At 42.9% G+C, this 142,756-nt stretch overlaps 5 protein-coding genes, 1 long non-coding RNA gene, 1 other non-coding gene and 1 pseudogene across 13 annotated transcripts; 4 read left to right on the forward strand and 4 right to left on the reverse strand.

The window, feature by feature from the left end:
* The first annotated feature begins 18,683 nt into the window (after nt 1–18,683).
* On the forward strand, nt 18,684–18,790 carry LOC117086757. The gene has a single exon (XR_004438569.1). It is a non-coding gene; the product is annotated as a U6 spliceosomal RNA (small nuclear RNA).
* Nucleotides 18,791–31,252: 12,462 nt separating this feature from the next.
* Nucleotides 31,253–34,317, reverse strand: LOC117084525 (NANOG neighbor homeobox-like). Its single transcript, XM_033213286.1, is given in 4 exon segments — nt 31,253–31,327; nt 31,744–31,776; nt 31,779–32,417; nt 34,279–34,317. Coding segments are annotated over 4 exon segments (786 nt in total).
* Nucleotides 34,318–39,157: 4,840 nt separating this feature from the next.
* Nucleotides 39,158–42,478, reverse strand: TIMM8A (translocase of inner mitochondrial membrane 8A). Of its 2 annotated transcripts, none has more exons than XM_033215315.1 (2): nt 42,021–42,478; nt 39,158–40,163 (listed from the first exon to the last, which is right to left on the reverse strand). In XM_033215315.1, the coding sequence occupies exons 1-2, from the start codon at nt 42,150–42,152 to the stop codon at nt 40,002–40,004; spliced, it is 294 nt and encodes a 97-aa protein (XP_033071206.1). In that variant the 5' UTR covers nt 42,153–42,478; the 3' UTR covers nt 39,158–40,001. The 2 variants fall into 2 exon arrangements, with proteins under 2 accessions (XP_033071206.1, XP_033071276.1); XM_033215385.1 differs by having other exon boundaries at nt 39,158–41,890; nt 42,021–42,447.
* A 461-nt stretch (nt 42,479–42,939) lies between these two features.
* Nucleotides 42,940–80,473, reverse strand: BTK (Bruton tyrosine kinase). 3 transcript variants are annotated; one of them, XM_033214619.1, is made up of 20 exons: nt 80,316–80,465; nt 72,228–72,393; nt 69,483–69,653; nt 68,851–68,949; nt 65,321–65,389; nt 63,392–63,473; nt 55,967–56,095; nt 55,578–55,645; nt 54,649–54,836; nt 54,169–54,231; nt 53,424–53,478; nt 52,749–52,828; nt 52,442–52,569; nt 51,650–51,724; nt 50,923–51,094; nt 50,187–50,403; nt 48,775–48,839; nt 48,012–48,130; nt 47,334–47,491; nt 42,940–43,444 (listed from the first exon to the last, which is right to left on the reverse strand). In XM_033214619.1, exons 3-20 carry the CDS (start codon nt 69,621–69,623, stop codon nt 43,373–43,375), a joined length of 1,980 nt encoding a protein of 659 aa, XP_033070510.1. In that variant the 5' UTR covers nt 69,624–69,653; nt 72,228–72,393; nt 80,316–80,465; the 3' UTR covers nt 42,940–43,372. The 3 variants fall into 3 exon arrangements, with proteins under 3 accessions (XP_033070510.1, XP_033070434.1, XP_033070591.1); XM_033214543.1 differs by lacking the exon at nt 72,228–72,393 and having other exon boundaries at nt 80,316–80,473; XM_033214700.1 differs by lacking the exons at nt 55,967–56,095; nt 72,228–72,393 and having other exon boundaries at nt 80,316–80,473.
* A 4,404-nt stretch (nt 80,474–84,877) lies between these two features.
* LOC117085861 lies at nt 84,878–89,568 on the forward strand (annotated as a pseudogene). Its single transcript, XR_004438113.1, has 5 exons — nt 84,878–85,007; nt 85,418–85,523; nt 85,714–85,781; nt 89,114–89,236; nt 89,498–89,568. The product of XR_004438113.1 is annotated as a 60S ribosomal protein L36a-like (transcript).
* A 2,009-nt stretch (nt 89,569–91,577) lies between these two features.
* Nucleotides 91,578–101,192, reverse strand: GLA (galactosidase alpha). 2 transcript variants are annotated; one of them, XM_033214999.1, is made up of 7 exons: nt 100,773–101,192; nt 97,595–97,769; nt 95,406–95,583; nt 94,448–94,539; nt 92,558–92,719; nt 92,143–92,340; nt 91,578–91,874 (listed from the first exon to the last, which is right to left on the reverse strand). In XM_033214999.1, exons 1-7 carry the CDS (start codon nt 100,964–100,966, stop codon nt 91,584–91,586), a joined length of 1,290 nt encoding a protein of 429 aa, XP_033070890.1. In that variant the 5' UTR covers nt 100,967–101,192; the 3' UTR covers nt 91,578–91,583. The 2 variants fall into 2 exon arrangements, with proteins under 2 accessions (XP_033070890.1, XP_033070979.1); XM_033215088.1 differs by lacking the exon at nt 92,143–92,340.
* Nucleotides 101,193–101,200: 8 nt separating this feature from the next.
* On the forward strand, nt 101,201–107,375 carry HNRNPH2 (heterogeneous nuclear ribonucleoprotein H2). Of its 2 annotated transcripts, none has more exons than XM_033214817.1 (2): nt 101,201–101,382; nt 105,177–107,375. In XM_033214817.1, exon 2 carries the CDS (start codon nt 105,230–105,232, stop codon nt 106,577–106,579), a length of 1,350 nt encoding a protein of 449 aa, XP_033070708.1. In that variant the 5' UTR covers nt 101,201–101,382; nt 105,177–105,229; the 3' UTR covers nt 106,580–107,375. The 2 variants fall into 2 exon arrangements, with proteins under 2 accessions (XP_033070708.1, XP_033070779.1); XM_033214888.1 differs by having other exon boundaries at nt 101,201–101,370.
* A 2,170-nt stretch (nt 107,376–109,545) lies between these two features.
* LOC117086017 lies at nt 109,546–113,297 on the forward strand. The gene is made up of 3 exons (XR_004438182.1): nt 109,546–109,598; nt 110,006–110,198; nt 112,115–113,297. It is a non-coding gene; the product is annotated as an uncharacterized LOC117086017 (long non-coding RNA).
* Nucleotides 113,298–142,756: the final 29,459 nt, after the last annotated feature.

Consider the following 142,756-nt stretch of genomic DNA (forward strand, 5'->3'; position numbering starts at 1 on the left):
TAAATATGTACAATTATTATGTGTCAATTAAAAATTAAAAATAATAAAATAAAATTTAAAAAATAAAAATTAAAAATTAAGTAGGTAGACCTCTAATATTGTAGCTTTTTTCTACTGCCAGTAAACCAATTCCTGAATCATATATTTTGTTAACACTTCGCAATCAATATAACTACTTTTTCAAATAGAAAAAACATTATTGTAAAATAAAAATTAGGCCGGGCGCGGTGGCTCAAGCCTGTAATCCCAGCACTTTGGGAGGCCGAGACGGGCGGATCACGAGGTCAGGAGATCGAGACCATCCTGGCAAACACGGTGAAACCCCGTCTCTACTAAAAAATACAAAAAACTAGCCGGGCGAGGTGGCGGGCGCCTGTAGTCCCAGCTACTCGGGAGGCTGAGGCAGGAGAATGGCGAGAACCCGGGAGGCGGAGCTTGCAGTGAGCTGAGATCCGGCCACTGCACTCCAGCCCGGGCGACAGAGCGAGACTCCGTCTCAAAAAATAAAAAATAAAAAAAATAATAAAATAAAATAAAAATTATGCCCTATTTAGTTCAATTAGTACCTGGATTTTTCCATTTCTCAGTCATCTGTGACAAGGTAGAAATCTGTTCCCCCTGTTGAACATAGATCATCATTACATAGAGCCCAGGACGCTTAAGATGCACTTATGATCCTACCATGCATATTCAATTGTTCATTCAAAAAGTAAGAAGATAGAATTGAACTGTGGGAAAACAGAGAAAAGGTAAATAAACCAAGAATTCCTTCTCCAGACATAGGCTAGGTAATTCTTTGCAAAATGATAAAAATGACCAGGTTAACTCAATGTTCTTGTACTATGTAGAATTTTTCTAGTGTTTCAATAGGGATAAAAATGAGTTATTGGGCCAGGCATGGTGGCTTACGCCTGTAATCCCAGCACTTTGGGAGGCCCATGCAGGTGGATCACCTGACGTCAGGAGTTTTGAGACCAGCCTGGCCAACATGGCGAAAACCTGTCCCTACAAAAAATACAACAATTAGCCAGGCACGGTGGCGCATGCCTGTAATCCCAGCTACTAGGGGGCTGAGGCAGGAGGATCCTTGAACTCAGGAGGCAGAGGTTGCAGTGAGCCGAGATCGTGCCACTGCACGCCTGTCTGGGCAACAGAGCGAGACACTGTCTCAAAAAAAAAAAAAAAAAAAAAAAGACAGTTATTTTAATTCTAACAAGGAGCTCCTAGGAAAAAGTGCCAAAAGGCACGTAAGACAGATAAATTAAACTAAAGAAAAATTATTGCAGAAGTGACAAATCAAGCAACGTTATAGTTGGTGGGTTTTATACATGGAAGAATATTTACTGAAATATATAATATATTCTAAAAATTAAAATTTTAATTTTTAAATTTAAACTAAAAATTAAAATTTCTCCAAAATAAAAGAGATAAGGGAAATAAAAGATCATCCTCAGCAGAAGTAAAATACTATCAGCTAGAACTCATTTGGGGGTATGAGAATTAAAAATAAGAATGGAGGAGAATAGAGCAAAAATGATGCTGATATTTACAGAAGGTTCAAATAAAGCATCTTAATTCTGTTTACCTGAATAATACACTTAGCACACTCAGAGTTGTTACCAGTGTTGCCAGGGCAAAGGCACAGGCTGCGAAAAGGGCAGCTTCTCCAATTTCCACTGCATACATGACACAAAGTTCATAGTCGAGCAAGGTGATGTGACTATAAACAAAACTTAGGATCTCTGTACTGTTTTTTAAACATATACTACAGTTTTTAAAGTCCAGCCCACATAAAGAATCAAAAACTCTTAGCCACACACTTGTGCTATGTAAACTCTGAACTTCTACCAGATTTCAGTTGAGCCCTATCTTTTTTGGGGGGGGATTAAATAAGTCCCACAGCAGCTATAAAGCAGGATAGTTCTGATTCTCTAGTAATTTGTATCATTATTCTACTGAGAAAAGGCTAAACGTTTTTTTAGATTGATAGTTACTAATATTTTATGTCCCACTAATCAAAATAGAAGAAATTGCACAAATGACTGGTAAAAATAAGGAGCACATCTATCATGTTTCCTAGAGAAATGAGTAGCAGATAAGCATTTCATTTCTATTTTACTATGATTAAGAAAGTGCTGCTTCGGTCAGAATAAAAGACCAAAATGACAGGCCTATATTGAAAGTCTCACAAACAGTCCCAATTTCTAGGGTCTGACACCAGCTTTATCCTTATCTCTTTCTGTTATTTGTTCCCAGAATACCTCACTTATTTGGATCATTTTCCTAGGAAAGTTGCTTCCCTATAGTATAGCCTTGAGTTGTGAGATTCAACTGTAACTCCAGGTCAAGCAACAGAAGCTAAAGTTAAGTTTGCTTAGACAAGCTGGGTGCCGTGGTTCATGCCTGTAATCCCAGCATTTTGGGAGGCTGAGGCAGGAGAATAGCTGAACTCAGGGAGGCGGAGGTTGCAGTGAACTGAAATCATGCCACTACACTCCAGCCTGGGTGACAGAGTGAGACTCCATCTCAAAAAAAAAAAAAAGTTTGCTTAGACAGAAACTGATCAGGATCAGATTATAAGGCAGAGACAGGAATATACTCTTATTTATTTATTTATTTATTTATGTATTGTGAGACTCTGTCTCAAAATCAGAGTGAGACTCTGTTGCCCAGGCTGGAGTGCAGTGGCATGATCTTGGCTCACTGTAACCTCTGCCTCCAAGGCTCAAGCAATCTTCCCACCTCAGCCTCCCAAGTAGCTGGGACTACAGGTGTGTGCCACCATGCCCAGCTATTTTATTTTTGGTAGAGACGGGGTTTTGCCATGTTGGCCAGACTGGTCTCGAACTCCTGACCTCAAGTGATCCACCCTCCCTGGCCTTCCAAAGTGCTGGGATTACAGGCGTAAGCCACCACACCTAGCCTCATGCCTGAGTAGTTTTATTTAACCATTCACCTGTTATGGGCATTTGAGTTGTTTCTCGTCTTTGGTTGTTATGAATAAAGTTGCGATGAGCAATTGTGTACAGGTTTTTGTGTGCACATCAGTTTCATTTCTTTCATATAAATTCCCAAGTGTGTGATTTCTGGGTTATATAGTAATAGCATGGTTAGTTTTTTAATAAACTGCCAAGCAGTTTTCTGGGGTGTCTGTACCATCTTATGCTCCTTTCAAGCTCACTGACAGAGTTTCTTTGCATCATTGCCAACATTTGATGTATTCACTATTTTTTATTTTAAGCCATTCTGATGGGTATGTAGTGATATCTTGTGGATATCTTTTTAAAATTTGCATTTTCCTAATGGCTGATGATATTGCGCATCTTTTCATCTGTTTATTTGCAATCTGTCTATCTTCTTTTTTGTTTTTTGTTCTGTTTTGTTTTGTTGAAATGGAGTCTCGCTCCGTCGCCCAGGCTGGCGTGCAATGGCGTGATCTTGGCTCACTGCAACCTCTGCCTCCTAGGTTCAAGCAATTCTCCTGCCTCAGCCTCCTGAGTAGCTAGGATTACAGGTGCCTGCCACCACACCCGGCTAATTTTTTTGTATTTTTAGTAGAGATGGGGTTTCGCAGTGTTGGCCAGGCTGGTCTTGAATGCCTGACCTTGTGATCTGACCGCCTTGGCTCCCAAAATGCTGGGATTACAGGCGTGAGCCACCATGCTCGGCCCATCTGTCTATCTTCTTTGGTACACACACATTTCTGTTCATGCCTTTTGCCAATTTTCTAAATGGATTTTTTTTTTTTTTTTTTTTTTTGCTGCTGAGTATCGAGAGATATATATATACATATGTATATTATATATATTCTAAATTTTTTGACAGTTACATGGTTTGGAAATATTTTCTCCTAGTCTGTAGCTTGTCTTTTCATCCTCTTAGCAGACTCTATCAAAGAGCAAAAGTTTTAAATCTTCATGAGGGCCAATTAATCAATTTTTCCTTTTATGGATCATGTCATATCTGAGAACTCTTTGCCTAACCCTAGATCCTGAAGACTTTCTCGTATTTTTTCCTAAACGTTTCATCCTTTTTTTTTTTTTGAAATGGAGTTTTGCTCTTGTTGCCCAGGCTGGAGTGCAATGATGTGATCTAGGCTCACTGCAACCTCCACCTCCTGGGTTCAAGTGATTCTCCTGTCTCAGCCTCCTGAGTAGCTGGGATTACAGTCACATGCCACCATGCCTGGCTAATTTTTGTATTTTTAGTAGAGACGGGGTTTCATCATATTGGTCAGGCTGGTCTTGAACTCCTGAACTCAGGTGATCTGCCCGCCTTGGCCTCCCAAAGTGCTGGGATTACAAGAGTAAGCCACCGTGCCCAGCCTAAATTTATATTTTTATATTATAAATTTGAGTCTGTGATCCACTTTGCGTTAATTTTTGTATAAGGTGTGAGGTCTAAGTCAAGGTTCATTTTTGTCATTTTGTCCAGTTACTCCAGTACCATCTGAGTTCTTTTGTGCCTTTGTCAAAATCAGTTGGCCATATTTGTGTGAGTCTATTTCTGGGTTGTCCATTCTGTTCCTCTTATCTGTCTGTCTGTCCTTCCACTACTACCACAGAGTCTTGATTATTGTAGTTCTCTAATGTCTTGAAATTAAGTATATTGATTCCTCCCACTTTTTTCTTCCCTTGCAAAATTGTTTTGCTATCCTAATTCCTTTGCCTTTCCATATGAATTTTAGAAAGATCTTGTCTGTATTAATAAAATATCTTGGCCAGGTGCAGTGGCTCACGCCTGTAATCCCAGCACTTTGGGAGGTTGAGGTGGGTGGATCACCTGAGGTCGGGAGTTCGAGACCAGCCTGACCAACATGGTGAAATACCGTCTCTACTAAAAATACAAAAAATCAGCCGGGCGTTGTGGTGCATGCCTGTAATCCCAGCTACTCAGGAGGCTGAGGCAGGAGAATCTCTTGAACATGGGAGGTGGAGGTTGCAATGAGCTGAGATCACACCATTGCACTCCAGCCTGGGCAACAAGAGCAAAAATCAGTCTCAAAAAAATAAAAATAGGCAGGGCATGGTGGCTCACGCCTGTAATGCCAGCACTTTGGGAGGCCGAGGCGGGTGGATCATGAGGTCAGGAGATCGAGACCATCCTGGTTAACATGGTGAAACCCCGTCTCTACTAAAAATACAAAAAAAAAAAGTTAGCCAGGCGTGGTGGCAGGCGCCTGTAGTTCCAGCTACTTGGGAGGTTGAGGCAGGAGAATGGCATAAACCCAGGAGTCGGAGCTTGCAGTGAGTCGAGTGAGCCATTGCACTCCAGCCTGGGTGACAGAGTGAGACTCCATCTCAAAAATAATAATAAATAAAAATAAAAAATCTTGTGAGGATTTTTTTTTTTTTTTAAGACAGAGTCTCCCTCTGTCCCCCAGGCTGAAGTGCAGTGGCACGATCTCGGCTCACCACAACCTCTGCCTCCCAGGTTCAAGGGATTCCCCTGCCTCAGCCTCCCAAGTAGCTGGGATTACAGGTGCACACCACCATGCTCGGCTATTTTTTGTATTTTGGTAGAGACGGAGTTTCACCATGTTGTCCAGGCTGGTCTTGAACTCCCAACCTCAGGTAATCCACCTGCCTCAGCCTCCCAAAGTGCTGGGATTACAGGAGAGAGCCACTGCACCCAGCCTCTTGTGGGGATATTGATAGGAATAGCATTAAACCTCTACATCAATTTGGTGAGAATTGACACTCTGCTGAATCTTCCAATCCATGAACAAGATATGTTCTCATTGGAGGGTTTGAAGCAGGATAGTACGTGATCTGATTTGTTTTTTCTGAAAATCATGCTGACCAATGTATGGAGAAATAATTCTTTTTTTTTTTTTTTCCTGAGGCCGAGTCTCATTCTGTCACCCAGGTTGGAGTGCAGTTATGTCATTGCAGCTCACTGCAGCCTTTACCTCCTGGGACCCAGTGATCCTCCCACCTCAGCCTCCAGAGTAGCTGGGACTAGAGGTGCATGCCACCACAGCTGGCTAGTTTCAAAATTTTCTGTAGGGATGGGGGTCTTGCTATGTTGCCTAGGCTGGTCTTGAACTCCTTAGTTCAAGGGATCCTCCCACTTCGGTCCCCCAAAGTGCTGGGATTACAGTAATAGCGCTAATCTATCAATTCTAGAGCCACCACCATCCCTGGCCCGGGATACACTCCTGATAATTTTTTATTATAGAAAAGCGGAGGTTGCAGTGAGTCGAGATTGCGCCACTGCACTCCAGCCTGGGAAAGAGAGTGACACTCTGTCTCAAAAAAAAAAAAAAAAAAAGAAGAAAGAAAAAAAAAGAAAAGAAAGAAAGAAAGCAAGCAAGAAAGAAAAGTAAGTAAATATGTGTCTAGGCTTATGTGACTCTGTGTATGGGAAAAAATGAGATTTTATTGAATATTCTGGAAAATGAGAAATTCTGAATGCTTGTTGACTTATTCTAAACCTGACCATGATCCATGAAAAAAAAAAAGTTTTAAAAATATTGTTCTACTGGCTTCTCGACACAAACTTGTTTTAAATTAGCGTTGGGTTAAATGTAATTCCAATAGGTTGTACAGTGAAGAACACTTGCTGAATATTAATCCAGCCCACCAGAATCATTTCTTCAGGTATCTATCACCACTGTGAACTAAAGAAAGGGATAAAAAGTAGTAATCTATCAATTCTAGAATACTGTAATATAATAAAGTAAAACTACAATATTTATATTTTTCTTCGGGGAAAAGATAAGTTAAAATTTAACTGTTCTTCATAAGCTGTAGTAAGGAACTTGAATTCTTTCTTATTACATTCATAAATCTCTTTTATTCCACTTATAAAACAAGATATTTACATGTCTTTTTATAAAATGTAAATGCATGTTGACTATAAAACATTTTACAAAATACAGAGGCTGGGTGTGATGGCTTACACCTGTAATCCCAGCACTTTGAGAGGCCAAGACGGGCGGATCCACGAGGTCAGGAGTTCGAGAGCAGACTGGCCAACATGGTGAAACCCATCTCTACTAAAGATACAAAAATTAGCCAGGCATGGTGGTGCACGCCTGTAATCCCAGCTACTCAGGAGATGGAAGCAGGAGAATCACTTGAGCCCGGGAGGCGGAGGTTGCAGTGAGCCAAGATCGCGCCATTGCACTCCAGCCTGGGCAACAGAGCAAGACTCCATCTCAAAAAAAAAAAAAATACAGAAAAGTGCAAGGAAGAAAACATGCCAGTGGGAAAAAGAAAGCAAGAGGAAGAGAATAAAAGCTATATAATCAACCTTTTAAAAATTTAGGCATTGTTGGCTGGGTGCAGTGGCTCACACTTGTAATCCCAGCACTTTGGGAGGCTGAGGCAGGTGGATCATCTGAGGTCAGGAGTTGAAGACCAGAATGGCCAACATGGTGAAATCCCGTCTCTACTAAAAATATAAAATTAGCCGGGTGTGGTGGCACATGTCTGTAATCTCAGCTACTCGGGAGACTGAGGCAGGAGAATTGCTTGAACCCAGGAGGCAGAGGTTGCAGTGAGTGGAGATCGAGCCATTGCACTCCAGCCTGGGCAACAAAAGTGAAACTCCATCTCAAAAAAAAAAAAAAAAAAATTAGATATTGTTGTACCTGTTTTAATGGAGCTACTGCTTATCGTTTTAATAAGGCCCATCTTCTGTAAGGTAAAGCTTCCGCCAATCAAATTGCTGGATCTGAGAGTTATGACTAGACCATTGTAGAAGCCAGAGTGGTCAGACATTGTCTTCTTCCAGCAATGACTCCTTGTTGGAGTAAAATACTGAAATGGACAATTTTCCCTAAAAAAGATTCCTGAATTTAAGTAACATTAGCAAAAATGACAGAGTAGGGAACTCCAAAAGTCTATCCCTTCACAAAAGCAGAAAATAAACTGGCAAACAGTGTCAAAATCAACTTTATCAGAGCTCTAGAAACTAATCAAAAGCTTATGACAACTATACTTGTTCGTGATGTCATGGAAAATGGCGACATAGGGAACCCCAGGGCTCCATCCCTCCAAAATCAAATAACAAGCTGTCAAGACTGTAAATTTTTGCAGAACTCTGGAATTTAGTCGAAAACTTACAACAAGCAAGGAAAAGCTTAATGAAGAAAGCAGCAGCTACATTGCAGTAAAAGAATGCTGTGGTGTTTTTAATCACCTGCTTGCCAACTCCCTGCTTTAGATCAGCAGCAGTCATGAAGGTAGCATCCCACACTCCTGGTATAACTTTATAGTGCTAGAGGGAGCAATGCAGACCTTATTTCCAAATGTTGCAGTTTTATGCTTCAACCTGACTAGGGGTTCTCTCAAGAACTGGTGCAAGGACCTGCCTCATTTCACTCAACTTGGAGCATTCTCAGAAGTGGGTCGTTTTTGCTGAAAGTATTTGAAGGCACAGTATTGTCTGGAGCAGCCTGGCGAAAGAGGTAACGGTCAGAACAAATAATAGACTGAAGGAAGGAAGAAGATCGGAAAGGAAATATGTGGAGAAATAAGGGATGTTAACAGCTCCTGTGTATACCAGAGAGTTGAAAAAGGTCACATGCACGCCAGGCGCTCATGCTCAGAAATATGCTCAGAAAAGGGTTGAGAAGAACCTAAGTTTTCATCTCTGGCTGATATCAGGATCCATGTAAGCAGGAACTGAACGCCAAGGGAGAGCTGTAAACGAATTGGCTAAGCATTGAATCCCCCAGTACAAAACCAGTCTGAAAACAGAGTAATTTTTTCTTCCTCTTTTTTCTCTTTTCGCTTTCTTTTTTTCATTTTCATTTTATGTATGTGTGTGCGTACATAGTAGATGTATATGTTTATTTGTACGTGAGATATTTTTGATAAGGCATGAAATACATAATAATCCCATCAGGGTAAATAGAGTACCCACCACCTCAAGCATTTATCCTTTGTGTTACAAACAATCCAGTTATACTCTTTAGGTTTTTTGTTTTTTGTTTGTTTGTTTTTTTGAGACGGAGTCTTGCTCTGTGGCCCAGGCTGGAGTGCAGTGGCGCGATCTCGGCTCACTGCAAGCTCCGCCTCCCGGGTTCACGCCATTTTCCTGCCTCAGCCTCCAGGGTACTGGGACTACAGGTGCGCGCCACTATGCCTGGCTAATTTTTGTGTTTTTAGTGAGATAGGGTTTCACTATATTAGCCAGGATGGTCTTGATCTCCTGACCTTGTGATCTGCCCACCTCAGCCTCCCAAAGTGCTGGGATTACAGGCGTGAGCCACCGCGCCCGGCCTAGTCATTTTTAAATGTACAATTAAATTACTGTTGACTATAGTCACCCTGTTGTGCTATCAAATACTAGGTCTTATTCATTCTTTCTATTTTTTGTACTCAATAACCATCCCCACTTCCCCTCCACTCCCCTACCACCCCATTCCCAGCCTCTGGTGGCCATCCTTCTACTCTGTATCTCCATGAGTTCAATTGTTTTAATTTTTAGCTCCCGCAAATAAGTGAAAACATGTGCAGTTTGTCTTTCTGTGCCTGGCTTATTTCACTTAACATAATCACCTCCAGGTACACCTTTGTTGTTGTAAATGACAAGATCTCACTCTTTTTATGGCTGGAAAATACTCCATTGTGTATATGTACCAAATTTTATTTATCTATTCATCTGCTGATTAACATTAAGTTGCTTCCAAATCTTGGCTATTGTGAAATATAATGCTGCAGTAAACATGGGAATGCAGATATATGTTCAATATATTGATTTTCTTTCTTTAGGGTATATGCCCAGAAGTGGGATTGCTGGATCATATAGTAGCTCTATTTTTAGTTTTTTGAGGAAATCTCCAAACCGTTCTCCACAGTGGTTGTACTAATTTATATTCCACTGACAGTGTACGAGGATCCCTTTTGCCACATCTTCACCAGCATTTGTTACTGCCTGTCTTTTGTATAAAAGCCAGTTTAACTGGGGTAAGAGGGTATCTCATTATCGTTTTTAGGGGGTTTTCTTTCTTTCTTTCTTTCTTTTTTTTTTTTTTAAGACCAAGTATTGCTCTGTCCCCCAGGCTGGAGTGCAATGGCACAATCCCAGCTCACTGCAACCTCCCAGGTTCAAGTGATTCTCCTGTCTCAGCCTCCCGAGTAGCTGGGATTACAGGCATGGGTCACCACACCCAGCTAATTTTTTGTATTTTTAGTAGAGACGAAGTTCACCATGTTGGCCAGGCTGGTCTCGAACTCCTGACCTCAAGTGATCCACCCGCCTCGGCCTCCCAAAGTGCTAGGATTACAGGCGTGAGCCACCACACCTGGCTGGTATCTCAATATAGTTTTGATTTGCATTTCTCTGATGATCAATGACCTTTTCATAAACCTGTTTGCCATTGGTATGTCTTGTTGTGAGAAACGTCTATTCAGATATTTGGCCCATTTTTTAATTGGATTATTAGATTTTTTTTTTCCTATAGAGTTGTTTGAATTCCTTGCCTATTCTGGTTATTAATCCCTTGTCAGATGAGTACTTTGCAAATATTTTCTCCCACCCATGGGTTGTCCCTTCACTTTGTTGATTGTTTCCTTTCCTGTGCAGAAGCTTTTTAAATCATTTGTCCATTTCGCTTTGGACTGTGCTTGTGGATTACTCAAGAAATCTTTGCCCAGTCCAACATCGTGGAGAGTTTCCTCAGTGTTTTCTTGTAGTAGTTTCATGGTTTGAGGTCTTGGATTTAAGTATTTAATCCATTTTGATTTGACTTTTGTAGATGGTGACAGATAGGGACCTAGTTTCATTTTTTCTGCTTATGAATATCCAGTTTTCCCAGCACCATTTATTGAAGAGACTGTCTTTTCCCCAGCATATTTACTTGGCACCTTTGTTGAAAATGAGTTTGCTGTAGATGTATGGATTTGTTTCTGGGTACTCTATGCTGTTCCATTGGTCTACATGTCTGTTTTTCTGCCAGTTCCATGCTGTTTTGGTTACTATAGCTCTGTAGTATAATTTGAAGTCAGGTAATGTAATTCCTCCAGTTTTGTTCTTTTTGTTGGGTATGGTTCTCTCTATTCTGGGTCGTTTATGGTTGCATAAAAATTTTAGGATTTTTTTTCTATTTCTGTGACTGTCATTGGTATTTAGATAGGGATTGCATTGAATCTGTAGATTGCTTTGGATAGTACTGACTTTTTTTTTTTTTTTTTTTTTGAGACACAGTTTTGCTCTGTTTCCCAGGCTGGAGTGCAATGGCACAATCTTGGCTCATCGCAACCTCCATCTCCGGGTTCAAGTGACTCCCTGCCTCAGCCTCCTGAATAGCTGAGATTACGGGTATGTGCCACCACGCCCAGCTAATTTTTGTATTTTTAGTAGAGACGAGGTTTCATCATATTGGTCAGGCTGGTCTCGAACTCCTGACCTCAGGTGATTCACCTGCCTTGGCCTCCCAAATTGCTGGGATTACAGGCGTGAGCCACCACACCTGGCCAGTATTGACATTTTAACAACATTTATTCTACCAGTTCATGAACATGGAACACCCTTTCATTTTTTTGTGTCTTCTTCAAATTCTTGCATCAATGTTTTATATTAGGTTGGTGCAAAAGTAATTGCAGTTTTTGCCATTAAAAGTGACGGCAGCTGGGTGTGGTGACTCATGCTTGTAATCCCAGCACTTTGGGAGGCCGAGGCAGGTGGATCACTTGACGTCAGGAGTTTAAGACCAGCCTGGCCAACATGGCAAAACCCATCTCTAATAATACAAAAATTAGCCGGGCATGGTGGCATGCACCTGTAATCCCAGCTACTTGGGAGGCTGAGGCAGGAGAATCACTTGAACCCAGGAGGCAGAGGTTGCAATGAACCGAGATCGTACCACTGCACTCCAGCCTGGGTGACAGAGCAAGATTCTGTCTCAAAAAAGCAAACAAACAAAAAACAGTAATGGCAAAAACTACAATTACTTTTACCAGCCCGATAGTTTTCATTGTAGAGATCTTTCACTTCTTTGGTTAATTCCTAGGTATTTTGTTTGTTTGTTTGTTTTTTTGTAGCTATTGTAAATGGAATTGCTTTCTTGATTGCTTTTTCAGATTGTTCACTGTTGGCTTATAGAAATGCTACTGATTCTTGTATGCTAATTTTGTATCCTGCAACTTTACTGAATTTGTTTATCAGTTCTAATGGTATTTTAGTGGAGTCTTTAGGTTTTTCCAAATATAAGATCATATTATCTGCAAACAAGGATAATTGGATTTCTTCCACTCCAATTTGGATGTCCTTTATATCTCTCTGATTACTCCAGCTAGGACTTCCAGTACTATGTTGAACAACAGTGGTGACAGTGGGCGTCCTTGTTGTGTTCCATATCTTAGAGGAAAGGGTTTCAGTTTTTCCCCACTCAGTATAATGACAGCTATGGGTCTGTCATGTATTGTCTTTATTATGTTGAAATATGTTCCTTCTATACCCAGTTTTTTGAGGGTTTTTATCATGAAGAAATGTTGAATTTTATCAAATGCTTTTCAGCATCAATTGAAATCATCATATGATTTTTTTGTTTTTGTTTTTGTTTTTTTGAGATGGAGTCTTGCTCTGTTGCCCAGTTTGGAGTGTAGTGGCATGATCTCAGCTCACTGCAACCTCTGCCTCCCAGGTTCAAGTGATTCTCCTGCCTCAGACTGCTGAGTAGCTGGGATTACAGATGTGTGCCACCACACCCGGCTAATTTTTGTATTTTTAGTAGAGACAGGGTTTCACCATGTTGGCCCGGCTGGTCTCAAACTTGTGACCTCAAGCAATCCACCCGCCTTGGCCTCCCAAAGTGCTGGGATTACAGGCATGAGCCACCATGCCCACCCACATCATATGGTTTTTATCCTCCATTGTGTTGATATGATGAATCATATTGATTGATCTGTGTATGTCTAACCAACCTTGCATCCCAGGGATAAATCCCACTTGGTCAGGGTGAATTACCTTTTTAATGTGTTCAATTCAGTTGGCTAGTATTTTGTTGACTATGTTTGCATCTATATTCATCAAAGAAATTGGCTTGTAGTTTTATTTTTTTTATATGTTTTGTCTAATTTTGGTATCAAGGTAATACTAGCCTTGTTGAATGAGACTGGGAGGATTCCCTCCTCCTCTATTTTTTGGAATAGTTTGAGTAGGACTAGTATTACTTGTTCTTTTAATGTTTGGTAGAATTCGCTAGTGAAGTCTTTGGGTCCTGGGCTTTCCTTTGCTGGGAGACTTTTTATTATGCCTTCGATCTCATTACTTCTTATTCGTCTGTTCAGGTTTTGGATTTCTTCCTGGTTCAATTCTGGTAGGTTATAGGTGTCTAGAAATGTACCCGTTTCTTCTAGATTTTCCAATTTATTGGCTCATAGGAGCCACTAATGATCCTTTGAGTTTCTGCAGAATCAGTTGTAATGTCTCCATTTTCATCTATTTTATTTATTTGGGTCTTCTTCTTTGTTTTTTTCCCTCATTGTTCTGGCAAAGGGTTTGTCGATTTTGTTTATCTTTTTAAAAAACCAACTTTTTCTTTCATTGATCTTTTGTATTGTTTTCTTCATTTTTATTTTATTTCTGCTCTGGTCTATATTGTTTATTTTCTTCTAATAATTTTGGGTTTTGTTTGCTCTTAATTTTCTAGTTCTTTAAGATGCATGGTTAGATTATTTATTTGGAGTTTTTCTTCTTTTTTGATGTAGGTGCTTATAGCTATAAAATTCCCTCTTACTACTGCTTTTGCTGTATCGCATAGGTTTTGGTATGTTGTGTTTCCATTATCATTTGTTTCAAGAAATTTTTCAATTTTCTTCTTAATTTCTTCATGGACCCACTTGTCATTCAGGAGCATACTGTTTAATTTCCATGTGTTTGTATAGTTTCTAAAATCCCTCTCATTATTGATTTCTAGTTTTATTCCATTGTGGTCAGAGAAGATGCTTGATGTTATTTCAATGTTTAAAAATGTCTTAAGACTTGCTTTGTGACCTAACATATGGTTGTCCTTGAGAATGATCCATGTGCTAGGAGAAGAATGTGTATTTTGCAGCTGTTGGATGAAATGTTCTGTAAATATCTATTGGATCCACTTTTTCTATGATGCAGATTAAGTCTGAAATTTCTCTGTTGATTTTTCTGTCTGGAAAATCTGTCCAGTGCTGAAAGTGGGATATTGAAGACATGATTGTGCCACTGCACTCTAGCCTGGGCAACATTGCAAGATCCCATCTCTAAAAAAAAAAAAAGAAGAAGAAGAAAATGTGGTATATATACACAGTGGGATACTATTCAGCCATAAAAAAAGAATGAAATCATGTCATTTGTAGCAACATAAATGGAACTAACTAGATGTCATTATATTAAATAAGCCAGGCACAGAAAAACAAATACTACATATTCTCACTCATATGTTGGAAATGAGAAAAGTTGACATCCGCCAGGTGCGGTGGCTCACACCTGTAATCCCAACACTTTGGGAAGCCAAGGAGGGCGGAACACGAGGTCAGGAGATTGAGACCATGGTGAAACTCTGTCTCTACTAAAAGAAATACAAAAAGTTAGCCGGGCGTGGTGGCGGGCACCTGTAGCCCCAGCTACTCGGGAGTCTGAGGCAGAAGAATTGCGTGAACCCGGGAGGCGGAGTTGCAGTGAGCCGAGATCACGCCATTGCACTCCAGCCTGGGTGACAGAGCAAGACTCTGTCTCAAAAAAAAAAAAAAAGAAAGAAAGAAAAAAGCTGACCTCATGGAAATAGAGAAGAGAATTATAGATACCAGAGGCTGGAAAGGGTGTGTGGGTGGGAGGGGGGTGATGAATAAAAGGTTGGTTAATGGATCCAGTCATACAGTTAGAAGAAATACGTTCTAATGTTCCATAACAGAGTAGGGTCACTAGAGTTAGCAACAATATTGTATATTTCAAAGTAGCTGGAAGAGAGTACTTGAAACGTTACCAACATACAGAAATGACATGCCAGGCGCAGTGGCTCGTGCCTGTAATCCCAGCACTTTGGGAGGCCAAGGCAGGTGGATCATGAAGTCAGGAGATCCAGACCAGCCTGGTCAGCATGGTGAAAACCGGTCTCTACTAAAAATACAAAAAAATTGGCGGGCATGGTGGCATGCGCCTGTAGTCCCAGTTACTCGGGAGGCTGAGGCAGGAGAATCGCTTAAATCCAGCAAGCAGAGGTTGCAGTGAGCCGAGATGGCGCCACTGCACTCCAGCCTGGGCGACAGAGTGAGACTCCATCTCAAAAAATAAAAATAAAAAAAATTAAAAACTCAACTTCCTCTCATACACAGCCAGTGAGTATGTAAATGGTTCAACCTTTCTGAAAAGCAGTTTGGTAACATACATGAAGACCCTTAAAATGTCATACTTTTTTTACTTAATAAGTCCACTTCAGAGTAATTCCACTAAAAGGGTTTATCTGAAGTGCACACAATATTTTATGGGTAAAGATGTGCTTTACCGGGTTATTTGTAATAGGAAATAAATGGAAAGGATCTAAATGTGCAACATTTGAGGAATATTGTGGTGAACTTTATGATTTGTACATACTATGAAGCCTTTAAAATGATATGGAAGAGGCCAGGCGGGGTGGCTCACACTTGTAATCCCAGCACTTTAGTAGGCTGAGGCAGGCGGATCATGAGGTCAGGAGTTCGAGACCAGCCTGACCAACATGGTGAAACCTCATCTCTACTAAAAATACAAAAATTAGCGGGCGTGGTGGCACATGCCTGGAATCCCAGCTACTCGGGAGGCTGAGGCACGAGAATCACTTGATCCCGAGAGGCGGAGGTTTTAGTAAGCCGAGATAGTGCCCCTGCACTCCAGCCTGGGTGACACTCTGTCTCAAAATAAATAAGTAAAATAAAACAAAATAAAATAAAATGATATGAAAGAACAGTGTAGCACAACAATTGAGAGCATAGGTTTTGGGGATAGATCTGAACTCAAGTCAAACCTCCATCATTGGTCATATGATTTTGGGCAAATCACCTCAGAGTCTTCCTAAGCCCCTTTTCTCATCTATAAAATAGGACCAAGAGCAGTTTCTAACCCACTGGGTTATTATTATTATTATTATTATTATTATTATTAAATGACATTATTCATGTGTTTAGCACAATGCCCAGCAGATAGCTTAGTAAACAGGAACTCATAAGACTGGGGGCACAGTGGCTCATGCCTATAATCCCAGCACTCTGGGAGGCTGAGGTAGGTGGATCACTTGAGGTCAGGAGTTCAAGACCAGCCTGGCCAACATGGTGAAACCCCATCTCTACTAAAAAGACAAAAATTAGCCACCTGTGGTGGCGAGCGCCTGTAATCCCACCTACTGGGGAGGCTGAGGCAGGAGAATCGCTTGAATCTGGGAGGCGAAGGTTGCAGTGAGCCAAGATTGCACCATTGTACTCTAGCCTGGGCAGTGAAAGTGAAACTCTGTCTCAAAAAAAAAAAAAACAAAAAACAAAATAAAAAGTAAATAGTAACTCACAATAACCCCAGGATGTAGGTTTTTACTACTGAGGACATGGAATCAGAGAGAGGATGAGTCACTTGTCTGCCACATGGCTAGTAAGTGGTGAGCTGGGACTCAAACCCAGAAAGTTTGATTTCAAAACCCATACTCCTGACAACAACACTAAAATGTTAGTTGTTATTTATGCTGTTATTGCAGCTATTGCTGCTGCTTAATAACATAGGAAAATGCTTATGGTAAAATGTTGAGCAAAAAAAAAAAGAAGAATACAAGTTTTTATGTGTGGGTTTATTCTGGTTTTGCTTTGAATTTTTGTATTGTGCATATACATACATCGATAAAACACTGGAAGAAAATATAACAATATATTAAAATGGTTATCTCTTGGGTACAGTGTTTAGAACAATCCTGGCACATAGAAAATGTTAAGTATTATCACCAGGATCATTTGTTTTGATGTTCTAAAGATTCAATAAAATGGTCTAAATGTGAATTTAGTTGTATTTATCTCGCCCAGGACTCACAGTTTCTGAATTTGAGAATTCACATTTCTTTTAATTTTAATTTTTTTTTTTTTTTTAGATGGAGTCTCAGTCTGTCACCCAGCGTGGAGTGCAGTGGCACGATCTCAGCTCGCTGTAACCTCTGCCGCCTGGGTTCAAGCAATTCTCCTGCCTCAGCCTCCCGAGTAGCTGGGATTACATGTGCCTGCCACCACGCCTGGCTAATTTTTTTGTATTTTTAGTAGAGATGGGGTTTCACCATCTTGGTCAGGCTGGTCTTGAACTGCTGACCTGGTGATCCACCTGCCTTGGCCTCCCAAAGTGCTGGGATTACAGGCGTGAGCCACGGCGTCCGGCCCGAGAATTCACATTTTTAAATAATCAGTTCTAGAATACCCTCAGTCATTACTTCTTTGAATATTACTTTCAAAATTTGTCCTGCATGTCTCTTTACCTCTTTTCATATTTTTTATTTCTTTATCTCTCTGTGTTGCATTCTATATATCTATTTTTCCAGTTACCACTTCTCTCTTTAATTGTGCCAATCTGTGGTTTAACATGTCTATTGAGTTTTTAAATTAAAACATTTTTTCATGTCTAGAATTCTTTTTCAATACTACCTGGCCTTTTAAAAATAGTGTACTGGAGTGGAATAATAGACACTGTAGACCCAGAAAGGTGGGAGGTGCAAGAGGTGTAAGGGATGAAAAAATTACCTAATGGGTCAGGCACAGCGGCTCACACCTGTAATCCCAGCACTTTGGGAGGCTGAAGCGGGTGGATCACCTGAGGTCAGCAGTTTGAGACCAGCCTGGCCAACATGATGAAACCCCGTCTCTACTAAAAATGCAAAAAATTAGCTGGGCTTGGTGGCACGTGCCTGTAATCCCAGCTACTTGTGAGGCTGAGACAGAAGAATCGCTTGAACCCCAGAGGCAGAGATTGCAGTGAGCCAAAATTGCACCACTGCACTCCAGCCTGGGCACCAAGAGTGAAACTCTGTAGCAAAAAAAAAAAAAAAAAAATTACCTAATGGGTTCTATGTATATGATTTGAGTGATGGTTACACTTTAAAGCCCAAACTTCACCACTACACAATATATCCATGTAACAAAGCTGCATTTGTATCCTCCAATCTGTAAAAATAAAATAAGGTCTTATTCTTTTCTTACATTTTCAATTATATCTTTAATCATTTTAAGCATATTTTATAGTGTATATTAGATGAGTCTGCATGTTTCAGGGTCTATGTGTTGTATCTTCAGACATTTGATTATGGTGTGGTGTTTTTTCATGTGTTTTGTAATTTTTTATTTTAAATTGTGTTCAGTGCAGCTTTACTTGTGGGGATCTCGTGAGGGATATGTCTCTCTAGAGCTGTTTTATGTTGCTTCTGCTAGGTAGGAATAACAATAGTTATACTCTTAAGTGAGTATACACTTTATACTCATTGTTTGGTGTAGAGGGTTCCTGGACATTGTAGGAGTTATACATTTTGAATCCCAAACCATGTGAAAGCAGGCCTCAGAGGGAGACCTGTTTTCTACCTTTTAGAGCTCAGGTTGTCTTCCTATGCTAGCGAATGAATTTTTGTCTAGTTCAACCGTATTGAAGGTGTAGTCCTTTGAAACTCCCAACTTCCTACAAGTGTTTCAGTTCCAAACCCCTGCCTTACTTAGGCCGAAGGCTCTGTCTCCTGCCTCTACAAGGCCATCAGAACCAAAGCACGTGTGCTCGCTTCAGCAGCACATGTCCTGGAATTGGAATGATGCAGAAAAGATTAGCATGGTCCCTGCGCAAGGATAATGCACAAATCCATGAAGTGTTCCATATAAAAAAAGAAGAAGAAGGTGGATCACGGCAGATGGGAGGCAGGACTAGATTGCAGCTCCAACTTGGACGAACAGAGCAACATGTGGACGCTCGCATCATGAAATTTTGCTCCAGAACGACTGCAGGAATAAATCAGGAAACCCAAGAAGACCCACAGACCCTCTGAAGAAAGCGGACTGCTCCTGCAGGACCCAGGAGACACACCAAACACTGTGAGTGCCCAAACTGTGGAACTGGGAAAGGGAGATCTTCTGCCCCCGAACACACACCCCTACTGGGGAAACTGAAGGCCTAGGTTACAGGAGAAGATTCTGACCTTACCTGGAGCTGAGTCAATTTAGATACTGTGCGAAATACAGGAGTAGAGGAAAGAGCGGGAAAAGCCCTGTGAGCTCACTGGGTCCCCTAGCAAACCATTTCTGCCTGGTCTTACAGGGGTCCTTTGGTAGGGTGGCCAGAGGCACTTGGAAAAGGTCACGGGGGAAAGAAATCTCCAGCCGAACTTTGTAACAATTTGAACTGAGGCCGGGCACAGTGGCTCAAGCCTGTAATCCTAGCACTTTGAGAGCGTGAGGAGGGTGGATCACCAGACGTCAGGAGTTCGAGACCAGCTTGGCCAAGATGGTGAAACCTCGTCTCTACTAAAAATACAAAAATTTGCCAGGCGTAGTGGTGCGTGCCTGTAATCCCAGCTACTCGGAAGGTTGAGGCAGGAGAATCACTTAAACCCAGGAGGCAGAGGCTGCAGTGAGCTGAGATCGTGCCACTGCACTCCAGCCTGGGCGACAGAGCAAAACTCCGTCTCAAAAACAAACAAACAAACAAAAAAGACAGTTCGAACTGATGGACTGATGGAGAAGTCTTCTGGCCAGAACTTGTTAGGGGGTGGGGCATGAATCTGGTGTGCAGACTCCACAGGCGGGGTAAGAAGGAAAGCCATACTTGCTTTCACAGCTGGGAGGTGGGTAGCCTGGGGCAAGATCTCAGCCCTGCTTACTCACTGCCTGGAAACAGACTCAGTGCTGTTGGGTGGGGGTACAGTGGGAGTGAGACCAGCCCTTTGGATTCTGTGGGAGCTGTGTGAGGCCTGTGACTGCTGGCTTTCCCCCACTTTCCTGACAACCTGCACAACACAGTAGAGACATCCATAATCCTTCTATGATTATAACTCCATTGACCTGGGAGCCTCACCCCCATACCCCACAGCAGCTGCAGCAAGACCTGCCCAAGGAGACTCTGAGCTCAGACACACCTAGCCCTGCCCCAATCCAATGGTCCTACCCTACCCACCCTGGTAACTGAAGACAAAGGGCACATACTCTTGGGAGTTCTAGGGCCCCGCCCACCGCCTGTTCCTCCCCATACCACCACAGCTGATGCTGTCTGGAAAGTGCCACCTCCCAGCAGGAGGCCAACAAGCACAAAAATAGTACATTAAACCACCAAAGCTAAGAACCTTCACAGAGTCCATTTCACCCCTTTCCATCTTCACCAGATCAGGTGCTGGTATCCACAGCTGAGAGACCCATAGACGGTTCACATCACAGGACTCTGTGCAGACTACCCCGAGTACAAACCCAGAGCCTGGTAGACTTGCCGGGTGGCTAGATCCAGAAAAGCTGTAACAGTCACTACAGCTTGGCTCTTAGGGAGCCACATCCACAGGAAAAGGGGGAGAGTATTACATCAAGGGAACATGCCATGGGACAAAAGAATCTGAACAACAGCCTTCAGCCCTGGACCTTCCCTCTGACAGAGCCTACCCAAATGAGAAGGAAACAGAAAACTGACTCTGGTAATACGAAAAAACAAGGTTCCTTGACACCCACAAAAGATCACACTAACTCACCAGCAGTGGATCCAAACCAAGAAGAAATCTTTGATTTACCTGAAAAAGAATTCTGGAGGTTAGTAATTAAGCTACTCAGGGAGGCACCAGAGAAAGGTGAAGCCCAATGTAAGGAAATAAAAAAAATTGGAGAGGCACGGTGGCTCACACCTGTAATCCCAGCACTTTGGGAGGCTGAGGTGGGCGGATCATGAGGTCAGGAGATCGAGACCATCCTGGCTAACACGGTGAAACCTCGTCTCTACTAAAAATACAAAAAAATTAGCCGAGTGTGGTGGCACACACCTGTAGTCTTAGCTACTTGGGAGGCTGAGGCAGGAGAATCACTTGAACCTGGGAGGCGGAGGTTGCAATGAGTCAAGATTGTGCCACTGCACTCCAGCCTGGGCAACAGAGTGAGACTCCATCTCAAAAAAAAAAGAAAAAAAAAAAGGAAAGAAAAGAAATGAAACAAGAAGAAAAGGCTGAGCATGGTGGCTCATGCCTATAATCCCAGTACTTTGGGAGTCCAAGGTGGGCAGATCACCTGAGGTCAGAAGTTCGAGACCAGCCTGACCAACATGGAGAAACCCTGTCTCTACTAAAATACAAAATTAGCCAGGTGTGGTGGTACATGCCTATAGTCCTAGCTACTTAGGAGGCTGAGGCAGGAGAATTGCTTGAACCCGGGAGGCAGAGGTTGCAGTGAGCTGAGATAGTGCCATTGCACTCCAGCTGGGCAACAAGAGTGAAACTCCATCTCAAAAAAAAAAAAAAAAAGTGAAGAGAGGACTATTCAATGAAATGGATAACATAAATAAAAAACAATCAAAGCTTCAGGAAACAATGGACACAATTATAGAAATGCAAAATGCTCAGGAAAGTCTCAGCCATAGAATTGAACAAGTAGAAGAAAGAAATTCAGAGCTCAAAGACAAGGTATTTGAATTAACCCAATCCAACAAAGACAAAGAAAAAAGAATAAGAAAACATGAACAAAGCCTCCAAGAAGTGTGGGATTATGTTAAATGACCAAACCTAAGAATAATTGGTATTCCTGGGGAAGAAGAGAAATCTAAAAGTTTGGAAAACGTATTTGGGGGAATAATCGAGGAAAACTTTCCCAGCCTTGCTGGAAACTTAGACATCCAAATACAAGAAGCACGAAGAACATCTGAGAATTTCATTGTCAGAAGATCATCACCTAGGCACATTGTCATCAGCTTATCTAAAGTTAAGATGAAGGAAAGAATCTTAAGAGCTGTGAGACAAAAGTACCAGATAACCTATAAAGGAAAATCTATCAGATTAACAGCAGATTTATTAGCAGAAATCCTGCAAGCTAGAAGGGACTGAGGCCCTATCTTCAGCCTCCTCGAACAAAACAATTACTAGCTAAGAATCTTTTTTTTTTTCTTGAGACGTAGTTTCGCTCTTGTTGCCCAGGCTGGAGTGCAATGGCGAGATCTTGGCTCACTGCAACCTCTGCCTCCCGGGTTCAAGCGATTCTCCTGCTTCAGCCTCCCAAGTAGCTGGGATTACAGGCATGTGCCACCACACCTGACTAATTTTGTATTTTTAGTAGAGATGGGGTTTCTCTATGTTGGTCAGGCTGGTCTCGAACTCCTGACCTCAGGTGATCCGCCTGCCTAGGCCTCTCAAAGTGCTGGGATTACAGGCGTGAGCCACTGTGCCCAGCTAAGAACCTTGTATCAACTGAAACTAGGCTTCATATATGAAGGAAAGATAGGTTTTTTAAAAACAAACACATGTTGAGAGAATTTGCCACTACCAAGCCACCACTACAAGAACTGCTAAAAGGGGCGCTAAATCTTGAAACAAATCGTGGAAACACATCAAAACATAACCTTTTTAAAGCATAAATCTCACAGGACCAATAAAACAAAAATACAGGCCAGATGCGGTGACTCACACCTGTAATCCCAGCACTTTGGGAGGCTGAGGAGGGTAGATCACGAGGTCAGGAGTTCGAGACCATCCTGGCCAAGATGGTGAAGCCCCATCTCTACTAAAAATACAAAAATTAGCTGGGCATGGTGGCACTTACCTGTAATCCTAGCTACTTGGGAGGCTGAGGCAGGAGAATCACTTGAATCTGGGAGGTGGAGGTTGCAGTGAGCCAAGATGGTGCCATTGCACCCCAGCCTGGGCAACAAGAGCAAAACTCTGTCTTAAAAAAAAAAAAAAAAAAATATGCCGGGCGCGGTGGCTCAAGCCTGTAATCCCAGCACTTTGGGAGGCCGAGACGGGTGGATCACGAGGTCAGGAGATCGAGACCATCCTGGCTAACACGGTGAAACCCCGTCTCTACTAAAAAATACAAAAAACTAGCCGGGCGAGGTGGCGGGCGCCTGTAGTCCCAGCTACTCCGGAGGCTGAGGCAGGAGAATGGCGTGAACCTGGGAGGCGGAGCTTGCAGTGAGCTGAGATCCGGCCACTGCACTCCAGCCTGGGCGACAGAGCAAGACTCCGTCTCAAAAAAAAAAAAAAAAAAATACAATTTAAAAACAAAAAGAAAAAAAACAAGCTATACAGGCAACAAATAGCATGATGAATGGAATGGTACCTCACATCTCTGTACTAACATTGAATGTGAATGGACTTAATGCTCCACTTAAAAGATACAGAATTGCAGAATGGATAAGATTCACCAACCAACCTGAACCTGGGAGACGGAGGTTGCAGTGAGCCAAGATCGCACCACTGCACTCCAGCCTGGGCAACAGAGCGAAACTCTGTCCCATAAAAAAAAAAAAAAAGAATTCACCAACCATCTGCCTTCAAGAGACTCACCTAACACATAAGGACTCACATAAACTTAAGGTAAAGGGGTGGAAAAAGACATTTCATGCAAATGGACACCAAAAGCGAGCAGGAGCAGCTATTCTTTTTGTTTTTGTTTTTGTTTTTTGAGATGGAGTCTTACTCTGTCGCCCAGGCTGGAGTGCAGTAGTGCAATCTGAGCTCACTGCAACCTCCACCTCCTGGATTCAAGCTATTCTCCTGCCTCAGCCTCCTGAGTAGCTGTGCAGGCACTCGCCACCATGCCCAACTAATTTTTGTATTTTTAGTAGAGACAGGGTTTCACCATATTGGCCAAGCTGGTCTCGAACTCCTGACCTTGTGATCCACCCACCTCAGCCTCCCAAAGTGCTGGGATTTACAGGCATGAGCCACCATGCCCAGCCAGGAGTAGCTATTCTTATATCAGACAAAACAAACTTTAAAGCAACAGCAACTAAAAAAGACAAAGAGGGACATTATGTAACAGCAAAAGGCCTTGTCCAACAGGCAAATATCACAATCCTAAACATATATGCACCTAACACTGGAACTCCCAAATTTATAAAACAATTACTAATAGACCTAAGAAATAAGCTAGACCTCAACACAATAATAGTGGGGGACTTCAATATTCCACTGACAGCACTAGACAGGTCATCAAGACAGAAACAACGGATTTAAACTATACCCTGGAACAAATGGACTTAACAGATACTTACAGAACATTCCATCCAACAACCTCAGAATATACACTCTCTTCAACAGTGCATGGAACTTTCTCCAAGACAGACCATATGATAGGCCACAAAGCAAGCCTCAATACATTTAAGGAAAATGAAATATCTCAAGCACTCTCTCAGACCACAGTGGAATAAAACTGGAAATCAACTCCAAAAGGAACCTTCAAAACTATGCAAATACATAGAAGTTAAATAACCTGTTCCTGAATGATCATTGGGTCAAAAATGAAATCAAGGTGGAAATTAAAAAATTCTTCGAACTGAATGACAGTAGTGACACAGCCTATCAAAACCTCTGGGATTCAGCAAAGGCGGTGCTAAAAGGAAAGTTCATAGCCCTAAAAGCCTACATCACAAAGTGTGAAAGAGCACAGACAGACAATCTAAGGTCACACCTCAAGGAACTGGAGAAACAAGAACAAACCAAACCGAAACCCAACAGAAGAAAGGAAATAACCAAGATCAGAGCAGAACTAAATGAAATTGAAACAAGCAAACAAAAAAATACAAAAGATAACTGAAACAAAAAGCTGGTTCTTTGAAAAGATAAATAAAATTGATAGATCATTAGCAAGATTAATCAAGAAAAGAAGAGAGAAAATCCAAACAAGCTCAATAAGAAACGAAAGGGGAGATATTACAACTGACACCACAGAAATACAAAAGATCATTCAAGGCTACTATGAACGCCTTACATGCTTAAACTAGAAAATCTAGAAGATATGGATAAATTTCCGGGAAGTACAACCCTCCTAGCTTAAATCAGGAAGCATTAGATACTCTGAACAAACCAATAACCAGCTGCGAGATTGATATGGTAATTTAAAAATTACCAAGGAAAAGGCTGGGCGCGGTGGCTCACGCTTGTAATCCCAGCACTTTGGGAGGCCGAGGCGGGTGGATCATGAGGTCAGGAGTTCAAGACCAGCCTGACCAATATGGTGAAACCCCGTCTCTACTAAAAATACAAAAAAATTAGCCGGGAGTGGTGTCACCCACCTGTAATCCCAGCTACTTGGGAGTCTGAGGCAGGAGAATCACTTGAACCCAGGAGGCAGAGGTTGCAGTGAGCTGAGATCGCACCACTGCACTCCAGCCTAGGTGACAGAGCAAGACTCTGTCTCAAAAACAAAACAAAACAAAACAAAAACCCAACAAAAAACAGAAGTCCAGGACCAAACGGATTCACAGCAGAATTCTACCAGACATTCAAAGAATTGTACTGGCACTATTCCACAAGATAGAGAAAGAGGGAACCCTCCCTAAATCATTCTATGAAGCCAGTATCATTCTAATACCAAAACCAGGAAAGGACATAACCAAAAAACAAAACTACAGACCAATATCCCTAATGAACATAGATGCTAAAATCCTTAACAAAATTCTAGTAACCAAATCCAATAACATATCCAAAAGATAATCCAGGGGCCGGGCGTGGTAGCTCACTCCTGTAATCCAGCACTTGGGAGTCTGAGGCCGGCTGATCACCTGAGGTCAGGAGTTCGAGACCAGCCTGACCGATATGGAGAAACCTCGTCTCTACTAAAAATACAAAATTAGCTGGGCGTTGTGGCGCATGCCTGTAATCCCAGCTACTTGGGAGGCTGAGGCAGGAGAATTGCTTGAACCCAGGTGGCAGAGGTTGCGGTGAGCCGAGATTGTGCCATTGCACTCCAGCGCAGGCAACAAGAGCGAAACTCTGTCTCAAAAAGAAGAAGAAAAAAAGATAACCCACCATGATCAAGTTGGTTTCATACCAGGGATGCAGGAATGGTTTAACATACACAAATTAATACATGTGATACACCACATAAACAGAATTAAAAATAAAAATTGCATGATCATCTCAAAGATGCAGAAAAAGCATTTGACAAAATTCAGCATCCCTTTATGATTAAAACTCTCAGCAAAATTGGCATACAAGGGACATACCTCAATGTAGTAAAAGCCATCTATGACAAACCCACAGCCAACATAATACTGAATGGGGAAAAGTTGAAAGCACTCCCTCTGAGAACTGGAACAAGACAAGGATGCCCACTCTCACCACTTCTTTTCAACGTAGTGCTGGAAGTCCTAGCCAGAGCAATCAGACAAGAGAAAGAAATCAAGGACATCCAAATCGGTAAAGAGGAAGTCAAACTGTCGCTGTTTGTGGATTATATGATTGTTTACCTAGAAAATCCTAAAGACTCCTCCAGAAAGCTCCTGAAACTGATAAAAGAATACAGCAAAGTTTCCAGATACAAAATGAATGTACACACATCAGTAGCTCTTCTATACACCAACAGTGACCAAGCTGAGAATCAAATCAAGAACTCAACCCCTTTTACAATAGCTGCGAAAAAGATAAAATACTTAGGAAAAGACCTAACCAAGGAGGTGAAAAACCTCTACAAGGAAAACTATAAAACACTGCTGAAAGAAAGCATAGATGACACAAGCAAATAGAAACACATCCCATACTCATGAATGGGTAGAATCAATATTGTGAAAATGACCATCCTTCCAAAAGCAATCTACAAATTCAATGCAATTCCCATCAAAATACCACCATCATTCATCACAGAATTAGAAAAAACAATTCTAAAGTTCATATGGAACCAAAAAAGAGCCCACATAGCCAAAGCAAGACTAAGCAAAAAGAACAAATCTGGAGGCATCACATTACCTGATTCCAAGCTATACTATAAGGCCATAGTCAGACAAACAGCATGGTACTGGTATAAAAATAGGCACATAGATCAATGGCACAGAATAAAGAACCTGGAAACAAACCCAAATACTTACAGCCAACTGATCTTCAACAAAGCAAACAAAAACATAAAGTGGAGAAAGGACACCCTTTTCAACAAATGGTGCTGGGATAATTGGCTAGCCACATGTAAGAGAATGAAACTGAATCTTCATCTCTCACCTTATACAAAAATCAACTCAAGATGGATTAAGGACTTAAATCTAAGACCTGAAACTATTAAAATTCTAGAAGATAACATTAGAAAAACCCTTATAGAAAAACATTTGCTTAGGCAAGAACTTCATGACCAAGAACCCAAAAACAAATGCAATAACAACAAAGATAAACAGCTGGGTCTTAAACTAAAGAGCTTTTGCACGAGAAAAGGAACAGTCAGCAGCATAAAGAGAACCCACAGAGTGGGAGAAAAGCTTCACAATCTATACATCTGACAGAGGACTAATATCCAGAATCTACAATGAACTTAAACAAATCAGCAAGATAAAAACAATCCCTCAAAAAGTGGGCTAAGGACATGAAAAGGCAATTCTCAAAAGAAGATATACAAATGTGTATGAAAAAGTGCTCAATATCACCAATGATTGGGGAAATGCAACTCAAAACCGCAATGCAATACCACCTTACTCCTGCAAGAATGGCCATAATCAAAAAATCAAAAAACAGTAGATGTTGGTGTGGATGCAGTGAACAGGGAACACTTTTATGTGCTGGTGGGAATGTAAACGAGTACAGCCACTATGGAAAACAGTGTGGGGGCTGGGCGCGGTGGCTCACGCCTGTAATTCCAGTACTTTGGGAGGCCGAGATGGGCAGATCACGAGGTCAGGAGTTCGAGACCAGTCTGGCCAACATAGTGAAATCCCGTCTCTACTAAAAATACACAAAAAATTAGCTGGGCATGGTGGTGTGCACCTGTAATCCCAGCTACTCGGGAGGCTGAGGCAGGAGAATCACGTGAACCAGGAGGCGGAGGTTGCAGTGAGCTGAAATCGCACCACTGCGATCTGCTTAGGCAACAGAATGAGACTCTGTCTCAAAAAAAAAAAAAAAAAAGAAAAAGAAAAAGAAAAAGGAAAAAAAAGGTGTGGAGATTCCTTGAAGATCTGAAAGTAGAACTACCATTTGATCCAGCAGTCCCACTACTGGATATCTACCCAGAGGAAAAGAAGTCATTATACGAAGAAGATACTTGCACACCCGTTTATAGCAGCACAATTTGCAATTGCAAAAACCTGAAACCAACCCAAATGCCCATCAATCAACCAGTGGATAAATTAACCATGGTATATATATACAATGGAATACTACCCAGCCATAAAAAGGAGTGAATTAATGGCATTCACAGTGACCTGGATGGGATTGGAGACTATTATTCTAAGTGAAGTAACTCAGGAATGGGAAACCAAACATTGTATGTTCTCACTTATAAGTGGGAGCTAAGCTATGAGGATGCAAAGGCATCAGAATGACACAATGGACTTTGGAGACTCAGGGTGAAAGGGTGGGAAGGGGGCGAGGTATAAAATACTACAAATTGGGTTCAGTGTATACTACCCGGGTGATGGGTGCACCAAAATCTCACAAATCACCACTAAAGAACTTACTCATATAACTAAACACCACCTGTTTCCCGATAACCTATGGGGAAAAAAAAAAAAAACAGACCTGACCACCTTACTAATGAGATAACTAAGTTACCTGCACCCCACCCCCACCCCTAGTGGAGCAACTGACATTTTAACTCCTACCCAATGTTCTGGTTTTGGGTTTTTCCACTTTGTTTTGACCCCTGGGGATTTCCTTTACTTGCACGTTCAGTTGTACATTTAAAAGGATTTTATATTGTATTTGGTATTTCTAAGTGTTTTGTAGTGTGGGAGGACTTTCATTCAGGTTATTTTGGCTACCATATTACTGGAAATGGACATCAAAGATTATTTTAAAAGGAAAATAATTTTAGGATAGCAAGCAGCATTGGCTTAGATGCCAATATTAGATTGAATTCTTAAATAATTTTTATTTAGAAGGGCATCCTCCTTTCTTTCATAGAAGAAGGTAAATAGATTTTTTTTTCTGCCCTATTTTATCTTTAAATATTTTGGCTTGCCTAAAAAAGTAAACAAAACAGTCGACCTACCAGTCACTGTATATCATATGAATACATACATTCATATTTATGTAGAATAAATTGGGGGAAGTTCTAGTAATCTGGTGCAACTTAAATGCAAGGTAGACATTGAAGAATCTCTAGAGATGAGAATCACAAGGTAGACATGGACTACATAATTATGCCATGCTAAGGCGTTTAGATTTTATTTTGAAGGTAATGGGGAACCTTTCTATCTATATATGAATCTTAGCATATTTGGCAGAATACCAGTTTTCTTGCCAGTTTCTTAAAAGAAGACTTTCTTGAAATGGACTGTAGTGGGGGCGAGGAGAAGGATACATCTTACGCATGTGCATATGTATTCTGGATGGGTATAAGAATCTTGATCAGATTAATGGCTCATGGTTCTCAAGTTTTTGTTTGTTTGTTTGTTTGTTTATGAGACAGAGTCTCACTCTGTAGCCCAGGCTGGAGTGTGGTGGCACGATCTCGGCTCACTGCAAGCTCTGCCTCCCGGGTTCACCCCAATCTCCTGCCTCAGCCTCCCTAGTAGCTGGGACTACAGGCGCCCGTTACCACGCCCGGCTAATTTTCTTGTATTTTTAGTAGAGACAGGGTTTCACCGTGTGTTAGCCAAGATCTCCCGACCTCGTGATCCGCCCGCCTCGGCCTCCCAAAGTGCTGGGATTACAGGCATGAGCCACCGCACCCGGCGGTTCTCAACTTTTTATGGTGAACTCTGCCCCACAAATAAAAGGCGCTTGGCATGCTTTTTAGAAAAGAGAGAGTAACTTACTTCCTTTCACACATGTCAGGAAGAAGATGTAATGTAATATGGATAAAGAGCAGATTGTTTATGGTGAGTCTTGAGGGGTCGTCCTCTTTTGTTTCCTCTTACTCCTCATATTCAGAACCTCGTCTGCCTGTCTTGGAATTACATTTCTACCTTAGAAATCGACTAAGTCTCTATTCCAGATTTTTCCTTTTTGACTTCAGCACTCACTCATGTGATTGTAATATTCTGCAATTAGGTCCTTAAAATATTTGAGAGGTTCCCCATCACCTTCAAAATAAAATCTAAACTCCTTAGCGTGGCATAACTACGTAGTCCATGTCTACCTTGTGGTCCTCATTTCTAGAGATTCTTCGATGTCCACCTTGCATTTAAATTGCACCAGATTACTAGAACTTACCCCAAATTCTATATATTAGACCTAAGTTTGTGATTTTTATTTTTATTTTTATTTTTTGAGACGGAGTATCGCTGTTGTCACCCAGGCTGGACTACAACAGGGCGATCTCCGCTTTGCAACTTCCGCCTCTCAGGTTCAAGCAATTCGCCTGCCTTAGACTCGCGCCTAGCTAGGATTACAAGCATGCGCCACCACCCCCGGCTAATTATTTGTATTATTATTATTTTTTTTTTGAGATGGAGTCTCGCTCTGTCGCCCAGGCTGGAGTGCAGTGGCGCGATCTCGGCTCACTGCAAGCTCCGCCTCCCGGGTTTACGCCATTCTCCTGCCTCAGCCTCCCGTGTAGCTGGGACTACAGGCGCCCACCACCTCGCCCGGCTAGTTTTTTGTATTTTTTAGTAGAGACGGGTTTTCACCGTGTAGGCCAGGATGGGCTCGATCTCATGACCTCGTGATCCACCCGTTTCGGCCTCCCAAAGTGCTGGGATTACAGGCTTGAGCCATCGCGCCCGGCCAATTATTTGTATTTTTAGTAAAGTCGGGGTTTCACCACGTTGGCCAGGCTGGTCTCGAACTCCTGACCTCAAGTGATCCTCCCACCTCAGCCTCCCAAAGTGCTGGGATTACAGGCATGAGCCACTGTGCCCAGCCAAGCTTCGGACTTTTTTTTTTTAGGGGGTGTTTATTTATTTATTTAGAGACAGAGTTTCTCTTTTGTCATCCAGGTTGGAGTGCAATGGCATGATCTCAGCTCACTGCAGTCTCCCCATCCCGGGCACAAGCAGTTCTCCTGCTTCAGCCTCTCGAGTAGCTGGGATTACAGGCATGGGCCACCATGCCCAGCTAATTTTGTATGTTTAGTAGAGATGGGGGTTTCACCATGTTGGTCAGGCTGGTCTCGAACTTCTGACCTCGAGTTATCTTCCAGCCTCGGCCTCCCAAAGTGGTGGGATTATAGCCGTGAGCCACCATGCCCGGCCTGGAAGGGATGTTTAGAGATAGAGTGACAAGTTCCAGAATGCACTGAACCCATTAACTTCTACAATGGAATTCCCTTTCAGTCTCAAAACACTTCCGGAGGTTGGAAATTTCTTTATTGATTTTTTTCTGAAATGAAATCAATTAACATCCATTATAAAAACTTTAAAACTACAGTAGTGTAAAAACAGGATCTTTAGGAACTCCTTTGCACCCCCCTCATTTAGTTCTACCCCACGGAACTAACAATTGTTAATATGTTCTTGTTTATCCTTTCAGAACTCCATTTATTGGTGAGAATGGTGTCATATAAAACTTCTTAGCTACACTCAGGAGGCTGAGGCAGGAGAACCGCTTGAACCTGGGAGGCAGAGGCTGCAGCGAGCTGAGACCACGCCACTGCACTCCAGCCTGGGAGACAGAGCGAGACTCGGTCTCAGAAAAAAAAAAGGAAAAAGAAAAAAAGTCTCAGCCAGGCACAATGGCTCATGCTTGTAATCACAGCACTTCTGGAGGCCAAGGTGGGAAGAAGATCCCCCAAGGGCAGGGGTTTGAGACCAGCCTTGGCAACCCAGAGAGACCTCCCCCTCCATCTCTTATGTTTTTTCTTATGCTTTCTCTTGGACATTTCTTTATTACATTTCTTCCTCTTTTTACAAAACCATTGACTTATCTGTTTATGTGTCATGCCAAATTCAAATGAGAGTGATAAACACTCTTGTATCGTGGGGCACCTGTTTAACTTCAACTTTGCCCAGAGAGTGTCCATGAGGGATTTGCTGACTAATCTTTCTTGGGATATTGTTGCTCCTTTTCCCTTTCCTTTTTTATTTTCCTGTTCATCTTCCAGCTCCTTTTCATTTTCCTCTTCTTTTTCTCGCTCTCTTTCTCCACCTGCTTCTCCTCCTCCTTCTCTCCATTTCTGCTTTCCCTTTTGTTCATCTTCACTGTAATTTCCATTTGATTGTTCTGGATTTTGATCACAAGGCATAGCTGGTTGTTTCTGTATAACGAGATCCCAACTTTTCAATTTTGTGAAGTTACCACCACCCTCCAGCCCTTGCTGATTCAGATCTATGATTGTTTTGCTTTGGGTCTTCTCTCTTAGAGGCTCTGTTTGATTTTTAGAAATAAAAAAATTCTCAGCGCCAGATGATTTTACCTCAGAAAAGTCACAATTGTAGGAACTGTCTTGGCCAGTCTGAAAGGATCCAAGCTTCTGATTTTAATGAAAATATTTCCTGGCTGGGCTCGGTGGCTCATGCCTGTAATCCCAGCACTTTGGGAGGCCGAGGTGGGCAGATCATAAGGTCAGGAGTTTGAGACCAGCCTGGCCAATATGGTGAAACCCCATCTCTACTGAAAATACAAAAATTAGCTGGGTGTGGTGGCATGCACCTGTAGTCCCAGCTACTTGGGAGCCTGAGGCAGGAGAATCGGATGAACCCGGAAGGCAGAGGTTGCAGTGAGCTGAGATCGCACCACTGCGCTCCAGCCTGGGCGACAGAATGAGACACCGTCTCAAGAAAAAAAAAATTTGAATGAGTTTGCTTCCACTAAAGCCAAGAAAGTAGAATTTAATAAATTCTAGCTTTGGTGTAAATAACATGTTTTAAACTTAATTGCTGTGAGTTGTAATTTATCTTTTTCAGTATTTTTTCAGCTCCTTTAATGTTCCAGGAAAAATTTAATTATTTAAGAATACATAAAAACCTGTATATGGAAGCTGTATTTTGCCTTTTGCCTCAGGCTCCAATATGGTTCAGTATGGCACTGTTACTGGTCCTGTCTTTATTAAAAATATTGATATTTTGTTCATCATGGACGTTTGCATTAATTTGATTTTTTATATATGTCATTAAAACATCATTCCTCAGGCCGGGTGTGGTGGCTCACGCCTGTAATCCCAGCACTTTGGGAGGCTGATGTAGGCAGACCACGAGGTCAGGAGATCGAGACCATCCTGGCCAACACGGTGAAACCCCGTCTCTACTTAAAAATTCAAAAAAATTAGCCGGGCACGGTGGCAGGCACCTATAGTCCCAGCTACACGGGAGGCTGAGGCAGGAGAATGGCATGAACCCGGGAGGCAGAGCTTGCAGTGAGCTGAAAACATGCCACTGCACCCCAACCTGGGTGACAACACGACTCATCACAAAAACAAACAAAAAATCATTCCTCTTGATAACTGAATTTTTTGGTACCCCCTTAAATTTTGCACATGAAGCAAGTGTCTCACTCACCCTACCCTATTCTCAGGCCTGCTCGAGGTCCTTAGATGTAAATAATCTATTTGATATGCCAGTGTTGTGTGGGAAGTGCAATTCTTTTTTTAAAAAAGAGCTTCCTTTCGGCCAGAACTGCCACCTTCCAGTAATTTGCCAAAACGACAAACACAAAGGGTAAGAGAGGCACCCGATAGATGTTCTCTAGGCCTTTTAGAAAACGGCTGAGGTGGGAGGATCACTTGAGGTGGAGTTCAAGACCAGCCTGGCCAACATGGCAAAACTGCATCTCTACTAAAAATGCAAAAATTAGCTGGACATGGTGGCAGACGCCTGTAATCCCATCTACTCGGGAGGCTGAGGCAGGAGAATCGCTTGAACCCAGGAGGTAGAGGTTGCAGTGAGCAAGATCATGCCACTGCACTCCAGCCTGGGCAACAGAGCAAGACTCCGTCTTAAAAAAAAAAAAAAAAAGAAAATATGGAGTTGTTTCTTTGGACATGTACACGCGAATCTATAAGAAAGGCGATATTATTAGCCGGGCGTGGTGGCATGTGCTTGTAGTCCCAGCTACTCAGGAGGCTGAGGCAGGAGAATCACTTGAACCTGGGAGGTAGAAGTTGCAGTGAGCCGCGATCTCACCACTGCACTCCAGCCTTGGCAACAGGGCGAGACTCCATCTCATAAAATATATATATATATATATTTTTATATGTATACAGAAAAATATATGTTCATTATGGACTATATATATTCTATATATATTCTATATACATATAGAAAAAATATATATACACATATAGAGACATCGAGGGAATGCATACTATTCAAAAAGGAATGTCCCATAAGTGTTACCATGGCAAAACTGTAAGTGTCTACAATGTTAACCAGCATGCTGTCGGCATTGTTGTAAACAAAGAAGCTAAGGGCGAGATTCTTGCCAAGAGAATTAATGTGCGGATTGAGTACATTAAGCGCTCTAAGAGCCAAGATAGCTTCCTGAAACGCATGAGGGAAAATGATCAGAAAAAGAAGGAAGCCAAAAAGAGAGGTACCTGGGTTCAACTCAAGTGCCAGGCTGCTCTACCCAGAGAAGCATACTTTGTGAGAACAATGGAAAGGAGTCTGGGCTGCTGGAACCTATTCCCTATGAATTCAAGCATAATAGGTGCAAAAACATAAAAGACCTCTGCACTGTAAAAATGTTTCTCTTCATTAAGTAGAAGTGTGCTGTCCCCTCCCCCAAATATTTAAAACAAAATTTAAAAGTGTCCTAATTCATTGTGTAATGTCTTTACCATTCAAATTTAATGTATTTCTTGTTGAAAAATGTGAGGTGGCTTATTATGTAACAAATTACTCAATTGGCTAGAAACCGCCAGATATTATTTATGAAATATTTGTACTTGTTGGAAGATAGTCAGGCTGGGCATGGTAGCCCATGCCTGTAATCCTGGGAGACGGAGGTTGCAGTGAGCCGAGATCATGCCATTGCACTCCAGCCTGGGCGACAAGAGCAAAACTCCGTCTCAAAAAAAAAAAAAAGAGTCCATTCAAATCATCATGGAAGGAATAATTTACAAAATTTAAAAAAAGAAAAAAGAATCTATTTGAGACTAGGGGATATCTGAAAGTATTGTAGTTGAATATATAGGTTTTTTATTCCTAAAAGTGGTTTCTATCACACGTCCCCACTTTTTAGTACAGAGTTTATAGTGCTGAAATGGAGAGAAATTGTATTTTTTTTAAATAATATGTATTTTTTCTGAATACATAATTCATTCACGATTCAAAACCCAAAAGGTATAAAGAAAAAATACATAGCAAAAAGTCTCCCACCCCTACTCCCCAACCACCCAGTTCTTTTCCCTAGAGGCAATCAATATTAACAATATCCTTAAGAGTTAATTAATGCTTATTCAAGCAAATATGTTTTAATCCCCCCCTTTTTATACAAATGGTAGTCTTTAATCTTGCTTTTTAAATTTAACAATATGTATTGGAGCTCATTCCATATCGGTTTATAAAGAAGTTTGTGATGGTTAATACCGAGTGTCAACTTGATTGGATTGAAAGATACAAAGTATTGATCCTGTGTGTGTCTGTGTAGCTGTTGCCAAAGCGGATTAACATTTGAGCAGTGGGCTGCTATTCCTTGAAAATGGCAAGTGAGTCATGGCAGTAGTTGGGAAAAGTACATACTACATGGGAATGACTGCACTCCAGCCTTGGAAACAGAGCAAGACCTCATCTTAAAAAAAAAAAAAAAAAAGGTATTGCAATGGGGAAAAATTGGTTTTTAAGAAAAGGACCATCGATTGTTTTCCATTATTCCAGGTAAAGATTATTTTACATGGAGTTCATTGATTTGTTAACTTTAGAATTCAAATTCCTTATGGAGTTTATTGTAAATAAAGGGCAAGTTTTTGCTTGATTTCCTTCTGTTATCCCTAATGATCGTACACAGACTCGTTCTCCAAGTGTGCTTGGTAAAACCTGGAAGCTTGAAGACGAGCCTTAGGCATTACTGGCCGTGCAGGTGGGTGACAACACAACAGTAGGCAGGCTTCCAGATACCCACCAACAGAGCAGCTTGGCTTTTTTGCTTTACATATCAGGCTTCTAAGTGAGATTTCATTTCATGAGAAGGGTCTGCTAATCCAATTCTTTTGTTTTACAACTGTTTTGAATTTTCTACCTTGAATATTTGAAATGAGGACTTTGAATGTCATCAGGGCTAACGGTATCACCTATCAAGGTTCTGAAAATGCATTTCGAGATTGACAAAACAAACAAAAGCCGAAATTGTTGCTTTGGGGCTTATTAACCTCAGACAGGGGATTTGTTACACCTTTTCTTTTCTACTGTCTTTGTGCCCAGTAGTGTCAAAACACATAATTGGTGCTCAAGTATACTGTATGAATCTGACAGACCTTTCTCATGATATACATTCGCTGAGCAAGCAATACTGTAAAGCAAAGACATTTAAGTTTGTGTGCATATGTAATGAGAATACTAAATGAGGCCAGGCGCGGTGCCTCACGCCTGTAATCCCAGCACTTTGGGAGGTCGAGGCAGGTGGATCACGAGGTCAGGAAATCAAGACCATCCTGGCCAACATGGTGAAACCCCATCTCTACTAAAAATACAAAAATTAAGCCGGGCACAGTGGCTCACGCCTGTAATCCCAGCACTTTGGGAGGCTGAGGCGGGTGGATCACCTGAGGGCAGGAGGTCGAGACCAGCCTGGTCAACATGGTGAAACCCTGTCTTTACTAAAAATACACAAATTAGCTGGGCGTGGTGGTGGGCGCCTGTAATCCCAGCTACTTGGGAGGCTGAGGCAGGAGAATTGCTTGAACCTGGGAGGTGGAGGTTGCAGTGAGCCGAGATCATGCCACTGCACTCCAGCCTGGGTGACAGAGCGAGACTCCGTCTCAAATAACAAAAAAAACACAAAAAAAACACAAAAATTAGCTGGGTGTGATGGCGTGTGCCTATAATCCCAGCTACTCAGGAGGTTGAGGCCAGGAGGCAGAGATTGCAGTGAGCCGAGATGAGATCATGCCACTGGCTTGGAGCAGAGGGAGACTCCATCTCAAAAAAAAAAAAAAAAAACTAAGAAGGAATAATATAGTAATAAATAACATAATACATATAATAATAAGGAAAAGACTAAAGAACCATTCCTATGACTTGAGGTTTTAAGAACACATTTTTTTTATTTTTGAGGCAATGTTTCACTGTCACCCAGGCTGGAGTGCAGTAGCGTGATCATGGGTCACTGTAGCCTCGACCTCCACAGGCTCAGGTGATCCTCTCACCTCAGCCTCCCATGTATCTAGGACTATAGGTATGTGCCACCATGCCCAGCTAGTTTTTGCATTTTTTGTAGAGATGGGTTTTTGACATGTTGCCTAGGCTCGTCTCAAACTCCTGGGCTCAAGCAATCCTCCCACCTCAGCCTCCCAAAGTGCTGGGATTATAGATGTGAGCCACCGTGCCCAGCCTCACATTAAAATTTTGTAGGAAAAATGTCAACAGGAACATATAGACAAAAGGTATATGCATTTTAAAGTCTCATTTTCCTGGATTTCAAAATGCCATTAATTCTTACTACTACTGCTACTGTTACAACTTCTTCACCATGTGATGTTGCCCAAAGAGCAGCCAGACCCTCCTAAAATTAAGTTATATTACATCACTCACCGGTTAAAAATCCCTCAAATGGCTCCCCATCTTGCTTAGTAAAAGCTCAAAGTCCTTGCCATGGTCTACAAAACCCCACATAATCAGTGCACACACACTCCTTGCCGTGATCCACTGCATGCATTTTTCTCCAACCTTATTTCTTTTTTTTTTTGAGATGGAGTCTCACTCTCTCACCCAGGCTGTAGTGCAGTGGGCCATCTCGGCTCACTGCAATCTCTGCCTCCTGGGTTCAAGTGGTTCTCCTGCCTCAGCTTCCCAAGTAGCTGGGATTACAGGTGCCTGCCATCACGCCTGGCTAATTTTTATATTTTTTGCAGAGACAGGGTTTCACCATGTTGGCCAGGCTGGTCTTGAACTCCTGACCTCAGGTGATCCATCCACCTCGGCCTCCCAAAGTGCTGGGATTACAGGCATGAGCCCACCGCACCCGGTCTCTCCAACCTTATTTCTTACCATTCTCTTTAATTTACTTTACTCCAGCCATAATGACCTCTTGACTGTTCTCCATGGCATCATGCATGCAGTTCCTACCTTGGGGCCTTTGGACTTACTGTTAACTCCTGCCTGCAATGTTCTTCTCTCAGACACCCACAAGGTTTAGTTGCTTAGTTCATCCAGGTCTCTGTTGAAATGCCACCTTCCCAAGGAGGCCGTCTCAAACCATCTTAAATAAAATAAGCACACTACATAAATATTCCCTAACACCCTTACTCTGGTTTTTTCTCCATGGCACTTATTACAATGACATATTTATATGTTTATTGTCTACCTCCCCTAACTAGACCACAGGCTCCTCAAGGGCAGGGACTTTGCTTCTGTGCACTGCTGAAATCCTGTCACTAAAAACAATGGCACAGGTATTAATTTAAATGTTTAACTGTATTTTCATCATGATTTAAAAAAATTTCCAGCAGGGCACGGTGGCTCACGCCTATAATCCCAGCACTTTGGGAGGCCAAGGTGGGCAGATCATGAGGTCAGGAGTTCGAGACCAGCCTGACCAACATGGTGAAATCCCATCTCTACTAAAAGTACAAAAATTAGCCCACCACTGCACTCCAGCCTGGGTGACAGAGCGAGACTCCGTCTCAAAAAAAAAAAAAAAAAGAATTTCCTTGTAGTACCTTTATGGGGAAAATCTAACAGGAACTTGAAGCTTTTAGAGATGTTCATTTCCCCAGATTTCAAGGATTTGCACTAGAGGCTCCCAACAAGTAGGTCCATTTTAGGTCTATACTCCAGTCTACAAGGATTTGAAATAAGAAGAGGAGAATCCAGTCAATACAACCCCTACTGTACTCAGGGACTTGACTGCCAACACAGAACTGCTTCCCTTCCCATCTCATCTCAAGGTTCTCTTTTCTCTCAAAAAGGTCAGGAACCCCTGGAATACTGTGCTGTACCTTACACAGAGCAGGCACCCAGACTGACTGACTGTATTTTAGCCTTGGAATCAGCCCATGCTAAATCTCTCCGGGTTGCAGATAATAACTGCAATAGAATGCCTTCTCAATCACAGAGGTGAATCTTATATAGCTTTTATTTCAGTGATCAAAATAATGCAATAAATGGAGTCTACACTAATTAACATTAGGCATGCACCTCTACCTGAAACTGCTGTTAGCTTCTGATTGGCCTAAAGCTTTATAACTTATTTAGGCACATCACTGAATTTTTTGTACCCTGATATACAGGGTAAGTTAACTTCTTCCTTGTGGCAGTCTAGTAATAAGAATTATATTCACTGGCTAGATTCCTTTATAAGTAAAGGCCTCTAGACTCTTAGGCTACCTATCCTACCTTGAGACTATACTTAATATGGATATTTAAGCAAATCATCATATAGGAAAGGGAGATCATCAAGAAAACTGAAGTATACTGTACAAATACTCTTACAGATCTTTTTCTCCAGCACTGATAATCAAACACTAGATAAGGACACCAAATGATTCTTCCCCCACTTCTGCCCTTTCTGATAAACACAAGGATCTCCCCTGAAACCAGAAATGACTCCACACAAATGAGAGATTTTTACGTATGTGGTCCCACTATCAAAATTATAGGAAGCAGTTAATGGGGCTTTGAGAAAAGCATAGTCCCATGTACAGTAATATGCATCTAAATAGAGTTTTCCATTCACCTGTCAATTATTTTCACAAGATTAGCATTGAAAAATACAAGCAAACATATGACCCTCAAGCTTCACACACACAAAAAATTGGTCTTTGTTCATTCTCAGATGACAGGATGTCCCAAGAGTAACAAAAGATGGGAGCCAATCCTCTCATAGCCGTTTCTTCAATCATCCCATCAACAGCTCTTCATTTCTTGAACTACCTTCCTTTTCCAAAGAGGTAATGCTGAGATCAGTCAGAAAGGCTTTCTGAGAAAACTGGCTTGGATTTCTGGGTCTGTTCCAGTCGATTCAAGATGAACTGGCTTGTATCAATGAAGCGCTCAACGCAGTTCACAAAACAGGCCTCAGCCCGACTGTCCAACTTTGGCCCAGGCTTGTCCATGCACTTCTCCTGCTCAGGACAAGATACAGAATCACAAAGGGAACTTGGAAAGAAAAAGACGGTTGGGGGCAGGGGTCCCTTTCTTGTTGCTTAGAGAAAAAAAACTACCTAAAAATAGTATCTGATATGTTAATAATAGTTCACATTTGGCAGCTGACCAAGTATATAGCAATGTTCTCTAGCCTTACATTAAATTCTTACAACAATCCTATGGAATAGATACTATTACAAATCCTCATTTTACAAAGAGGGAAACTGCAGCACAGAAATACTTTGCCCAAAGTCACAGGGCCAGAAAACGGCAGAGCTGGGATATTCCAGAGCAAGAAAATGGCAAAATACAAGTGAAGTAACCTTTCAATGAATTTGGTTGTAACTCCACAATGCTGTTTGCACTAAATGCCTTTAAGTTAACTACAGAATAAAAGGGTGAAAGGATAAATCATTACAGCAAGATACACTAAAACTTACCAAAGACGAAAAAAATCTATGACTTGAGATTCTATAACCTTGTCTACTTAAGCTAGAGATTCTTGAATCCTGTCACGATGAATGGAAAATTGTATGAATTTTCCTAAAGGGTTCATAGCTTATAGGTTTTTTTCCTTTCTTTTGTTTTTTTTTGTTTTTTTCTTTTTTGAAACAGAGTCTGGCTCTGTCACCCAGGCTGGAGTGCAGTGGCATGATCTCACTGTAACCTCCGCCAGGTTCAAGCCATTCTCGTGCCTCAGCTTCCTGAGTAGCTAGGATTACAGGCGGGTGCCACCCCGCCCAACTAATTTTTTCTATTTTTAGTAGAGACAGGGCTTTGCCATGTTGCCCAGACTGGTCTCGAACTCCTGACTTCAAATGATCCACCCACCTCCCAAAGTGCTGGCATGAGCCACCACGCCTGGCAGCTTACAGATTCTTGCAATAGTACTTAACCACACGCCCTACTGTCCCCAAAGTAACCAATCACAGATATTTTTTAAAAAGAATCAAAGCACTCTGGTCCAAGGCAGACCAGAGTTAAGTAAGCATCTGGTAGGTGTCATAATCCGGCAATACCGTAAGTTTATGGGAAAGGGCCTGTGGAAACCAATGACTGTATATAGTTCAAGTTAAGTGGTTCAAAAATTTCGTTCATTATTCTCTGCCATGTACACAAGCCTCAGACCCTCTAATTCCAAGGAAAATTATCCTTGGCCTCTGAATTCGGTGAATTGTGTACATTAAGGGAGAGCTGTCCTTGGCAAGCAGAACACGTTGTCAAGCTGCAAATGCCTTCCACCCTTTTGCCAAAGTCCCCTCACAGGGCAGGCTCCTCAACCTTCAGACCCGAAACGGCTTGGTATTACACAACAATCCAACAAGAAAGCAAATAAGTATGTACGTTGGAAGAGATTACACCACTTTTATAGTTAGTGGGCTGGAGCCACTCATTTCTCAGCGGAGAGGGTTAGAACTAGGTAATGAAGGTAAATCCCGAGAAGTCCAGGAATAGCAGATTCACTGATTCACTGACTCTCTGGGATTCGGGCTGCCAAAAATAAAATCCCAGTACTGGGGACTCCAATCAGTCTTGGTGACCAGCACTAGGCAGCTTCAACCTCGGGTGCCTGAAAGTGCTGGGTGTCCAGTGGCATAAGTCTTCTTTGATACCCAGTCCTCTGCACCAACAAAGCCGAGGTCCGGAATGACAGTCCCCAGAGAACCGGAGTCACCCTTCTCCCATCCGGCTAGGCCACAGGAACCTGAGAAAATCAAGGGGTGCTGCCAGGTGCCTACCCCCTCCCCGAATCCCCGACGTTGTCGCGAGTCCCGCGGTACAAGGACAGAGGGAAAGTAGGTACACCGTTCAGGTCCCAGCCCCAGGCTCCTCACCCAACAAAGTTCAGTCATCTGGTGCACCAGCTGCTGGAAGCGCTGCTTTTGAGTCTCTACCTCGATGAAATGCTGCAACTGCGGGTCCACTGCACCCAAACCCGCCGCGGAGGAAGAAGAGGAGGAATCCATCCCAGGGCGACCAGGCTTGCAGAGACAAACTCCGCACCAACTCGCCGACCTTCACGTGTCTCCGCGACGGAACCGGAACCACAGCTCGCAGCCTCTGGGACCGCCCCCGTGAATGCACTGCGTCGGCGCAAGGCAGGCGCCCAACTCCACCCCTCCGCCTCACAAGCCTTGGCGCGTGTGCTTAGTTCCCGGAGTCGGCGGGTCCCACTCCTGGAGCCCGCAATCCCGCAACCCCGCAACCCTCTGGTTGCGCCCAGCCTTGCGCCTTGAGATCGCAGGGCTTAGTAAGCCCAGAGCCGAGGTGCCGTTGAGATGTTATTCCAAAAAGAAAACAAAGGAGAAAAGGAATTTACTTCAGACCACGTAGTCCATTCCGTGCTGGCCCAACAGCTCCGCCCCTGTCCCTTTCCAAATTGGCCCGCGTTTTCTGAGCTACCAGAGTTGTGCGCTGACCGGACAGCTGGGTCGGTTATTTGGCTATCCTGGGCCACTGGCTTTCGTTTTTTGATGAAGTTTTCCTCTCCTGACGTAGGGAAATGAGACTGGCAGTTTGTGCCCAACTTTCAGATTCATTCAAATAACATTGCATGCCTGCTGTGACAGGCATTGTTTTGGCATAATGCATCCCTGATTCAGAGGCAGGAGTTAACAAGAGGGCTTAAACCCGGAGGATCCTGTCGAGTTCTCAGTGTAGGAATATGCCAAACTAATGCCACACAGCAGCTTTCTGGAATACTGAGATAGGGTGCTTCAGGGAGGCTGCATGATTAATAGAGATACCAAAGACTTTCAAGCTTTCTAGTAATTTTATTTTATCAAAACACCCTCCCCTCCCATCTTTATGACACCATTTCATTCTTGCCAAATTCTGCCCACCCACCCCCATACCCCCAAGCTCTACCAAATGCCTACTCAAAGAGCTGTTGGACCCCTTTGTGCAGCTATTTACATCCTCCCTCCTAAAAAATGTTTTCATCGCAAATTCAGTCTGTCTTAATTCTCTCGGGAAATTTCAGGCACAATAATTTATTGGCCTTTGCTCAGAAGCCGCTGTCCCAGGGAATCAAAGAAGAGAGGCATTCCCAGATGTAGAGAGGGGCCTTTTTGTATTCAGTGGGAACACAAAGGCTCCAGGGCTCCTAAGCTTGGGATTTCCTCTGAGAAAGTTAAATTGGGGCTTGTGGAGAAGAGAAGTAGAATCAAGAAGCTTATTGGCGAGCTCAGGATTCTTCATCCATGACATCTAGAATATTGCTCAGAAGAATTTTGAAAGTGGGACGTTCATCTGCTTTCTAAAACCAAAGAAAAAGTAAAGTGAGAGTGGCCAGAATCCAGAATTCAAGGGAAATGCAATGAGTAAGCAGCAAATGTTTATTAAATACATGCTCTATGCCCAGTAGCATGCCCTGTCGATCACAAAAGGAAAAAAAAGGCCGGGTGCGGTGGCTCAAGCCTGTAATCCCAGCACTTTGGGAGGCCGAGACGGGCGGATCACGAGGTCAGGAGATCGAGACCATCCTGGCGAACACGGTGAAACCCCATCTCTACTAAAAAAATACAAAAAACTAGCCGGGCGAGGTGGCAGGCGCCTGTAGTCCCAGCCACTCGGGAGGCTGAGGCAGGAGAATGGCGTAAACCCGGGAGGCGGAGCTTGCAGTGAGCTGAGGTCCGGCCACTGCACTCCAGCCTGGGTGACAGAGCGAGACTCCGTCTCAAAAAAAAAAAAAAAGAAAAGAAATAGCAGCTGTCCATAAAGTATTTGTGCACTTTTCATCTTTAGTAACTCAGGTTATTAGTGTGATAAGAACAATTTGCAAATTAAACTGACAATCACATTGATCAAAATTGAGGGCAAGTTCATTATGTGACTGTACACAACACGTTCTTATTTTGGATCCTCAAGTGAAAAATGGCTACCAAACAAGTTCAAGTGGTTGGCGAACAGAAATCTCATGTGATAATTTTTAATTTTTAGTGATTAATATTTCAAAACCGGGCCGGGCGCGGTGGCTCACGCCTGTAATCCCAGTACTTTGGGAGGCCGAGGCGGGCGGGTCACGAGGTCAGGAGTTCAAGACCAGCCTGACCAATATGATGAAACCCCGTCTCTACTAAAAATATAAAAATTAGCCAGGCATGGTGGTGCACGCCTGTAATCCCAGCTACTTGGGAGGCTGAGGCAGGAGAATCACTTGAACCTGGGAGACGGAGGTTGCAGTGAGCCGAGATCAGGCCTCTGAACTCCAGCCTGGGCAATAGAACAAGACCCTGTCTCAAAAAAAAAAAAAAAAAAATTGAAAACCACAGGCTGTATCACTGAGCAGGGATTCTGAGTACCTGGAACCTTGTGTTACCACTGTCTGGTAACAAAACGACTAAGGGTTTTTGTTTTGTTTTGTTTTTGTTATCACTCTCTGGTAACACAAAGACTAAGGGTCTTTTTTTTTTTTTTTTTTTTTTTGATAGAGTCTCACCCTGTTGTCCAGGCTGCAGTGCAGTGGTGCGAGCTCAGCTCACTGCCAGCTCCGGATTCAAGCAATTCTCCTGCCTCAGCCTCCCAGGTAGCTGGGATTACAGGTGCATGCCACCATGCCTGGCTAAGTTTTGTGTTTTTAGTAGAGACGGGGTTTCACCATGTTGGCCAGGCTGGTCTTGAACTCCTGACCTCAGGTGATTCACCCGCCTCAGCCTCCCAAAGTGTTGGGATTACAGGCGTGAGCCACCGCGCCAAGCCTAAGACTAGGTTCTTTTTGATGGCCATGGCCCATAAGCCCCCAAGGTATTTAGTATTTAGTGGTTCATGCCAGAATGTTCTCAATCTGTCAGAACCAATGGTCATCAATTTCTTGATTCCTTAATTCAGTGATTCTTAAATTTAGCTGAGTATCAGAATTTCCTGGGAAGTTTAAAAACAGATTTCTGAGTTCTACTCCAGGCACACCTAATGAGAATTTCTGGAGAAAAGGCCCAGTAATCTTTTTTTTTTTTTTTTTTTTTTTTTTGTGATGGAGTCTCACTCTGTCACCCAGGCTGGAATGCAGTGGCAGGATCTTGGCTCACTGCAACCTCCGCCTCCCAGGTTCAAGTGATTCTCCTGCCTCAGCCTCCTGAGTAGCTGGGATTACAGGCGCACACCACCACGCCTGGTTAATTTTTGTATTTTTAGCAGAGACACGGTTTCACCATGTTGGCCAGAATGGTCTCGATCTCCTGACCACGTGATCTGCTCGCCTTGGCCTCCCAAACTGCTGGGATTACAAGCATAAGCCACCGTGCCCAGCCAGTAATCTGCATTTTTAAGAGCTCTTTAGGGTTTCTGATATACATCCAATTTTGACCACTCCTGTAAACAGGCTGTGGATAAAATACCTGTCTGAAATCATTTTTAATTAGCAGAGTAAGAAGGTCCTGGTTGGGAGGGAGCATAGCCAATCACCCTTAATCCTGCATCACACAGGAGAAAGAAGGAGTCCTCCCATTCTGTACCCTTTCTCTGTGATCTGTCATTTGTTCGAGGGAATTGAGCCATGCTCGGATCCAGATATCCACTTTTCACCTCACCAAGAGGGCTCCAGATTCACATATGCACTTGTTAGACACTCTGAAGAGTTGAGCATTTATTTCCTACTAGAAATTTAGGTTGCCAAGGATCTACTGAAAAGTCGAGAAGGCATCTTGGGAAGAACTCGAGGTAAGAGGAGCAAAGCAGTTTAATAGCAGTAGGACAGATTTCCCTATTTCCAAAATACTACACCTACCCACATACCCCACAATGCACCATATTAAAAAGCAAAAACAAAACAAAGCAAACAGAAAAACCCCACTACCTATTTTAGTTCTCTTTCAAGCAGTAGGGGTTTTTAAAAAATCTCATTTAGCTGGGCCCAGTGGCTCACGCCTGTAATCCCAGCACTTTGGGAGGCAGAGGTGGGCGGATCATGAGATCAGGAGATCAAGACCATCCTGGCTAACATGGTGAAACCCCATTTCTACTAAAAATACAAAAAATTAGCCAGGCATGGTGGCAGGCACCTGCAGTCCCAGCTACTTGGGAGGCTGAGGCAGGAGAATGGCATGAACCCGGGAGGCGGAGCTTGCAGTGAGCCGAGACTGGGCCACTGCACTCCAGCCTGGGCGACAGAGCGAGACTCCTTCTCAAAAAAAAAAAAAAAAAAAAAGATCTCATTTAGGACCTCAGCCAGAAACAGTAGGCAGCTAATAAAGTAGAAGAAAGGGTCAATGACACACAAAGGAATGAACAAACTTTCATGACTTTTCTTTTGTAATGCCCATTCACTTGTCTGAGTGCCTCTGGCTGCCTGTTTATGCTAGATGACATGGCCCCACAACACCCCACTCCCTAAAGCTGAGTTGGCATTGGAGTGTACTAATGACACTCTAGTGAGAATTGGAGTGGGCCTGGGAAAGCCTCTGGCCATCGGATGATCGAGGTGCAGGCCAAGGTCAGAGAATGTGTGCAAGGTCTGGCGTGGTGGTTCATGCCTCTAATCTCAGCACTTTGGGAGGCCGAGGTGGGCGGATCACTTGAGGCCAGGAGTTCGAGATCAGCCTGGCCAACTTGGCAAAATGCCATCTCTACTAAAAAGATAAAATTGGCTGGGCACGGTGGCTCACGCCTGTAATCTCAGCACTTTGGGAGGCCGAGGTGGGCAGATCACCTGAGGTCAGGAGTTCAAGACCAGCTTGGCCAACATGGTGAAACCCTGTCTCTACTAAAAATGCAAAAATTAACCAGGCGTGGTGGCATTTGCCTGTAGTCCCAGCTACTCGGGAGGCTAAGGCAGGATAATCGCTCGAACCCGGGAGGCAGAGGTTGCAGTGAGCCAAGATCACGCCATTGCACTCCAGCCTGGGTGACAGCGAGACTGTGTCACACACACAAAAAAATTAGCTGGGTGTGGTCGTGCACACCTATAATCCCAAGTACTCAGGAGGCTGAGACATGAGAACTGCTTGAATCTGGGAGGTGAAGGTTGCAGTGAGCTGAGATCGCGCCACTGTACTCCAACCTGGGTGAAAGAGCAAGACCTTGTCTCAAATATTTTAAAAAAAAAAAAAAGGAAAAAAGGAATGTGTGCAGCTATTAGTCTGTGGCTGAATGGCCAGCTAAAGGGGCAAGTAGATTCAAGGAAATAATTTAAGAGGTCATAAAACACTCACCTCATGCCAACAACTGTACATGATGGTATATACCTTCTCTGAAGCCAGATGAGGCCTGTAGAGACGTAGGCCTTGGGCAATGTGTTCAGCAGTTTCACTGTTAGTAAATCTCTCATATGGCATCTTCCCCAGGGAGTAAATTTCCCACATCAAAACTCCTAGAAGATGAAAAAAAGTGTTAAATTAGTTTGCAGTCTTTTTGGATAGCAGGGTGTCCTAGTCTTCCTAGATCAACCTCAAAGATTAGAATCAGTTGGTTCCCCACTCTGTGCTTTTTACATTTTGCCCAAATTTCTGCTATAGGACTGACCACACTAGATGGAGATCAGTGTCGTACTAGACTATTAACTCCTCTAGAAGAGAGACAGCATCTTATTTGTCTTTGTAGTTATAGGGTCTGGCAGAGTGCCTGGTACATAATCAGTATTCAGAAGCTGTCGAAAACTGAATGAATTGTTTTCTTTAACATGGTTTAAGTTCTAAAAAGACAAGAGATCATGTCCAGTTTAGTTTTTATCCTCAGAAACCCCTGTGGTGGCTGACACACAGTAAGCACTCCCCAAGGATTGGATGAATGAAAGCAAGAACAATCTCTCTGTGGAGGTTGCAAAGTGTGAATTTTCGCATTGCATTTCTTTTCCTTTGAGCTGTATAATCTGTGTAATCTTATCCACTTACCAAAAGCCCAAATGTCAGATTTGCTGCTGAACTTGCTATACATCAGGACTTCCGGTGGGGACCACCGGACTGGAAATTTGGAGCCTACTGAGCTTGTGTATTCATCATCCAGGACATACCTGCAAGGGATCCAGGACTTGTCATTAGGATTTGGAGAGCTTGGTATTTGCTTACATTTTCTTGGCACGGTCACAAGAGTGTTACAAACACACACTTACAGCCTTTCTCAAAAGTCTCTCCTTCTCAACTAGTATCTTCTACAAATGTTACTTTTAATGAATTCCTGTTTTTTATCTGATTGAGCTTTCCTGATTGACAATATGGTTACAAGAAGGATGAAGTGAAATAAGATCTAGTAGGTACTCCCTTCCTCTTCTCTATACCTTTTCTTTCTCTACTCTTCTCCTTCCCTTCCTTTTATCTGCAGTTGTCACTGGGAATTTGATTAAGAAAGAAGGAGGAATGGAATAAAGTCATCAGGATTAATAGATCGAGATAAGGTATTGGGGAAATAGCTAAAAAAAAAAAAAAAAGAGGAGGTAGAGATAAAGGGAGAAAGGGAGGAAAGGGATATGATGATAAAACAAAAGGATGGAAGAGGTGGCTTAAATAACTCAGAGGAAGAAAAAGAATAGAAAGATAGGCAGAAAACACTAGAATGAGAAAAAAAAGAAAAGGAGAGGATTAAAACTATAACACCTACCCATGTTTCATACTGTGCTATTTTTACTTCTGGAGGGAAAGATGAAAAAGGCACACTCACCTGGACAGGCCGAAATCAGATACTTTAACAACTCCTTGATCGTTTACCAAACAGTTTCGAGCTGCCTGTAGTGCAAACAGATACCAGTGAGACTCCGTCCCCAGTACAGAGGTTAAAGGCACAAAGCTTCTGCTGACCAGTAGAATGAAGGCAGGGAAGCCTCATCTCCTTCGACTACAGACACCTTCCCACCTAATAGGAATCTGTTGATGCCACCAAGAAATTTTGATTCATTTCCACCATGTGGAAAGCAACCTGCTGTGTAGTCCTAGGTAAAGCACTGAGGACATACAGAACGATTGCATTCTCATGGGCAATTCCATACCACCCCATTCCCTCACTGGTATGCTGAAAGAATTAAGGGAGAGGCTGAGTGCAGTGGCTCACGCCTGTAATCCCAACACTTTGGGAGGCCGAGGTGTGTGGATCACCTGAGGTCAGGAGTTCGAGACCAGTCTGGCCAACATGGCGATACCCCGCCTCTACTAAAAATACAAAAATTAGCTGGGCATGGTGGCGGGTGCCTGTGATCCCAACTACTCGGGAGGCTGAGGCTGGAGAATCACTTGAACCCGGGAGGCGGAGGTTGCAGTGAGCTGAGATGGCACCACTGTACTCCAGCCTGGGTGACAGAGCGAGACTCCATCTCGAAAAGAAAAACAAAAAAGGAGAATGAGAAGTAGTTTGTTTTGCTTTCTGCTTTTCTGCCAATGAGACTAGGACAATTTGAGCCTTGGCCTGACCCAAAGAAACAGGGGCGCAAACTCTGATGCTTACAGGGGCCAGGCAAGTTAAGCAAGAGTGAAGTGAAGTGGATGGAGATTGCAGGAAATGGAGAGTACACGCCTGGTCTAAAGGAAAGGAAGTGGTTTGTGAGAATGTGGACCTGGTATTTCCAGATGGTCTAGATTTTCAAGAGAAGCTGGAAATTCCAGGGTTTTTTTTTTTTAAGTTAAATGTTTCTTTTTAAGGGTTTGCTAATTATTATATAACATTAAAAAAACAAACAAACAAAAACACACGTGGGCCAAATACATCCACAGGCCCCAGTATGTGACTCTGAAGGAACCAAATGATGACCCCATGACAGGAACAGTCCCATTGGGAAGCACAGTCCCTTCTGTTCCAAATTCAGAATGGCCACTGAAAGACCCCACCATTTTCTTGTAGGTGGTAGAGGGTTGAGGGTGAGTGACGGCTCTGATTCCCACCATGGCAGACTTCATGGAGCTGAGGCTGGAGATATTTGATGGGCTCAGCATTGGGGCAGAGGCACGCCTAACTTACAGTATTTCTAGATAAAATTGAAATGATGGCACCAGCAGCCCCCCTCAACCATGTATGATATATCTTCCATTGCTACTTCCACCCCATCAGCCCTTGGTCCTAAGCCAATTCTTCTAAGGTCCCACCAGGTCTCGGTGAAGGAACTGCTTTGACTCCAGGTATTCCATGGCTTCACAGACATCCTTGCACATCTCCAGCAGCTGCTGAGTCTGGAAGCGGTGGCGCATCTCCCTCAGGTAGTTCAGGAGGCAGCCATTGGCCATGTATTCAGTGATGATGAAGATGGGGCGCTGCTTGGTGCAGACGCCATACAACTGCACCAGCTTCTCATGGGAAAGATTCCTACAGGAAAGGCAAGGATCTAGTCTTTCCCTTTTGGCTCTGCATACTAGCAATAAAGGGGCTGTGGAGGAAGGGGTTGACCTAGTAGTAGAGCATCAGATAAGGAGTCATACCAGCAAGTTTATTTTCCTCTTTTCCACCCTAAATCCCAAAAGTGCTTAATATGTGGAAGTAAGCAGGGATTTGGAGACCATCAATTGAAAAGGAAATGAGTCCAGGAATGAAAGAATGCTAAGGCTAAATTAGAATCTGTCTTTCTCTTGAAAGTTTAATTTTCTACATCTACCCCCAAATGCTACTGAGATGGTACACACCCATGATCACCACTATTCTCAACCAATATCTAAGTCACAGAAACCATTATCTTAGCAGTTAGGACTACCACCAGTTGAAGGTTAACTTCAATCCCTCATCCCAAACCTCTCTCACTGTAAGTCATCTTTAAACCTCAGTGGGTTGTTGTGTGAATTCCTAGACTCCAGCAAATAGATTGAGAGTTGAGTTCGGGCTATAACTCACATCATGACTTTGGCCTCTTCAATGAATTCATCTTCAGACATGGAGCCTTCTTTGATCATCTTGATGGCCACATCATACTGGCCTCTCCATTTCCCATACTTCACTACCCCAAATTGTCCAGTCCCCAGCTCCTTCAAGAAGGTCAGGTCCTTTGGATCAATTTCCCATGATCCTAACAACAAAGTCTTGGTGTGATTCTTTGGGGTCATGAATGTATAATTCTTACAATAGATAAGAATCCCTACTGGGGTAGAAATAGGAAAAGTAGTAAAAGGGAAATTTTTAGAAGTACTAATCTGTGTTTACTTAAGTCAATCTCAGAGACAGGGGATTAACTGGTTAGAGGAATCTGGGAATTTTAGGTTCAAGGTGGCCATAAGGCAAGAAGATAGACTAAGCAACCTCCCCAAATCCCTTTATGATTATGTCAGTGATGGTAGTTAATGAACTCAGGGATAGTACTGAAAATTTTTCCACAATTAAAAATAAAAGACAAAAAGACCCAAGACAACGACAAAGCCCTTTATGAATCTATGTTTTTGCAGTCCCAGTAATAGCCACTAGAGGAAGAAAATCAGTGAATAACCTTTGCTTGGATCTGTCTTGAGCGTCCTCGAGGCAGTTGATGCAGAACAGGGTACCTCAAGGACACTCCCTAAGGCAAGGCCAGCAAAGGTAGTTTTTGCAACTGGCCAGTCCACCCTATCCCAGAGAAATAAGGAGTTACCATATCCCAGGCCTGCCGTGGAAGGTGCATTCTTGTTTTGTTGAGACACTGGATATTTGAGCCTGGATATGAGTCCTGAAACAGAGATAGAGGTCATGCTGTTGGCGTGGTGTAGGAGGTGGGATGCCTCATACTTAAGTGCCTCCTCACTTAAAGCCTCACACTTCTGGTGTGTATCTTTCTAGTACATTTTGAATCCCAGAAGACCTCCGTGAACCCACATATTTCCAGAGGTTTCTCCTCTCACAAAATACTTTTCAGGGACAAAAAGAGAAAATACTAATTGAAATACACCGCCTAACTGAATATATTCCCACCTCCCAGCTGAGGCTTAGCTCACATCCTACCCTCTTGATGAAGTTTTCCCCCATATCCATGCCCTCACTGATCTCTCAGTTTTTAGAATTTTTACAGTGCTTAGAAACTTTCTTCTGATGTTGTCTAACCTGTATGGACCTCAACTCAGAATGTTCCTGTGTTCTCCTCTAGAACTGAGGACATCGCTGAGTACACAGTAGGAACTCGATGAATACTTGCTGATGAATCAGCCACCAGCCTCTTTTGTGTCTTCTCTTAACACTGAGCATCAGTCACCAAATAAAGAGTCAGTCCCTGTTGGGTGTAGGCCTGCCTCTGACCACCTCTTTACCAGCTTCTACCCAATATCACAGGTATTTCCCTTCACAGTGAATTCACACTGTCCTGTGAGGTGGATTCTTTCTCTTATCACCTTATCTTACATTGCTTATCCTGGTGTCTATAACCCCCTTCTCAGTTGCCCCTGGTACTCACCCGCAGAGTTGTGCTGATGGTAGTTAATGAGCTCAGGGATGGTGCTGAAAAGGTGCTTCTCAGCCAGGTAATACTGGCTTTGAGGTGTGGAACACACAACATAATGACGTATCACCCCTTGAGGGTCCCTGAAGAAGTGGATGCTTAGTCAGTAACTTGGGCACAAAGGTCAGCAGAACCCAGGAAGTGAAGTGAGATGAGTTTTGAGTTTCAGAGACAGAGGAAGTGGGACGGGCACACTATCAAGGAGCTATTGGGAGGGTACCCCTCTTCTTTGTCCTCAGGGCCTTGGAATAGTAGCACTCACCCTGTGGATTTAGCAAACACAGACACTGTATATTTGCCAGCTTTGCTGGAGTCTCTGACAATGAAACCTCCTTCTTTCCCCTGAAACAACAAAAAAGAAGCTGTCTGTAGGAGGAAGTGGTGCTCACACCTGCATCCCACCTGCCCAAACTTGAGAGAGAAAATAGAACAACCCCTGATTTTACTGCCAAGTTCCACGCTTGAGCTACAGCCTCATTGCTTTTAATATTAAAAGGTGCAGGCCGGGCATGGTGGCTCATGCCTGTAATCCCAACACTTTGGGAGGCCGAGGTGGGTGGATCACGTGAGGTCAGGAGTTCAAGACCAGCCTGGCCAACATGGTGAAACCCCATCTCTACTAAAAATACAAAAATTAGTTGGGTGTGGTGGCTTGTGCCTGTAATCCCAGCTACTCGGGAGGCTGAGGTAGGAGAATCACTTGAACCCGGGAGGCGGAGGTTGCAGTGAGCCCAGATCGCGCCTCTGCACTCCATCCTGGGTGACTGACAGTTCGTCTCAGAAAAAAAAAAAAAAAAAAAAAAATGGTGTAATTGGGACCCCAGACGATGGTAGCTTTGACACTGCCTTGTCCAAAGGTGGGGGGCAGAACAGGCCCTCAGTTCAAGATCCTCACTTATGCAAGGAGAATGCTGTGTGCTAGTGGTTCCACACTTACCTCTTGCTTTAGCAGTTGCTCAGCCTGACTCCGAGTCATGTGTTTGGAATACCACCTGTGAAGGAGAGTGCTGCTTGAGTGGCTCCTGGTCATAAGCAGATTGGAGGTTACAGCACCCTCCAGGGTTTGTCCATGCCGGTGATTCAGTCAACTCACTCAAACCCTATTTACTGACCATCTGTCACGTGCATAGCACACTGTATCGCTTTCCCAAACCCAGGTTGGCATTGAAGATTCATGGAAATGGAGAGTAGCAGGAAAAGGCAGGCAGCAGGGAATTGCAGGGAAGAGATCAGGGACTGGGGCACCTGAGAACAATCCACTTCCATGATTAGGGAGGAAAGAACAACAGTAGCAGTTTGACATTTTAATTCTTTCATCAGGTCATCAACTCCTTTTTCTTTGAGTGTGATTCTTCTGAATTTGAGGGCATGGTGACCTCTCCAGCTCTCATAAGTGGAGGGTGTTTGGGGGATAAAGGTAAGATAGACACACTAATTTGAGGTGGTGGCATCATTTGATTCAGATGACACTAATTTTAATATATATCTTGAAATAAAAAATGTTGAAAGTATAAAAAAGTGTATATATATACACTTGTGTATGTATACATAATATACCTATATATACACCAGTGTATGTATACATATATACACTTGTGTGTGTGTGTGATATATATATGTATATATGGAGGGAGAGAGAGAGTTCCTCCTGGAAGATTGTGGACTGACATAAACATACTTACTCATACATTTCTATGGAGTCTTCTGCTTCAGTGACATAGTTACTAGGAATATAGCCTTCCTGCCTGTGAAGAAGACAATGTGGCAGTTCATCCAGCATCTCCCCATCCTCCAGGAGACAGATTCATATGCCCACATCCCTGAGCTCAGAACAAATCTCAAATGGAGGTATATGTATCATGCACCTCCCTCAAAGACAACCACGTCTCTGATGTATGGTTAGGCAGTGAGCCAGTGAGGTGCGGAGCTTCTGCACATGTCACATTGGTTATATGTGCCCAACAACAGAGGCTCAGAGAGGTGGTAGAGGCCATGTATAGAGAGCTGCACACTGGGAAGTACTTGGAGGGACAGCATATTCAGTTTGGTGTGGGAAGAACAGTCTTTGATGAGGATGCTGATCAGGGGAATTATGCTGCAGCACTTTTCACGTGTAGGGAATGGGTGGGGACCGGGCTCAGGAAGAGCTGGTGTGAACTCACCCATTTTTATCTCGTGCTCGCCACCATGGTAAGTTGCTTTCCTCCAAGATAAAATATTCCTCACCCTTCCGCAGCTGTAGGTCATTTGCATTCATTGGCATATAATCGTAAAGGGCCACAACCTTTTTCAGCTCACTTGTGGAGACTGGTGCTGCTGCTGGCTCAGGCGGTAGTGGCTTTTTCAAGATCTGTGTAGTTAGAAGAAAAGGTAGGAGGGTTTGTTTAGGTATCAAGTACTCTTCTTTTCTCTCCCAACTCTCTGGCTTACTCAAGACACTCAAACCAGGCATAATAAAATATTACTCAGCAGTCATTCAACAACTATTTTTAAGCACCAGTGCAGGAGTTCTCAGCCTTGCATGCATATAAAGACCATCTATGGAGTGTTTAATAATTCCAATGTACTTTGGGAGGCCAAGGCAGGCAGATCACTTGAGGCCAGGAGTTCAAGACTAGCCTGGCCAACATGATGAAACCCCATCTCTACTAAAAATGCAAAAATTAGCTGGGTGTGGTGGTGCGTGCCTGTAATCCCAGCTACTCAGGAGGCTGAGAAAGGAGAATCACTTGAACCTGGGAGGTGGAGGTTGCAGTGAGCCGAGATTGTGCCATTATACTCGAGCCTGGGCGACAGAGAGAGACTGTGTGTCAAAAAAACAAAAACAATGAAACAAAAAAACCAGAAAACTTTCCATTAAAAAAAATCAGGCTTTGTTCTAAACAGGTGATTGGATTACAGGGTTAAAGATAGAGCCTTCTATCTTTCCACTGAAGAGAAAATCCTAATTAGAAGAACAAATTCCCTGTCTTAGCAAGAATACCAATTAACACTGCCAAGTCCCAGGGTAATTCTAAGACTCTGGAGTGTTCTCAGAGTTTGACTCTAAATTTCCATTTAAGCAGTGGCAGCACCCAGTTTCCCTGTATACCTGGTCCTCCTCAGGCGTTGGGGGAAGAGGCTTTTTTGTCTTCCGGTGAGAACTCCCAGGTTTTAAGCCTGCAAAACAAGAAGCCAGTGATGATATGGAATATACTTTAGGAAAGGGCCCAAGGACAGGTTTGGTTAGGGACTTTGCCGTCCATATTGAGTGCCTTTAGGAAAGTTAGAAAAAGTAGCTAGGCATGCCAGGTCACATAGCTCGGAGAGCAGATTACCAACTGGATTTCAGCCCCCATGTACCTCCTCCCTCCCCCAGGACCCTTTGTTTAGCACCCAAAATGTACAACCTTATGCTATGTCCCTGGCTTGACAGACCCTTGGGAGAGTGATAGAAACAGAGTCAAAGGAGGAAGAAATTACATCGATCAGATATCTTACTTCCATTCCTGTTTTCCAAAATTTGGCAGCCCATAGCATTTTTGGCTGTCTGAGAGCAGCAGAGATACTGCCCATCGATCCAGAAGCAAGGGTGGTATTTCTGAACCAGATCACTATTGTACCGGATTACTGTAGTAGGAGAGAAGAGAGAGATCATGTCTGACATGGAGGAGAAGCCGCCATTTGCATGTTTTCCTCTTTGAGCTTAGTGGTGAACTTCAAACAACTCTCTCCTCCTTGGCCACCCTGAAGGAAAGCAGATCTCAGGACCGGTTGGCTCACATGACTGGCCTGCCTGACTGTGCCCTGGTCCCAGACACTTCCTATGCAGTTTTCTTTAGTGGTCTGTGATGAGGAGTTATCTCCCAAGCAACGAGATAAGACTATCTGATGGCTCTAGAGCCCAATAACAGAAATATATTATCTATGTTTTCCCAGTAGCCATTACAATCTTCCCATAAGGCAGGTATTCATCATGGTGCTTGTTTCCCAGATAAGGGAAACAATGTGCCCAAGCCAATCTCCCCAGCTTGTAATACTGATTTCTCAGTTCCTTGAGTGATCCTTTAGAGATAATTAGCCTCAGTGAGAACTTCTGCATGAGGCTTTCTATATAGAATAGTCAACAGAGCTGATCTCAAGGGCAAATGAAGGTGACTTTGCCTCTAGAATCAACATGATTTGAATCTTCCTAGGGCCACTGAAGTAGACTGAGCTCATTGCCAGAGGTAATACAGCAGCTTCATTTCCCTCATGGAGTTGTGAGGCCCAAAAGATCTCCCAGAATAAAAGTATTTTGCAAAGAATAGAGTGGATGCAGAGAGGAGGAATTAGTATTGGTGTTTATAATACTATGGCATATCAAGAACCTTAACATGAAGTCAATTAAAAAAGTCGGCCAGACGCGGTGGCTAACGCCTATAATCCCAGCACTTTGGGAGGCTAAGGCAGGTGGATCATGAGGTCAGGAGTTCAAGACCAGCCTGGCTAAGATGGTGAAACCCCATCTCTACTAGAAGTACAAAAATTACAGCACGCCTGTAATCCTAGCTGCTCGGGAGACTGAGGCAGGAGAATCGCTTGAACTTGGGGGCGGAGGTTGCAGTGAGCCGAGATTGCGCCACTGCACTCCAGCCTGGGTGACAGAGCGAGGCTCTGTTTCAAGAAAAAAAAAAAAAGAAAGAAAAGTCACCCAGGGTTCGTAGTGTCAGATAACTGAAATAAGCAAAGACAACTGAAATAATTGACAGCAGCAAACACTGGAGCAAAGACCCAGGCTGGTCCAAGAACACGCACATTTGAGAACATACACATTTCAGCATTTACGGCTAAGAAGAATCCCACATAACATCATCATCATCATTATTATTATTATTATCATCATCATTATTATTATTATTTGGAGATGAGGAGGTCTTCCTGTGTTTCCCAGGCAGGCCTTGAACTCCTGGACTTAAGCAATCCTCCCACCTCAGCTTCCCAAATACCTGGGACTAGAAGCACTCACCACCAGGTCCAGTGGCTGGCATAACTTTTAAAAAAAAAGACAAAAGCAAAACAAAACTTTCCACTGTAGAAAACAACTAAAATTCGGCTGGGTGTGGTGGCTCACGCCTGTAATCCCAGCACTTTGGGAGGCAGAGGCAGGTGGATCACCTGAGGTCAGGAGTTCAAGACCAGCCTGACCAATATGATGAAACCCCATCTTTACTAAAAATACAAACATTAGCTGGGTGTTGTGGCATGCACCTATAATCCCGGCTACGCGGGAGGCTGAGACAGGAGAATCTCTTGAACCCGGGAGGCGAAGGTTGCAGTGAACCGGGATCGCGCCATTGTGCTCCAGCCTAGGCAACAGGAACAAAACTCCATCTCCAAAAAAAAAAAAAAGAAAAGAAAAGAAAAGAAAAAGAAACAACTCAAATCCTTAATGACTTGCTAGTCACACTTCATTCACTTAAGGCTTTGCGGGAAAGCCTAAAAGCTTCTAGTAGCCGGTGCATTTTGCAGGCAAATGAACAAAAGTTCTTTTTTTTTTTTTTTAAGAGCCATTTTGATGCTTTTCTCCACATAGATTTGGAGACCATTCTCCCCTGCCCACCCTCACCCTGACTTTTTCAGCACTCCTCTTCACCAATGTACCAAGGACAGAATGGTGGGAGCTGTTCAGATAGAGTGCAGACTATAAGGGACTGCATTGCATAGAGGGAATTTTTTTTTCTTTTGAGATGGTGTCTCACTGTGTTGCCCAGGCTGGAGTACAGTGGCATGATCGCAGCTCACTGTAACCTCCGCTTCCTGGGATCAAGCGATTCTTCTGCCTCAGCCTCCCGAGTAGCTAGGACTACAGGCATGTGCCACCAAGCCCAGCTAATTTTTGTATTTTTAGCAGAGACGTAGTTTCACCATATTGGCCAGGGTGGTCTGGAAACTCCTGACCTCGTGATTCACCCCCACCCCCGCCCCTCAAAGTGCTGGGATTACAGGCATGAGCCACTAGAGGGAATTTTAAAGCAATAGTAAAACCAACCCAAAGTCTGCCTTTTGTTATTACTAAGCACTGGTAGTTGTGAACAATGTCATTGATACTTCTCCCTGCCAGGATTGATTAATCCTACCACATCCACCCTCTGGCCCCTCCCCCCATGCCACTCCCCGTCACCTAGGGATTTGAAGACCCTCAGGTTTGCTCTGTCTTCTGCAGGGCTGGGCACCAGTAGACATGCCAAAGAATACCTAATCGACAACTAGCCACTCTAATAAACTAAGCTTGCTAATACGATAATGAGGGGAAATAAGACTTCTTGCTTTCCCCACCCCTAGCACACTCATTAAGAAACCTCCCTACATTCTCAGATAATGTCTGCCTCTTAAGAGGTCCCTTGAAGATGACACCCCTCTTTTGTTGGCTAATCCAAAGCTGGTATTTCCAGCTACTTAGGAAAGGATCGCAAAAGCAGGGTGTCCAAGTGGGAGGGCTAGGGGAGACTGCTTGCTTCACTAATGCACATGGCCAGCCCTATTGGGAAGCCCTAGTAGTACACATTCTCCAAGTGCTTGATGGGTTGGTCTTTTCTATCCGTATTTATCAGGTTAATGTCTAAAATTCTGTTTCAGGCATACATGAATCATTCCTTTCCATACTGTTTGTTGGAGATTTGCCAATGCCATTCTTCTATTCATTTTGGTGAGGTCAGGTCATTTGCCTACTTTTGAATTTGCAATTAGGATAGGTTCTATTGAGCTTGACCAAACAAAGATTCAAGAATAAGTATAGGCAAATATTTGTGGTGCTGGAACATAGAAGGGCCCACTGCCATATTTAAGGAAATGGAGACAGAGTCTGTGGTCTGTAGCCCTCAGGAATACAACCTTTGCATGGCAAGCACCATGAGAAATGAGAAAATGTGGCAGCTGGATATGAGGTATCTGAGACTGTGCTTTTAAAATTGAGGTATAGGCCTGGTGCAGTGGCTCACGCCTTGGGGGGCCGAGGCAGGCAGATCACTTGAGGTCAGGAGTTCAAGATCAACCTGGCTAACATGGTAAAATCTTGTCTCTACCAAAAATACAAAAATTAGCTGGGCTTGGTGGTGCACACCTGTAATCCCAGCTACTCAGGAGGCTGCGGCAGGAGAATCGCTTGAACGCAGGAGGCGGAGTTTGCAGTGAGCCAAGATTGTGCCACTGCACTCCAGTCTGCATGACAGAGCAAGACTCTGTCTCAAAATAAAGAAAAATAAATAAATAAAATTGAGGTATAATTTACATATAATAAAGTGCACAGATCTAATGTGTATAGCAAACCATATTTTTCCACACCCATTTAACCTCCTTGAGATCCAGCACCTCATGCCTCTTCAGTCAATATCCCTGCAAAGGTAACCAGTATTCTCATGAGGTCCCCTTTTCATGTCAATGATTTCTTATTGGTGCATTTTACCCAAGAGCAGGATAATAAAAACATAAAAGCAAACAAGAAAAAATAAAAAGAGTGGAATAACATCATTATTTTGTGGCTCCTAGGGTGACTCACTATTGACATTGGCAGCACCTGGGACTGTCCTGGGATTGTTAGGACTTGCACCTAAATCTCCCAGCAGTCATGGTATTTGTTGGAAGGTGCCTACTTTTTGGCTCCTGTTGTTAGCCCAGGACGGTTCAATAAGACTGTACCCAGGTGGAACTACTGGGGAAAAAAATGCCTTTGTTGAAACATAAGGGAAGAGAAGGCAAAGATGTGCCTAGCCATACTCCCTGGTCACACTGATGACCCAGCTGAAGTGGTGGTGTTTCTGTTTATTTATTTTGGCTTTATTTTTAGCCTGTTGTAAATTTACTCAGCTAATGAACTTTAAGAGCAGCATATAATCAAGATTGTAAGGTTAATATCTGAGTTAAGAAACCAAGCTTGACTGCGCATAGTGGCTCACGCCTGTAATCCCAGCACATTGGGAGGCCGAGGTGGGTGGATCACCTGAGGTCAGGAGTTCAAGACCAGCCTGGCCAACATGATGAAACCCTGTCTCTACTAAAGATACAAAAATTAGCCGGGCATGATGGTGCACACCTGTAGTCCCAGCTACTCGGGAGGCTGAGGGAGGAGAATCGCTTGAACCTGGGAGGCGGCGGTTGCAGTGAGCCAAGATCATGCCACTGCATTCCAGCCTGGGCAACGGAGAGAGACTCCATCTCAAGAAAAAAAAGAAAAAGAAAGAAACAAAGCTCACAAGCTCACAAGCTCACAAGCTGGATATCCTTATCTTCGGTCATTACTCACCCTTGAATATAGTGGACATTCAATAAATATTTGTTGGGGCAGGTGCGACGGCTCATGCTTTAATCCCAGCACTTTGGGAGGCAGAGGCGGGTGGATCACCTGAGGTCAGGAGTTTGAGACGAGCCTGGCCAACATGGTGAAACCCTGTGTCTACTAAAAATACAAAAATTAGTCGGGTGTGGTGGCAGGCGCCTGTCATCCCAACTACTCGGGAGGCTGAGGCGGGAGAATCCCTTGAACTCGGGAGGCGGAGGTTGCAGTGAGCTGAGATCGTGCCGTTGCACTCCAGCCTGGGTGACAAGAGTGAAACTCCATCTCAAAATAAATAAATAAATATTTGTTGGACTAAACTATGACTGGTTTTGAAATTAGTATATGAAGTGTAAAGAAGTTACCAACTTGAGCATGCCAGTTTCTCCCTTATTTCTCCTTCAGCTACTCTGCCTTACATTTCCCCATTTCCAGGCTAAAACCTAGCCATTTATCGATGTGGAGCCCAAGTTGGTGGTGGTTGTTGACTCCCACGGATAAATCAGTTAACACAACTATTGATCCCTTTCTGTGTGCAAGGCGCTGTATGAGGTATTATGGAGAGAACTAAAGAAGTACAAATATATATGTCCTGCAGAGCTCCTATCCCAGTCTCTGCAAATATTTCTCTGGCTGGAAATAGTATACTGGTTCAGGACATGGAGTCTGGAGCCTGAATTCAAAGCCTGACACTGCCATTTACTAACTGAGTGCCTTTGGGCAAGTTACTTAACCTCTCTGTACCTCAGTTTTCTTATCTGTAAAGTGGGGATGATAGGATAACTGCCTCAAATGGTCAATACAAAGTTAATATATGTAAAGAACTTAAAGAAGAGCCTGTATCACAATAAGCAGTATTAAAGAGTTTGCTCATTTTGTAGCCCAAGGGCTAAAGCAGACCCCTTATCTTAAAATATGCCAAGAACTGAACTGTGTAGTGCAGGATATCACCTATTTGTAATATTCAACATAGCTTTACAATAGAATATTTTGCAACCAACTACATGTGAAATTTCTGGACTTGGAAACCAAGCAGCACAAAACTATGTAATGAGCTTGGGCTTTGGAGTTATACAGACACAGGGATGTGATAAGAATTCAGGCTCCACCATTCACTGTGTGCCCATGAGCAAGTTACATAACATCTTTGAGCTTCGGTTTCCTTATCTGTAAATAGGGGAATAATACATACTTCTTAAGGCTATTGCAAAGATCAAATAAGTAATACATTTGAAGCACTAGGCACAGAGCCTGCTACATAGTAAGTGCTCATTAAGTGTTAGTTATTGTTGTTGTTGTTGTTTTTAGCCCAAGGTTGTGAAAATTAAATGAGATAATATGTACAAGGTATTTAGCTCAACGTCTGGCATATAGCAATAACTGAATAGATGATCCTTCATCTTCATTCCTCCTGTTCCCTTTCAGTTTGAAAGACTTGACTAATATAATTTTGACCAATCAAACTTGCATTCAAAGGAGTGTACAAGGCTGGTATAGCCAGCCAGTGAGTATCAGAATCTAAATGTTTATTAAGACAAAGAGCTGTCATGCAATAACCCAACCATACCATTATCAGTCTGCCATCCTTCCTGTTTCTCTAGGCAGCCTTTCCTGATGTCAACTCAACCAGTTAATCTCTCAGTCACTTGACATGTGGCTATATATATACGCAAATATGTGTGCATGCATCCTGTGCTGCAAGCATTTACAGTCAAGTTTATCTGAACACACTGTATGGTTGATGTGAAATGCTGAAACTGTTCAAGTTTAGGTCCTCACAAAGCAGGAATATAAAATATTTCCTTGGGAAATATTTATCCACAACAAAGAGATGTACAGTGCTTTCGTGTACAGTGATTTACAGTTTTCCATGTGCTTTTACATGTATTATTACTTCATTTGATCCTTACAACAACCCCAGAGGTAGGTGTGGCATGAATTACCATTATTCTCTTTTGAGAAGAAGAAACTGAGCATCAAAGAAGCTTGTTGACCTTCTTGCCAGAAATCACCCAGTTTGTAAGTGGTAAAAGAGGGCTTGAAACCAGGTTCTCTGACTCTGACTTCAAGCACTCTCATACATCATCTATTTAATTTTTTGGAGCTAGGTATTTTATGCTTAGGATTCTAAATATTGCATAACCATTGAATGCCACATCACCCTTGTATTCAGTGTGAAAAATGGGACTTTTTTTTAATAAATAGAGAAATGGAAGTGCCCACAATTACAAAATTGCACTAGAGAGATAGTGGTAGAACTGGGAAACTCATCGTCTAATATTTTATCTTTTATTCATATGATAGAATACTAAGCTCAGTTGTATTACTAATACTGAAGCAAAATACAAACTTTCCTTTGTTTCTTTCTTGTCTATTTGTCTTTCTTTCCTCCCTCATCCCCTTCCTTCTTTCCTTGCTTCCTTCCTTCCTGTCTCCCTCCTCCCCTCCCTCTCTCTTTCTTTTCTCCCCTTCTATCCATTTTTTCTTCTTTTCTCTCTACATTTCTCCTTTTCCTTTCTCATTTCTCTCTTCCTTCTTTCCTTTTCCTCCCCCTATCTCCTCTTCTTTCCTTTCCTTCTTTCTTCGGAAACATTTATTTTCCAAATAATTCTCACCGTTTTTGAGCTGGTGAATCCACCGCTTCCTTAGTTCTTCAGTTGGGGAGAAGACGTAGAGAGGCCCTTCATCATATACAACCTGGATCAATGAAAACACAGACTTCAGCGGTTAGGATTCAGAAAAAAGGGAGAAAGACCTTCAAGGTACTAATCTTAGGGGACAATTTGTATATTCATTGTAGAAAACAAGAAAGGCAGAATATTCAGTCAGCAGTGGTGTTCAGGTTATGTGAACTATCTGAAGGATTCCTGAACTCTTCATATCTAGGGATGTAGCATTTGAAAGCTCTTAGAATTTTTCATTCTCTTAGGTCCCTCCTGACTTGTGTTTCAATTCATGCATAAACTTATTTTATAATGTCTCAGTCTGCCCTTGCTGGACATAACATTTTTGTTTATCCAACAAAGGGTATTTTATCTTATTACTAAATTCTGACTTTGTATAGAAGAGAATTGAAGTGATAATCTATATAAATTGTCTCGATTAGTACATATGGGTTATTCACTTGGATAATATGGAGTAAAAAAATTTTTTTTTTGAGACGGAATCTCGCTCTGCCACCCAGGCTGGAGTGCAGTGGCCCGATCTCAGCTCACTGCAAGCTCCGCCTCCCGGGTTCCCGCCATTCTCCTGCCTCAGCCTCCCGAGTAGCTGGGACTGCAGGCGCCCGCCACCTCGCCCGGCTAGTTTTTTGTATTTTTAGTAGAGACGGGGTTTCACCGTGTTAGCCAGGATGGTCTCCTGACCTCGTGATCCGCCCGTCTCGGCCTCCCAAAGTGCTAGGATTACAGGCTTGAGCCACTGCGCCCGGCCTGGAGTAAAATTTTAATTCATGGCTAATTACCTCCACCTCCACTACCTAGTGGCCTCCCCTCACCAATATTAGCCAAAATAAATCAAATTTGGAACTACAAACCTACTTCAAAAAGGGCAAGTTATATAATAAGCAATATCATCAAGTCAAATAGTATTTTTTTAACCATGTATAAGCATCATGCTAGGTGTTATGAAGATGCGCGAAATATATAAGATGTGGTTCCAACCCTCACAGAGTTTATAGACATCACATAATAAATTATAAAGTCAAATATAAATTAATTTAAAATTATCTGCTATTCAGCATTATTCACTAGTGCAGCCAAACAATGTCATCTTGTTGAAAGGCATTGGTAGTAAAAACTGTGTCTGAAATACCCCTCTTTCAAAGGTTTTGTAATTTTGATATAGTCAGGGACATGAACAAGATCCTTTTACATTTTTCTTTTTGCTTGTTAGTCTTGCTGTGCTCATAAATCCATGACAGAAAGCCCCCTCCCCTGAGACTTTCCACTTCCTTTTCTGGCTTTCACTGTTGCAGAGGCTGCTATATTCATGACATGTGGCCTACAGAGTTCTCAGGATGTAAGCAAGCCAAACTGAAGACCAAATTTGTAGTTCTTGCTCTCCTAAACAGATGCATATGTGGCACTTCAGCTCTTCCAGATTACAACAGAATTTAGGTTTATGCATAAGTCTAATAAGTCTTCCTCATACTGAACTTCCTAATACTACTCCTCTTTTCTGTCTTCAACCCACATGACCACCATTAGACAGATAATCAGAACCAGAAGGAAGTGAAATGCTCACTCAACAAGCAGAGCATCTTTCTCAATGCAGTTATCATAGACAAGACAGACTATGATAGAATTGGTGCTGCTATGTATTCTTTTTGAGGTATAGAGACTAAAAGAAACTATATTAGATTAGGTAAATAGAAAAGCAAACATTCTCAACCCATGCCGGTCTCATTTCTTGGTTCAGCATCCTTGTCCACCTCAACTTCTATTCACTGGGTCCTCGTAGGCTTCCCTCTGCCCTGCACCCCACCACCCCTTCTAATTGTGTTACAGGGGCCTTTCAAGACTTGGTAAGAGAAAGTAACTCACCTGGAAGGGATAAGGGAATCTTTCAATGATTGAAATTTGCTCCATTTCGCTGGACTCTTCACCTCTTCTCTGTAATGAAATAAGAAAAAATGGTTATTGGTTGATGCATTACTCTTTTCTGAATTTCCTTAGGTGCTGGAAGCCTTTTGCTGTGGCTTCAGAAGTTTCTCCTGCACAGACAAGGCTGATTCTTAGTGATTACTTTCTATAGGTCAAAAGGGACACATATCCAATAGGACCCAGCGCATACCCAGTCAAGAGAGACTCAGGTATTTCAAATCATTGGGAAAATGAAGGTTTCTAAAAAATTATTGTTGGGACAAATATTTAACCACTAATGTTGTGGGGAGGAGAGGAGTTAGGTAGCTATGTTACACCATACACCAAAGAAAATTTCAGATAAATTCAAGAGCTTAATATAAAAAATAAAACCATGAATGACTGAGAGTAAATACAAGCGATTATTTATATAACCTTGTGGGAGGCAAGCTTTTTCTAATATAATGATAAAACTTAGAACTATTGAGAAAAAGCTGAACTAATTTGATGACATAGACTTTAAATCCCTATATGGCAAAAAGCATCATAAACAAAATAGAAAGATAAAGGATAAACTGAAAAACATTTTCAGCATACATTACAGTTAAAGGATTAATTTTTTTTTTTTTTTTTTTTTTTTTGAGACGGAGTCTCGCTCTGTCACCCAGGCTGGAGTGCTGTGGCCAGATCTCAGCTCACTGCAAGCTCCGCCTCCCGGGTTTACGCCATTCTCCTGCCTCAGCCTCCCGGGTAGCTGGGACTACAGGCGCCGCCACCTCGCCCTGCTAGTTTTTTGTAGTTTTTAGTAGAGACGGGGTTTCACCGTGTTAGCCAGGATGGTCTCGATCTCCTGACCGCGTGATCCGCCCGTCTCGGCCTCCCAAAGTGCTGGGATTACAGACTTGAGCCACTGTGCCCGGCCAGGATTAATATTCTTATATCAAGATCTCTTAAAAGTATTAGAAATGAGGTAAACATCTCAATGTAAAAAATGGACCAAAAGGGCCGGGCACGGTGGCTCAAGCCTGTAATCCCAGCACTTTGGGAGGCCGAGACGGGGGAATCACGAGGTCAGGAGATCGAGACCATCCTGGCTAACACGGTGAAACCCGGTCTCTACTAAAAAATACAAAAAACTAGCCGGGCGAGGTGGCGGGCGCCTGTAGTCCCAGCTACCCGGGAGGCTGAGGCAGGAGAATGACGTAAACCCGGGAGGCGGAGCTTGCAGTGAGCTGAGATCCAGCCACTGCACCCCAGCCTGGGCGACAGAGCGAGACTCCGTCTCAAAAAAAAAAAAAAAAAAGACCAAAATTAATGGGCAATTCACAAATAAAATATAAACGAGCAGTAGACCAACTTTATGAATAAAAGAAATTGCAAAATAAGTTAGCAATAAAATGCTATATATATATTTTTGAGATGGAGTCTTGCTCTGTCCCCCAGCCTGGAGTGCAGTGGTGCGATCTCGGCTCACTGCAACTTCCACCTCCGGGGTTCAAGGAATTCTCCTGCCTCAGCCTCCGGAGTAGCTGGGATTACAGGCTCGCACCACCATGCCCAGCTAATTTTTGTAGTTTTAGTAGAGACGGAGTTTCACCATGTTGGTCAGGCTGGTCTCAAATTCCTGCTCATGATCCACTTGCCTTGGCCTCCCAAAGTGCTGGGATTACAGGCGTGAACCACCGTGCCCCGCCTGAAATGCTATTTTTCTTGGCTGTCAAATTAACTAGTATTTAAAATATCTAGTGTTGGGCCGGGCACAGTGGCTCACGCTTGTAATCCCAGCACTTTGGGAAGCCGAGGTGGGAGGATCACTTGAGGTCAGGAGTTCGAGATCAGCCTGGCCAACCTGGTGAAACCCCATCTCTACTAAAAATACAAAAATTAGCCGGGTGTGGTGGTGGGTACCTGTAGTCCCAGCTACTCAGGAGGCTGGGACAAGAGAATCAATTGAACTGGAGGTGGAAGTTGCAGTGGGCAGAGATTGCACCACTGCCCTCCAGCCTGGGCGACAGACAAGAATCCGTCTCAAATAATAATAATAATAATAATAATGGTAATAATAACATAAAATATCAAGTGTTGGAAAAAATGTACAGAAACAGGCACTCTCATACATAGCTTGTAGGTGTGTATGAAATTCAATTCCACTTCTAGAAAATGAAATAAAAAGATAAAAATAACCAAAGTGCACAGATTTTCTTAAAGAGAAGAACAAAATTTTACTTCTAGGAAATTATCATAAGGAAAAGAATTAAAAAAGTACAGAAAGATGTATGCAAGATTGTACCTCTCAACATGGTTTATACTATCAAGCACTTGTAGACAAACTGAATGTATAATAATGGGAGATTAGTTAAACAAATTACAATACATCCATAATAGGGAATACCATGCAGTCATTAAAATCATGTTATTAGAGAATATCTATTGCCATGAGGAAAAGTTTCCCACATATCGTTACATTGAAAAAGTAGGTTACAAAGCAAGATGTGTACTATGAGTCTATGTTTTAAATGTATAACATATATATAAGTGTATGTGTATGTGTTCTTAGTGAAGAAAAACATCTGTAAGTCTAGGTACACCAATATGTTAATAGTTGTTTTAACTGGGTAACAGGATTATGCATCATTTTAATCTTTTTGTGTTTTTTATATATTCCAGAGTTTCTATAATAAATATGCAATTCTCTTGCGATCAAGAAAATACCGAAAATGGTCAGATATAGTGGGTGGCTCACTCCTGTAATCTCCGCACTTTGGGAGGCTGAGGCAGGCGGATCACTTGAAGCCAGGAGTTTGAGACCAGTCCGGCCAACATGGTAAAACTCCGTCTCTACTAAAAAAATATGAAAAATTAGCCAGGCATGGTGTTGCACACCTGTACTCCCAGCTACTTGGGAGGCTGAGGCATGAGAATTGCTTGAACCCAGGAGATGAAGGTTGCAGTGAGCCAAGATGGCACCAATGCACTCCAGCCTGGGTAACAGAGCGAGATTCTGTTTAAAAAAAGAAAAAGAAAGAAAGAAATACTGAAATTGATATATATTTTTTTAAAGTGAACTCAAAAGTCAGTAGGTTTTATGCCTCTTGCTCTGGAAAGTGAGAGGAGAATGAATAGTAAGGTATTAAAGAATATCATGTGACTCAGAGCCCTAGGATTCTGGCATTCAGACTTACTCAAGCCTCTAAATCTGATCCTGGTAACTGAGGGAATAAAACCAATGATCTCTGATTAGTTTGAAAACTTGATATAGCATCATTTAAAAGTTTGTGTTAACAAATTTTCCAGGTTTAGTGAGATGTTCTGAATCTGAAAGAAAGAAGCTAAGATTCTTTATAACCAATGTGGTAGAGTGAAGATTTTTTAAAGGAAACTTGACTGTGTTCCACATTGCACAGCATCACCAGTCTATTTACAGAGAATTTAAATGTTGCAAATTTCTTCAAATCTGCTGTTCCCCGTCTCAGACATTGGTCTCTTCTTACCGGAATCTGTCTTTCAGGAGGAGGATTTTTTTCAGGAACCACTGTTTCAACGCAAGTGATCTTCTCAACGTCTATTGAACCCTTCTTACTGCCTCTTCTCTGATAAATAGAATGAGGAAGAAAAAGGAGAAAGATTAAGAGAGATTAAGCAACCAGATGATTAGATTTTGTTATCTAATCATTCAACATAGTGAGGTGGCACCCACAAGCTACATCAGGACCTGTCATGTGGGGGAAGAAAAAAAAAAATCCTTCCAGATCTATAAATCTAATCTTTGACTACCAAATGGAGGGCAAATACCATGGAAGAGTGAATGACTGTATGTATGTGCCTTCCTCATAGGAAGTAAGGAAGCAATTTCCAACTCTTCGATTTCATTCTCAATAATCATTTCATGAGTGCTCATCAATTCCAAGATTCCACGGTAATATTTTCCTTGTGGCTTCTTAGGACCTTTGACTTGCCGGCTTTAGCTAGTTATAGGCTAGGAAATACTTTGCTGAATTTGAAGGGACTTAGGTCCATTCTACCCCCCTCTTCCTACCAATGAAAATTTACCTCTTCCCCAAGAAAGATCTAAGGCCAAGTCCTTGACATCTTGAAACTCAGGTTTCATAGTCGAGAAACTTACCCCACGTTCAAAGTCATACTCATAGTAGGAGAGTTTGTGCACGGTCAAGAGAAACAGGCGCTTCTTGAAGTTTAGAGGTGATGTTTTCTTTTTCTGTTGGGATCGCTTCAGAAAGATGCTCTCCAGAATCACTGCGGCCATAGCTTCTTCTTTCTGGAGCTCACCTGTGTGCTGTTGATAATGAAAGTTCCTGAGGACCCAGGACATTAGTCCTCATCCCTCTTGGTTCCCCCTCAGCCTAGCTACCTAGTTTCAAATGGAACAAAAATGTGCACAGCTCACAAAATAATTTCTTCCTACCACCCTCCTCCCACAGCCCCCAGCTCTGTCAGGTTTCAGGTATAATGGATGCACACTGAATTAGGGGGATTGGTTCGATGTTGTGAGCTCATATAAACTGGGTTCTTGTATAAGGCAATGGAATGCTCTAGATGTTAAATGGCACACACCTGTGTGCTTAGTAAGGTGTAGAGGTAGCTTTACACTATTCACCTTTATATGATATGTGTAGAATCTGTGAAAAGCAAGTATCTATGCAGCTGTTGATCTTGATATACCCAGAAGGGATAATGCAGGTGCCAGAACTCCACTGAGGCAAATATTGGACTTTCAGTTCCCAATTTCCTAGACAGTGAATGTAATTTTTCAAACATTGTCCCACTGGGGTCTGTAACCAAGGGAACTAATAAGGATATGGAGGCTGCACCTGCAGTTATGGACACACACTAACTGCTGCCCAACTGATTTTGCCCATACCCACTGACAGAGCTACAAAGGATAGAAGCTTTGTTCTAAAGTTGAAAACATATTTTTTATTGTTGTTGTTGGTGTGTGTGTGTGTTGGGGGGGGGTAGTTGTTGTTTTCTGACCTTTTCCCCATTTAGCTTAAATTAGTTCTTTTAGACAGCATCAGACAAAATTGATGCAACTAACTGTCTTACTGATATAAATGCCACCTCTGTTCATTTATGAAACGCAACTTATTTAGCCTCCCCAAACCTACAATACTCCAGAAGGATTCCATTTAGGTAACTGAAACACAGAAAGACAAATAAAATCCCCAAAGTCACCACTGGCTTTTTTATTCACACCAAGCAACACTTCATATCAGTTATTCACTTACAGTTTATGCACAATGTTATATTATTACTAATTCCAAACTTTCATTGGAAAGATAAAGTGAAAACAAATGCTGTCATAAAAATAGAACACTAGGCTGGGCTTGGTGGCTCACATCTGTAATCCCAGCACTTTGGGAGGCCGAGGCTGGCGGATCACCTGTGAGGTCAGAAGTTCCAGACCAGTCTGGCCAACGTGGCAAAACCCCATCTCTACTAAAAATACAAAAATTAGCCGGGCGTAGTGGCGGGTGCCTGTAATCCTAGCTACTTGGGAGGCTGAGGCAGGAGAATCGCTTGAACCCGGGAGGCAGAGGTTGCAGTGAGCCGAGATTGTGCCATTATGCTCCAGTCTGGGCAACAAGAGCATAACTCCGTCTCAAAAAACAAAACCAAAAACAACAACAACAAAAAACCACTAAGTAAGTAATGAAAAAACCACCAGCCCTCCACTCAAGTTTTATTAGAGGTAGGGATTTTTCCTATGGCGGAGTGGGGGGGGGGGGGATTTTTTTTTTTTTTTTCAGTAACTCCTTATGCTTTTGGTGGCACCGTGGAAGAAGAATGAATAAAGTCAGCAGTTTTTTTGTTTTTTATTTTCTACTTTTTAAGCAGACTATTGCTCACACTAGGAAAGCAAGGGATTGAATTTTATCAAAGCCTGGGGGCTATCCACACTGTTATTTTGCTCTTTCCTGTGGTGTAGGAGGTTCTATTCTCATGCTGGGGAGCCGAAAATAGGTCAAAGGAACACCAGGGGTGTTCTGGACGATCGCTTTGCCACTTATCTACCATGTGTATGCCACCATCTTCTGGAGGTGGATTAATTCAATATTCTGTAAATTAGATTTTGAGAAAAATTGGGCAAGAGTGCAAACCTTTCCCTCCACCCTGCCACACACCCTGACTCCCTAGTTTAAATGGTCTCTCACTGGAGTGACAAATTGATGAGTTTACAATCAGCCCTTTCCAACACTCAGTTTTAGCTCTAACCTCAAAGAGGTTCATTTTAACATTACAATTATGCATTTACTCAGGAGTAGTGGTAACCAAATAATACTACTCTATTCTCAGGAACTACCAACTCATTGAGATCCCTGTAATCACACCACAATCGTTCTTGTGGCAAATCATAATTAAGTACCTCTTCACAATCAAAGACTCCAATTACAGGATAAAAATAAAACCCTAAACAAATTGAGTACCATGACCAGTAAATGGGGGTCAAAAGCATCCCAGCAAACCACGTCTGGTGTACTTCTCTTAGTTGAATAAATCGCAGGCAGCATTTTACCTTTAGTTTTGTTGTAGGCTCTTAGTGGATACATTTCCTGCTTAGACCCACATCTGTTTCATTCTTGGCCCCTGCTCTTACTTCCTATAAGACAGGTCCTTCTGGAAGCTGCCTCTACTCTTTTTCTGTTTTAGAACAAATCCAGTTTGTACAAGAGGAAGTCTTCCTCTCTCTCAAGTATCTGTATTGGGGCAGGGTTTGGTGCTGGTCTGACTATGAGGAAGTAAGCAAGTCTCTCACTAGCCATCGCCCCTCTGAGCAAAAGGTGAAATGGCCTCCACCTCTAGATCATTGAGCTAGAGGTCTACCAGAATTGCCATGATTTGGTATCACCTTCTTTGACTATTTCTTTCTCCTATTTCTTTCATCCAGTCCAGACTCACACAGCCTGAAAATGTGGTAGCTCTTCCTTAGGCGCCACTGGTCCATCACTCAATAATGTGAAAGGAAACGGATCCATCTTTGAGTCCTCCAGAAGGTTGGTGTGTAACACACAGCTCTGAGTTAAAAAGTAGTTAGAGGGTAAAGTTTCTGTGGGTACTTATTGTTAAAGGCCTCATTTTTTTTTTTTTTTTTTTTTTTTTGAGATGGAGTATTGCTTTGTTGCCCAGTCTGGAGCACAGTGGCACAATCTTGGCTCACTGCAACCTCCACCTCCTGGGTTCAAGCAATTCTCTTGCCTCAGCCTCCCAAGTAGCTGGGATTACAGGCACATGCCACCATGCCTGACTAATTTTTGTATTTTTAGTAGAGGTAGGGTTTCCCCATGTTGGCCAGGCTGGTCTTGAACTCCTGATCTCAGGTGACCTGCCCACCTTGGCCTCCCAAAGTGCTGGAATTACAGGTATGAGCCACCGTGCCTGGCCAGTAAAGGCCCCATTTTTTTAAAAAAAAAAAACAATTTCAGTAGCCTACAGAGTCAGTTTGACCACAAAATATGCCGACCCTGAGCTCCACTCGGGGTGAAGGGTGGAAATGGAAGTGACACGAGTGTCTCAAACACACACACACACACACACATGCCACTGTTGTTCATAGAAAGAAAGAAATGGGGGAGGAGAAATAATAGACACACAGCTCTTCATTTAAAATATAAAGTTCCAGTGTTATAATGTTCTCTTTATTAAACTATAAATGCAAAGATTTTTACATGGCCACCTTTTGCAGCCTCCTAGCTCCCTATGGAGCAGCAGAATTCAGAAAGACGAAGCTTATTAACAAGAGTTCAGCCATCATACAAACTGCACTGTGCCAAAGAATTAATGGAAATAGCACTTGCGGAATCAGTAAACTAAACCATCTTGGGCTCTTATCTTTGCTCATAAGATAAAATACTATTAAGAATAATAAGGCCAGGTGTGGTGGCTCATGCCCGTAATCCCAACACTTTGGGAGGCCAAGGCCGGCTGATCACTTGAGGTCAGGAATTAGAGACCAGCCTGGCCAACATTGTGAAATCCCGTCTCTACTAAAAATACAAAAAATTAGCTAGGCATGGTGACAGGCACCTGTAATCCCAGCAACTTGGGAGGCTGAGGCGGGAGAATCACTTGAACCTAGGAGGCGGAGGTTGCAGTGAGCCAAGATCGTGACACTGCACTCCAGCCTGGAGTCTAAAAAGAAGAAGAAGAAGAGAAGAAGAAGAAGAAGAAGAAGAAGAAGAAGACGACCAGAGCAAAATTCAGAAAACTACACAGCCAGCCTATGATTGGGAAGAGTCTATGAGATATGACTTAAAATAACCAGTCAACTGTACTTCAAATAACTACTTAGCCAAAATATCCAAGAAGTAGTGTTTTCTCTTGATCTCTCCTTGAAACTACTACTCATTTGGTTAGGAAGATTCTGGCCATTCCCTGTCTTTCCTTAGGGGGATGGAATGGAACTTCTGTTCCTTTTGGTGACTTCTACCTGTCAGGCATTTTACAGGTATTATTTCATTTATTCCTCACAACAAACAAATGAGGAAACTGACACTCACAGAGGTTATGTGACTTGTCCAACCTCATCCATCTATAGCTCTTGGTATATCATCTATAGCCCTTGCTCTTTTTGTGGTGTTTCATTGCCTACTGGAGGGATTTTTGTTTGTTTGTTTGTTTTTTGGTCTTTGATGAGGTTGATGCTATCTGCCTTGGGGCTATCATCAAAGAGCAGTTGGGACAAACTCCTTTCCATTTTCTAGGAGTGTTCAGCAAGAGAGGAAATGGTGGTAAATACAGGAGATAAGAGAGTATTTAACATCCTAAGCTCTTTCCTCTGCAGTATTCCTCCAGGCTGGTAAGGATGATCTGTCCCTGTTAACTGTCAATTATATTTTTTTCCACATGAGAACTCTTCTTAGTCTTTCCAGGTTTTCTTACATTTTCTCTCTTTAAATCATGCCCAAGAGATTCTGTCTAACTAGTGAATTTCTAGAGTCGCTTGATTCCTTTCCTGGATGTTTCATTGTTGATGGAATGAAAGCACAGTGTTTAGGTGGAACATCCACCCTTCTCTGTCCCTAGGGTTCTTATTGCTTACTGTGAATATAAAACTTTGATCAAATATATACCTTCTATTTTTTGAGACAGGGTCTCACTCTGTCTCCCAGGATGGAGTGCAGTGGCAGGATCACCACTCACTGCAGCCTCCACCTCCCAGGCTCAAGCGATCGTCCTACCTCAGCCTCTCAAGTAGCTAGGACTACAGGTGTGCACTACCACACCCAGCTAATTTTTAAATTTTTTTTAGAGACACGGGTCTCACTTTGTTGCCTAGGCTAGTCCCAAACTCCTGGATGCAAGTGATCTTCTTGCCTCAGCCTTCTAAAGTGCGGGGACTATAGGTGTGAGCTGCCGCACGTGGCCTCAAATATACTTTGTTTTATATTATGAAATATTTCAAACAGAAAGTACAGAGTCTATAACATTACAATCATGGACTCACCGCTTAGCTCTACAAAATCCTAACACTGTGTCATATTGCCTCAGGTGTTAAGAACTCAAATACTATCTATATAATCAAGACCCCTTTATGTACTCCAAAATCTTAGTCTTCTCCCTCCTCAGAGATTACCAATATCTTGAATTTGGTGTTTATCATTCCTAAGTATGTTTTCATATTATTATTACAGATGTAAGTATCTGTAAAAGATATAGTATTGGTTTACATGTTTAAAATTTACATATAGCCAGGTGCTGTAGCTCACACCTGTAATCCCAGCACTTTGGGAGCCTGAGGTGGGTGGACGGCAAGGTCAGGAGTTCGAGAGCAGCCAGCCTGACCAACATGGTGAAATCCTGTCTCTACTAAAAATACAAAAACTAGCTGGGCCAACGCTACTCTCCCAGCTACTCAGGAGGCTGAGGCGGGAGAATCGCTTGAACCCGGCAGGCGGAGGTTGCAGTGAGTCCAGATCACGCCATTGCACTCCAACCTGGGCAACAAGAGTGAAACTCCGCCACAAAAAAAAAAGAAAAAAAAAAGTATATATATATATATATATATAAATTTATATATATATATATGGTACACATTCTTCAGCAACTTGCTTTTTTCCCCTCAATATAATATGTTAGATTTTATTTATCTGGGTAGTTCTACTTCATATGTTTTAATTCATTTTTATATGCATAAAATATTCTGTATGATTAATACCTTCCAATTTATTTATTCATTCTCCTGTTGATGGACTTTAGATTGTTTGTTTTCAATGATAAACCATGCTGCTGTGAACATTATTGTGATTTTTTTTATCTCAGAATGAATTCTCAGTTACTTAGACAAAGTGGCAAACCCAGGTCCAGCTTATCTGTTGGACTATGCACTTTGCATCATTCCTTCTTGCCTTTTCAGTCCTGTCTTCCCAATGCTTCACTATGAAATGTGGTAGAATTATCAACTATCTCTACTGGGAGCCTAAATTTGGCCTACAGAAAATCTCTTCCCAGTCCCAAGAAGCATCCTTCAGATTCTAACTGAGATTTCAATTGAGAATTCCTTGGCCTTGGGACCAGAAGAGAAGTCTTCTTTAAAATATCATAACCGGCCAGGCGCGGTGGGTCACACCTGTAATCCCAGCACTTTGGGAGGCCAAAGCAGGTGGATCCACGAGGTCAGGAGTTCGAGGCCAGCCTGACCAACATGGTGAAACTCCGTCTCTACTAAAAATACAAAAATTAGCCGGGCGTGGTGGTGCGCGCCTGTAATTCCAGCTTCTCAGGAGGCTGAGGTAGGAGAATCGCTTGAACCCAGGAGGCGGAGGTTGCAGTGAGCCGAAATTGTGCCACTGCACTCCAGCCTGGGTGACAGAGTGAGACTCCACCTCAAAAAAAAAAAAAAGAAAAAAAAAAAATCATAACCACAGCAACAAAGCAACCTAATTAATCTTGTTAAATTCCCAAGATGCTTTTGTTCGGGCCCCAGTGAAACCTAATTATTTGATGATAAGCTTCATAGTCAGGGCTACAGGGGGCCAAATTTGTGATGAAGGCATCATGCCAAACTCAATTTTCTGGCTGCATGCTGACCAGGGAAACTCTCCTGCTGTAGTCATTTACAGGAGGCCGTAGGGCTCTCTGGTTCTTCCATAGCAGTTCATGTTTTATTTATTTATTTATTTATTCATTCATTCATTCATTCATTTATTTTCGAGACAGAGTCTCGCTCTGTCATCCAGGCTTCAGTACGGTAGTGCAATCTTGGCTCACTGCAATCTCTACCTCCCAGTTTCAAGCAATTCTCGTGCCTCAACCTCCTTAGTAGCTGGGATTACAGCCGCACACCATGACGCCTGCCGTGGCCTCCCAAAATGCTGGGATTACAGTCTTGAGCCACCGCGCCTGGCCTTATGTTTTTAGCATTTTACATTTTCTTCTGTGGTTTTGGAAACTTCTAGGTCTCTGTGATTCATCGTCTCTTTTTGTCTTGCACTAGCGACAATATATTCTGGCCAACTGATGATGGAAGGAGAGCCAGAGAGCCAATCTGCAAGTTTATAGTCAGTGCCAGATCAGATCGGTGGTAATACTTTCAATATGTTCCCTCTGCTCTGAAGGTGACTGCTGGGGTGTCTGTCTTTCACTCTGGACTTGTGTGCCCCTTTGGCCTTCTTTTTCAACCTAGTTTTTGTTTTCCTTGGCTTAAACATTTTATTTATTTTTTCCATCGATATCAAAATAACACACGCAGCTGGGTGCAGTGGTGTGCACCTGTAGTCCCAGCTACTTAGGAGGCTGATGTGGGAGGATCGCTTGAGCCCAAGAGTTCAAGGTCAGCCTGAGAAACATAGGGAGACCCCTATCTAAAACAAAACAAAATATAGTAAAATAAAACATGCGTATTGTAGAAAATATGTCAAGTACAGGGATATAAAAAAGAAAAAATCAATTATCAACTCATCCAGAGGCATTAATATTTTGGCATATTTCCTTCCATTTTTTTCTGTGGCATGTTTCTTATAATATTTGAGATCATATTGCACATTCAGTTAATTTACCTATTTTTCGTAACATCTATGTATGTATGTATGTATGTATGTATCTATCCATCCATTCAAGGTACCTTTTTCCAAAAAAGATCTAAGATTCTTATTTAACATTATTCCTAATTATTTTCCCATGTTATTAGGATCTCTATACAAGCATCATTTCCCAAGTCAAAAAAGTATGCGCATTTTGCATTTTGATGCATACTGCCAAAATAGTTTCCAGAAACATTGTCCCAATTTCAGCTCCAAATAGTTTTAGAGAACCCCCTTTCTCATTATCCTTATCTCTTTTCTGGTCCATTTCTAATCATTTTTAAAACTCTGATTTTACTGCAGACAAGTCTGTTTTTTGTTTTTTTTTTTTTCATTGAGTCAATGATCTTAAACTCCAGTATATTCCAACCTCCAACTTGTCTAAAACTTAACTTCTCTTGACCCTAGAATTTCCTTCTTCTAGGGTGAGCTAACAGACTATAGTTTGTTTTCAGTTCAGGGAGGTAGGGCAGTGAGATCAGCTTCTCCTTGAGATTCAAATAACCAATATAATCCTAAAGATATCTTGTGAGAACTTTCTAAGAGCAGATAGAAGAGCCTGGGATTAAAGCTTCTAGGTTTCCAATGCTCTCAGATCACCCTCAGCCACTGCACATGAATCTCCATAGAAACTGAAAGTCACACGTGGCCCAATTGTTTCAGGGTCCTCAGAGGAGTTCTCCCTCCTCCTTCCCCTCCCTAGATGGCTTCATGCATAACCAAGTAGCTTTGGAGTCAAATATGTCAAGGCCTCTTTTCTAGCTTCTTGTTGAGCACTGTGTCACTGAAAATTCTAGTTCTTCCTTATTTTCAGTAGTTAGCAATCAGATCTCAGCAATCAGATCATTGCGGGAGTAGAAGGGGGTATCTGATAACTCTTTGGAGAACACCCAAACTTTGGTTTTTGAAAGCTATATCTTCCCTTTATACCTAAGTCACTTCCTGATATGGGTCTAGTCCACTGAAAGGAAACTCTATAGGAAATTTGCTCGAATGGAAATAGCAAATCATAGTGATAATTTAAAACTGCACCAATCCCCCATAAGTGGATGGAAAGTTACATTAGTTCACACCATAGGAGTTTACAAAGAATTTCAGGTTGGTTGTGGTGGCTTGTGCCTGTAATCCTAGCACTTTGGGAGGCCCAGGCGAGAAGATCACCTGAGGTTGGGATTTCAAGACCAGCCTGACCAACATGGAGAAACCCCGTCTCTACTAAAAATACAAAATTAGCGTGGTGGCGCATGCCTGTAATCCCAGCTACTTGGGAGGCTGAGGCAGGAGAATCGCTTGAACCCAGGAGGCGGAGGTTGTGGTGAGCCAAGATCGTGCCATTGCACTCCAGCCTGGGCAACATGAGCAAAACTCCGTGTCAAAAAACAAACAAAAAAAAAGAATTCCAAACAAAAGCATCAACAGCCATATGCAGTGGAAATTTGGACTTCAACACAAGCAAGCAGTTTAAATAGTTTGAATATAAAAGGAATCAGAATACATAGGGCAAGCCCTAAGGGACACTGTTTGGGTATAATGCTTTAGGTTGCCATGAGCAAAGATGACAGCCACTGAGCTGTGTAGACCCCCCACAGCCGCTGGGCCTTGCTGCTGCCCTGCCTCTAGACATGCAAGGCATGAGACAGAGACTTTCAGCTTTGAGAGCTAGGTGGCCAAGAAATTGGAATTTCATTTGGAGTCTGGGCAACTCATCCAAGGATGTCTTGATTGGGGTCACCAATCACTTTTATTCTAAATGTCCTATAATTTGCTCTAGTTTGCTCTAGGTAGACCCTCTGGGGGACATTGGCAGGTCTGAGGCAGAGTAAAAATTATAGCAAATACTGAGATCCAGCACTTACCATTTCCAGGCCCTGTTCTAAATGTTTTACATGTATTTGCACATTTACTGCTCACAACCACCTTATGGGGAAGGTACTAGGCAGGCAGGGAGGAGGAAAGGGAAAGGGAAAGGAAAAGGGAAAAGAGCAGGGGAAGAAAGGAGCAAGAAAAAGTCAATGTAATTCGGCAATTATTTATTAAGTGCTAACTGTATGTCAGAGTCTATGGTAATCAACAGAACAGAGGAGGGTATAGTGAAGAAGGGATACAGGTAGAGAAAGGAGGACGAGTGGGAAGAGGAGGAGGTTGGAGAGGAGGAAAGGAAAGGAGAAATAATGAAGACAAGAGAAAAGCAAACCATGCACATGGAGGGCAATGATAAGAGGAGAAACCTTTGCCAGAACCTCAGGGGTTGGCCACACTGTCCGGGCTAAGGCAGAGGCTGCTTTCTCCTGGCCCAGTCTTTTACTCATTGTTACCACGAGGCTGGCACAGCTTTCACACAGTCCTTTCAACAAGCCGGCTCTGATCCTGGCAACATTTGGCCTGGTACAGCTCAAGGCAGGTAACCTACACCCTGGCCTAGCCAGGCCTTTCTCTAGCTCACAAAGGTCAACTGCATAATGTGGAGCATGAGCTTTTACCATGTTCTCAGAGAATCTGCCTCTTAGTATTTCTTTTTCTAAGGGCTTCATTGACCCATGTATCCCTATTGATTCTTCAAGCACTATTTGACAGAAGAGCTTGTTTTTATCTGACTGCTCCCTGCAATATTACTTTTCCACTAAGTTTGCTAGCGGTACCCCTTTCTAACATTTGCTACCTGTTCGGATGGTCACCTCATGTCACATTTTTCTCTTCCTGTTCACCCCACCCACAGCTCTTGTCGGAAAGGACCTTTTCGGCCACTCTAATCACCAGACGGGACTGCCAGGGCCTTGTGCTGATGACACTCCCACCCTCCGTCAGCCTCCTCTGCTAGCTGATAAATGGCACCAGCCATGCTGTCTCTCTGTTTTTTAGGGGTCCCAAGAAAGGTACATTGCTGCTGCTGCCCAGCCCCTGCCATACCCCAGACCCACCTCAGTCCTGACTTAATGCAGGTAGCTTCCCAGATGCATTGAGATGCCAGGACTTGGAAGGTGGGACTCGATCGCAGCAGACACTGGCCCTGGAGACATATTCTTACAGTCCAGAGAGGAAGGACAGTCTGAGCAAACCCCACCCTTTCACAGCCACTCAGTTCCCTTTTTTTGTTTCCTGACCTAAACCAATGTCTTTTTTTCTTCTCAGCAGCATGCTATCTGGTTCCCTGCTGCCGTCCCTATTCCACCCCCCAACTGTCCCCGCCCTTCATTTGCTTGGGACCTCTGACACTACTATCTTGAGTCTGTCTCTGAAAGAACCTTTCTCAACATGACTGGGGCCACGGAGACTCTAGATGGGGCTGGCCTGAACAGACAGGTCATCAAGCTATCCTCCTAGAGGTAAAGGGACAACATACCTGAAGTACTATGAAGACAGTCAGCACAGGGAGAGGGGCTTACAGGAAAGAGGAGAGATGCTAGGGGCTGGCAGACACAGAGCAAAGAGATTGGCCAGGAAGAGCGTTTTCGAGTCTCCTGTCCTCCGGGGCAGAGGAGTCTCAGGGACACACAGTTGAACTTGATAGTGAAGGGACCCCAAAGGACAGAGCCAGACAGAGGTAGAGACAAGACTTCCCCCTGCTGAGTCATTTTCTAAGAAAGCATTTTTCCCCTACAGATAAAAATGTCGGAATATAAGCCCACAGAAATACTTGTGCCCTTCCCCATTTTCTGTGGATGTTGATTTTCTCTTTTAAGATTCAGCCTCAGGGATTATCTCTCAATGTACACCTTTCTCTTGAGTCGTGTAAACCGGTAAAGCAGACTAGTGTCACTTGAAGCCTGGAGGTTTTCTCAGGGGCTCCTACTTTATGCTCCAACTGCAATGTTTCCCCCAGGGATTCTTCTAGGAAATGCAGCCAGTATTGAATGCAGGCCATGACACTGGAGCCCCTGCTGACTGATCTGCCTGCCCACCTTGACATCTTGGGCACTACCATATTCCTTGCCCCAAGGCACTGTATCCTAGTGTAGAAACAGATCACAGGTCCCACTACAAGTTCATCCGAGCTTTTAAGTCAACAGGACCTTATTTTTTTTTCTTTATTTCATCCAAAAAACAAACAAACAAGCAAACAAAAAACTGGGATATATGTGCAGAAGGTGCAGGTTTGTTACATAGGTATACGTGTGCTGTGGTGATTTGCTGTACCTATTGACCCATCCTCTAAGATCCCTCCCCTCACCCCCAACCCCCAACAGGCCCTGAGACCTTTTTGTTTTTTTTTTTTGTTTTGTTTTGAGACAGTGTCTTGCTCTGAAGCCCAAGCTAGAGTGCAACAACATGATCATGGCTCACTGCAGCCTCCGTCTCCTGGGCTCAAGCGATCCTCTCACCTCAGCCTCCCTAGTAGCTGGGACTAGAGGCACACATCACTGTGCTGGGCTAATTTTTGTATTTTTTGTAGAGGTGGGGTTTCACTATGTTGCTCAGGCTGGTCTCAAACTCGTGGGCTCAAGCGATCCTCCTGCTTCGGCCTCCCAAAATGCAGGGATTACAGGGGTGAGCCACCTCTCCCGGTCACCAACAGGACTTTAAATAAAAACATTTAAAGCATTTGTAGACTGATGATATAGTTGTTGATCCTCACATTTGCACAAGATAGATGGACAGCATGTGTTGTACGATTGCCTTACTTTATTGACAACTTCTATCCTTTTGCTAGTCACCCCCAATAGCTGCTCCACTCACCTGCCTGAGGGTTGGTCACAGGCATTCACCTTCCCTCCTCTTTTCTTCATCTTATGTCACTTGTTGTCACATGCCCTGTCCCTTCTCAAGGTCCATCTTGGGGTGGGGACTGGGAGGTGACAGGCATCCAGTGGGAGAGCTAAACAAGAGAGAGAGAGGAGCACAAGGGAAAAGAGCAAGTAGACGTAGGCTCTTCTTCACCCTCTGCCCACGACCACTCCCCTAGCACACTCATCCATACTGACAGGGGGACTGTACTCAGATAGCACAAATGAACAGCTGAGTGTCACCTGAACAGATTCCCAATGCAATATAAGGTTCTATTCTTGGTGCTATCCTGTTCAACATTTTTGCTGATGATCTTTGAGGAAAATATAAAAAGTAGCCCAGTTAGTTTATGAATGGTGCAAGGCTCTGTGTGCTAGACTGGATGACAGAAGAGGGCAATTAGTTTCCAAAAAGATCTTGATCACCTGGTGTGAGAAGCCAAATTCCACAAAGTGTATTTTACCGGGACTAAAGGTGATGTATCACAATTGGGCCCCAAATTTGAACTTCAAATGACTCCAGGAGAAAGTGGAGTAGCAGTAGCATTTGTGAAAATGGTTCAGGGGTTTTTGCTGATAGTAATCAAAAGGCATGTCATGTCAGTTAACACGGCTTCCAGAAAAGCCAACATGACATTGAGGCTTCCTTACAGAAGTGAAATATCTAGACAGAGGAAGGTAACATGCCACCTACTCTGCAAAGCCAGACCACACCTAGAGTCCTGCATCCAGTTCTGAGTACCTTGTCTTAGGGGAAATTAATGAGCAGAAACATGTCCAAAACAGATGACAGCTCAAGTGATCCTCCCACCTCAGTGTCAGCATTGGTGTACAAACTTTCACTTATAGGATATATAAGCTCTGGGGATCTAATGTACAATATAGTGACCATAGTCAATAACATTGTATTATTGAAATTTGATAAGAGAGCAGATTTTAAGTGTCCTCACCACCCCTATGGTAACTATGGATGGTGATGGATGATAAATGTGTTAATCAATTTGACTGTGGTAATCATTACACAGTGTATACACATATCAAATCATCATGTTGTACGCCTTGAATATAAACAATTTTTGTCAATTAAATATTTTGAAGTAAGCAAAAACAAGCAAAAACCCCACAAAGCCATGTAACACGAGGTATGATAGAAAGAACTAAGGTTGATTAAATGAAGAGGGGCCATGTTCATGGTCTTCATATTTCCGTGTTACTAACATAAACCCCTAAAGGCCAGTGAGACTGCTTAAGAACTGGAAAGAAAAAGAAAATGCTGGAAGTTTGGCAAAGAAACTTTCAGGAAATATAGCAGGTAGTGGTAATATTTTTATTATCTCATTCCCAGAGTCCACCCAACAAAAAAGGAGATGATCAGAGTGTCAGCTCGGGTCCCACGCGTGTTCCTGGAGGGTTGTGCAAGCAAGATACCCCACACTGTCATGGTTCGTCAGTCCTACTCCACCGCCACCTCCTCCTGTGTCTCAGCCCAATTCTGTCTCCTCACCATCCTCTACACTGCAGATGCCCCTGCTTCCTTTGTATGATGTAGTGGTTAAGTGCAAGGCTGTAGTGTTAGACTACCTAGGATCAAATTCCAGCTCCACAAAAAAATAACAACCTGTGTGACTTCAGGTAAGTAAACTTAACATCTCTTGTGCCTTAGTGTCCTCACCTGTTAAATACTAATACTGGTACATACCTCCTGGGGTTGCTGTCGGGATTAAAAGGGGTAGTATGTAAGGTGGTTAGGAGAATGCCTGGCATATAGTAAGTGCGCCATTTTTTTTTTTTTTTTTTTTTTTTAGCTATTATAATTACCAGGCCACAACAGCAGTATTTTATAATGTTAAAGGAACCGAGGTTCTAGAGCCAGTCTACCCGGGTTTGTATCCTAGATTCACTAAATACTGTTGACATTGGGAAAATCGTTTAACATCCTACGACCTCAATTTCTTAACCTGTAAAATGGGAATAATAGTACCACCTGTCTCCTACAATTACTGTGAGAATTGTATGACACAATCTATTTAAAATGTTTAGCACTCTGCAGTCTTTCTATGCTGGACTTTCTTGAAACCTAGTATATGCCTTCTGCCAGGTCTGCAAGGAAGGGAAGAGCCACTGGATACTTTCTACTTCTAGGCTTGATGATTGCTATTACAGGAGCCAAACAATTTCATTGTCACTTTTCAGAACCTAGAGCAGTTGACTTACTCCCTCAACAGAAGGGTGCTGTTTAACGCCAATCATTGTTCCTTTTCTTCAAAGTACTTGGTTCATAATTGTACATTTATAAGCCTATTAGATTACTGTATCCCTCCCCCGAACAGTGCCTGACACATAATGGGCATCTAATGACCATTTGTTGAATGGACCAACTGGCCATGTGACTGATGAACTGGAGCAATTGGCTCCCTCCAGGCCTTCACTGAATCAGCAGTTTGCTGCGAAAGGTGTTCCCAGTGACCTTGAGGTGGAACAGGAATGGAACGTCGAGGTGGAGGACCCCTCCTTTCGACCCTAGTCCTGGGCTTCCCTCGGGGACGGGAAGGCCAGAGGATCTGGGAAAAACACTGCTCCCTTCACTGAACGCCACTATGTAGCAGTGTCCACCAAAAGAGATAAAGTGACGAAACGCTGCAAAGCTGCGGGGCGGGAGGAAGTTGCGGTGAGTGGACCACCCTTTAGGCGGAGTCCTTCCTTAAGCTCCCGCCCGCGGCTCGGAACTGAGTCCTCTCAGCAGCCGGAGGGCGCTGCGCCGAGCCTTACACTCTATGATTGCTGCTACCCACTCCCAAGAGGAAGTGCGATCCGGAACCTCCTATATACTTCCGTTTGCGGCGTGGCTTCTTTCTTTCTTCCCGTGTCGATATCGCTCTTGCAAGCATGGTAGGACTTGCTGGTGGGGCCGAGTAACATCCAGCTTAATCTTTCCCCCCTTCGTCGCCGGTGCTATGCCGGGATGGGTCCAGGCTCCTGTGTGGACTCTATACACCGGAGCAACCCAATTTTGCTGGGATCAACCCTAAAGGAACCGGGCTACCGGGCCAGGAATTGAAGTAATGGGTTCAAAGAGGTAGAGTTAGCCGGGGGTGGAGTTAATAAGATCTTTTCCCTCTTTGGGGCTCGACGGAGGGAGGAAGCTCTGCTTGAAGCACATGGGGCTGACCCACCTTGTAGTCAGAGTTAGCATGTAGTGAGGAGTACTCGTGGAGTGCTTTAGCTTTAGCTGGGTGAGGTAGGGCGTTGTGCCATTGTGGTCAAATAACACTGCACGTTCTGAACGGTTTCTTTACTAGGTTAACGTCCCTAAAACCCGCCGGACTTTCTGTAAGAAGTGTGGCAAGCACCAACCCCACAAAGTGACACAGTACAAGAAGGGCAAGGATTCTCTGTATGCCCAGGGTAAGATGGATTCTGCATAATTTGGTGTTACTGTGACATTTGTGTTGTAGAGTAACATACGGGTCCAGGTCTCTTCCCCCCCACGCCCGACTTGAGCGTTAATATTTCTGCTGCAAAATTAAGATAAAATCTGTAAGAATTACTTGCTGATCTTAAGTATTTTATAACAAATACCAATTCGTTTTCCCAGGAAAGCGGCGCTATGACAGGAAGCAGAGTGGCTATGGTGGGCAAACTAAGCCGATTTTCCGGAAAAAGGTGAGTGGTAATTACTATTTGACGTTTCCACTTAATTGCAGTAAGGATGTATACTTGTCTCTAGTCCACACACTTCATGATAAAGGTATAGCGTTAGTTTAGCGAAGTTTTCACAGTTGACTGCAGTGATATATCTAGTAGGTGATGGAGCTGGGAATGCAACTCAGGTCTGATTAGTCCACAATACTGCACTATTTCAGTGTTTACCATTTTTTATCCTTTCCCTTCTGAAGAGGCAAAAAAATTGAGGAATGTGCCCTGCTTTCCTAAGAACTGAGGTGTGAGTACGCTTGTAAGTCCTTTCATTTGCCTTGTTCCTTATCTGTCGTCATGTCTGAATCCTCGACTGTTGGTTGCACTAAGTTCTGTTGTTTCTCATCACAGAAACCTGCAGTCAGCTACCTGTTCTCGTGAAGTCTTAAAACTCTTATAGAATAGCCATTTAGGCCTGTCTGCTAGCCTCCTGAATTCTATATTCTCAGGCTGAGTGAGTTTCTGTTTATTCTCAAACCTTAGGTGATCTGGCTAACCATTAAAGTAATTAGCACGATGATTGGAACCGAGCATTCTCTCCAACACAGCATTTCTTTTGGCACTTTGCCTCTCATGCAGTTTAGCTCCAGAAAGTATTAAGGAATGACTTTAGTGCTCATTTGGCTGCAGTAAGTGGTTTGGTCTCAGGGTGGCAGAAAGAATGCTTTTTATATACCTTTTCACATTTGGATAACTTGTTTAGAAGACAGGTTCTAACTAGGTTTTGGCCTGTTAAGAACTGCAAGCTAGCAGCAGTAGCAGAACTCTTGCTAAAGGGGCAAGCTTATTAAGAAATTTGAGTATTTAAAAATTGACCTACCATATGATCCAACAATCCCACTGCTGAGTATATACCCAGAAGAAAATCAGCATATCCAAGAGATACCTGCACTCCTATGTTTGTTGCAGCACTGTTTATAATAGCTAAGATTTAGAAGCAACCTTAGTGTCCATCAGGGGATGAATGGATAAAGAAAACGTACCTGTATGCAGCCGGGCGCAGTGGCTTGTGCCTAGCACTTTGGGAGGTCGAGGTGGGTGGATCACCTGAGGTCAGGAGTTCGAGACCAACCTGGCCAAGATAGTGAAACCCCGTCTCTAGTAAAAGTACAAAAATTAGCTGGGCGTGTGGTGCGGGCCTGTAATCTCAGCTACCCGGGAGGCTGAGGCAGGAGAATCGCTGGAACCTGGGAGGCAGAGGCTGCAGTGAGTGGAGATCACGCCGCTGCACTCCAGCCTGGGCGACAGAGCAAGCCTCCATCTCAAAAAAGAAAAAAAACAAGAAAAAAAGAAAATGCACCTATACACAATGGAGTACTATTCAACCATAAAAAGAATGATATCCAGTCATTTACAACAACATGGGTGGAACTGGAGATCATTATGTTAAGTGAAATAGGCACACAAAGACAAACATCACATGTTTTCATTTGTGGGATCTAAAAATCAAAACAAGTGGACTCGAATATAGAGAGTAGAAGGATGGTTACCAGAAGCTGGGAAGGGTAGTGGGGGGAGGTGGGGATGGTTAGTGGGTACAAAAAATTAGAATGAATTAGACCAACTATTTGATAGCATGACAGGGTGACTAAAGTCAATAACTTAGTTGCATATTTTAAAATAACTTAGAGTGTAATTGGATTGTTTGTACCTCAAAGAAAAAATGCAATAAAACTTTACAGTGGAGAAACCTAACAAGCACTACCTCAGCCAGGTAATCAAGGTTAACATCAACAGTCATGAGTCATGTTGCTATATACCCTTGATAAGGTGTGATGAAAATGACACTAAAAAAATCCATAACCCTATCTAATCATGAGAAAAACAAATCCAAGAGGGGCATTTTACAAAATATCTGACCAGTAGTGCTGAAATTGTCAAGATCATCAAAAAGTTCTGAGAAATTGCCACAGCCAAAGGAGTCTAGAGACATGATGACTAAATGTTAGGTTGTGTCCTGGATGGGGTCCTAGAACAGAAAAAGGACATTAGGAAAATACAAGGAAAGTTTAAAAAGTATGGACTTGAGTTAATAAGGCATCAGTGTTGGTTTGTTAATGAGTCATACTAATGTAAGATGAGAAACTGGTTGTAAGGTTTATGAGAACTGTAGCATGTTTGCAATTTTTTGGTAAATATGAAACTTGTACACAATAGTTCTGTTTAGGTAAAAAGAAGCAATCAAGGCCATGCGTGGTGGCTTACTACGCGCCTGTAATCCCAGCACTTTGGGAGGCCGAGGCGGGTGGATCACCTGAGGTCAGGAGATTGAGACCAGCCTGGCCAACGTGATGAAACCCCCGTCTCTAGTAAAAATAACAAAAAAATTAGCTGGGCTTGGTGGTGGGCACCTGTAATCCCAGCTACTCAGGAGGCTGAAACAGGAGAATTGCTTGAACCCAGGAGAAGGAGCTGAGATCACGCCATTGCACTCCAGCCTGGGCAACAAAAGCGAAACTCCGTCTCAAAAAAAAAAAAAAAAAGGAACAATCAAAAAAGTTGAGTATTAGTGGGGAGTGTAGTTTGAGTTAAATAATTCAGTTGAATGCACATAAATTCTAGGTAGTCTTAGAATTTATTGATCTTTTATAGAGATGGGGTTCTCACTATGTTGCCCAGGCTGGTCTCAAACTCCTGGGCTCAAGTGATCCTCCTGCCTCAGCCTCACAAACTGTTGGGATTAAAGAACTGTGCAGAGCTGCTGAATGGCCACAAGTTCAGGGTGGCCCATTTGATAGGAATCTTTAGGATGTTTGATCTGAATGGGGTTTGGATTCAAACTGGATGACATGCCATCTTTGCTATTACCACGTTTTCTCTTTTTATATATATAGAGATTTTTTTTTTTTTTTTTTGAGATGGAGTCTTGCTCTGTCTCTCCAGGCTGGAGTGCAGTGGCTCGATCTCTGCTCACTGCAACCGCCGCTGCCTCCCGGGTTCAAGTGAGTCTCCTACCTCAGCCTCCCGAGTAGCTGGGATTATAGACGCGTGCCACCATGCTCGGCTGACTTTTCATATTTTTAGTAGAGACAGGGTTTCACCATGTTGGTCAGGCTGGTCTCGAACTCCTGACCTCGTGATCTGCCTGCCTCGGCCTCCCAAAGTGCTGGGATTACAGGCATGAGCCACTTTATTTTTTTTTTTAGTCCTCAAGTTCTACACATTTTCTCTTAAATTCACTGATTTTTAGATTATTTTCTCACTGTGGCTTAAGAGTACACTGAGTACTATTTAAAGCAGTCATTTTTGAAGAAAGTGATCTTCTGTAGTTATTTATTAAGGCTTTAATTTTTTTCCAGGCTAAAACTACAAAGAAGATTGTGCTAAGGCTTGAGTGCGTTGAGCCCAACTGCAGATCTAAGAGAATGCTGGCTATTAAAAGATGCAAGCATTTTGAACTGGGAGGAGATAAGAAGAGAAAGGTATATAATTGTGGGTGGAAGGTGCAATATTTTTCATAGCTTTATTATTTGAAAAGGTGAACATTCATTGTGGCATAGAGCTCAGGGTAATCCTCTAAAAATACTAGATCTATAGCTAAAGGTATGTGAGGTTTTCTCCTACAAGGAGGAAAGGAAAAATGAGGAAGCTTAACAGCATGGTGAACATTTTAGGTAATGTTCTTGATGGGGCAGTAGTTCATGGCAAAATACAAAACTCAACTTTTTTCTGTTCTGTTACAGGGCCAAGTGATCCAGTTCTAAGTGTCATCTTTTATTATGAAGACAATAAAATCTTGAGTTTATGTTCAGTTCATTTGTTTGCCATTCATCTTTTGGGGGGGAATAAGCTAGAGCCATCAACACAATTCCGCCTGTGGGGAAATTTATGCCTCTTCCTGGTACTACTTGTTTTGGATTGAAGCTGACTGGTTGAGTTCACATCATATGTTGCAATTTTCTAATTTGGCACTTCAATCACTGGGGGCCTTATGAGATGCAGTTTGCCGTTATGCAGTGGTTATTGGTTATGTGAGTAGACACATTTCAGGTTAATAGTGAGAAGTCAGTACTACACATTCATAGTGAATATGAGATGTTTTTGCTAAGAGTTAAGTCTCAGATCTTTGGTATAACAGTTAATTTAATAAAGATTTTTGGCATTGTTCTCCAGACACAGTTACGCTATGTAATATATATAATGTCTATGGACTTGGTCTTACTTTTTTTTTTGAGACGGAGTCTCGCTCTGTTGCCCAGGCTGGAGTGCAGTGGCCGGATCTCAGCTTACTGTAAGCTCCGCTTCCTGGGTTTACGCCATTCTCCTGCCTCAGCCTCCCGAGTAGCTGGGACTACAGGTGCCCGCTACCTCGCCCGGCTAGTTTTCTGTATTTTTTAGTAGAGACGGGGTTTCACCGTGTTAGCCAGGATGGTCTCGATCTCCTGACCTCGTGATCCGCCCGTCTCGGCCTCCCAAAGTGCTGGGATTACAGGCTTGAGCCACCGCGCCCGGCCAGGTCTTACACTCTTAACATTTTGACATTCCCCCTCACATTTTAAAGTAGACATATTTATGCCAAAATAACTACAAAGAACAGGTTTTCTGGTGTATGAAACTCTCCAGTGGAATTTTTTTTTTTTTTGAGACAAGGTCTCCCTCTCATGTGGACTGGAATGCCAGTGGTATGGATCATAGCTTGCTACAGCTTTGAGCTTGCAGGCTCAAGTGGTCCTCCTGCCTCAGCCTCCTGAGTAGCTGGGACTAGAGGTGCCTGTCACCACACCTGACTACTTTGGTTTTTTGGTGGGAGTCTCTCTTTGTTACCCAGCTGGTCTGGAACTCTTGACCTTCAGTGAAATTCCCATCTCAGTGTTCCAAGATGCTGGGATTACAGGTGTGAGCCACCATGTCTGGCTAAACTCGGTGGAAGAATCTTAAGAGACAAAATAACCATTCATTAAAATGCCTCCTAACAGTTCCAAATTATACATCTTTTTTTTTGAGATGGAGTTTTGCTCTTGTTGCCTAGGCTGTAGTGCAATTGGTGCAATCTTAGCTCACTGCAACCTCCGCCTCCGGTGTTCAAGTGATTGTCCTGCCTCAGCCTCCTGAGTAGCTGGGATTATAGGTGCCTGCCACCACGTCTGGCTAATTTTTGTATTTTTAGTAGAGATAGGGTTTCACCATGTTGACCAGGATGGTCTAGATCCTCTGACCTCGTGATCTGTCCGACTCAGCCTCCCAAAGTGTTGGGATTACAGGCGTAAGCCACCGCACCTGGCCTATAAATCCTTATTACATTTCAGTTTTAGTGATGTTTATAGCTCTTTGTAGTTAAATATGTTACACATTTTGATAATTGGGAGAGAATCTCAACAAGGGGGGTGGGTATCTGGATGAGTAAATACGGGTTTAATAGTTTTAGTACCAAAGTTTCAACTTTGGAAAATTTTATTCAAGGAAATATAACTTTTTTTTTTGAGATGGAGTCTCACTCTGTTGCCCAGGCTGCAATGCAGTGGCATGATCTTGGCTCACTGCAGCCTCTACTTCCCGGGTTCAAGTGATTCTCCTACCTCAGCCTCCTGAGTAGCTGGAACTACAGGCGCCACCACACCTGGCTAATTTTTATATTTTTAGTAGAGACGGGGCTTCACTGTGTTAGCCAGGCTGGTCTTGAAATCCTGACCTCAGGTGATATGCCTGCCTCAGCCTCCCAAAGCGCTGGGATTACAGGCATGAGCCACTGAGCCTGGTGGAAAGGGAGCTTTTAAAGTGAATAGAGAAAAAGGTGGACGGGAAGTAGTAGTTGGCAACAAAATAAACATTTTAAAGTAAGTCTTTAATTGACATCTGCACTGTACTTTCTAGCCGAAGCAAAACAGTGCCTGTGGGATTTATATGACTTCTTAACCTTGAAGTCCATTCATAGAACCCTAGCTTCCTATTCACAGGGAGGAGCTGTGTGATGAAGCAGGCAGGATTACAGGCCACTCCTTTACCCAGGGAAGCAACCGCGATGGTATAAGAGCGAGGTCCACCGATCTCCTGCCGGTTTATCACAGCTACAGCCCAGGCTAAGTCTGAGAGAGGTCGTTCCCACACTTCAAAGTTGTCTCCCTGAAAAACCAAGAAAATAAGTGTGATTGCTTAGCAACTAGTGATAAGTGGCTCTGTTAGTTTGGCATTAATTCTTAATGTCAGAACTATCAAGCACTTGTAGGAAAAATTAAAATGATACTGTAGCATTATTTTGAAAATAATGGTTCTAGCAAAAAGCTTTATTACTGATAGTAACATCAAGAGCAAGGGAAAAAATAGATTTAGGCCCAAGACAAACTTGGTACTGGGTATATAAAGCCATCTTAAAATATATACCCTTATTTACCTGTCTAAGCTGGTACCCCTGCTTGCCCAAGGGGTCCTGATTGATGGCAATTACATCCTTATCCTGAAGGAGAGCTTTGGCTTGAGGGCTGATGTGTCGGAGGTCATTAGACATGAATAAAGGAGCAGCCATGATAGCCCAGAGGGCCATCTGAGTTACTTGCTGATTCCAGCTGAGGCCAAAGTTGCCAATCACTAACTGAGACAAAGAATGAAATAATTCAAACAACAGAAGAGGAAGCATTCTTAAAGTTACCTAGATGACCCATATGGAGAAACCACTTTCCACAGCATCCTGCTCTAAGTACTCTCACATAAAGCCTCCTCCCAGGAACTTTACCTATATTTACCTTGAATGTCAAAATAGGAAACAAGGCTACTGCAGGGTCTTGAACAAGGAGAGCTCAAGTTTTTACCATATCTGGGTCATTCCAACCCCCTGGTCCAGCAACATCAACAATTCTCTCCTGGTTAAAAGATGTCCAGTCCAAGATACTCTTTATACTTTTCCAGGAATCATCAATGTCAGCAAAATTACGCCAGTGATTGCAGTACTGTCGGATTTCTGTATAATTGGGCTGTGAAAATAGATATGACTCTTCTGTTTACTTTCTACTAACATCCTTGTGAGATGAAAACAGTCAAGTTTAAAGAGGCACTTGTAGCCTTGAGTTTACAGATTGAAGGTCTCCATAAGGAGGTCTAAACCCTTATAATGAATTTTCACTGTAAGAAGTCTGCTTCAGAAGTAGGCCATATAACTTGAAATCCCTTAAAGTTAATTTACTTCTATAATCAGAACTAAAATGATCTTAATGAGTACAATTAAAAGCTGCAAAATTACATAGGACTCCATCAAGCATTAAGAAAACTTAAATCCTAGGCATATAGTTTGTTAATGGAATAAAAAGTTTGTAGAGGCTGGGCGCGGTAGCTCATGCCTGTAATCCCAGCACTTTGGGAGGCCAAGGCAGGCGGATCATCTGAGGTCAGGAGTTTGAGAAAAGCCTGGCCAACATGGTGAAACCCTGTCGCTACTAAAAATACAAAAATTAGCCAGATGTGGTAGTGCACGCCTGTAATCCCAGCTACTTGGGAGGCTGAGGTTGCAGTGAGCCGACATGGTGCCAGTGCACTCCAGCCTGGGTGACAGAGTAAGACTCTGTCATTAAAAAAAAAAAAAAAAAAAAAAAAAAAAAAAAAAGTTTGTAGATAGGCAGGTGGGATATCAGGTTTAAGATGCTGAGAAAAAAGACTGTTTTGCAGAGACGAGGGAATAATAGGGATTCATTCCATAAATAACCATTCAACACTTAACCATATGCTAGGGATACAGTCAAAGTCAGACAAGGTCCCTGCCCTCATGAAACTTACACTCTAGTGGGGAGACATGGTAACAAGTCAACAAATACTTCCAAATAGTGCAGAGCTCTGAGAAGGAAATTAAACAGGTTAATGTGATAAAGAATGAATGGACAGAGGGCTATTTTAAAGTAGTTAGAGAAGAACTGTCTGCATATGTGGCGTTTGGTCTGAGACTTCGATGTTAAGGAGCCCGGCCCTTTAAAAATATTTGGGGAAGAACTGTTTCAGGCAGAAAAAGAGCAAGTGTAAAGGCCCTGGGGCAGCAATAGGCTTGCAGTGTTGAGGGACAGAAAGAAAACCAGTGTAGCCAGGGAAAGAGCCATGACCCCTTGGATGTTGGGGAGGCAGGCAAGGGCTGGATCAGTGCGGTTTGGTTTCATTCCAAGTGCAATTGGAAGCCAGTTAAGGGTTTTAAGCAGGGAACTGATGATGCCATTTATATTTTTTATAACTCTGCTAAGTCTCAGGGTTTTTTCTTAAAAAAAAAAAACAACAACTGATATTTACATTTTAATAAGATAACTCTAGTGCTGCTTGGAAAATAGATGGGGGTTGGGACAGAGTGGAAGCAGAGAGATCAGGCTGTCACAGCAGTCTGGGTGAGAGCCGATAGATAGTAGCTTGGAAGGCCAGGGTGCATGTAGTGGAGATGGAAGAAAGTGGGCTGATTCAGGAGATATTTTAGAGATACTGGTGGAAGGACTGTTGATAGACAGGACATGAATGGTGAAATAAAGGGGAAGACACAAGGATGACTTTCCAGGTGATGGTAGCTTAGACTATAATTATAGCAGTGGGGATGGTGAGAAGTGGTTGGAACCTGGGAGAGATGGTAGGATGATATTAAGTAATGTTGGAGTTTGAAGGAGACCTTGGTTTCCTTTGTTGTCAAGTTCTATCTATCAGCACGGTTCTATTGGATTCCGGGCTCACTATCTCACCTTTTGAAAGGGCCACATATAAAGAGGCCACTCACAGGAGTACACAATGCTTCTGCCAGTCCTATTCAGGGCCAAGGACATGTGCTTATAACCTGTATGAGAAAACAATGGGTGAAATAAGGGAAAGAAATGAATTTCCAGCTGGGGCTATATATATATATATATATATATATTATTTTTATTTTTTGAGACGGAGTTCACTCTGTCGTCCAGGCTGGAGTGCAGTGGTGCGATCTTGGCTTACTGCAACCTCCGTTTCCCGGGTTCAAGTGATTCTCCTGTCTCAGCTTCCCAAGTAGCTGGGATTACAGGCATGTGCCACCAAACTCAGCTAATTTTTGTATTTTTAGTAGAGACGGAGTTTCACCATGTTGGCCACGGTGGTCTCGAACTCCTGACCTCAAGTGATCCACCTGCCTCAGCCTCCCAAAGTGCTGGGATTACAGGCATGAGCCATCACATCCTGATGGGGCTGTATATTTTAAGAAGAGGCTACCTGGAAGCTTCATGTTTAAACTAGCAGCAGGGACAGGCAGTTGCTCATGCTTAAATTGTGTAAAGTACCTCCCAGACTGCTGGGATTGTTCTGAGGAAGTAGTGCAGAGATGGTGTGTATATTGAGGAAAGGCAGGAATGAAGATGCTTCTTTCTTTGTGACCAACTGACAACCTGGACTCTCCTAAATGGTGTTATAGAGAGTTACAATCACTAATTAACTCTTGAAGCCCTCTTGAATTATAAGTGCACAATATTAGCTATGGTTAGGCATGCATGGATTTTACATGAATGAATTAATTAATTAACTGAAAGAGAAGAGATGGGAGCTCTGGCACATGGAGAATAATTACTTCCAGTATTGTGACAGGGTATTTAAAATTCTGAAGATTGGTTCTTTGGCTCAGCTACCTTCGCCTCAAAGTTCTTCCCTTTGTGGCTAAATCTCTGGAATGAAACATACCATCTGCCAACTTTTCCAAACTGTCACAGTAACAACCATCAAATTTTAGCAGATCTACTCCCCAGTCAGCAAAGGTCTGGGCATCAATGTCATAGTATCCAAAACTCCCAGGGAAGCCTGCGCAGGTTTTATTTCCAACATCTGCATAAATCCCTAGCTTCAGTCCTTTGCTGTGAACCTGAAATGAGAGGGAGGAAAAGAGTCACCATCGTAGAAGCACAATCATGAGGTAGCAGAAAGAGAGAACCATTCCAGGCTGGGGGAAGAGACAAGGTGACTTCACTAGGTATTGGGGGCTTTTTTCCACAAACCCCCAAAATCACCCAGATGAGTTTGTTGGCAGACAAAGAATAAATCCCCCAGTTCTGCTGCGCTAGTTCAAACTATGCGTGTGAGCTATAGCCCAGAACTGAGGAGGAAGCTAGCAGCCATGCTGATCTTCCTGATGGGATCCTGAAAGTTACCTTTTGAGGGCAATGATAGATTTACCTTGGCAAAGACTCTCCTTGACCAAACTTTGGTTAGACTTCTCTGATGAGCCTTCTTTTCAACTAGACCTCCACCTTGGCTTCCTATGTCTGTCCTAGCAAGCCCCCTTAGCAAGAATCCTGCTAAGTCAATACTGCCACCATTGATATCTGATCAATTTCCCTCATTCCCCACCCTTCATGTTTAAGTTCACGGTCTGCCTTTAGCAAGAAGCTCCCTACCCTTGATGTCTTCTTACATATTCCATCCACTGACCCCCTCAATCTGCTCATTGGCTACAAATCTCCACCTGTCTTTGTTGTATTTGGAATTGAACTTGGCTCTTTCCTCTACTGTGGTAGTACTGAATAAAATCTGTCTTCATCGGTTGGGCGTGGTGGCTTATGCCTGAAATCCCAGCACTTTGGTAGGCCGAGGTGGGCGGATCACAAGGTCAGGAGTTTAAGACCAGCCTGGCCAATATGGTGAAACCCCGTCTCTACTAAAAATATAAAAATTAGCTGGGCTTGGTGGTGTGCGCCTATAGTCCCAACTACTTGGGAGACTGAGGCAGGAGAATCACTTGAACCCAAGAGGTGGAGGGTTGCAGTGAGCTGAGATTGTGCCACTGCACTCCAGCCTGGGTGACAGAGCAAGACTCTGTCAAAAAAAAAAAAAAATCTGTCTTCATCATCTTTAACTAGTGTTGGACTCTATTTCTCTTCAATGATCTCCAGAATATTTTCCTTCTGTCTTCTAAAATTCTAGTTTATAGTACCACTGGAATAGCTTCCCAAAGGTTATATGGAAATGCATGCACGCTTATGTCAAGAACCAAGTTCCTTTTTCCTCCTAGAGAGTTCAGTCGTTTTAGCAAAAGGAGAACTCCAAGATGGGCCTCAACAGCTATTGCAAAACATTTGTAGGCCGGGCGCAGTGGCTCACGCCTGTAATCCCAGCACTTCGGGAGGTTGAGGCAGGCGGATCACGAGGTCAGGAGATCGAGACCATCTTGGCTAACACGGTGAAACCCCATCTCTACTAAAAATACAAAAAATTAGCCGGGCGTGGTGGCGGGCACCTGTGGTCCCAGCTACTCGGGAGGCTGAGGCAGGAGAATGGCGTGAACCTGGGAGGCGGAGCTTGCAGTGAGCTGAGATCGCGCCACTGCACTCCAGCCTGGGCGACAGAGCGAGACTCCGTCTCAAAAAAAAAAAATGTCTGCTGATGGAATGCAAAGTCCACATGATAAGCCTTACAATGTGATGTTCAGATAACAGCCAGCTATTCTACTTTCTAAGTGTCATGAGGGTTGTTTCTTTTTCTTCTTTTCTTTTCTTGCTTTTTTTTTTTTTGAGATGGAGTTTCGCTTTTGTTGCCCAGGCTAGGGTGCAATGGTGCAATATCGGCTCACTGAAACCTCCACCTCCTGGGTTCAAGCCATTCTCCTGCCTCAGCCACCCGAGTAGCTGGGGTTACAGGCGTCCATCACCATGCCCAGCTAATTTTTTATATTTTTAGTAGAGTCGGGGTTTCACCATGTTGGCCAGGCTGGTCTCGAACTCTTGACCTCAGGTGATCCACCTGTCTTGGCCTCCCAAAGTGCTGGGATTACAGGTGTGAGCCACTGCGCCCGGCCATGAGGGCTGTTTCTAAACAAGCTTCTGTACAGAAGTGCTTACAGTCCTCTGAATGAAAAAGAACATTATCTATAAACTCACATAATTAGCTAGCTGGCGAATCCCATGAGGAAAGCGCTGAGGGTCTGCCTGAAGTCTGCCTTCTAAATCTCTTTGGGGAGCCATCCAACAGTCATCAATGCAGAGGTACTCATAACCTGCATCCTTCCAGCCATCTGAGACCATGAGCTCTGCCATCTCCATGAAGAGCTTCTCACTGAAAGAGAAATTCCAATAATCATTACAATTCATTAAGTGAACACTTAGGTACCTATTAGGCACCTTGGAATTTCACATTTTTTCCAATCCAGTAATAGTGTGGTAGTAATCACAAGCAATGTAAGGTAAAATGAATTGTTTTTCCAGATTTTCTTTTGTCTCTCTTATCCCCTTAATACTTCTGCCCTAAAAACTTCAAATAAAATAGGAATGAGAAATATATGATGAAATTGAAAAGATTGTTAGATCTAAGAAGACAGTTCAGTAAAGTAAGAAACTACAAAGTTAACATAATCAACAGATATCAACAATAATCCTATTTGGAGAAAAAGATCCCATTCACAAGAACAACTGAACAACCTAAAATGCCTACAGATAAATTTAAGATATGTGCAAGGCTCATATGTTAAAACTATGATGCTTCTAAATGATTTGAATAAATGGACAAATATTATTTTGCTCTTGGATAAGCATACTCAATATTAAAAATAAGTTAATTCTCCCTGCAATCCTTTATATATTTAACAAAATCCTTAACAAAGCCCAAAAGTACTTAGGTTTCTTTTTTATCTCTTTTTTTTTTTTTTGAGATGGAGTCTCCCTCTGTCGCCCAGGCTGGAGTGCAGTGGCGCCATCTTGGCTCACTGCAACTGCTGCCTCCCAGGTTCCAGCGATTCTTCTGCCTCAGCCTCCTGAGTAGCTGAGATTACAGGCACGTGCCACCACACCTGGCTAATTTTTGTATTTTTAGTAGAGACAGGGTTTATGCCATTTTGGCTAGGCTAGTCTTGAACTCCTGGCCTCAAGTGATCCACCTGCCTCGGACTCCCAAAATGCTGGGATTATAGGTGTGGGCCACCTGCCCAGCTTCCGAAAGGGCTTTTTAAGGAACTTGGCACAACATCACAAAAGGTTCACCTAAAAGATTACATACGTGCACATTAACTAAAAGATAAAGGAAGGCTGGGCGCAGTGGCTTACGCCTGTAATAACAGTACTTTGGGAGGCCGAGGTGGGCAGATCACTTGAGGCCAGGAGTTCGAGACCAGCTTGGGCAACATGGTGAAACTACGTCTCTACTAAAAATACAAAAATTAGCTGGTTGTGGTGGCGCGCCTGTAATCCCAGCCACTCGGGAGGCTGAGACAGGAGAATTGCTTAAATCCGGGAGGTGGAGTTTGCACTGAACAGAGATCACACCACTGCACTCCAACCTGGGTGACAGAGTGAAACAACCTCTCCAAAAAAAAAAACAAAAAACAAAAAACCTAAGGCCGGGCGCAGTGGTTCACGCCTGTAATCCCAGCACTAGCACTTTGGGAGGCTGAGGTGGGCGGATCACGAGGTCAGGAGATGGAGACCATCCTGGCTAACATAGTGAAACCACGTCTGTACTAAAAATACAAAAAAAAAAAAAAAGAGCCAGGCGTGGTGGCGGGCGCCTGTAGTCCCAGCTACTCGGGAGGCTGAGGCAGGAGAATTGTGTGAGTGAGACTCCGTCTCAAAAAAAAAAAAAAAAGTGTAATTTACCCAATGTCACAGGGTTAAGTAACAACGAGGCAGAATTTGAGCCCAGGCTGGGTGCCAGGATCTTGTCATTAGCCAAACATGACATAAACATGATCCATTTTTTATGGAAAATAATGAAAAAAAGAAATCTATGTTTTCATTTATATAGAAAACAATTGCAAGGTTGTATATTAACATTTTAACCATGATTATTTCTGGGTGGTGGAATGGTGGGGGGAAATCTTTATTTTCATTTTGCTCTTCTTTATCTACATTTTTTGCAATGATTATGCATTAGTTTTTTAATCAGATGCAAATACCACTAAAAAAAAAAATCCGTGACGGGCAAAATTGCCACACATACTGTACCACAGGGTCACATGAAACTTAGAAGGCCAATTTCTTCTGTGAGGTCTGACCAACATCCTGACTTAATCTGTAAAGATATTCATAGGAATAACTTAAGAACACAGAAATGTACTGTGACTGCCACCTTTTACCAATATCTATCAGTGATTCCTAACCTTTTTAAAGTCACAGAGCCCTTTGAGAATCTGAAGAAAGGTAAATATCCTCTCTCCAGAAAAATACACATATTCATTCAGATTTGTAGGTTTACATTCATTTTCCCATCGATTCCAGATTAGGGAACATTTGCTCTGTACGCGCAATTGAATGGTCAAGCACTGTGCTATGTACTTTAAATAGGTTATCTCCTTGAAAGTTCACCTGTGTGAGATAAGAACTATTTTTCAGATCTTTTTTTGCCAGCTCCCTGAAATTAAAAGGTTGTAATCCTAATTTACAGTTAAGGATTGTGAGGGTCAGACACGTTCAATACCTATCTAATTCAGCCTCAACCCTCACCCAAAGGTGTAAATGTATAAAGTTCCTCCATGTCAACCTTCCAGCCTGATGCCACGCTCATAGGCGAGGTGGGAGAGATCTCAGCGACCTTAGGGTCTCTCTAACTCTCTCGAGATACTGCCGAGAAATCCACGACCCCAAAAGGAGAAAAAATGGCACGAATCTTATCCCCCATTCCTCCTACCCATCCTAGATGTTCTCACGGTTAGCATCCGGCAGAGGAAGAACAAAAGTTCACAAGAAGGGTCTGAATAGAACCGGGCAGGGCTACTTTGGGCACACTGCCTATGGGGTGGCCCTGCTCTGCAAGGAGCAGTGAAAAAGGAGAACCGGGCAGGGAGAGAGAGAAAGAGAGAGGAGAGAAGAGGAAGAGAAAGAGAAAGGGGGGGGGGGGAGAGAGAGAGAGAAACAAACAGGGGTTGCTGGCCGGACCCCCATCCCAGGAAAGGTCACACAGAGAAAGTTTAGGGCTAGTCCCGATTCGAGACAGTTTGCTGGGGATAAAAAAGCAGCGGCAGAGTCGGGTCGGGGAGCGCTCCCTCGGGCTCAACTGTTCCCGTTGAGACCCTCCAGTTCCCCAAACACATGGAAAAGCAAAGGGAAGGGAGTACCCAATATCTGATACCTGATGCAGGAATCTGGCTCTTCCTGGCAGTCAAGGTTGCACATGAAGCGCTCCCAGTGCAGCCAGCCCATGGTAGGCGTCCTCGCCAATCCATTGTCCAGTGCTCTGGCCCCAGGGATGTCCCAGGAAATAAGGGCCAGGAAGCGAAGCGCAAGCGCGCAGCCCAGATGCAGTCCTGGGTTCCTCAGCCGCATTGTCACAGTGATCAGACAGCATAGATTTCCGCGGGTAACCTAGGCTTTTCAGTTTAACCTCAGGGGCGGACCAATCACCAATTACTTATTAAATAATGACGTTACTGTTTCTCCGGCAACTGGGACGGTTATCCCCAGAGGTAGACCAATAATCAGTCACGTAAGACGTTCCGCTAACCAATCATCCTCTTTCTTTCTTGATATTGACCCGCCCTATTTCCATACCAGAAGGAAGTGCGGCACCTTAGTGATCCCGAGTTTAAGCCGAGAGTTGCTCACGTGACCGAGATCTCACATGACGTAGGCGCTCACGTGATTACTCGCTTACGTGAGCAGAAGTAGTTCTGGTCGTCGTCTACCGTCTCGCTATAGCCGTTTGAGGGAAGAAGGAGGAAAATTACCCGGTATCGTTAGAGGTTGGTGTGTGGGTGGGAACTGGGGACCCAGGGGTGGTGATGATGAAGACCAAAGCGGGGTTCGGGGGCCGCCTCCGCCTCTTTCGTTCTCTGCTTTCCCCTCCCCCCTCGCGCTCTCTTCCCTCCTCCCCCCCATCTCAGTGCCGGGAAGCCGCCTGTGCTGCGCCTGGTGGGGAAATGGTGGACGCTCATGACTGTGTATGTGTTTTTGTATATCTGTCTGTCTGGGCCGGTCTCGGGTGACCCCTAAGGGTGACCGTAAGGCAAAAAACGTTTGAAAACCACAGCCCTGAGTTAAGAAAAACAGATACTGGAAATAGTGGTCTGAGTGCTGGTCTATCTATTCAGGCACTCAGTCTCCACTGCCTGATTGTCTGTAGGGGGAGGCCCCAAGTGAATTTTATCTGTAGAGTCACATCTAGGCAAATGCGTGCTTGACAAAGGCGCCCAATAAATTACTTTACTGAATTGAGTATTCGAATAATGTTTATTTTTCTGCTGATAACAACAATCTACATACTCAATTTCGAACATTTGAAAAATAACAATATAGTATAAAATTTAAAAATACACGTAATTCACCACCCAGAGACGACTACTCAACTTTATGTCGTTACAGTTTTTTAAAAAATGTGTGTAACACGCATATAAATACACAAATTCTTAACTCACAAAGAGTCCTGGTTCCCACTTGAGCCAGCAGTCCTGATGGCCTTCCCAGGAGACGCAGTAATGAAGTAGAACCTCTCTGCCCCTACAGAAGGGCTCTTAAGGGAGAGAGTGGTGCAGGGAATTAAATGGGATGGGTTATCCCAGGGATAAGGCAAGCAAAAAAAAAAAAAAAAAAATCGTACAAAATGTAATAAAAAACAGCCTGTAAATCTGTCACTGAGACCTTAGGATGGTTAATAGGAAAACTGTTATCACTGCAGATGCAGTGTGCTAGGCACATAATATGCCATCAGTAAATGTTAAATCGTTTCCTCAGTGTAGTTTTATGGCCGTTATTACACTTTGTACTTTGTTTCCAAGAGGCCCAGTGCTCCCAGACCATATGAGATAACCATCCACATTCAAAATTGGACAATTTTATAAAATTTCCTATACCAAATCCCAGAAATGCAAACATTTTAATTTGTTTTATGTTACTTTTTTTGCTGAAGTAAAAGTAATTATTTCTGTAGAAATTTAAGACTGCATAAAAAAATTGGAAAAATAACATGGAAAATCCATAAACCTACCACTCAGAGTAACCACTAATATGTTCTTTCTAACTTAAAAAAAATCCCAGTACAGCAAATTTAAAGAATTAAAACTGTATAGAAGTATATAGGGTAAAAAGCGAAAAGCCCACTTCACTCCCCCTACCCTTCAGTTCTCTCAAAAACAAGTTTGCTTCCAGATCTTCTTTTATTTATTTACATACGTATATACATGCATGCTAATCTTTTACTATAAGTAGGATCATACTATGTATGTTCTTTCATTTAATGTATTTTGGAGATCTTTCTGGGTCAAGGCAGATAGATTTTTTTTTTAAATGGCTGCATTGCATTCCATTTTAAGGATAAGGTATAATTCATTCAGCCATTCCTCTAATGATGGCTATTTAGGTTTCCAGTGTTCTGCCTTTACTAACAGTGCTGCAAGGAACATTTGTAAGTATTTCTGTTGACTAGATTCCTGGAAGGATTCTAGCAGTGTCAAAGGGTATGGGAACATGTATTTTGTACATAGTTGAGATTGTAAAGCAGCTGTGCTCTTGGGTCACTTATAATTATAGCATAAGTAATTTCTCATATTATTAAATATTTTTGTAACTTTTAAAATTAAATGCATAATATTCCAGTTTTCTTAATAAAGTACTTTTCAAAGAATATATAGCTCCATAAATCTTTGTCTGAATTTCAGATCATCTCCTTAGGGCACATAACTGAAGTGTATTTGCTGTCAAAAGGCGTGATACGTATTATCAAATTGCTTTCAGGATATAGTGGGATTTATCAAAAAGGAAATAGTTTATATCAATTATCACTCCTCTAGTAGTGTATTATTAGTTTGTGAACTCTGCATAGCACTGATTTACTGTCACCGTTTAATTTCCATTATCTTGATGGGTGAAAAATAATGATTAGTTCTGGTTTTAACTTGCTGGAAGATTGATTAAATTTGAACATTTCCCAGATTGCTCTCCTGTATCGTCCTATACCTGTATTCTCTCATACTTAATCTATTATCAAGTCCCGCAGATTCCACTTTTTTTGGTATGTGTAGATACAGCTTTTCTCCATTTTACTCCTGTTGCCTTAGGCGATTCCTTTAACATATATTTAAGAGACAAGTTCTAACTAATCTCCCTAGTTCCACCTCTGAGTACCACACTATTGCCAGGGTGATCTGTCTGAAAGAGTTTTGGTGAAGTCATCCCACATACTCCCTGATTTAAAAGTCTTAAAAGGTGCTTAGTGTATATACTGTGTATATACTTCTATACAGTTTTAATTCTTTAAATTTGCTGTACTGGGATTTTTTTTAAGTTAGAAAGAACATATTAGTGGTTACTCTGAGAATGGTAGGTTTATGGATTTTCCATGTTATTTTTCCAATTTTTTTATGCAGTCTTAGCGCTGCATAAAAGTCTTTGGGATCTGATCTATGCCTTGCCAGCCTTTTCTCTTGCTTTTCCCTCTCCTATTTGTGCTTTATCATAATTTAAAAAAATCCTTTATGGATCCCTGGGCAGGTTAGTCTGTTTCATTTAACCATTTGACCTCCAACCAATAGAACTGATCAACTAGTCTCTCCTTGATACTATGCTTATACCCCACCCAGAGGGTCATGGCAAGTATAATGTACATTTGCATTTACATCTTTAATAATGCTATTTGGTGCTCCTGTAGGATCATAAGCCCTTTCTGGGCTTATTGATTCTTGTATACCAGAGCTGAGTATTGGATATGGCAACTAAAAAATGTTTCTAAAATGAATGTGTGATTTCCCAATAATGTCTTTTTTTCATTTATCTCTGAAGCCCAAATATTTCCCTGATTTTGATTTGCATACATTTGTATATAATAAGGATATTATATAAAGAACTTATATAACCTGTGTTTTGTTTGTGTTTTAATGTTTTGTTGTTTAATCTTTTGATCTAGTGAAGTTTTTTATGTGTGTATATTCAGATATAGCCATCTTTTATTTGTTGACCTATCCCACTGATTTGTTGCTCTTATTTTATTTATTTATTTATTTTTTGAGACTTAGTTTCGCTCTGGTGGCCCATGCTGGAGTGCAGTGGCCTGATCTCGGCTCACCTCCACCTCCTGGGTACATAAAAGTGGTTTTCCTGCCTCAGCCTCCCGAGTAGCTGGGATTACAGGCGCCTGCCACCACGCCCAGCCAATTTTTTGTATTTTTAGTAGAGACAGGGTTTCACCATGTTGGCCAGGCTGGTCTCTGACCTCTAGGTGGTACACCCGCCTGACCTCAGGTGGTACTACTGACCTCAGGTGGTACACCCGCCTCAGCCTCCCAAAGTGCTGGGATTACAGGCGTGAGCCACTACACCCGGCCAATTGCTATTAATGTTTAATGGTATCCAACACGTAATAGGCGTTGAATAAATAACTTAAAAAATGAATGAGTTAAAAATTTGGTGAACTCTTTTTGTTTATACAGACATCTTACAGAAAAGTTGTCAGCATAGTTGAATTTTCTATTAATAGTTTGCTTTTTTATCTTACTATATCACGGGCATTTTTCCATGACAGTAGTCTTCTAATTTTTTTTTTCAGCTACACTAAAATTGCATTGAGCCAAACTTGCCACCAAGAGCCCAACAGTCACCATGATGCTGAGCACGGAAGGCAGGGAGGGGTTCGTGGTGAAGGTCAGGGGCCTACCCTGGTCCTGCTCAGCTGATGAAGTGATGCGCTTCTTCTCTGATTGCAAGATCCAAAATGGCACATCAGGTATTCGTTTCATCTACACCAGAGAAGGCAGACCAAGTGGTGAAGCATTTGTTGAACTTGAATCTGAAGAGGAAGTGAAACTGGCTTTGAAGAAGGACAGAGAAACCATGGGACACAGATACGTTGAAGTATTCAAGTCTAACAGTGTTGAAATGGATTGGGTGTTGAAGCATACAGGTCCGAATAGCCCTGATACTGCCAACGATGGCTTCGTCCGGCTTAGAGGACTCCCATTTGGCTGTAGCAAGGAAGAGATTGTTCAGTTCTTTTCAGGGTTGGAAATTGTGCCAAATGGGATGACACTGCCAGTGGACTTTCAGGGGCGAAGCACAGGGGAAGCCTTTGTGCAGTTTGCTTCGCAGGAGATAGCTGAGAAGGCCTTAAAGAAACACAAGGAAAGAATAGGGCACAGGTACATTGAGATCTTCAAGAGTAGCCGAGCTGAAGTTCGAACCCACTATGATCCCCCTCGAAAGCTCATGGCTATGCAGCGGCCAGGTCCCTATGATAGGCCGGGGGCTGGCAGAGGGTATAATAGCATTGGCAGAGGAGCTGGGTTTGAAAGGATGAGGCGTGGTGCCTATGGTGGAGGGTATGGAGGCTATGATGACTATGGTGGCTATAATGATGGATATGGCTTTGGGTCTGATAGATTTGGAAGAGACCTCAATTACTGTTTTTCAGGAATGTCTGATCATAGATACGGAGATGGTGGGTCCAGTTTCCAGAGCACCACAGGGCACTGTGTACACATGAGGGGGTTACCTTACAGAGCCACTGAGAATGATATTTATAATTTCTTCTCACCTCTTAATCCCATGAGAGTACATATTGAAATTGGACCCGATGGCAGAGTTACTGGTGAGGCAGATGTTGAATTTGCTACTCATGAAGATGCTGTGGCAGCTATGGCAAAAGACAAAGCTAATATGCAACACAGATATGTGGAGCTCTTCTTAAATTCTACTGCAGGAACAAGTGGGGGTGCTTACGATCACAGCTATGTAGAACTTTTTTTGAATTCCACAGCAGGGGCAAGTGGTGGCGCTTATGGTAGCCAAATGATGGGAGGGATGGGCTTATCCAACCAGTCTAGTTATGGAGGTCCTGCTAGCCAGCAGCTGAGTGGTGGTTATGGAGGTGGTTATGGTGGTCAGAGCAGTATGAGTGGATATGACCAAGTTCTGCAGGAAAACTCCAGTGACTATCAGTCAAACCTTGCTTAGGTAGAGAAGGAGCACCAAACAGCTACTCCATATATAAAAGCTGTACATTTGTGGGAGTTGAATAGAATGGGAGGGATGTCTAGTATATCCAGTATGATGGTAAATGGGAAATATAATTGATTCTGATCACTCTTGGTCAGCTTCTCTTTCTTTATCTTTCTTTCTCCTTTTTAAGAAAACAAGAGTTAAGTTTAACAGTTTTGCATTACAGGCTTGTGATTCATGCTTACTGTAAAGTGGAAGTTGAGATTATTTTAAAACTTCAAGCTCAGTAATTTTGAACACTGAAACATTCATCTAGGACATAATAACAAAGTTCAGTATTGACCATAACTGTTAAAACAATTTTTAGCTTTCCTCAAGTTAGTTATGTTGTAGGAGTGTACCTAAGCAGTAAGCGTATTTAGGTTAATGCAGTTTCACTTATGTTAAATGTTGCTCTTATACCACAAATACATTGAAAACTTCGGATGCATGTTGAGAACATGCTTTTCTGTAAAACTCAAATATAGGAGCTGTGTCTACGATTCAAAGTGAAAACATTTGGCATGTTTGTTAATTCTAGCTTTTTGGTTTAATATCCTGTAAGGCACGTGAGTGTACATTTTTTTTTTTTTTTGAAGGATACGGGACAATTTTAAGATGTAATACCAATACTTTAGAAGTTTGGTCGTGTCGTTTGTATGAAATTCTGAGGCTTTGGTTTAAATCTTTCCTTGTATTGTGATTTCCATTTAGATGTATTGTACTAAGTGAAACTTGTTAAATAAATCTTCCTTTTAAAAACTGGAAAAAATCTTGTGTTGATTGATTTTTATTTTGTTCTGTCATATGGGCACACTGATTGACTTTATAATTCCCTCAAAATTAAAAATTTAATTTTAAAATTATAAACAATATATTTAGCATCTTTATATGTTCATTGTTGTATATATCATTAATTATTTCTAAGATACATCCCTAGAAATGGGATTGCTGAGTCAAAGATATACTCATTTTTAAGGCTTCTGATTTGTGTTACCAGAAAGATTCTGGTACTTTATCTTTTTACCTGGAGTGTGTGCTTTATTTTCTCCCTTATGCCCTCCTTATTGATGCAAGTTATTCTTTGTGATCTTTGTCAGTTTGTTAGTTGAGAAATGATATCTCATTGCAATTTTAATTTGTATTTTTTTGATTAATATTAAAGTTGAACATTTTCTTCTTTTTTAAAAAAACTTACCATGTCTACAGGACTTTTGGAGCCACTTACCAAGATAGTATTCTCTAAAATCCAAAGAAGTGAAAGAGAATAAATATCCTTTGTATTTCATCACAAACTAGAAGACACCTTTGTATGTTAAAAAAGAAGTAGGCTTACAATTATTATGTGTCAAAAACAAAACATAAAAAAGAAGCAGGCTTATGTTAAGGAAATATTGTCTCCTCCATGAATTCATTAGGAGATTCTCTAAACACTCTCAGGTGTATTTTAGGGCATCTAAAGCTTATCTTAAACCAGCGGTTCTCAAACTTTTCATGTGCATCAGAATCATCTGCAGGGATTGTTTAAACATTCATTTCTAGGCCCCATCCCTAGAGTTTACAATTCAGTAGTTTTGGGATGTTGCTTGAGAACATGCTGATGCTGCTGGTCTCAAGACCACGTTTTGAGACCCATCACAGTTCCCCAAACAGCAACTTTAAGGAGCAGCTTCCTTTATGATCCCTGATCGCCTCCCCTTTGTTCCCATAACAAGTAGTTTAGGTTTTCTATTAAAGTCCAAACCACATGTTGACAATACCTCGCACCTCTCATGAGGATTCTGAGCACCTGTGGCATTGTGTGCTGATATCTTAGATTTTTGTCTGGATCACAGTGGTCATTAACAATTCCACCCCTCAATGACTTTAAGACCCTGATGTCCCTCTGATCAGTACCAACTGTACCTTGAACTACAGATCTCTTTGTAGTTTCACTGACCCCTCGGGAACTGTATTGCTATACTTGGGCTGTTCAGAGCTTGGGGCCCAGAGAAATGAGATAGGAGGCAAATACCAAGTTGGTATTACCTGACTCCATTTCATTCAGGAAATGAAAATCAATTCTGGAAAATCATTCAAGCTGAAGATGCAGTGGGACGTGATTGAGATTCTTTGATGACTTCTAATTTTTATCACAGCTTTCAGGAGAGCAAGAAACCCATTTTGACTCCTATCATGTTGAGCCAGTCCTTGTCCAGGAAGCCTTTCTCAGAGGGTAAACAAGTAGGTGTTTTTGCCTTCCCAGGCTACTTAGTTAATTTTCCAGAAGTTTCTCTAAGTCTGAGCAAAGATTCTCAAGTTAGCCACTAGATGGCACCAAATCCCAGGAGACAATAAAGGGCTCCTTGTGATCTTAGATGTTCACTTACTCTTCTTCGCTGGATAAGAAAACTCAGAAGGGCTCTGGGGAGCAAAGGAGAGAACCTGTAGAAGGTCAGTGGTCAGCACTAGAGGTTCCAAAGGGACAGCAGTACAGCTGGTGTGCACACGTGCACACACACCACCACTCATGCTCCAACACTCACATCTAACACTACTACCCAGGAAAGTGCTGGGAGGTAGAGTGGGCAGCCCACCCACAACACCCCCCAAACACTGAGTCAGAGGATTTATTTTCGACTGCGTGTGTGAGCTATTTGGCAGGATCAGGCAGAAAATTTGCAGCCACAATGATCATGGCCTAAGAGTATCGGATGGCTTGTGCCAGTGGTTCTCTGGGTGTGGTGCCCAATCAGTAATAGCATGAACCTCCACCTGGTTAGATATGCAGATCCTTTTTTGCCCCCCCGCCCCATCCCCTTTCCCCCAACGACTGAATCAGAAACTGGGGGTGGAGCCCAACAAGCTGTGTTTTGTTTTTTGTGTTTTTCTGAGACAGGGTCTCGCTCTGTTGCCCAGGCTGGAGTGCGGTGGTGCGATCTCGGCTCACTGCAGCCTTGAATTCCAGACTCAAGCGATATTCCCACCTCAGCCTCTCTAGTAGCTGGGACTACAGGTGAGTGCCGCCAAGCCCAGTTATTTTTAAAATGATTTTTATAGAGACGGGATCTCACTATGTTGCCTAGGCTGGTCTCAAACTCCTAGGCTCAAGAGATCCTCCTGCCTCGGCCTCTCAAAGTGCTGGGATTACAGGTGTGAACCTCTGTCTGGCCAATAAGCTGTGTTTTAACAAGCGCTCAGGGTGGTTCTGCTGCAGGAAACTACTGGCTGATGGATACATGGATTTCCTTATCCACCCATTCATTGATTCCTGCATTCACTCATCCAACCCTAAAGGAGGTAACCAAAACAAAGACAATTCCATGTGTAAACATGGCATATCTTCTCTGCCTTCTCTACCCAGCAAAGTGATATGAAAATGCATTGTGAACGTGTTTATAAATCAAGCTCCTTTTCCATCAGGTAGAATTCCTAGCGCTGTCAGCTAAAATGAAGATTTCTTCAAGATGGGCCTCCAGGGCTGTTGCAAAACAGCTGCTGATGGAAGGAAATTCCACTTGCTGTGCCTTATACCAAGCCGGGAGTGTCACAAGAGCCCTTTACAAGCTGCTCCCACACTGATCAAAATGTCTTCTTGTGAGTGCAAAGCAGGCAAGTCCAAGGGGCTCAGGTTAACATGGTGCAGGACTCCGCTGGGAAGGTGAGGGGTTATCGTCGCGGGGGAGTGTCGACTAACTGGGCTGGTGGTGCAGGGGTAAAAGAATTTACCAAGACAGTTGTAGGTAAAGAAAGGCAGATTTATTAGACAAAGTTGGAAAATACATTTCGAGAAGGCAACGGGCAGCCTGCAAGAGAGGAGCTGACTGCAAAGAAACAAAGGCTTGCTGGAGATTTTACAGGATGGTTTTTGGGCTGATTGAGAAAGCCAAGGCAGTAGGGAGCTAACTTGCATTCTTCTGTCAGCTGGGGTGTTTGATAAATTGAGGCGTTTGATAATGAGCAGGAAGTTTGTGAGTTATGTATGTTATCTGTGCAGGAAGCCGCATATCCTGGGCTATAAAGAAAAGCAGACCTATAGCTTATCTGCTTCCTCTTTTTGTTTACATGTTCTGGACCATGAAGAAAGACAAATTTGTAGCTTATTTGCTTTCTCTTTTTGCCTTCCCCTGCTCCAGCCAGCCTGACTTCTTTTTTCTAATTAGGACTCCACAGTTATGTTGTCCCTGTGCCTGCAGCCTGTGAATGGATGCCCCACCACCTCCGTCACAGCAGTGGTCAGCACAGATAAATGCACAGAACACACATTGCCCTGGCCCTCTGAGAAGAGAATGTTAGGCTTCTGAAAGAAGAGATAAGTACTGAGAGATAACATCTAAGAATCAAAATAATATATTCAGTAATTATTTTCTGAACCACTGACCTATCCTAATGCTCTGACCCATACATTCTTTACAACATCTACCCGTACATTCCAGGGCCCTTTTTCTCCCTCCATCCCTCCTCCTGCTCCCCCTCTTTTGCACAGGGCATGTTTCACATATACAAGATGTCTTTACGTGTCATCCCACTTTAGAGATGAGGAAATTGAGTCTCAGGGAGGGTAAACATCAACTTTGTCTTGGGGAAAGGGCAGGAAGCTGGAGGAGAGGAGGAAATGAGCTCTGGCGAAGGACAGAGGACATGGCTGGGATCCTTATGGGGTGGTGTAAGGGTACCCGTGCCCCAGGATCTGTGGGGTGAGGGTGGCGGTGACCAGTGCTGGGACCAGCTCCTCCTCTCTCGCTCCCAAGCCCACAAGAAGGCGGGGAGAAAGGGTGAGGTCGGGGGCTTCGGGAGGGCGGAGAGAGTTTGGAAAAAATACATCTCTCCTCCCCGGCGGCTTTCCGGAGACCCTCACACAGCGCCCCCCGCCCCGCCCCAGTACATTTCCTTTCAGGGAAAGGCACAGGGAAGAGGCTGCCGGGAAATGGCGGCCGCGGCCGGGCTGGGGCTTCAGTGGGAGGCAGCAGAGGGGAAGTGGCCAGCGTGGCGAATGACGGAAAGTGGCGAAGGAGAGGAAGAGGGGTCGGGTGTCCGCGGAGCTCCTAGAGGGAAGACAATCGCTTTGCCAAACATGGCAGGGCATCTGGAAAGGCCTGGGAATCTCACCCGCCCTCCCAGGCCCTTCGGGCTCTTTTCGGTCTCACTGGGAGGAGGGGGAGGGCGGCAGGTGGGGACCGGGCGCAGGCCTAGTCGTGCGACAGGAGAAGGGAAGGAAGGGCCGACCCCAGCTATGTCCCCCTTGCGTCTGACCTGTGCCGGGCCCCCGGGCTCCGAGTGATCTCGGGCGGGTCCCTGGGGGAGTCCAGCTTCTCGCGCCAGGGGCGTTCTCAGCCCCAGGGCAGTCCAGGGAGTAGGTGGAAGGGGGCATGCAGCCACCTGGCCGGGGCAGGGGGAGCTGCGGGGAGCCGTTTTTATCCTACGCAGAGCCCCTTGCTTGACACACAGTAGGCGCTCCATACATGTTTATTTTCAGTTGAGTGTTTCTTCAACTTTTATGGCTTGCGATAAATCCTTATCCTTCTGTTCTAGAACTCACATTGCTTGCTGGATTAAGGACAGACAGCTCACCGAACATGACAGCACCATATTGGAACTTCAACAAGTCTGAAAACATGTTGGTTCGTTCGTTGGAGTATTTTTCAACTCAAATTCCTTTTCCTTTTTTTTTTTTTTTTTTGCGCACTTTTCCTCTGCAGAAAAACCTTAAAATGTTCTACCTTTTCCTTGAAACCTCCTCCCACTCCTTAGTTCACATTGATTTGTCTTTTAATGTTTTTGAGCAAATAATCAGAAATGCACAATTAGTGCTTGGTGGTTCTCAAATTATTTCACGCGTGGTAGTTTTGATTTTTGCTTTTCCAGTGAGGCTGTACCTTTCATCCTCAGGCAAATATGATGGCTTTCAAAAGCAGCTATGGGGTGGGAACTGGGAGTGGCTGCAAATGGGCATGGAGCATCTTTTAGAGATAACGAAAATGTGGTGATCGTTTGCACAACTCTATAAATTACTAAAAACTATTGAATTTGCAATTGAAAAAGGGGAGAACTTTATGAAATATAAATTATAACTCAAGCTCTTAAAATGCCTATGGAATAATAAGTAAAGAGTAGTGGGGATATGATCTATTTTGTGGGGAGACTAGCAGCAAAGTAAGACGTAAAGATAAAGAAACATACACTGGCCTGAGGAAGTAACAAAGACTCTCTCTTTGAGCGAACTTTGGACAGGCTCCCCTGAGCCTTCTTTTCAACTATGCCTTGTCCTTGGGCCCTGTCCTTGGCCTGCCTAGCCCAGTTTTAGCAAGAATCCTGCTAAGTAACTCCCCCACCCTTGATATCTGATCACCTTGTCCTGCCTTGAGCAAGAATCCTGTTTAGTCAGTTGAGCAAGAATACCCCTACCCTTGAAGTCTCTCTCCCCTTAGGAATTTTCTTTCTACTGGCTCCCTCACTCTGCTGCTTGACTGAAAATACACACTTGTCCTAGTTGTCTTTGGATTGAGCTTAATTCTATACTAAAGTCTCTTTTCCCCTATACAATAGTACTCAAAATATGTCTTTACGTCTTTACTGCTTTTGACTAGTGTCTGGCTCTGTTTCCTTTTGGCAGAAGACACTCTCAGACAGTGCTTCTAGCAGTATATATTAGCCTGACCTGCTGGGGTACAATTCTTTTTAAAAAGTCTACCAATTGACCGGGTGCAGTGGCTCATGCCTGTAATCCCAGCACTCTGGGAGGCCAAGGCGGGTGGATCACGTGAGGTCAGGAGTTCGAGACTAGCCTGGCCAACATGGTGAAACCCCTTTCTCTACTAAAAATACAAAAATTAACTGGGCATGGTGGTGTGCGCCTGTAATCCCAGCTACTTGGGAGGCTGAAGCAGGGGAATCACTTGAATGCAGGAGGCGGAGGTTGCAATGAGCCAGATTGCACCACTGCACTCCAGCTGGGTGACAGAGTGAGCCTCCGACTCAAAAACAAAACAAAACAAAACAAAACAAAAAAACACCAATTTATTGCTAGGCCTTATGCTGGGTGCTGAGGAAATTTGAGCAAAAATACCTATTAAGTCCCTGTCCTCAAAGAGCTCATAGTACAGTGGGGAGCCAAGTCGCAAGCAAATAGCCATACAAGTGTATTGCAATGAGGACAAGTATGAAAAGGAGGGTACATGGTACAATGAGAGCCTATAAAATAGGGGTATTCGACTAGTCAAGGTGGTCAGGAATTGCTTCAAAGAAGCAATTATTGAGCTGAGAGCTAAAGGAAGAATAGTGGCTAATGAGATTGGAGGTGAGAATTGGAGGAGCTGGTTTGAGGCTATGTGTTCAGAGATGGCATGGTGAGTAAAAGAGACTGAATGAAAGTGGCTGGAGTTCAACAGGCAGTAGGGACAGCAGTGTGGTGGGGGTCAGGGCATGCAGGGCCTTACAAGCCACCTTAAGCCATTCAATCTATATCCTGAGAACCATTGGAAGTCCTGTGGGATGGGGAGAAGAATCAGATTTATCTGAAAATGTTGCCCTGGGGGCCAGGCGCAGTGGCTCATGCCTGTAATCCCAGCACTTTGGCTGAGGCGGGCGGATCACCTGAGGTCGGGCGTTGGAGACCAGCCTGGCCAACATGGTGAAACCCTGTCACTACTAAAAATACAAAAAGTTAGCCGGGCGTGGTGGCTCGTGCCTGTAATCCCAGCTACTCGGGAGGGTGAGGCAGGAGAATCACTTGAACCTGGGAGGCGGATGTTGTGGTGAGCTGAGATCATGCCATTGCACTCCAGCCTGGGCAACAAGAGCAAAACTCTGTCTTAAAAAAAAAAAAAAAAGACAAGAAAAAGAAAATATTGTCCTGGCTACAGTGTGGTGGATAAAGGATTGGGAAGGAGTCAGAATGTACTGGAGAGTTTCATTAGGAGCCATTTCAGCAATCTAGAGTAGAGGTAATAGTACCTTGCGCTACAGTAGCTGTGGTTTACATGGAGTGGATTGGTATATTTTAGGGTTTCTTAGGAGGTAAAATCTGCAGGACTTGGCAATGGATTGGAATTGGGAGGGTGAGAGTGTGATATTGTGAAGTACACATTTAGTCTTTATTTTAGTTTGTTTTGTGCTGCTATAACAATACCTGAGAGTGGGTAATTTATAAACAGAAATTTATTGCCTCACAGTTCTGGAAGCTAGGAAGTCTAAGGTTAAGGTGTGGGCAGGTTTGGTGTCTGGTGAGGCCATTCTCTTTTTCCAAGATGGTCCTTGCACACACTGTGTCCTCCAGAGGAGAGGAAGGCTAGATCGTGACATGGCAGAAGATAGAAAGAAGGGCCAAGAGATAGAGCAAGAGGAGACCGATCTTGCCCTTTTATGATGGCATTAATCCCACCTGTGAGGGTAGAGCCCTCATGACTTAATCACTTCTTAAAAGTCTCACCTCTTAACATTGTTACTGTAACTGCCCAGTGGGTTCACCTTGCCTGCTGTGTAGACTGAGCCGATTTATCAAGACAGGAGAGTTGCAATGGAGAAAGAGTAATTCACACACAGCCGACTGTGCAGGAGACCAGAGTTTTATTATTACTTAAATCAGTCTCCCAGAGCATTTGGGGGATCAGTTACTATTATTATTATTATTTTTGAGACAGAGTCTTGTTCTGTTGCCCAGGCTGGACTGCAATGGTGTGATCTCGGCTAACTGCAACCTCTGCCTCCCGGGTTCAAGCGATTCTCCTGTCTCAGCCTTCCGAGTAGCTGGGATTACAGGTGCCCGCCACGATGCCAGTCTAATTTTTGTATTTTTTAGTAGAGATGGGGTTTCACCATGTTGGCCAGGCTGGTCTCGAACTCCTGACCCCAAGTGGACCGCCCACCTCAGCCTCTCAAAGTGCTGGGATTACAGGCGTGAGCCACTGTGCCTGGCTGGGATCAGAGTTTTTAAAGATAATTTGGCAGGTAGCGGCTTGGGAAGTACCGAGTGCTGATTGGTCAGGTTGGAGATGGAATCATAGGGGGTTGAAGTTAGTCTTTCTTGCAGTTTTGTGTTCCTGGGTGGGATGGCAGAACTGGTTGAGCCAGATTACAGGTCTGGGTGGTGTCAGCTGATCCATGGACTGTAGGGTCTGAAAAGTATCTCAAGCACTGATTTTAGATTTTACAATAGTGATGTTATCCCCAGGAGCAAGTTGGGGAGGTTCAGACTCTTGGAGCCAGAGGCTGCATGACCCCTAAACTGTAATTTCTAATCTTGTAGCTAATTTGTTAGTCCTGCAAAGGCAGACTAGTCCCCAGGCAAGAAGGGGGTCTTTTCTTCGGGAAAGGCCTATAATTCATTTTGTTTCAGAATCAAACCACAAACTGAATTCCTTCCCAAAGTTAGTTTGACCTACGCCCAAGAATGAACAAGGACAGCTTAAAGCTTAGAAGCAAGGTGGAGTTGGTTAGATCTGATTTCTTTCACTGTCATAATTTCCTCAGTTATAATTTTGCAAGGTGGTTTCATTATAATGGCAATTAAATTTTTTATTTTTATTTTGTTTATTTATTTATTTATTTATTTTGTGATGGAGTCTCACTCTGTTGCCCAGGCTGGAGTGCAGTGGTGCAATCTCAACTCACTGCAACCTCCACCTCCCAGGTTCAAGCAATTCTCCTGCCTCAGCCTCCCTAGTAGCTGGGATTACAGGCGCCCACCACCATGCCCAGCTAATTTTTGTATTTTCAGTAGAGACAAGGTTTCACCATGTTGACCAGGCTGGTCTCGAACTCCTGATCTTAGGTGATCCACCTGTATCGGCCCCCCAAAGTTCTGGGATTACAGTTGTGAGCCACCATGCCCATCGGGCAATTAAATTTTAACATGAGTTTTGGAGAAGACAAACATTCAAACCATGGTAGTCTTTATCCTCATTTTCCCGAATTACAACTTTTAAAACCCTTAGAATCTCTGAGGTGATAAGAGTATCTTTTGCCCCGGGTGTGGTGGCTCATGCTTGTAATCCCAGCACTTTGGGAGGCCGAGGGAGGTGGGTGGATCACCAGGGGTCAGGAGTTTGAGACGAGCCTGACCAACATGGTGAAACCCCATCTCTACTTAAAATACAGAATTAGCTGGGCGTGGTGATGCATGCCTGTAATCCTAGCTACCTGGGAGGCTAAGGCAGGAGAATTGCTTGAACCTGGGAGGCAGAGGTTGCAGTGAGCTGAGATCATGCCAGTGCGCTCCATCCAGCCTGGGCAACAAGAGCAAAACTCTGTCTCAAAAAAATAAAAATAGAAATAAAAAAGAGTATCTTCTGCATGCTAAAGAGATGATAACTGGTGGCTGAGGCTCCTAGGTAGATTTAGGATAGGGGGCTGGTCAAGGCAGGATTAGAGAGTTGAGACTTTTTTACCACATCCCCAACCTCTGGGGAAGGGAGAGGAGCTGCAGGTTAAATTGACTAGCAGTGGCCAATGATATAATCAATCATGCCTACGTAGTAAAGCCTCTATTTTATTTATTTTTAATTTTTAAGTTTTATATTTTGAGACAGAGTCTCACTCTTGTTGCCCAGGCTGGAGTGCAACGGTGTGATCTCGCCTCACTGCAACCTCCATCTCCCGGGTTCAAGCGATTCTCCTGCCTCAGCCTCCCAAGTAGCTGGGGTTACAGGCATGCACCACCACGCCCGGCTAATTTTGTGTTTTTAGTAGAGACGGGGTTTTGCCATGTTGGCCAGGCTGGTCTCGAACTCCTGACCTTATGTGATCCGCCCAGCTCGGCCTCCCAAAGTGCTGGGATTACAGGCGTGAGCCACCGTGCCTGGCCGTAAAGCCTCTATAAAAACGTGAAAGAACTGGGTTTGGAGAGCTTCTGGATAGTGAACACATGGAGGTTCCTGGAGGGTGCTGTTCCTGGAGAGGGCATGGAAGCTTGGTGCCCCTTATCCTGTACCTTGCCCTATTGACTGTTCCATCTGGCTGTCCATCTATATGCTTTGTAGTATCCTTTATAATAAACCCATAAACATGTTTTTCAGAGTTCTGTGACCCTCTCTAGCAAATTAATCAAACCCGATGAGAGGGTCATGGTAACCCTGATTTATAGTGGGTCAGTCAGAAGCACAGCTTACAACCTGGCATCTGAAGTGGAGAGCAGTCTTGTGAGCCTGAGCTCTCAAACTGTGGGATCTGACACTATCTCCAGGTAGGTAGTGACAACTGAATTCAATTAGAGGACATCCAGCTGGCGTCCGCTGCAAAATTGATTGCTTGATATACGGGAAAATTCTTCCATACATCTGGGGCTACAGAAGCATTCTGTGTTAAATAGAGAGTATAGGAAAATCCGCACTTTGTTTACCCCACTCCCCTAATCTTACAGTGAGAGTGAGCGATCAAGGGTGACTTCTCAGTTTCTGGCTTGTACAACTGGATGTTTGGAGTAACAGCATTAAGAAGCAGGGCCTTTAAGATCACATTGAATACTAAGTTCAGGTATGAGGATTGTGAGTTTAGTCTTAGACATGATGTGTTTGACGTATCTTTGAGAATACCCAAGAGAAGTTATATAGATGGATGGATGGATCTAGAGCTCAGAAGGGGCCTATATACTGGATATATAAATTGTGTGCTATATGGATATAGGTGATAATTCAAGCCATGTGTGGGGATAAGGTTGTCTAGGCCAGAGAGTATCAGAATGAGAATGTAGGAGATCAAAGAGGGAGGCTTGAGAAACTCCAGTATTTCATGTTGAGTACAGGAGGGTCAGGCCGCAAAGGAGACTGGGAAACAGCAGCAGGGAGGTTTAAAAGACAGTTACAAGGGACTTGTGTCATTGAAGCCAAAAAAGAAACTGTTTCAAGAAGTAGGGAATGGAGTGTTAACAATGTCCATTGCTGCTCAGAGGTCAAATAAGATGTAGACTGGTAAAATTTAAGAATATGGAGGCATTGGTGTCCTTGACAGATCTATTTTCATGGAATGACAGGGCAGAAATCTAGAATGGAATGGATTGGAGTGTGGTTAGCAGAGAGAGGAAGGCACTTTTTTGTTTTTTTTTTTTTTTTTGAGATGGAGTTTCACTCTTGTTGCCCAAGCTGGAGTGCAATGGTGTGATCTCGGCTCACTGCAACCTCCGTCTCCCGGGTTCAAGCAATTCTCCTGCCTCAGCCTCCCAGGTAGCTGGGATTACAGGCGCGCGCCACCATGCGTGGCTAATTTTTTGTATTTTTAGTAGAAAAGGGGTTTCGCCATGTTAGTCAGGCTGGTCTCGAACTCCTGACCTCAGGTGATCCGCCCACCTCAGCCTCCCAAAGTGCTAGGATTACAGGTGTGAGTTATTGCTCCCGGCCAGTAGGCAAATTAATGGAAACAAAGAGTATAGGCAACTATTTGAAGCAGTTTGGCTGTGAAGGGCATGGAAAAATCAGGGTAGAAGCAGAAGCGAGACTAGGGGTCAAGAAAGGCCTTTTAAATTTATTATTATTATTATTTTTTGAAACAGGGTCTCACGCTGTTGCCCAGGCTGGAGTGCAGTGGCACAGTCACAGCTCACTGCAGCCTTGACTTCCTGGGCTCAGGCAATTCTTCCACCTCAGTCTCCTGAGTAGCTGGGACTACAGGCGCGCACACCACCATGCTGGGCTAATTTTTGTATTTTTTGTAGAGACGGAGTCTCGCCATGTTACCCAGGCTGGTCTCGAATTCCAGGGCTCAAGCAATCTGTCTGCCTTAGCCTCCCAAAGTGCTGGGATTACAGTCTTGAGCTACTACACCCAGCCGAAGACTTTTTTTAATAGGGAGAAATTTTGTGGATGTGTAAAGTTTACAATTAAGGGTCTGTAGGGAGTGAGTGGTTAAATATACAGCAGAGAGATAGGATAAATCGTAGTGTACATTTGTTAAGAAAGAGGAGCATCTGGAATCGAAAGCTTAGGTGGAGGAATTAGTGTTCACTAGAAGGCAAGAGTATCTGTCTTAATTGAGGAACTAACTGCTGGTAGGATGTGTGCAGGTATAGTTGATTTATTTTGGTGTTAGGAAGATGAGAGATAACTTCCTTCTGAAGAGTCCCCAACCCCATTATTTTTTCTGTAAATGAGGGTGTGGTCATCTGCATGTAGAGATAATAAGGAGGAGGAATTGGAAGGCTGAAGAGAATGGAGAAGGTTCAATAAGTTGTAAGGGTGAGGGCAGATTGTAGGTTGACCAGAGAAATATAGAAGGACTGCTGAGAATGTTGATGGCTCACTTCTGGTTGTTGATGGTAAATTTACTATGAGCCAAGCTTTATTTTTTCTAAGTGCTTCTCTAAGTGTTCTAGTGTTTTATTTAATCCCCTAAGCAGCTCTATGAGGTAGGTATTATTATTATTACCCCCTTGTCACAGATGGTGAAATGGAGGTACAGCAAAGTTGTGTCATTTGTTTAAGGACAAAGAGCTAGGTTTGGAGCCAGGTAGTCTGACTCTAAAGCCTATGATCTTAACCATCACTCTAAAATATATCCTAAAAATAGGTCCTGATCATACTTTTTCATTGATAAACATAGATCTGTATAATCACATTTAAGGACTACATTGCATTCCATTGTATGGGTGTAGCACATGTTAAAAGGTGATCTAAGCATTTTTTTTTTTTTTTTTCTTCAATAGGCACAATTTCAGTTGCCAGAATAGGGATAAACTGTGCTTTGTGTTTCTTTGCCCGCTGGGCTATGTAGTAAGAATGTTTAGGAAGGCTGGCAGTGAACATGGAGTTGTTTGCCTTTCTGGGCCTGAGTAGAGGCTCTGTTCAAATCAAGCCTTTCAGTATGTTAGACTCTGACTCTTTCATAGAGACCATCTCCATGGATTTGTAAGTTGGTTTTATGCTTGATGGTCTGTCCAGTGACTTTTCCAGAAACTCTGTAGCTGCATTCTCGAGTCAATGCCAAATCACAGAAAGGAGAGAGCTTATTTGAACCCTGGTTACAAGAGTTTTGATTTCCTTTCCTTCTAGTTTGCTGTATTTTCCAGTTTTCTATAGAGAGTACATATAATTTTCATTTTGTGGGGAAAAATAAAGTTAACATCCGTAAAATAAAAAAGCCAGGCTAGGAAGGGAATAGAGGTCTAAGACTCAGTGTTTATAAAATATACTGTAGCTACACACGTTTACTCTGTGTCTTAGTTTATTTTGTGTTACTATAACAGAATACCTGAGACTGTGTAATTTATAAAGAAAAGAGGTTTATTTAGAGGTTTATTTAGTTTTGCAGACTGGGAAGTTCAAGGGCATGGCCTCAGCTTCTGGTGAGAGCTTTCTCTCTCTCTCTCTCTTTTTTTTCAAGACAAAGTCTTGCTCTGTCGCCCAGGCTGGAGTGCAGTGGTGCAATCTTGGCTCACTGCAACCTCCACTTCCCAGGTTCAAACAATTCTCCTGCCTCAGCCTCCTGAGTAGCTGGGACTACAGGTGCACGCCACCATGCCTGGCTAATTTTTTTTGTAGTTTTAGTAGAGATGGGGTTACACCATGTTGGCCAGGCTGGTCTCAAACTCCTGACCACAGGTGATCTGCCTGCCTTGACCTCCTAAAGTGCTGGGATTACAGGCATGAGCCACTACACCTGGCCGAGAGCTTTCTTGACATATCATAACGTGGCAGAGAAGGTCAAAGGGGAAGTGAACACATGTGAAGAGGCAAAACCCAAGAGGCATCCTGGCTTTATAAAATCCTACTCTTGTGGGGAGCTAATTCATTCCTAAGGGAATGAATCCAGTTTTGAAAGAGGGAGAACTCACTCACTACCGTGAGAATGGCACCAAGCCAATCATGAGGTATCTGCTCCCATGACCCAAACATCTTCCATTAGGCCTCACCTCCCAACATTCCACATTAGGGATCAAATTTCTTTTTTTTTTTGAGACAGAGTCTTGCTCTGTCGCCCAGGCTGGAGTGCAGTGGCTGGATCTCAGCTCACTGCAAGCTCCGCCTCCCAGGTTCACCCCATTCTCCTGCCTCAGCCTCCCGAGTAGCTGGGACTACAGGCACCCGCCACCTTGCCAAGCTAGTTTTTTTTTTGTATTTTTTTAGTAGAGACGGGGTTTCACCGTGCTAGCCAGGATGGTCTCGATCTCCTGACCTCGTGATCCACCCCTCTCGGCCTCCCAAAGTGCTGGGATTACAGGCTTGAGCCACCGCGCCCTGCCAGGGATCAAATTTCAACATGAGTTTTGGTGAGGACAAACTATATCCAAAGTAGAGCATTCTATAACTCAACAACTCCATTCCTAGGAATTTCATTTCAAGAGAAATGAAAGCTTATGTGTATATGAAGATGTGTACACCAATGTTCTTACCAATTTTATTTATAATTGCCCCAAACTAGAAACAGACAAATGTGCGTAAACAAGTGAGTAGATAAACTGTGGTATATCAATGCAAGGGAATACTACTTAGCAATAAAAAGGAATAAATCCTTCAAATATACACCAACATGGACAAATCTCAAAATAATTGTGCTGGGTGAAATATGTCAGATTAAAAAGGAGAGTATATACTGTATTACTACATTTATATATTATAGGAAATGCAAATTAATGTGCATTTTCAGTATTCAGATCAGTGGTTACCTCTGGAGGTGAGGATTAACTAGGAAGGGGCATGAAGGAATCTTATGAGGTGATGGAGATGTTCTATATCTTGGTCTAGTTACACCAGTCTATACATGTATCAATTTCATTAAGCTGTGCATTTGAGATTTGTGCATGTTATTCTGTGAATGTTGTATCTCAGTAAAAGGGTTAAGACAAAGGTTAGCTCCTTTTGTCAGTCTCCTTTCCCTTTCCCTTGACCCTTTTCTATATTTCTTTTTCTTTCCATTCCTCTCTGTTCTTTACTTTTTGTGTCCTTTTGAGAGAGTTGATGGCACATCAGGCACTCATGCTGACTCTACACTTAACCTGCCATTTAAATGTTCATATCCCTTCAAATGTACAGTTTATTCAGGAAAGTAGGATTGAAGAAGTCTGTGGTTAAAGAATAGCTCTTAGGAGTGAACATTCCTTCCTTTTCCCTTGCACTTGAATTAGATATGTATCCTTGGGCCTTCACTTCTGTTTTGGTATTTCTTTTCCTTTTTTTTTTTTTTTTTTTTGAGAAGAGCCTTTGTCACCCAGGCTGGAGTGTAGTGGTGTGATTACAGCTCACTGTAGCTTCAACCTTTCAGACTCAGGCAGTCCTCCTGTCTCAGCCTCCCGAGTAGCATGTGCCACCATGCCCGGCTAATTTTTTAAGTTATTTGTAGAGATGGGATCTCCCTATGTTGCCCAGACTGGTCTCGAACTCCTGGACTCAAGCAATCCTCCTGCCTTGGCTTCCCAAATTGCTGGGACTACAGGCATGATCCACTGTGCCCAGCTCTGTTGTGGTATTTCTTTAAGAACTGGTGTCATAAGAATCAGACAGACTTGCTTTTGAGTCCCTGCTGCACCACTTGTTAGCTATTTGATCCTGAGACAATGACTTATCTTTTATGATCCTCAGTTTTCTCATCCAGAGCATGGGTATAATAATGCCTACCTCCTCGATTGTCTTTTTTTTTTGAGATGGAATTTCGTTCTTGTCGTCCAGGCTGGAGTGCAATGACGTGATCTTGGCTCACTGCAACCTCAGTCTCCTGGGTTCAAGAGATTCTCCAACCTCAGCCTCCCGAGTAGCCAGGACTACAGGCATGCGCCACCACGCTCGGCTGATTTTTGTATTTTTAGTAGAGATGAGGTTTCACCATGTTGGCCAGGCTGGTCTCAAACTCCTGACCTCAGGTGATCTGCCCACCTCGGCCTCCCAAAGTGCTGGGATTATAGGCATGAGCCACCATGCCCAGCCAATTGTCTTAAGAATTAAATGAGATAATATTGGTAAAGCACTTTGCCTGCCACAGAGAGGCCACTTAATTTTGGATGGCTTTCTTATTTCCAAAGATTGTGAACTTGTGACTTTTGATTCTTGGATTGACATCTAGCCCTGCTCCATTAGATATTAAATAACTCTTTTTATTGTTACTACTGTAACAACTAGGGGGAGGACTTATACTTGCAATATGACTCTTAAATCTGTCCTTGGGCTCACATAACATGTTTCTTACCATATAAGAATGGAGAAGGCTTTTTTATTGGCTTCCACAACATTCCTGGATGGTTGGTTTGACACAGCTACTTGTTGCTATCCTGTTACCGAGGTGAAGACAGGAGAGGCATCTTGAGTTCACCAAGGTCTTATATCTTGTATGGTGATAGGTCTGGCACTGACAAATGTTCTATATCTTTCCTTGAGCAGATGTAATAAGACATTACAGACATCTGAGTAAATAAAAATAGGGCTATGGTTTTTCTTCCTACCGCAGACTCTACCAGATGACTCATTCCTACTACATAGGAATAACAGTGAATGTCAACCGTAACACAGATGCGTATTTATTTCTCTCCTTACTGACTCATTTTTGAGAGCTTTTTAGCTAGCTGCACTATTTAGTTGATCACAAAGTTTTATCTTCTGTAGGGAAGTTTTGGTGGAAAGAAAACTGATACTTGCTGAATGATTGCTCTGTGTCAAACATAGGGCTAGTTGTTTTTAAGGAGGTCTAATCAACTCTGAGGTAATAAACACTATTGGATTTTGGAGAATGAGAAAACTTGATTGTGGAAAAGAGAACCAGTTTCTAGACCACCACTCAGCTAATATGTGACAGAAGCAATATCCCTTATCCCCATCCATTGATTTTATTTCTTTTTGCTTCAGATTTAAAGAGCGTGTGACAAATAGTCTAGCCTTTCTCTGTCTTAGCCCTATTGCAGTCACTGTTAACCAACTATCTGCTTGAAACCAAAATGACTCAGCCTAACCACAGAAGCAAATCAAACACTGATGGCCCATAATCTCCAGACAAGGCTTTAACCAAACCTTTGTCTATCCATCTATCCATTTGTTGATTCATTCAGCAGATATTTGTTGAGCATTGACTCTTTGCTAGACGTTGTGTGAGGGGTTGCTGTTGATCCTAGAGTAGAACTATTTATCTTCCACAAATGAGGCATGGCCCTGCTAGGGACCTGTGTTACTAGCAAGCAGCTTTGAGGTTAGTGTAGGAAGTGAGGATAGAGTCTCAGAAGGAAGAAAATAAATATTTAGAGAGTATGGATTGTATCCTATTCATGGGATCCTGGGAAGTTCATTAACTGCCAGGAGGATTCCTAGTTCTCAGCTCTAGGCAGCAGCATCTTGGAAGGCTTCTCTGAAGGGTCTAAGCCTCAGATGTTCCCCTTTCAGCTTCTGCCCTCCATTCCTTGCACTCCTAGGTCTTAGATGGTCATGCTTGTCTCTGTATCCAAAACCTACTTTTTGGCACATGTTTATTTCCTCCCAGCTGTAAGAACAGCTTGTTCACTTGGGAAGATCAGACTTCAGACTGGAACTCTTTGCCATTTCAGAGGGGCTGTGAGGATACATAGTATACCTGGGGGAATGAAGGAGTTGGGTCTCACTCCCCAGGATAAGGCAAACAAAAACAAGTACAGACACATATCACTATGACTTAGGTATGGATTAAAGATTAACTGCGCCTTGCACAGAGGTGGCTCTCAATACATATTTTCTGCATCCCATCTTGAGCATCATTTTTTGGCTCTATTGTATTCTACACTTCCTTCCCAGTTCAGCGTTTCCTAATTCACTGACAGGCAGTTAAAAAATTGCCCCACATTTGGTATTACAAAAGTTTATGCACCATGTTCTTTCTTTTCTTTTCTTTTCTTTTCTTTTCTTTTCTTTTCTTTTCTTTTCTTTTCTTTTCTTTTCTTTTCTTTTCTTTTCTGAGACGGAGTCTTGCTCTGTTGCCCAGGCTGGAGTACAGGGGCACGATCTCAGCTCAGTGCAAGCTCCGCCTCCTGGGTTCACACCATTCTCCTGCCTCAACCTCCTGAGTAGCTGGGACTACAGGCACCCGCCACCACGCCCGGCTAATTTTTTGTATTTTTAGTAGAGACGGGGTTTCACTGTGTTAACCAGGATGGTCTTGATCTCCTGACCTCGTGATCCGCCCGCTTCGGCCTCCCAAAGTGCTGGGATTACAGGCGTGAGCCACCGTGCCCAGCCTGCACCACATTTCTTTTTTTTGTTGTTTTTTTGTTTGTTTGTTTGTTTTGTTTTGTTTTTTTGAGATGGAGTCTCACTCTGTCGCCCAGGCTGGAGTGCAGTGGCCAGATCTCAGCTCACTGCAAGCTCTGCCTCCCGGGTTTACGGCATTCTCCTGCCTCAGCCTCCCGAGTAGCTGGGACTACAGGCGCCCGCCACCTCGCCCGGCTATTTTTTTGTATTTTTTAGTAGAGACGGGGTTAAAGGCATATATAGTGATCATTTTCTTTTCTAGTTTTACTAATAGTGTATGTTTTACTGATCATGTAGTAACAATGTTTTCTTTAGAAATTTATGAAAGTACAAAAAGATATATATGAGAACAAATGAGCCAGAGGAAATTACTGTTGACATTCTGGCATACTTTCCTCCAGTTTTTCAACAAATCTTGAATATATAATCTTGAATTACTCTTTTAAAAATTGACATTATAACATGTGCATTTTCCTGTTTTCATTTAAAAATTCCCATAGTCATCTATTTCAGGGTTTGCATATTCTCCCTCTTATGACTGTAGGCAGGTTCACTGAATGACATCTTAGCCTTGAAGCCCTCTATGACCACTCTTGACCTTGTATGTCCTGTCTCTGGAATGGACTGAAGTGAAGATGAGTCCCGTGTTCTCTATCCCTTAGTAGTGGTTTCATGTGAGGGCGTTCTGCTTGCTGGATAGAGTGAATCACATTCTCCAAGACACCAGCCTTCTAAAAAATTTACCATATAGGACTGGGCACGGTGGCTCACGCCTGTAATCCCAGCACTTTGGGAGGCCGAGGCAGGCAGATCACGAGGTCAGAAGTTCAAGTCTAGCCTGACCAATATGGTGAAACCCTGGCTGTGCTGGAAATACAGAAATTAGCCAGGTGTGGTGGCACTCGCCTGTAGTCCCAGCTACTTGGGAGGCTGAGGCAGGAGAATTGCTTGAACCTGGGAGGCAGAGGTTGCAGTGAGCCAAGATCCTGCCCTTAGGACAGTGTTGTGCAATAGGAAGGTCTTCATAAAAACATTTTTGGGAAAAGTACTTACTTTCTCTGAGTCTGAGTTTCCTCATCTGGCACATCTGTTTCCTCATCTGATCCATGTGGATCACAGGTATACCAAGTCATTGGGTTGTTTTGGTGATTAAATGAGAAAATGTCTATAGACAAACCCAGCGCTTGGCACATAGAATGTGCTCCATAAATGTCAGTCATTATTATTATTCCCTGATAAATGAAGTAGTGTCGAGAAGTATTGATTGAGTACGGAAAACAGGACAGGGCTTAGAAGTGGCGATTAATCATGATACAAAAATAAAAATTATTCTCCTGCAAAACCTGCTTGCTTTATGCACATTGGACTATTGGGGCAGAGACCATGGTGGGCCTGTGGGCTTTGAAACCACTTCAGAAAACATTTTACCTTAGAGCGTTCTTTTTTGTATTTATTTTTAAAAAGAAGCTATCTTGGGTGGTTATTCACATTTTTTTTTCTTTTTCTTTCTTTTTTTTTTCTGAGACGGAGTCTGACTGTCGCCCAGGCTGGAGTGTAGTGGCTTGATCTTGGCTCACTGCCACCTCTGTCCCTTGGGCTCGAGCAATCCTCCCACCTCAGCTTCCCAGGTAGCTGGGACCACAGGCACGTGCCACCATGCCTGGTTGTATTTTTGTATTTTTAGTAGAGACGTGGGTCTCACCATGTTGCCCAGGCTGATCTTGAACTCCTGAGCTCAAGCGATCTGCCCACCTTGGCCTGCCAAATTGCTGGGATTGCAGGTGTGAGCCACTGAGCCTGGTCAGAGTATTCTTTTTTTTTTTTAAGATGGAGTTTCATACTGTTGCCCAGGCTGGAGTACAGTGGTGCGATCTCTGCTCATTGCAACCTCCACCTCTCAAGCAATTATCCTGCCTCAGCCTCCCGGGTAGCTGGGATTAGGGGCATTCGCCACCATGCCCGGCTAATTTTTTGTATTTTTAGTAGAAAAGGGTTTCTCCATGTTGGCTAGGCTGGTCTCGAACTCCTGACCTCGTGATCCACCTGCCTCGGCCTCCCGAAGTGCTGGGATTATAGGCGTGAGCCACTGTGCCTGGCCATATCAGAGTATTCTTAAAGAACATCAAAATGAGTATAGGGTGGGAAGAGACTAACATTTTTTGAATGCCTACTATGTGCCTGACACTATAAAGTGCTTCCTCCACGGTTTCTCACATAATGCTCTCAACAATATTGTGAGGTAGAGACATAATTGCAGCTTTACTGATAATGTTGCTGAGCCTCAGACAGGCCCTGAAAGTCTTAGAAGTTCACATAACTGCTAAGAGGCAGAACTTCCATGCAAATCCCAGGAATACCTGGCTCCAAGCCCACGATCATCTTACTTCACCATGGTGGTCTGCTTGCTGAGGGGTTCAGCAAAGCAGCCAACCTACCATCTCCTTCACCTTGAAAAAGCCCAGATTTCGTGAAAGGCAAAGAGGAGAGAGCCTGAAGAAGGCCAGTGGTCAGCACTAGAGGTGTGCCAAAGGACAGCAGTACCTGTCAGGACAGCAGCACAGATGTGAATATACATACACACACACACGCACACACACACACACCACCAGTGCTCTAACTCTCAAATCTAACACTACTACCCAGGCCACCCACAACCCCCCGAAACACTGGGTCATTTTCAACTATGTGCCTGAACTAGTTGGCAAGATCAGTCAGAAAGTCTGTAGCCACAATAATCATGTTCTAAGAGGATTTATACTGATGGCTTGTGCTAGTGGTTCTCAGTGTATTATTCCTGGACCAGGAACATCAGCAGTACTTGATATGCAAATTCTTTGCTCCTCTCCCCACTCCCTGCACCCCAGACTAAATCAGAAACTCTGGAGGTAAAGCCCAATAAGTTGTGTTTTAACAAGTGCTCAGGGTGGTTCTACTGCAGGGAATTACTGACTGATGGATGCATGGATTCTGTTATCCACCCATTCATTTATTCCTGCATTTTTTCATCCAATCATAAAAGAGGTAACCAAAACAGAAACAATCCTATGTGTAAGCATGACATATCTTCTCTGCTTCACCTGGCAAAGTGATATGAAAGTGCATTGCAAATGTGTTTACAAATCAAACTCCTTTCCCATCAGGGAGAATTCCTAGCACTGTCAGCAAAAAAGTGAAGAATTCTCCAAGATAGGCCTCGAGAGCTATTGCAAAACAGCTGCTGATGGAATGAAATCTGCTTGCTGTGCCTGATACCAGGCTGGGAGTGTCATAAGATCCTTTTCACAACTTGCTCCCACACTCAGTCTTGTCAGTGCAAAGCAGGTATGTCCAAGGGGTCACCAGATTAGTACAGCACAAGACTCCACTGGGAAAGACCTTGGTGGATTCAGCAAATAAAATGACTCCCTGGGAATCAGACTCTCAGCCATACCCAAGACATGTCCTCCTCTTTTCTTATACACCTCTTTATCCATGAGCACACTCAAACCCAATATCCTTGGTCCTGACCATGGGGGACTTTAGCTGCTGTGTAAAGCTCCTGAAACTCAAGGATAGAAGAGATATGTTTTAAGAACACACAGGGTTTTCCTCAACCTTGACCAAAAGGTCTGCCTGTTGGGAGGGCTCTTCAGAGACAGCAACCCATACTTGTCCCCAGTTTTTCACCCCTGTAAAGGCTTCCCAGACCTCTCTCTACCTCTATCATCCTGTCTCCAGGCCACTATCCCCTGGCAAAGACACTGCTATAGTTTGGATGATGGTGACCCTCCAAAATTTGTGTTGAAACATAATCCCATTGGCTGGGTGTGGTGGCTCACCCCTGTAATCCCAGCACTTTGGGAGGCTGAGGTGGGCGGATCACGAGGTCAGGAGATCGAGACCATCCTGGCTAATACAGTGAAACCCCGTCTCTATTAAAATACAGAAAATTAGCCAGGTGTGGTGGCAGGAGGCTGAGGCAGGAGAATGGCATGAGCCCGGGAGGTGGAGCTTGCAGTGAGCCGAGATCGTGCACTGCACTTCAGCTTGGGCGACAGAGTGAGACTTAGTCTCAAAAAAAAAAAAAAAAAAAAAAAAAAAAAAAAATATATATATATATATAATCCCCAATTAAACAGTATTAAAAGGTGTAGCTTTGGGAGGCCATATCTTTTAAGTCATGAGGGCTCTGCCCTCATACATGGGATTAGCACCCTTATAACAAGGCTCAAGGTTGAAGGGCACTCTCTTGCCCTTATGTCCCCTCCATCATGTGAAGACACGGTGCTCCTCCTTTCTGGAGGATGCAGCAACAAGGTGCCATCTTGGAAGCAGAGGGCAGCCCTCATCAGACACCAATCCTACCAGCACCATGATTTCGGACTTTACAGCCTCCAGAACTATGAAAAATAATTTTTATTCTTTATAAATTATTTTAGTTTAAGTATTTTTGTTATTTTGTTTTATTTCTTTTTTTTTTTTTTTTTTGAGACGGAGTCTCGCTCTGTCGCCCAGGCTGAAGTGCAGTGGCCGGATCTCAGCTCACTGCAAGCTCCGCCTCCCGGGTTTACGCCATTCTCCTGCCTCAGCCTCCCGAGTAGCTGGGACTACAGGCGCCTGCCACCACGCCCGGCTAGTTTTTTGTATTTTTTTTTTAGTAAAGAAGGGGTTTCACTGTGTTAGCCAGGATGGTCTCGATCTCCTGACCTCGTGATCCACCCATCTCGGCCTCCCAAAGTGCTGGGATTACAGGCTTGAGCCACCGCGCCCGGCCTGTTTTTATTTCATAATCATAAACTTAACTGCAATACAGCTAGACATGGAAGGAATAAGGAAAATATGGAACCCAAAAAACTGCAGTGGGAGTACCAAGATTATAGGATACTTGTGAGCAAATGAGGTGGAGTGCTCTCCCGAGCTACAGAAGGAATGATCTGGTGGTTAAAACACAAGTCACATCTATTAGAGTTATCTACAGTCAGCAATAGTTATCTTCTTGTCGATCTTGCCATTCCTGCTCCCAAAGTGCCCCATGGCTTCCACGATATTCATGCCTTCTTTCACCTTGGCAAAGATCACATGCTTGCCATCCAACCACTCAATCTTGGCAGTGCAGATGAAAAACTAGGAACTATTTGCGTTGGGTCCAGCATTTTCCATGAACAAGGTGCCAGGACCTGTATGCTTCAGGATGAAGTTCTCATCATCAGATTTCTCCCCATAGATGGACTTGCCATCAGTGCTATTATGGCATGCGAAGTCACCACCCTGATGCATAAAGTCTGGGATAATTCTGTGAAAGCAGGAACCCTTATAACCAAATTATTTCTCTCCAGTGCTCAGAGCATGAAAATTTTCTGCTGTCTTTGGAACTTTGTCTACAAACAGAAGAAGATGCAGCCCAAGGGCTCACCATGGGTGGCGATGTTGAAGAACATGGTGGGTTTGACTGTGGCTGGTGGCAGAGGTCTCTGTGTGTCAGCGGCATCTACAAAGTAGCCCAATCTAAGTATTTTGTTATAACAGCATATACAGACTAGGACACCTTCCTTGACCAAACTTTAATTGGGCTCATCTGAGCATTCTGCTTAACCAGGGCATGACGTTGGTCTGCCATTAGGCAAGAATCCTGCTAAGTTATTTTAGGGAGAATCTCCCCACCTTTTATATCTAGTCACCTTTGATATTAGATCAAGTTTCTTATTCCCCACCCTTGATGTCTAAGTCCTTGGCTTCCCTTTACCAAGAATCCTATTAGACAATTTTAGCAAGAATCCCTCTACCCTTGATATCTCCTTTTGTTAATTCTCTATCCACTGACCTTTTCATTCTTCTCATTGGCAATACATCTATAGCTATTTTTGCTGAATTTGGAGTTGAATGCAATCTCTCTCCCCTCTTGTAATAGTCTTGAATAAAGTCTTCCTTACCATTTCAATAAGTGTCAGAATAATTCTCTGTTATCCACAGCTTTATTAAGGTATAAGTGACAAATAAATATTGTGTATATCCAAGGTATACACTGTGATGATTTGATATATGTATACAGTGTGAAATATTTACCAGAATCAAGTTAATTACAACCTCATCACCTCACATAGTTGCCATTTTGTGTGTGTATGTGTGGTAAAGGCACTTAAGATCTACTCTTTTAGCAAATTTCAAGTATACAATAATTATTATTGACTATAATCACTATGACTACCAACAGAAGGACATACTGCTTGCCCTGGCTGTCTCTTTCCCCATCCTCCAAGCTCTTGGAATAACATTGCTGTCAAAAAGTTGTGGGCAAAATGCAGATGTTTATATGTACACAGCTTTATTTGAGATTAAATTTAGGAGTTAAAATTTTAGAATGTAAGACATGATGTATTTTAACCATAAGAAGTAAGATCTTGAAATAAGAGGAAGGCCACAAAAGATGCCATTTCTACATCATTATCATTTGAAATATTACTATTCTTGGCATTCTCATGCCAAAGTATCCCCAACCCTAGCCAATGGTATATTTGCTATCCTGGGTTTTCTGACATTATTTGTAGACTACTGGGCTGGCAGTCAAAGCTCCCCCCATGGTGGATCAACACCACATTTTCAGTCCTGTTTTCCAAGAACTCTGTGCTCTTGGCAAATGGCACCATTTTCTGCTTCCTCAAAAGACTCCTTCATTTTCCACAATCCTTTAACATGCTAGGGTTGAATTTTCACAGGACTTGGCCTTGGCACACACATGATGTCACCACATCCTCAGATCAAACCCATGAAAGAGCATTGATACCTACTTTTAGAGGAGAAGGAAACAAGTCTTGGGGAGGGTGTCTTGCCAGCCTTGTCTTTGGTAAAGAAACAGATTGCTGGAGATTAGAGAAGGGTGGAGGAATAAAGTTGTTTTGGTATTAAATGACAAAATGAATATAAATCTTGAATACATATTCAAGTTAAATGGTGTTTATTATTATGAAGTCTCATTAGCAGCATTGGCATAAATTTGCCCCTCCAGCTCTATTTCCAGATTCCTTTCCCCTACCCCTATCTATTTTGTGGAGGGAAGATGTGAGGAGGGAAAAGAGGAGAGGGTGGGTATGTGGTGCCTACCTGGGGAGGAGAGTTCTGTACTTGGGTGGTAGCTACAAAGTTGGATGTAGTTAAAAAGTGAGCCACTTTTCCCCACGCAGATTCCCTTGCCTGGCACGTAGTAGGCACATAACACATGTTTATTTCCAATTGACAGTTGTCTTTATTGATTGTGATTACATTTTTTTCCTTCTGTTGCAGAAGACCTTACTGCTGATAGCACCATCTTCAAATTTATGGAAGCTTATGTGAGTTGGATAGGAACATTTCCTACATATAATGTTGACTCTTCCATTTGTTTCCCATTTAGTATTTCTCAATTGATATTAGTTTATGTTTTTGTTGATTAGAAAAACAATTTTTTTCTCTGCAGAATATACTGAAAATGTTTTTACTTCCTCTTTGAAACCACTTTTTATTTCTTCAGCCACTCTGATTTCTTGTCTCTTGGTTCTTTTTGAGCAGATTTTTAGTCCCCTTTTGATGGTCTCATATAGCAAGTGTGTTCATTTTGCTCATTCAATTTTACCGTAAACTATGCTAGGGCCTTCACAGAAGCTGATTGAGTAATACATGAAGAAGCATAGACATGCGGTATATGCTGTGGGCAGAATAAAACAAGGAGGCATAGAATGGCAACTTCCTACATTGCTTCCACTAGTATCTGTAGTGGTATATATCTGCCTTTTGAAGGGAGCAATTTGTTTGAAAGTCTCTTATGAGTTATCTGCTGTTGCATAACAACTTACCCCTGAACTTAGCTGCTTAAAATAATAATTTTTTTATTACCTCATATATTTCTGAGTGTCAGGAATCTAGGAGTGGTTAAGTTGGGTGTTTTGGGCTTCAGGTCTCTCATGAGGTTGCAATTAAGAGGTCAGCTGAGGCCGAGTGTGGCGGCTCACACCTGTAATCCCAGCACTTTGGGAGGCTGAGGCGGGTGGATCATGAGGTCAGGAGTTCAAGACCAGCCTGGCCAAGATGGTGAAACCCCATCTCTACTAAAACTACAAAAATTAGCCAGGCATGGTGGCAGGCACCTATAATCCCAGCTACTCAGGAGGCTAAGGGAGAAGAATCGTTTGAACCTGGGTGGCAGAAGTTGCAGTGAGCCAAGATTGCACCACTGCACTCCAGCCTGGGCTCAAAAAAAAAAAAAAAAAAAAAAAAGAAGAAGTAGGCCAAAACTGAAGTCATTTGAAGGTTTGGAGTTAAAGGATCCACTTCCAAGATAGCGCACAGAGCTGTTTGCAAGATGCTTCAGTTCCTCACCATGTAGGTCTCTTTACAGGATTGCTTGAGTGTACTCATGATATGGCTGCTGGCTTCCTCCAGAAGGAATGATCTGAAAGAGAGAGAGATAAAGGAGAAAGCTGTGATGTCTTTTATGATCTAGTCACACACTGTTGTTTTTGCCAAATTCTATTAGTTGGAAGCATGTCACTAAGTCCAACCCACACTTAAGGGGAAGGAGATCAGCGTACACTTTTAAAGGGAATAATATCAAATAATTTTGTACATCTTTTTTAAATCACCACAGTCCCTTTAATTTTACCTACCTATTACCTATTCATTCAACAAATATTTTCTGAACATGCATACTTAGTGCTGGGTCCTATGCTAAATCCAAAGGATCCAGTGGTGAGGAAATAACAGTAACATCAACTAAACGCTGACAAGGTTTCTCTTGATGTCTACAGAGCAGAGTGGGAGGTGAAGAGGTGGTCAGACAACAATTTGATAATGAAACAAACACATGTGAAGAGAAGATGCTTAGATGATGGTGGCCCTGAATTGCAAAAGGCTGTCTGGGAGCTTGGCTGCCCACCCAGCATTCAGTGTCTACTACCTCCTGTCTGTTATGCTTGTGTCTGGTTTTTAATTTTTTTTAATTCTTAGTTTTTGTGGATACATAGTAGGTGTATATATTTATGTGTTACATGAGATGTTTTGATACAGGCATGCAATATGTAATAATCACATCATGGAGAATGGGGTACCCATCACATCAAGCATTTATCCTTTGTGTTACAAACGATCCAGTTCGACTCTTAGTTATTATTAAAATGTACAATTAAATTATTTTTGGCTATAGTCACCCTGTTGTGCTAGCAAATACTAGGTCTTATTCATTCTTTTTAACTATTTTATCATACCTCTTAACCATTCCCATTTCCTCCCCACCACACACTATCCTTCCCAGCCTCTGGTAACCATCCTTCTACTCTATCTCCATGAGCTTAATTGTTTTAATTTTTAGCTCCCACAAATAATGAGAACATGCAATATTTGTTTTTCTGTGCCTGGCTTATTTAATTTAACATAATCACCTCCAGGTCCATCCATGTTGTTGCAAAAGACAGGATCCCATTCTTTTTTGTGTGTAAGTACATTTTCTTTATCCACTCATCTGTTGGTAGACCCTTAGGTTGCTTCCAATCTTAGCTATTAAAATAGTACTGCAATAAACATGGGAGTGCAAATATATGTTCAATATACTGATTTTCTTTCTTTTGATTATGTGCCCAGAAGTGGGATTGCTAGATCGCAAAGTAGCTCTATTTTTACTTTTGTGAGGGAATCTCCAAACTATTCTCCACAGTGGTTGTACTAATTTACATTCCCACCGACGGTGTACAAGGGTTCCCTTTTCTCCACATCCTTGCCAGCATTTGTTATTGCCTGTCTTTTGGTTAAAAATCAGTTTAACTGGGGTATAACTGGGGTAAGATGGTATCTCATTGCAGGTTTTTTGTTGTTGTTGTTGTTTTGTTTATTTATTTATTTATTTATTTTTTTCTAATTTTATTTTATTTTATTTTTTATTTTTTATTTTTTATTATACTTTAAGTTCTACGGTACATGTGCATAACGTTTATATCATGTATAACTCCCCAATGCAATCCCTCCCTCCTCCCACCCCCATGATAGGCCCCAGTGTGTGATGTTCCCCTTCCCGAGTCCAAGTGATCTCATTGTTCAGTGCCCACCTATGAGTGAGAACATGCGGTGTTTGGTTTTCTCTTCTTGTGATAGTTTGCTAAGAATGATGGTTTCCAGCTGCATCCATGTCCCTACAAGGACGCAAACTCATCCTTTTTGATGGCTGCATAGTATTCCATGGTGTATATGTGCCACATTTTCTTAATCCAGTCTGTCACAGATGGACATTTGGGTTGATTCCAAGTCTTTGCTATTGTGAATAGTGCCGCAATAACATACGTGTGCATGTGTCTTTGTAGTAGAGTAATTTATAATCCTTTGGGTATATACCCAGTAGTGGGATGGCTGGGTCATATGGTACATCTAGTTCTAGATCCTTGAGGAATTGCCATACTGTTTTCCATAATGGTTGAACTAGTTTACAATCCCACCAACAGTGTAGAAGTGTTCCTATTTCTCCACATCCTCTCCAACATCTATTGTTTCCTGACTTCTTAATGATTGCCATTCTAACTGGTGTGAGATGGTATCTCATTGTGGTTTTGATTTGCATTTCTCTGATGGCGAGTGATGACGAGCATTTTTTCATGTGTCTGTTGGCTGTATGGATGTCTTCTTTTGAGAAATGTCTGTTCATATCCTTTCCCCACTTTTTGATGGGGTTGTTTTTTTCTTGTATATTTGTTTGAGTTCTTTGTAGATTCTGGATATTTATTTATTTATTTTTTGAGATGAAGCCTCACTCTGTTGCCCAAGCTGGAGTACAGTGGAGTGATCTCGGCTCACTGCAACCTCCACCTCCCAGGTTGAAATGATTCTCCTACCTCAGACTCCCAAGTAGCTGGGACTACAGGCACTTGCCACCATGCCCAGCTAATTTTTGTAGTTTTAGTAGAGACAGGGTTTCACTATGTTGGCCAGCTTGGTCTTGAACTCCTGACCTCGTGATCCGCCCGCCTCGGCCTCCCACCAAAGTACTGGGATTACAGGCAAGAGCCACTGCGCCTGGCCGTTTTTGTTTTGTTTTGTTTTGTTTTTACAGAGTCTTGCTCTGTCACCCAGGCTGGAGTGCAGTGGTGTGATCTTGGCTCACTACAACCTCCCCCTGCCAGGTTCAAGCAATTCTTGTGCCTCACCCATGCAGCTGGGATTACAGGCACATACCATCACACTAGCGAATTTCTGTATTTTTAGTAGAGACGGGGTTTCGCCATGTTGGCCAGGCTAGTCTGGAACTCCTGACCTCAAGTGATCCTCCTGCCTCAGTCTCCCAAAGTGCTGGGATTACAGGCATAAGCCACTTCACCTGGGTCAAACCACCATTATAACTTTCTTGTACTTGATATTGGTATCTTCTCTAGGTTTCAGAAGTTCTCTGTTATTATCTGTTTGAATAAACTTTCTACCCCATCTCTTTTTCTACCTCCTCTTTAAGGCCAATAACAGATTTGCTCTTTTGAGACTATTTTCTAGATCCTGTAGTTGTGCTTCATTTATTTAAATTCTTTTTTCTTTTGTCTCCTCTGACTGTATTTTCAAATACCCTGTCTTCAAGCTCACTAATCCTTTCTTCTTCATCATCCATTCTGCTATTAAAGGACTCTGATGTATTCTTCAGTATGCCAATTGCATTTTTCAGCTCCAGAATTTCTGCTTGATTCTTTTAAATTATTTCCATTTATTTGTTACATTTATCTGGTACAATTCTGCATTCCTTCTCTGTGTTATCTGGAATTTCTTTGAATTTCCTCAATACAGCTATTTTGAATTCTCTGTCTGAAAGATAACATGTCTCTTTTCCTCCAGGATTGGTACCTGGTGCCTTATTTATTTTGTATGGTGAGGTCATGTTTCCCTAGATGGTCTTGATGCTTGTGGATGTTCATCTGTGACTGGGCATTGAAGAACTAGGTATTTATTGTATTATTTACAGTCTGGGCTTATTTGTACCTGTCCTTCTTGGGAAGGCTTTCCAGGTATTCAAAAGGACTTGGATGTTGTGATCTAAGCTGTATGCATTAGGGGATACCCCAAGCCCAGTAACACTATGGCTTCTGCATACCCATTAGAGGTACTACCTTGGTGGTCTTGGATAAGATCTGGAAGAGTTCTCTGGATTACCAGGAAGAGACTCTTTTTCTCTTCCTTTACTTTCTCTGAAACAAACAGAGTCTCTTTCTCTCTCTCTTTGTACTGAGCCTCCTGGAGCTGGGGGTTAAGTGACAAAAGTTCACCTGTGGCCAGCACCACTGATAATTTTCTGGGTCAAACTGAAGCCAGCACAGCACTGGGTCTTGCCCAAGGCCCTCTGTAACCACTACCTGGCTACCACTTATGTTTGCTCAAAGCCCTAGGGCTCTACAATCAATAGGTGGCAAAGCCAGTTAGACTTGTGTCTGTCTTCCCTCCCCTTCCCACAGGCACATAAGCCTCACTCCATAGTCACTGCCACCACAGGCCCATGGGGAAGTACTTCCAGATTACCATCAATATTCACTTAGCCCAAGGGCTGTTCAGTCAGCTTGTAGTGAGGGCTTCCATGCCTGAGACTCATCCTTCAGGGCAGTGAACTCCCCTCTGGCCCAGGGCAGGTCTAGAAATGCTGTCTATGAGCCAAGGCCTGGAATCAGGGACCCTAAGAACCCACTTAGTGCTCTACTTCCAAGGACCAAGCTCATACCTAAGGTGCAAGTGAAAGTTCTCTTTACTTTTCCCTCTGCTTTTCTTAAACAGAAGCAGTTTTTCACCACAGCCACCACAGCTGGGAATGTGCTGGATCTCTCCTGAACCAGCACATCTCAGAACCCAAGGCCCATAGTGTACTTTCTGGATATTGTTGCTGGTTATTCAGCGATCCAGGGCTCTTCAGTCAGCAGGTGATGGGTTCTGCCAGGACAGGGTCTTTCCCTTTAAGGGAGTGGGGTCCCTTCTGGCCCACTGTGTGTCTAGAAATGTCATTTGGGAGCTAAGGCTCAGAATAGGGGCCTCACAACTCTGCCCAGTGCCCTATCCCACTGTGTCTGAGCTGGTATCCAATATACAAGACAGTCTTCTTTACTCTTCCCTCTCCTCTACAGAAATGGAAGGAAGGGTCTCTTTTAAAGCTGTGAGCTGTGCTGCCTGGGGTTGGAGGTGGGGTGGCATAAGCATTCACTTAGCCTCCCTGGCTTGTGTCTCAATAGATCACGGGACCCTCAGTCTTCTGGCTCTGGGCCCAGTTCAGCACTAGGACATGCCTAGGAATTGCAGTCTTTATGGCCTAGACTACCTTTCAAGTTTATTTAGGGCCCCAGAACACTTTAGCCTGTGGTGACAAGGCTTGTCAGAACTCAAGTTCTGACCACCTCTGGCTAGGGATGGTCTAAACGCTCCCTCTGTGGGCAGACATCAACTGAGTTCAGCCTGGTTTTGCTTTCTGCTATGACAGGGCATCACTGAGTTCAATACTAAGTCTCAAGATCACTGCATTCTCCTCCTCCCAAGCGCGTGAATTTTTTCTCCATGTCATATGGCTGCTGCCAGGGGATGGGGGAAAGGTGCCATCAGCAATTCATGATGATCTTTCCTACCCTCTTCAGTGCCTCTTTCAGTGATATGAAGTTAAAACCAGGTACTGTGAGTGCTCACCTGATTTTTAGTTCTTTTGAAGGTGCTTTTTTGTAGATAGTTGATAAATTTGGTGTTCCTGTTGGGGAGATAATCAGTGGAGCCTTCTATTCAGCCATCTTGCCCTGTCCTTCTCCATGTATGTATTTTGATAGGTGAAGACACAAGACCAAAATGTGCTTCCCAGAGAGCATGAATGAATACAGTATTTACTCCGGACACTGATCTAGAAAGTCCAAAGAATGAAAGGAAATCTTACCAATTCATTTAAAAAGAATGTAATGTTTTTTCTTTCAACTCCATGTCAACCTAAAATAACCAAAAAGATCACAATATAGTTTGGAAGTTTATTCAAGTGAAAAGGTTGAGGACAGCCTGCCCAGGAAGCACGGATTTCAAAGAATGCAAGTCAGCGTTCCAAAGAGTAGAAGTTCAAGATCGTTTATATAGATAAGGTTCAGGGAAGTTTAGCAGAATTTCAGTGTCTTTCTATGGAAGCCTTAATGTATAATTACAATGATACAACTGGTCGAGGTGGTCTTTTTATTTCAGGAAAGGTTTATTTAACATTCCACACTGAAGATATAACTGTCATGGGATACCCGTTTGGGGGTGTTATCCGATCTGAGTTAGATGCAGGACAATAAAGGAGGCAATTGGTCTCTAACAAAGATCAGTGATTGGAAGGGAGAAGTCTAGTCTCTGATCTTCCCTAGTTATTTACAGAACAAGAACAATGAGGAAGAGAGTTAATCTGTAATCTAAGAAGCAGAAGTTATAAATACATGCTACATGACTCAGATCATAGTTACATCTCTCTCAAGCCTTTAATGTCTTGGGGCTTCCAACGGTTTTTATATTTTATTTTCACACCTTGTCCCATTAGAACAACTTGTTATATCATGCAGGAATAGTATTATCACATGATGTAAAAATATTGTTTATTTTCCTTTTTGCTGTTAAATTTCCAGAAGTTCTCCATGACATGGTTGGGCTGGTTTTTTTATTTTTATTTTTATTTTTTATTATTTTTTTTGAGACAGAGTTTCACTCTGTCACCTAGGCTGGAGTGCAGTGGTGCAGTCTCATCTCACTGCAATCTCTGTCTCCTGAGTTCAAGTGATTCTCCTCCCTCAGTCTCTTGAGTAGCTGGGATTACAGGCATGCACCACCACACCTGGCTAATTTTTGTATTTTTAGTAGGGACGGGGTTTTGCTATGTTGGCCAGGCTAGTCTCGAGCTCCTGACCTTAAGGAATCTACCCACCTCGGCCTCCCAAAGTGCTGGGATTATAGGTATGAGTCACCACACCCAGCTGGGCTGTTTGTTTTATTATGATTCTTTTTTTTTTTTTTTTCCAGAAAGCAGGTAGTAGGGAGGGAGAGAACTTACACTAAATGAGCAACTACAACACACTGGTTACTATATAGGTTTTCTTATCTAATTCTCATTTCCAGCCTGAAAATAAAGTACTATTATCACCATTTTAACAGATGAGGAGATGAACAGTTAGAAAGGTTAGATAGTTTTTTTTAGGATCACTCAACTAGTGAGTAGAACAGGAAGGACTCAAATCCAGGCTTGTTTAACTGTGGTGTTTATTATGGTGCTTCATTTTGAGATGGTGTGCTTTCAAGATTCAGGGTTACATTGATTTGAGCTTGCTAAGTCATAGAGTTCTTTTTTGATTCAATGCCAAAATGAATATAAATCTTTACCATATTTTCATGACACAAAAATAGTATTTGTTATTATGAAGGGCCACTAACATTAATACTCTGAACTCTATGGCTCTAAGCCCCTAATTGCTCAGTTTCAGTAAATTTGATGTTCTATAGACCCATGCTTCTCAAACTGAAATGTGTAACAGATCACCTGGGGTATGTGGTTAAAATGTGGGCTCTTATCCAATAGGTCTTGGGTGGGGCCTAAGCTGCATGTCTAATAAGCTTTCACGTGGTGCTGATACTGCTTGTCTTCATATCATAGTTTGAGTAGCAAGACTGGAGTAGCAAGACTTAAATACTCTTGGAATTTCCGGGGTGCTTCTAGCAGTCTAAGAATTTATAGTCACAGACAAGGAAGGTTAGCTGAGCTAGAACTCTGAGGCTTCTGGTCACATCTGTTTTACAGGGGTTCTCCTCTACGCCAGAACTCTGCTTGTGGTACCACTTCTATCTCCTGTATATGAGTGGATTTGGAAATCTGCTATGCCAGGTATTACTGGATCTGCATGCTATTGCAGTCCCTTGATGTTAGTTGTAAGAAGATATGAGCAATGGCAGCCTAGAAGAGGGTGAATCAGAGAGGCAAGTACAATAGGCATCTGCTGTTTGATAGGGAGGAGAGAGAGGGAGCCTGGACCGTGAAGAGCTTTAGAAAGTTTAAACTTCCCTATATATCTCTGTAAGCCAGATGCTAAGTAAGATTTTAGAGATATAGCATCTTCACCCTCAAGAAAATTTCAGCCTGGAGGGGAAGACTGACAAGTAATCTACAGAACATAGTGATGGTTGTAAGTTTAGGGCATTATCAGAGCCTAGAGCAGAGCCATTTAACCCACACTTGGGATGGGGTGGGGAAGGAGCAGGGCAGTGGTGTGTTGGAAAATGTTTAACAATCAGTTCTCTGAAAAAAAAATAGAAACTCTGATCTGTAGTGTTTGTTGACTTCCATGGTGTAAATACTTCCATCATGGCCAATTCCTTTTTATTTTTTATTTTTTTTGAGACGGAGTCTCACTCTGTTGCCCAGGCTGGAGTGCAGTAGTGTGATCTCGGCTCACTGCAAGCTCTGCCTCCGGGTTCATACCATTCTTCTGCCTCAGCCTCCCGAGTATCTGGGACTACAGGTGGCCGCCACCACGCCCGGCTATTTTTTGTTTGTTTGTTTGTTTTTCTTTTCTTTTCTTTTTTTTTTTTTTAGTAGAGATGGAGTTTCACCGTATTAGCTAGGATGGTCTCAATCTCCTGACCTCGTGATCCGCCCACCTCGGCCTCCCAAAGTGCTGGGATTACAGGCATGAGCCACCGCGCCCTGTTCATCATGGCCAATTTCAATGTGCTATATTGATGCAACTGAACAAAGAATTGGGAAGAGTTGTTCATAATTGGCTCTTGTAAGTCAGGCCAAGCTGACTCTAGCACACCCCTGAGGTAGCGAATCCTTCCCAAAGTAAATGTCTTTGTCAATTCGGGCTGTCATAACAAAGTACCATAGACTGGGTGGCTTGTAAACAACAAGAGTTTAATCCTCACCTTTCTGGAGTCTAAGATCAGGGTGCCAGCATGGTTGGACTCCGGTGAGGGCCCTCTTCCCAGGGTTGCAGACTGCTAACTTTTCACTGTACTCTCACATGGTAGAAAGAGGGCAAACTAGCTTTCTGGCCTCTTCTTATAAGGGCATTAATTCCATTAATGAGGGCTTCATGCTTATTACCTAATTACC

Source organism: Trachypithecus francoisi, unplaced genomic scaffold (assembly GCF_009764315.1).
Source record: "Trachypithecus francoisi isolate TF-2019V2 unplaced genomic scaffold, Tfra_2.0 Contig00054, whole genome shotgun sequence".
Classification (NCBI taxonomy): Eukaryota; Metazoa; Chordata; class Mammalia; order Primates; family Cercopithecidae; genus Trachypithecus; species Trachypithecus francoisi.

Excerpts from the sequence above, each read along its gene's own strand:
- TIMM8A (XM_033215315.1), bottom strand. The coding sequence starts at position 42,152 with ATGGATTCCTCCTCTTCTTCCTCCGCGGCGGGTTTGGGTGCAGTGGAC. Across the intron at positions 40,164-42,020 it reads AGATGACTGAACTTTGTTGG|GAGAAGTGCATGGACAAGCC; the intron begins GTGAGGAGCCTG and ends TGTCCTGAGCAG.
- BTK (XM_033214543.1), bottom strand. The coding sequence starts at position 69,623 with ATGGCCGCAGTGATTCTGGAGAGCATCTTTCTGAAGCGATCCCAACAG. Across the intron at positions 68,950-69,482 it reads AGTATGACTTTGAACGTGGG|AGAAGAGGCAGTAAGAAGGG; the intron begins GTAAGTTTCTCG and ends TCTATTTATCAG. Across the intron at positions 56,096-63,391 it reads GATTCACCAGCTCAAAAACG|TAATCCGGTACAATAGTGAT; the intron begins GTGAGAATTATT and ends CTCCTACTACAG.
- GLA (XM_033214999.1), bottom strand. The coding sequence starts at position 100,966 with ATGCGGCTGAGGAACCCAGGACTGCATCTGGGCTGCGCGCTTGCGCTT. Across the intron at positions 94,540-95,405 it reads TTTGGAAAAGTTGGCAGATG|GTTATAAGCACATGTCCTTG; the intron begins GTATGTTTCATT and ends TTTCTCATACAG. Across the intron at positions 91,875-92,142 it reads AGGGGTACCAGCTTAGACAG|GGAGACAACTTTGAAGTGTG; the intron begins GTAAATAAGGGT and ends TTGGTTTTTCAG.
- HNRNPH2 (XM_033214817.1), top strand. The coding sequence starts at position 105,230 with ATGATGCTGAGCACGGAAGGCAGGGAGGGGTTCGTGGTGAAGGTCAGG.